Source organism: Silene latifolia, chromosome 9 (assembly GCF_048544455.1).
Source record: "Silene latifolia isolate original U9 population chromosome 9, ASM4854445v1, whole genome shotgun sequence".
NCBI lineage: Eukaryota > Viridiplantae > Streptophyta > Magnoliopsida > Caryophyllales > Caryophyllaceae > Silene > Silene latifolia.
Genome location: NC_133534.1, coordinates 9,734,937 through 9,879,115, shown reverse-complemented (window position 1 = coordinate 9,879,115; position 144,179 = coordinate 9,734,937). Strand labels below are relative to the sequence as shown.

The window sequence follows — 144,179 nt, the reverse complement described above, 5'->3', positions numbered from 1 at the left end:
GCACCCTGCTTCGACGAACAAGCCGTTAGCCTATTATTTGGAGAGGACCGATTCATTAGGGCCGCGCAGGATGAGATCATTACTATGATACTTCAGACGATCGCTTCAACCCCACCGCGTTGATCACGAAATCGACACAAAGCGGCGAGAAAGGATGGAGGAAATCTATCAAATGGACCAACAACCAAGGAAGACTCTTCAAGCTCACTACCGGAGAAGGAGAGATGTTCAAAGGAGAACCAGAAGACGACGAGTTCGAGTCGGAGTCGAGTCGGAGTCGAGTCGAGTCTAGAGAAGTCATTAGAGAGTCTACTCCCGTTGTCATCCCCACTCCCTTCGTTCCTCCTAGCCTAGCATCGAGTAGTCACGGTAGTTCGGGGAATGCCCCAACTACTGTTCCTTTGCCGCCACTGACCATGGATCAGTTGGCTTCTTTGTTTCAACTTTACTCGAATCTTAATATGAATAAATCGGGTTCGCTTACTCTTTGCGTTATCTTGAGTGCAATTGCTTTATGATGATACTGAGGATGACCAAGACCCGGACTTGACCGAAATACCTCCCTACGTAGCCAAAGAAATACTACGGGAAGGGGGACCATGAATGAGGACACCGAACCCATCAATGTAGGAACTGAACTAGAACCCAAAGAACTTAGGATAGGGACTACCTTGAGCTCTACCGAACGGGCCGACCTCATAGACCTCCTAAATGAATTCAAAGACGTCTTCGCTTGGTCCTACAAAGACATGCCGGGGATCGACAGGGATATTGCCGAACATAGAATTCCGATTAAGCCAGGTTTCAAACCTGTGAAACAGAAGCTTCGACGAATGAGAACAGAGTGGGCTCTAAAGATTAAGGAAGAAGTTGATAAGCAATTCAAAGCCGGTTCATCAAAGTTTCCGAGTATTCTGACTGGGTAGCTAACATAGTACCCGTACCCAAAAAGGATGGGAGAATCCGAGTTTGTGTTGACTTTAGGGATTTGAACAAAGCGAGTCCAAAAGATGACTTCCCTCTGCCTCACATCGACATATTAGTGGACAATACTGCAGACCACGCATTACTATCCTTCATGGATGGATATGCGGGTTATAACCAAATCAAGATGGCCATGGAAGATATGCACAAGACCGCGTTCGTCACCCAATGGGGAACCTATTGCTATACAGTAATGCCGTTCGGATTGATCAACGCCGGAGCTACATACCAACGCACCGCAACTACACTCTTACATGACATGATGCACAAAGAAGTTGAGGTATATGTAGATGACATGATCGTCAAATCCAAGGAGAGAGAGGGACATATTGCGAACCTTCGCAAGTTCTTCGCAAGGCTACGGAAGTACAACATGAGACTCAATCCTCAGAAATGCACATTTGGGGTAACGTCTGGCAAACTCCTAGGATACGTCGTTAGCCAACGAGGTATAGAAATAGATCCTTCCAAAATCAAAGCTCTGATTGAAATGCCACAACCTCAAACAGAAAAAGAAGTCAGAGGATTCCTGGAAAAAGTTCAATACATAAGTCGATTCATATCGAAACTTACGATGATTTGCGAGCCTATCTTCAAGAAACTCAAGAAAACAGACCACACCATGTGGGATGATGATTGTCAAAAGGCGTTCGACCGAATCAAGGAGATATTGGCTAAACCACCAGTGCTCATGCCACCACAACGAGATCAACCTCTTGGTTTGTATCTCACAATAACTGAAACCGCCATGGGCGCTATGCTAGCTCAAACTGTAGGAAGTGAAGAAAGAGTTATTTACTATCTAAGTAAGAAGTTCTTGGAATATGAGTGCAAATACTCGCAACTCGAAAAGACATGCCTCGCTCTTGTGTGGGCAACGAAGAAGCTACGTCACTACATGCTTAGCTACTCCGTCAAAATATATTCCAAAATGGATCCAGTCAAATACCTCTTCGAGAAACTGTGGGTCAATATCCGTATACTACCCTTCGAATTAAGGATTATAACGTAAAATTTATATGTAGTTTATAGTCATAAAACGAAGAACATAAAAACGATAAAGATATAGTAATAACCTTCGGTCCTAGTGCAAAAGGCAATGAGAGATCAAGTTAGATCCCCTCCTAATCGTTGCACCCAAGATGTCCGAGTAATGCCCTTGTGCTAGAGATAATCCCCTAATTGCCTTGCAATATCGAGGGGATTGTTTTGTGAGTTTGTGTTGGATGAGAGATCCAGGATTCAGGAGGCACAATTCCCAAAACCCTAATATTTTTTAGCAAATGAATTAGGTTTTAAGTGAAAGGAGAAAGCTCTCCTTATGGCCTCACTAATTCGGCCAAACCGAATGGATCAAGGGGAAGTGGGCTTCCACTTCCTCTTAATTTAAACTTGTGGTCCGGTTCATAATTCGCTAAGTGTATATGACACGGTCTAATTATAAATCATCATCGGTTATTATCGGATATTAAAGCATCAACCAATTACACGGATTAGTTGAATTATTTAATACGTGTCCGACAAAGACAATATCGTATAATTATATTTATCCAATATACATTAATCAAATATAAGTCGCTTATATTTAATTTTACGAATTAATCGGTTAATTCGCCTTAGCCCATGATATTTAATCCGTATTAAATATTATATCTCAACATCACATTTTAACTAATTATTAGTCAAATAACTCAGACTAACTGGTTAGTCAAATTTGGCATCTACATGACCGTATTTACATACCGTCACATCACTCAAGACGTATCCTATAGGTGTGACTTTTAGGGACCAGTTGATCACCGCCATCTGTATGACAATAACGTCAAACTCATCTAGCAAGCCAACCGTTATTGATAAACGTGGATCAACTGATAATAATACCAAAAGTATGCCCTTTGATCCTTTTAGAGGTTTATAAGTCCTTGCACTAACTGTTAAGGACACCAACCCCAACAAGCTCCCACTTGTCCGTACAAGTGTATGTGCAATGACGTTATCCGCACTAACTGGAGGACACAAGCTCCAACAAACTCCCACTTGTCCGTACAAGTGTATGTGCGATAACCGATTCTCATATTCATTTAAAATTTCTCCCACTCAATGTAAAACAATTTGCAGATCTGGATCCACAAAGGTCGTATTTTACAATCGATCCGTATCTAGAGTGGTTTCCCCGACTAGAGAGTAACTTAACCGATAAAACGAATCCGTATCCGAGCATGGCCATGCATTTCGATTCTGACTCCTCGAGTGGCCCTGAGAAATATCGAGTACCCGATAAAGGCTGAATATTTCCTTCAACTCGAACTCCTTCCGATCTAAGCAAAGCATGAAATGACCCAGAAAAAAATCTACTTGGCCCCCTGTTACGGATGACCGTGAGAAAGAAACCAAAGTCACCCAAAATCCGCCTTAGTCTCAAGAGACAATCGATAGTCAAAAGAATCGACTCTTAGGATCACCATGGAAGTCCTATCCACGACCCGGCAACGAATGTTATAAAACATTTAGGACTCCACGTCGATGTCACAATTGTGTCCTACGAAATATCCGTATAAATCGCCTCTGGTGATTGGTCATCAACTGGTTGACTTATGGCTCGTTGAACCCACCATCAACCAACGTCACAAAATAATTGCCAGAGTTATCAGCTCATGTGGGCAATTAAGGACTAAAAAATATAATGTTTGTTCAGTTCACTTTGTGGTGTTCAAAATTGTCGTACAATTCCACATGAAAAACAAAATATATATATATATATATAATATCAAAACGATGATGTCGTATAGAGTACAAAAGAGAATGAATCTAATCCATAAAAGAGTACTACAACTCAGGGACACGTTTGATTCCCATGGAATTAACGTGCCCTTCATGCTTATCTTGTCATAATGCTTTAGTGAGAGGATCTGCTATGTTATCATCAGTAGCAATCTTTTCTATCACTACTTCCTTTTGCTCCACGTAATCCCGGATTAGATGAGCTTTCCGTTGTACATGTCTAGATTTGTTGCTAGACTTAGGCTCCTTAGCTTGGAAGATGGCACCACTATTGTCGCAATAGATGGTGATTGGGTCATTCGAACTAGGCACTACAGATAGTCCATGTAAGAATTGACGCATCCATATCGCTTCCTTTGTTGCTTCAGACGCGGCATAGTACTCGGACTCAGTCGTAGAATCTGCTGTAACATTTGTTTGAACTCTTCCACTGATCAGCGCCATTAAGAGTAAAAACGAATCCAGACTGAGATTTCGAGTCATCTCGATCCGTTTGGAAGCTAGCATCTGCGTAACCGGTGGCGCATAGCTTTTGAGAGCCTCCATAAGTCAATGCCCAATCTTTAGTCCTCCGGAGGTACTTAAGAATGTTCTTGACAGCCAACCAATGTGGTTCACCTGGTTGCTGTTGGAATCGACTTGTCATACTCAATGCATATGCCACGTCCGGACGTGTGCATATCATGGCATACATGATTGATCCTATTGCCGAAGCATAAGGAATCCGTGTCATGCGCTCTTTCTCTTTCGGTGTCTCTGGTGCCTGAGACTTGCTCAAATGCACCCCTGGAGCCATAGGAAGGAACCCCTTCTTGGAGTTAGTCATGCTGAATCTCTCTAGGACTTTGTCTATGTAAGACTCTGATCGAGAGAGATAACATCCGTCGTGATCTATCTCGATAGATACGGATGCCTAGAATTCTTTGTGCCTCTCCCAGATCTTTCATCCGGAAATGGTTTTTCAACCATACTTTCACCGAAGTTAAGAGAGGTATGTCATTCCCAATCGGGAGTATGTCGTCAACATACAATATTAGGAAGACAATCTTGCTCCCACTCGACTTGATATATAGACATGGTTCCTCGATCGATCGAGTAAATCCATTTTCTTTTATCACTTGGTCGAAGCGATGATTCCAACTCCTTGATGCTTGCTTAAGTCCATAAATGGAACGCTTAAGTTTGCATACTTTCTTAGGATGTACTGGATCGATGAAACCTTCGGGCTGTACCATGTACAACTCTTCCTCCAAAAAGCCGTTTAAGAGGGCGGTTTTTACGTCCATTTGCCAAATTTCATAGTCATGAAAAGCGGCAATCGCTAAGATAATCCGAATGGAACGCAGCATGACTACGGGTGCAAAAATCTCATCGTAGTGCAAACCTGGCACTTGGGTGAAACCTTTAGCAACTAGTCGTGCTTTGTAGATATCTTGGTGACCTTCCACAGAATGCTTTATCTTGTAAAGCCATTTGCATTGAAGGGGACGAACCTTAGCAGGTAAGTCAACAAGATCCCACACGTTGTTCTCATACATGGAGTCCATCTCGGATTGCATGGCCTCAAGCCATAGCTTTGAGTCAGAACTAGTCATGGCACCTTTATAGGTTGCGGGTTCACTACTCGTTAAGAGTAGAATGTCATCTATGTCATGTTCCTCGACCATACCAATGTATCTGTCCGGAGGAATAGAGACTCTTCCCGACCTCCTAGGTTCCTCAGGAATGTTAACCGCAGCCGGGATTGAAGGAATAGGTTCCTCCAATAGTTGCTCGGTATTTGGTTCTGGAATCTCCGACAGGTCGAAGGTTCTATCACTCTTTGCATTCTCGAGAAATTCCTTCTCTAAGAATGTCGCACTAGCCGCAACAAAAACGCGTTGTTCGGTTGGCGAATAGAAGTAATGACCAAGTGTTCCTTTAGGATAACCTATAAAGTATGTCTTGACCGATCGCGGGCGAGCTTATCCTCGTGTCTCCACTTGACATAAGCCTCGCAGCCCCAAACCCGTATAAAGGACAAGTTAGGGACCGTTCCCTTCCATAGTTCATATGGAGTCTTGTCAACAGCTTTAGACGGACTTCGGTTAAGTATTAGAGCGGCTGACAAAAGAGCATAACCCCATAATGAATCAGGTAAAACCGTGTGACTCATCATGGATCGAACCATATCAAGTAGTGTTCGATTTCTCCGTTCGGACACACCATTCAACTGAGGTGTTCCAGGTGGAGTTAACTGTAGGGCAATCCCACAGTCCTTTAGGTGTTGATCAAACTCGTGAGAAAGATACTCGCCACCACGATCCGAACGCAGTGTTTTTATCTTTCTACCCAATAGGTTCTGTACTCTATTTTGGTATTCCTTGAATTTCTCAAAGGATTCACTTTTGTGCTTCATTAAATAGACATAGCCATATCTACTTAAATCGTCCGTGAAAGTGATGAAATACCTATAGCCTTCTCGTGCGGTGATTGACATAGGACCACATACATCCGTGTGTATGAGTCCTAATAGGTCAGCAGCGCGCATTCCAACACCTTTGAAGGAAATACGAGTCATCTTACCGATGAGACATGATTCACACGTGCCAAATGATTGAAAATCAAAGGCCGAGATAGCTCCATGTTTGATGAGCTGTTTTACGCGTTTCTCATTAATGTGTCCCATACGGCGATTACCATAGATACGTTTGATCTTTGTCACCAACCTTTAACTTTTTATTCATTACGTGTAATATTTCCGTGGTCTGATCTAAAACATAAATTCCGTTCATGGAGACTGCCTTGCCGTAAATCATATCGTGTAAAGAGAAAATGCAAGCATTATTTTCTATTACAAATGAAAAACCAAGTTTGTCAAGTGCAGAAACTGAAATAATGTTTTTCGAAAGACTAGGAACATAATAGCAATCATATAATGATAACTCAAATCCGCTAGGAAGCTGGATCACATATGTCCCCTTTGAGATGGCAAAAACTACTCTTGCTCCATTCCCAACACGCAGTCCACCTCACCCTTTACGAGGGGTTCGATGTTTCGGAGCCCCCGCACATGATTACACAGATGAGAACCACAACCAATATCAAGTACCCAAGTTCCGTAACTTGCGTGGTTAATCTCAATCATATGAATAAAAGTAGAAGAAGAAGACATACCAACGGGTTTAACACGACCGCTTTTAAGTCCTCATGATAAACGGACATGTGCGTCTCCAATGCCCATCATGTGGCGGTGATGGCATTCCATGTTATCTTTCTTGCTCTTTGTCGCGCCTGATGAGTTACTCGACTCACCAGGACCACTCTTACCTGAGCCCGACTTCTTGAACTTCGCCTTACCTACTGCTAGGTTTGCCTGAGCTTTGCCCTTACCCTTTCCTTTATTTGACATAACGAGAACATCCTGTTTCATGCTCCCACTTTGGACTTCATGTCCTTCTCGGTCTGTACGAGAAGGAGTGCGATTCATGGGGAGTTTTCTTCAAATCATTCATATAGTAATTCGCTCTAAATTGCGAATAACCATCGTGGAGTGAGTGAAGTATGCGGTCGATAACAATGTTCTCGCTGATGTTACGATTAAAGGTCTCCGGTTTCTCGACATTCTCAATCATGCTGAGAATGTGTGGGCTAACCGGTTGGCCTTTCGAGTCTCGCATCAAAGAAGCGAGTGGTATGCTCATAGGTCACGATTCTCGGTGCTTTCGAGAATTCCTTGGTGAGCGTGGTGAAAATCTTGTTTGCACCATGGGCTATGAAGCGTTTCTGCAAATTGGGTTCCATTGCAAAAATGAGTACGTTTTTAATCGCACCCGCTTCCATACAGAAATCGTTAAACTTGGCGATTTCAGTAGCTCTAGCCGTGGGACCTGGGTTTGCCGGGATGGGCTCCAAGAGATATTTGAGCTTCCGTCGCCAGCGGCGGCGGCGATTTCGTAATGCCGCCTCCCGGTCCGCGAAGTTGGATCCATCATTCTTGATCGAGTAGACGATTCATCTGATTCATGAAGATCCTAAGCCAGGACTCACGGTCCAATGTGGCACTTGGCATTGGGTTATCAGTAGAACCAGCCATTTGTTGTTTAGCAGTTTAAAAACGTGATCTACACTGAAAAAGAAAGAAAAACAAAACGAAATAAGCAACTCATCGAGGTGATTTAAGTCTATTTTAAAATTCATTTTAACATGTAGACTCTTGCACTTGCATAATTGATCTCCCTCAAGAATGATACAAGTGATCCCAAGACTCAATTTCCGTAAATTGATAAGCCAACTGTTTAGCCAATTCTTCCGTAAGAACTCTCGGTCGATAGATTTCTGTAAATCCTATCTTTAGTCCACCATGATCACAGGATCGTTTAGTGACCATAGTGTTGAGATAAAATAGGTCAATCGGTTCCAACTTACCCGACGTAGAAGGGGTCATATTATGCCTACCGACGAAGAAGGGACTCATTGGAGTTTGACCTATAAAGACCGTTCTCAATTTTTGTTTATACGAGGAAGATCCCATCAACTAAATTATAATTCATTTTAAGTGAACGAATAACTAGCGTCTGTCATGAATGAATTTATTTGGATGATGGCTTTAAAACGTGTGACATGAGAATGTCAATGAAAACTAACTCGTGACCTCTATATGTGTCAGTTTTCATGCAATAATTAGGTGGTTTGGTTTTTAGGCGGAAAATGATGCAAATTATCGTAACGATAAAAAAAGGAATGCAATACGTAAATAAAAATTTCCTAGTGTGGCCTATCCTAGTATAAGAACATAATACAACTTTGGAATCCACCGTTGGACCCGAGAAGCTTGTCTTGATGTTCCATCTTGATCCTAGTAGCGGGAGTGAGCATCCGGTCTCCATCTTTGGTCTTCTCAAAAATTACAATTTAAAATTACAAATATAAACCTATTTACATTCTAATTAAAACTGTAATTACAAGTGGAAAAACCAAAACGGAGATACGAGATCTCAAAATACAACCAAGACCGTGTTCCATCATTACGGTAACACGTTCTACTAAGGCCACACTAAGTTACAATTGATTGTAAAATTAAATACGTAATAAAAGGCATTCACGGCATTCAAGATGAACGATAAATAAAAATGCATCAACTAAAAACAAATTCATTCGTGACATAATTCCGTAATTATGTTAAATTTATCCAAACCACCTTTTAATGATTAAAATTCATGTGATAAAACCGCTTCTATCATTTAATTTTAATCCATTACAATCCGTTACTTTAAATACGCTTTAAAATAACTTAATGGTACGTGTGTGAACTGTTTCACAATCATAGCGAGTGTACAATATCCGTATAAAGTACATATTAAAGCCAAAAGAAAATTTAAATCAAAAGAAACAAATTTTCAAAGTCATGTCAAAAAGCGAAATCCCTCGATCCGAGAGACATAAGTGCTCGATCGAGGGACAAAAAAACTCGATCGATCAACGCAAGTCGATCGAGAGGGTTGCCAAACAGGAAGTGCTCGATCGACTAAACTGGTGGTCGATCGAGTACCTTTATCGACAAATCTGCTCGATCGAGTACGAGGACAACTCGATCGAGCAGAGGGGTTTTGAAAGGGGTCGATCGAGTACAACAGGGACTCGATCGAGCAAAAGGTTTTGGAACAGGGTCGATCGAGTACAACAGGGACTCGATCGAGCAAAAACAAGACAAAAAAACACTCGATCGATTAAAAACTTGTTCGATCGAGTATAAAAAATTCTGAAAAACTCCAAACCCTCGTGAAACAAGTTTGTCGAGACAAAATCAAATGCAATTTTGATCAAAACGCATCAAAACAAATTTGCAAAACTTGACATATTGTTATAATCTCCGTATAAAACAACAATATGCATAAATCAACGAAAACAACATGAAATAACCGTGTAAAACATGTCACGGTTTCATAAAAACGCAACAGCCAAATCAAAAATTTCTGCCGTGAGAAAAATTTGCTGATGCCGCACGGTTTTTAAGACAAAAACAATCGTTTCAAAATCGTTTTATGAAAAACACATAGAAAATTTACGTGGCCTCGCTCTGATACCACTTGTGGGTCAATATCCGTATACTACCCTTCGAATTAAGGATTATAACGTAAAATTTATATGTAGTTTATAGTCATAAAACGAAGAACATAAAAACGATAAAGATATAGTAATAACCTTCGGTCCTAGTGCAAAAGGCAATGAGAGATCAAGTTAGATCCCCTCCTAATCGTTGCACCCAAGATGTCCGAGTAATGCCCTTGTGCTAGAGATAATCCCCTAATTGCCTTGCAATATCGAGGGGATTGTTTTGTGAGTTTGTGTTGGATGAGAGATCCAGGATTCAGGAGGCACAATTCCCAAAACCCTAATATTTTTTAGCAAATGAATTAGGTTTTAAGTGAAAGGAGAAAGCTCTCCTTATGGCCTCACTAATTCGGCCAAACCGAATGGATCAAGGGGAAGTGGGCTTCCACTTCCTCTTAATTTAAACTTGTGGTCCGGTTCATAATTCGCTAAGTGTATATGACACGGTCTAATTATAAACTGTCATCGGTTATCGGATATTAAAGCATCAACCAATTACACGGATTAGTTGAATTATTTAATACGTGTCCGACAAAGACAATATCGTATAATTATATTTATCCAATATACATTAATCAAATATAAGTCGCTTATATTTAATTTTACGAATTAACTGGTTAATTCGCCTTAGCCCATGATATTTAATCCGTATTAAATATTATATCTCAACATCACATTTTAACTAATTATTAGTCAAATAACTCAGACTAACTGGTTAGTCAAATTTGGCATCTACATGACCGTATTTACATACCGTCACATCACTCAAGACGTATCCTATAGGTGTGACTTTTAGGGACCAGTTGATCACCGCCATCTGTATGACAATAACGTCAAACTCATCTAGCAAGCCAACCGTTATTGATAAACGTGGATCAACTGATAATAATACCAAAAGTATGCCCTTTGATCCTTTTAGAGGTTTATAAGTCCTTGCACTAACTGTTAAGGACACCAACCCCAACAGAAACCCGTCCTCAACGGACGCCTTGCAAGGTGGACTCTGATGCTCTCAGAATTCGACCTTAAATATGTGCCACTAAAAGTCATAAAAGGCCGCGCCGTCGCCGAATTCTTCGCAGAAAATCCTATCAACGACGCGCAAACCATAGACACTTGGTCATTTCCCGACGAGGATATACTCCAAACAGACGTAGACTCGTGGGATCTATACTTTGATGGGGCATCAAATTTAAGAGGATTCGGAATAGGAGTGTTGCTCATTTCTCCTGAAGGTGAGCATACACCAATCGCTGTCAAACTCGACTTCGAGGTGACAAACAACGCTGCAGAGTATGAAGCTTGTCTCATTGGACTACAAGCGGCAGTAAGCTTAGGCATCAAAAACCTCCGAGTGCATGGAGATTCGTCACTAATCATCAACCAAGTTACGGGATCCTGGAAAATCCGAAGTGAAAGCCTAGCACCCTATCAGGCTAGGATAGACCAAGTCGCTCAATTCTTTGATCACGTAACCTACTTACACCTACCTCGAGAAGAAAATCAATTTGCAGACGCTCTTGCGAAACTTGCATCTTTGATAAACATGCCAGATTACATGATGGAAATGCCTTTGTGTATCGAACGACGGTCGGAGCCGGCTTATGTCCATCAAATTACCGATGTAGAAGAAATCGCACAGGAACCCTGGTTCCAAGCAATCCTGAACTTCAAGCTAAATGGTACCTATCCACCAGATATGGACAAGAGGGGACAACGAGCTATACGCTTATTGTCTTCACAATACGTTCTCATGCAAGGAGAATTATACAAAAGAACACCTCTTGGTGTAGTCCTACGTTGCCTTGATCATTCACAGGCACGAAAGGTGATGGAAGAAGTCCACGACGGAGAATGCGGTCCTCATATGAGTGGACCTATGATGGCAAAGAAAATCACACGTCTAGGGTACTATTGGACCACAATGGAATCCGATTGCATCAAATATGTGAGACATTGCCACAATTGCCAAATCTTCGGGAATGTACAACATGTCCCTCCTTCGTTGCTCTATACGATGACATCTCCTTGGCCATTCTCCGCATGGGGAATTGACATAATTGGGAAAATAACCCCAGCCGGAACAGGAGGTCACTGTTTCATCCTAGTAGCAATTGACTACTTCACCAAGTGGGTAGAAGCGGCTTCCTACACCGCTCTTACGGCCAAAAATGTAGCCAAATTCATACAAAATAACATCATCTGCCGATATGGTTGCCCGCATGAGATCATTAGCGATAATGGGTCCCACTTCCAAGCCGAAACCGAACAATTGCTAGCCAAATACAAGATCAAACATCACCACTCTTCGCCCTATAGACCACAGACTAACGGCGCGGTCGAGGCGGCAAACAAGAACGTTGTCACAATTCTCAAGAAAATGACCGACAACTATAGAGATTGGCCAAGCAAAATACCCTTCGCTTTGTGGGGGTATCGAACATCCGTCAGGACGCCCACTGGGGCTACTCCTTTCTATTTAACTTACGGCATGGAAGCCGTACAACCAGTCGAGCTAGAAATACCATCCTTGCGCATCCTACTAGAGAGTCAAATCCCGGAGGCCGATTGGAAGAAAGATAGATACGAAGAACTCATCCTCCTGGATGAACGTAGGCTTCGTGCCTTACATAATGTCCAAACATATCAAGCACGTATCAAACGAGCTTTCAACAAAAGGGTTAGGCCAAGAAACATCAAAGAAGGAGATTTAGTTCTCAAATCGGTCAGAGCTCTTTTACCTGTCGACCCAAGGGGAAAATTCAAACCTAATTGGGCCGGACCTTATCTAGTCAAATCAATACTCCCAGGGGGTGCGGTTAGAATCACAGACTTAGACGGGAATGAATTCTCAAACCCCACAAATCTCGACCAACTGAAACGATACTATGCCTAGAACAGGAACAAAAACGCGCCTCGCGTAAACCTACGTGTCGCTCTTGTGGCACTAAATAAACGGCCCCTGGCCCATTTGAATGTCACTATGCTCTTGCATCTTGGCAAACTTGTCATCCTCATATCATCAAACAAACTAAATTCGCACCTCCATAGTAAGCAAAGGCTCATGCTTATTTTCTATGTTCATTACAAGCTCTTGCTTCGAACAATTATTCTTTTACATTTACTCGAACTACGCGCAAGGGTTTGATTTCGCTTTCTTAAGTGAATACGTAGGCAATCCTTCACGGGATTCAACCCACCATTATATTTAAAATGTAAATAGAAGGACATTTGCATTGCATTTGAAATTCGACAAGAATAATTAAAGAAAATCACAACGGTTTCATAACCACTTAACCTTTTTATTTCATTCAATTTCTAATAATAATAATACGGCAAATAATAAAAATAGACTAGGCTAGGATTCTAAAAATCCCTCCTTTCTTATTACAACAATAATAATAATAATCAAATAATAAATAAGACTTGGGCTATTCCTCCATCTTTCCCTTGCCCTTGTCGTTCTTGTCATATTTCTTGTCACGACCTCGAGCCGGGCGCTCTTGCACCACTTCAGACCTAATCACCAACGGTCTTTCTCGAGGCCTGACTCTTCCATTCTTGCCAACCACCATCTCTCGGACAGAGTAGTCTTCGATTTCTTCGAAGGATGAATGACTTGGAACCCGGCTTCTTCTTCTCCTTCATCGGATGCTTCTCCTTCTCTTTCTCTCCCTCGCGCACCTTGTAGTCAACGGGCTCGCGCTTCCTCGATCTTTCGCTCTTCCGAAGTTGCGGCCTTCCTCCACCTCAGATAAGAGTCCGACACCCACAAGGCATTGGAGGAGAAGTTCAAGAACCACATGTTTCTTTGGGCCCACTTCATAGCCCACTCTCTTCGGCTCTCTCTGTAGTAAGCGCCATAGCGGTCTCAGGAACGGTGTCAAGCCTAGGGATCATCTGCTTCAACCCGACTTGCCTCATCAATCTCTCAGGAAAGATGCATACCATAAACTCCAATCCAGGAATGCGCACGGACCTAGTAGGATCCAAAGAAGACACTCCAGTGACAGACTTGAGGTGCCACCACGGAACGACCCACCTGATCAGCGGGCCATCATCATTCTTCAGCTTGTTCTTCCAATAGTCGCAGATCCGGGTGAAGTCCACCATGTACAGCCGTGTCCTCATCGAAATCATACGGGCATGATAGGAAAGTGCATGAACTGGGGGCTCGAGCAATCGGAGCCGTTCCATAAGCCAAACCTACCAAAAAACAGGCATTAGACACCCGCAAACAAAAAAAAAAAAAAAGAAAAAAAAAAAAAAAAAAAAAAAAAAAAAAAAAAAAAAAAAAAAAAAAAAAAAAAAAAAAAAAAAAAAAAAAAAAAAAGGGGAAAGAAAGAAGGGTGTCTTTTACCTGTAGGATAACGGACTCCCAAAAATGGAAGATCGCGGTTGGATTTCCTATTGTCCAAACCCAAGATAATCTCCCTAAGCATAGACAAGTGGGCTCTGCGCACTCCATTTGCTCAATAAGACCCAATAGACGGGGATCACCTCTCAAATCTTCATCAACATGTCCCCGAAATACATAAACATGAAGCAAACGAAGCCAAATGCTCTCCTCCTAGCAACATAAGAGACAAAGGGGTCGGCCCGTTGATGAATCGGTCTATAAAATCTAGCATCCTCACGCCCTTCTGAGTAACGAGACGATCTACCTCAAGTCTAGTAAGTCCAAGCAAATCTCTAAACTTGCTCTTATACCCTTGAGCAGTAGAAGGAATGGCAGGTAAATATTCGGGGTCCCACCCGCCAATAGCAAAGAATTTCCTCCTAAAAGGACAAATATCACCTCCTGGGAACGCAAAAACATGATAACTTGGGTCCCAATAATCAAGGCAAGCATCCAAGAACGGTTTTACAACTTTAATGAGTTTCAAACTCAACAAAGACCCAAGGTTATAAGCACCCATGTCATGTTTCTCAATGTTCGAAAATTCATTAGTCCATTCCTTCAAGCGAATCTCTAAGGTATTCATGATGATAATTTTCTCTTGAAAATTTATTGGGAGTTTTTATGTGTGAATCGACGAAGAAGAGACGGAAGAATTATATGATTTAAAGCTTCGTCGACGCTTCTATTTATACTAATTGTTGTTTCCAAAAATCCGTCGAACCGACTGCTTGGAACAGGCGCGCGGCCTGCGCGCCTCTTCAAAGGGACGCACTCATGCTGCGCTCTTCCCCAGCCTCACTTCTGTGATTTCCGCGTTTGGATCTTTCCTAATTCTATAAACGAATAATTTCCTATTCCTACGGGATTTTATTTTGGTAAATCCGAGAAATCTACCATGCTTCAGGTTTCCTTAATCCGCAAACGCGCATTTCGAGGCGACATCGACATTTTCCGCCATTTTTCTCACACTTTTATATTTAGTTTTCATTTTAATTCTTTTTTTTTTTTTTTTTTTTTTTTTTTTTTACTTAGTCATTTCATTTTCTTAATTTCTATTTTTTCCATTTTCTAACTTATAGATTTCTCTTTTTCTTTTTTTTTCGGGGGTAACCCTCCCTACCGTCCGGTCATTTCCGACAAAATTTTTCCGACAAAATTTTTGCATTTTCACGTCCTTTCGAGTCTCATTTTGCACTAATTAAAGGCCTTATGTGTATATAAAAATGTATGTGTTACGTGATTTTCTATGTAAATTTCGGCAAAGATTACGGTGTAACCGTTGTCTACCAAACTCGTCCAAGAACTAACTGCGGTACAAATAACACAACCCAAAGAAAGAAAAGGCACTCAGTGCCGTCGTATATACAACAAAAAAAGCAAATATACAAGCAACCGGGGCTTCGCCCAAACAAGTCCAAATGTAAGCGGGGCTTGCGCCCCAAACAAATCCAAAAATGTTCAAAATCAAGTCTACAAAACCACGCAGACTACTGCTGGGCACCCTCCAGCTCGGCAACCCTCGCCATAAGAGCGGCAATCTCGGCGTCCCGAAACTCGAGCTCCCTCGACAAACGAGTCGTCTCCTCCCGAGATCCGGGTCAACTCTCGCTCCACTCACGACCGCCTGTGGACAACAAGAAATTGGCTCATGTCAATCAATTCAAACAAAACTGAAAAACCAAAGATCAAGGAAAAACAAATGAGGTTCATACCTGACGACCTCGACCGCCGATGAGTGCCTCGATGGCCGTAGCTCGTAGCCGGTTGGCCACCCTCCATAGTGCCACAAACCGAGATGGCGCGACCTGCGTTTCAAAAGAATTCTCAGTAAACTGAACAAGTTCAATCAAATGTGTTCTTACACGAAAACTATGCAAAATAAGAACTCACCCTCCGAATCAGATGCTGCCAGTCATCTAGGCCAGCATCCGTCACAGCCACGTCAAAGTCACGCAGCTCGGAGATCGTCGTCCTCCCAGTAGCGTCAGTGTACTCGAGGGTCTCGGGGTACTCTGGGGGCTCGATGCCCGCCGCCTCAACCTCCTGCAAAGCCAAATGGCTCTCGTTAATCGATGATCTTTCGTCGCGATTCTCGAAAATCAAAATCCAACAAGAAACAAAAGATACTCACCACTACCGGCCAATACGCCAACCTCCCGTAAAGGAACGCCGAGTAATCCTCGTCAGGGAGAAGAAGGTCGTCGCCACTAGCACCAGCCAAGTCCGCCTCCCTCTCAGCCTCAGAAGGCTCCCTAAACATCGTCCTAGGAGGATCGACGGGAAACGTCAACGCGCCCCGAAAACACCGACGAGCTAACCGCTCGCCCGGATACCACACAGACCCATCGACGTCCACAACAAAGAACCGACTCGAGCTCCTAGGTCGAAGGACCTCAGCGACAAAAGGAGGCGCTCCAGCGTACTCCGCCCAAGGTCTGGGCACCCACTGCGACAATATAAAGGCAAAGGTCATTCCTATGATCAATTTAAAACAAAGTATGAGAAGAATAAGTGCATACAAATAGGATACTCACGCCGCTTGCTCACCAAGAGCGTTCACATCCCGCCGGTAGACATTGTGAGAAGAACGCTTGCTCTTCGTCCGGCACATGACCCAATCCCTCACCACGGGGTAGGCCCTCTCCAGCAGCTCCGTCCTCTTGGGCGCGAGGCCCGTAAAGTAAGAGTACACCCACGCCTGCAAAGCATAATAATCAATGACGATCTGTCGGTCGTCGATAAAGAAAGAAATTGACTCGGCCTAAAGGAAGGTTCATACCTCCAACGTAGCCCGTGTCCAACGGCGCCAGGAGAAGTCCCCTTCTCCATCAACTCCGGACGAACCATGGCCCTCATAAAGCGGATGAGGACCGCAAAACCAGCAAGATGACCCGGTCCCAACGCCCTAGGGAGCTCGGGTCGAAAGAAAGGGGAGAAGCTTCGTCGACAACCTCTCACCCTTGTCTCCGAGGTAAATCGAAGACAAGAACCACCAAAGCCACGAGACGAGCCCTCCGCACGGTTTGTACAAGGAGGGGGAGCCGTCTCCCTCCCATCGATCACCACCGATGCCGGGGTCTTCCCCGCAAAGTAATCTCGAACATAGGTACTGGGTACCAAACCCGGCACCGCAACAGCCTTCGGCGACAGGTTCCAGCCGATCAACCTCCTCGCCTCGGCCGAATCCGCCCTCATGCCGCCTCTCGGCCACACCATCTCCTCGATCCCCACACGGACCGTAAATCATGCCGTAGTCCTCCAAGGTGACTCCCACCTCACCAAAAGGCGGGTGAAACGTGGAAGTCGTATCCCAAAATCGATCCAAGAAAGCGCGGACCAGACTAAGGTTGGCCCGCAACTTCCTCTTCACGATATCCCTCCAGGACACTGAACCGGAGGGACCGAACGCTCCACGCTCGATCATGGCTCTCTCCTCCGCCGACAGCCGCTCGTAATGCTCCATCGCCGTCGTGTACCCCGAGAACGACCGGATGTTCCCAGCCTCCTATTATGATTCGAAATAAAGCTATCTTTAGTTTTGAGTAAATTTGAAAGGAAATTTGAACAAAAGTAGAAAGGGGTAGGTAATGAGTTAGGGAATTCCTATTTACCAAGCTCTTCACCGTCCTGTAGGACAAATGACCCTCTGCAGCCCACACAAGGTGCCTACTCTCCCAGTCTCACCACGCGGAGCTCCTCTCGGTGACGACCCCTCGTCCGAGGTGGGCCCGTCTCGGAATCTCCTCCTCATCGCGGCCTCCTCCTCGGGAACCTCGTCTGCAGCCCATCACCGCAGGTGGTGAAGGCACGCTCCAAAGCCTCCTCAACAACAGCAGCGTCTACATCCATGGGATCCCTCCCAGAAGTAGAAGCATCGTCACCTGCAGCATTGAAAGTAAATTTAGGCCGCGTCACATGACGGCGAGCCTTTGTTAAGAAATTTTCGAGCCTTCAAGGCCCGGGAATTCCCCTTTCTGGCCATCCTTGGCCATGTTCTCACCAATTCAATCACTCATGTGACAAATTGGGTCAAGTCAAGTCCAAGTCAAAGCCTAGTTCCGGGTTTGAGTCGAAAATTCGGCAGCATTTCGCTATAATGGCGGTTATGCCCTAGAAGGTGTCCTGAAAAAGTTGTCACAAACCAAACTTCCAAGATGGTAGAAAGTTTACCCATCATCCAAGGGTCCCAAATATCAAATTTCATCACAAATGGGCAATCCTAAGGCCATTTTCGAAGCAATTTACGATCTAGCTGTGAAACCGTCTCAAAATTCGCTCAAGGGCTCAAAACTCGATGAAAATTCAAAGCAAATACATGGTTATGTTCCTAACATTACCTATTATCCATTCCTAGCATCAATTTGGCGAGACAAATCCATTTGGGGGAAAAGCCCCAAATTTTCGATCGAAAGGGTCGAAAAACCCTAGAATTTTCGGCTCAAAATTCGACAAATACGGATGATTAATGCAAGATTAAAACACATACCTCGATTAGTCATATTTAAAGCAAGCTTTTGAATCCAACCTCGACGGAAATGGTGAAGATTTGAGAGAGAAATTGCAAAAAATGAGTTTCGAAATAATGAAACATAAACCTTCTGATTTCGCGTTTTTACGCAGGAATTGCCAAATTGGGGAAAAGACGCAGCAGGCGCTGCGCCTCTTCTTAGAGACGCAGCTCTTGCTGCGCCTCTTCCTTTGTTTCCCTCCATACGAATTTTCGAAAATTCGTTATGAGTTCGTTATTCGTGGGCCCATCTTTGGTGCGCCTCTTCCTCGATGACATTTTATCATTTTGGTCCGTTTCGACGATTTTCTTTCGTTCCGGCCCACGTTTTATCCAGCGCGACAATATTTTGTAGTATCGTCCAAATTCATTTTATCCCGCGCAGCAGTATTTTGCAGTATTGCTCAAATTATTTTGCCCAGCGCAGTAGTATTTTGCAGTACTGCTCACTCAAGACTTTCTTTCTACGACGATCAAGATGTTCCTAGTCGTCGGTATGTTCCCCAATCCGAGTTCACTTGAGACCAACGCAAGCAGATTCAACCTCCAAATTTCGCCAGAGTTCGCTTGAGACCGACGCAAGCGGATCCCCAGCAGTTTCTACCGACGTCCTGCTGTTTTCAATATCTCTTGTTCCCCGCGAAGTTCGATTAAATCTCGGTATGATCTCTTCTTGTGGTGGCGAGCCTCCTTACGTAGTCTAATGGACTTTAAACGACCCTCCCCGATAGTCGAAGACTCTAAAATGTTCCCGACGATAGGTCCTTGGCTCGGACCCCTTGAGTCGCCTCGCGTCGCCATAGTCGTCAGGTTGTAATCTTCGATTGAACTGATGGCTATACTTTGACTTTCGCCTTGTCCAAGCCTCGGTCAAAGTGGGGGCTCTGAGACACCTCGTTTCTGCACCCTCGCAAACCACCCGGTGATGATTGGGCCGCATGTTTGGTTCGCGGAACGATTTGTGACAGTTCGTAAGATTATCGTCAAGTGATTGCTCAAATATTAATGTCAACCTCTTAGTTGTCATCTACGTCCCGATACGGTCGTTTTGGCGATAATTAGAGTACATTCGAGTCCGGGTCAAAAACCGTCTCCATTTTCGATAACCGTTAAATCCCGAGTCGAATGTTCTGGAATGTTCCGGATATTTCTATTCCATATTTCTCAAATTTTATCTTTTGGCAAATAATATTCCGTAATATTTACATAAGATATTAAAGATAATCGAATTAATTCCGTCCTACCATAACTTAAACACGGAAATCTTTCTTAAGCGGAGGAAACCTCCGGGAACAGACGCAAAGAAGTCTTGCGCCTCTTCCAAGAGACGCAGTGGGCTCGCGCGCCTCTTCCCGTGCCCTTCTTTGCATGATTTACGTATCTTTTTTATATCTTTCCGAGATTCACTTCCAAAGAGTCTCCGAAACCCTATTCCTTCACGTGATTAGTATAAATAGGAGCCTTCGTTCCTCGTATTTCTCACGCGAGTGTCCGCCCTTCTCTTCTCCCTTTGCATTCTAGACTTCGTTCTTACTAATTGGCGCCTACGTGCTTGGACTTCCGACCACGTAAGCTCGGATCTTTCCGGTACCCGACCTCTCCGTTGCATGACCGACCAATTTGACCACTACACTCAATCAATCTAATTAATCAACTTGTTAAATCGTTTTCCTCTTTCGAGGGCACTCTTTCCTTGCGTTCGCGTCGAGCATCACTAATCGATCTTCTTAGTTCTTCTCGTTCCGTCAACATGTAAGTCTGAGGGTGTGTTAATCTCTCTTTTATTTATTGTATTTTATTATTGTATAACAATTGTAAGGTTTATGTCGAAAGTACCTCATTAAAACCGATTTCTAAAACCGTCTTTAAAACCTTTTTGCGGATTCCCGGAGACGAGACGTCGAGAAAAGACGCAGCAACCGCTGCGCCTCTTGAAGGAGCGCAACACCTTGCGCCTCTTCGTGAGGCCGCCGCAGCCTTCTGCTTCTTTTCTTCTTCCTCCATCCTCTCGTAATTCGTATCAAATTTATTTCTTTTGTTTTGTTAAATCATTAATTCTTCATCATGATAGTTTAATAATTCATATGTATATTAACCATCATCATTAACATGTTTTAATCGTCATAAATCCGACTCAAATCCCAAATAATCAATATTTGCGGGTTTTTCGTCATTAAATTCAATTCGAGTTTTAGAGATTCAATTCGTTCATGTTGAGTTCCTGGGATTCATTGTTGATATATTTTCACCTGTTTAGTCATTAATCCGTCGTCAATTCATCATGTTTAGTTAATAATTCGTTTAGTTAGTTAGTTTAATTAATCATTCATTAACATCGACCCTTCACATAATTAATCCGTTTATTTCCGTCTCATCCATGTTTTACCGTTTTATGACCTCAATCATATGTAAATAATCTGCTAATAACTTTCATCCGAGTCTAAAATCGCAATCAATCCATTAATTTACCAATTAACATTAACGGTTTGCGATTCAAACTACCTGAAACTCACCCTTGGGAATGACGCAAAGAATCGCCGCGCCTCTTCCAAAGGGCGCAGTGCCTGTTGCGCCTGTTCCAGGATGAGTTCTGCCTCTGAACTCCTTTTCTGCCCTGACGTAGTTTAATTAGTTTACGTATTAATTAACTAATATTCGTATTATCACCTTCTGATCTGTCGTGTTTTATTCTTTTATTTCTTTTTCTCAAATTATCCGTTTTAAAGGTATTTTCGACATAAATCGCCTATCCAATGTAATCGTTGTAATTTTTATTATTGTAATTCATGATTATTGTATTCCATTTATCATTTGTATGTTTTCACATGTAATCAACATTAAATCCAACTTCGACCCAATTGTGTGCTAACTTAATTGTTCACCGACTTAGTAAATTCTCACATGTTAGGATTAATCTATGGATGTTGCATTGCATGCATATAGCCGACAATATATCAAGTGCGAATAACTTCCCTAATCATTAGTAGAGGCCGCTACCGAGGCGGGCGGGATTAGGTGTTCGATCAAAAGAGCTTCCTAATACGTACTCTCACCCCTTACTCCAGATCTCCGTGAGCACCCGTGTTCATTGGCATCCGTGAGAGTCATTCTAGACATAGAATGCTAAGGGTAACGATTGCTTAGTGTTCATGTCACTACTTTGTGTCTTGACATGACACGAGGTATTCGAACGGTTCCAATTTCCCATAAAAATTGGTGGCGACTCCATACAAAATGCAAACGCTTGTTTTCGAGCCCCTTCACCAAGCGCCCCCGTGGGCGGCCCGCTGTCCACACCATCTTTCTTCATTATGCAGTTAATTAATCATCTTTTCCCATTAAATTAACCTATCAACTACTATTTATATCCTTCTTCAATCATAATCAATAAGTATTTAATCAGTTTTTACCAATAGCGGAGGAAGTTTCGAAGGCGGATGAAACACCATATGTATCATCGTCATCATCAATGGAACATGAACATCAAATGAGCATGAAATTTTAATGGAAATTGAAACATTTGACTCATAATCAATGACTTTGGAAAAACAATTAGAAATTACATCTCCTTGTATTCTTGAAAGTTTAAACTCGTATTCTTTTCATATTAGCTTGTATTTTTGAAAGTACATTACAATTAAGTTTAAACTCGTATTCTTTTCATAATAGCTCTTATTCTTTTCATAGTAGCTCGAATTTTTGAAAATACATTACAATTAAGTTTAACCTCATATTCTTTTCATAAAAGCTCGTATTTTTTTCGAGAATAGCTCGTATTTTAGAAAGTACATTACAATTAAGTTTAAACTCGTATTCTTTTTATAATAGCTCATATTATTTTCATAATAGCTCGTATTCTTCATGTGAATTTAATTTACGAGTTCATAGACATTGAAGCTGAAAAATCGAAATTGGTTGGACTTAAACGAGTATGAAAGTTTTCCACATTAGAGAACAATGGAGTTTTGTCGTTTAAGAGAGGTTTAGAGGGGGGTTTTGCAATAATCGTTTGGTTACACTGAGATTTGGAGAGGGAGAGTGTTTTGTTTAACAAATATTAGATTGAGATTCAGTTAAATATGCTATAAACGGGCAGTTGTATAATGCTAATATACAGCTGTACAACTGGTTGTAGGATTTTATTTGTGTTTAATTTCACCTTCGATCATTGTATCTGCTTGTTTAATTTCCATTTTGACAAAGCTACATGTATTACTAACACTGACGGAGTAAGGGGAAGCCGAAGCGAGGTCGGCCGGAGAAACATCGACCGACGACTGGACTGACGAGCAAGGGGTGTTGAATGGAGGTGGTGGTGGTGGTGGTGAAGGGAGATGAGAGAAGAGAAAAAAATAATTGGTGAGAGAACTAGTATAGATTCCCTGCTACAACATGCTATTTTTTAGTTTTGTTTTATAAAGAGACATTCTCGTTAAATTAATTGCATAAATTAACTGTATCTTTAATGTTATAATGTACTAATATAATCTTAGTAAGAGCTAGAAAATGAAAGTTTATTACCATCAAAAGACACTTTAAGTTAAGTCATTTTTGTCTTAAACCATTATTACTTTACTATAAAATTTAATTCTGTAATGATATATCATTGCACGAAACTAATTTATGACATTAAATTACAATTAAGCGATGTAAAAATGTAAAATCTAATTAAAATGCATATAACCTTATAACAAAAATAGGTAAAAACAATATAGTACGCACTTAAAAAGACGATTTACGAATAATTAGACTAATATTTTTCTTACTTTTAATAAAAAAATACATAAAAATTGTTACGTTCTTTAAAATATACACCATATTTAGAGTGTAACTGATGAAGGATAATATAAGAAACAGATTTACGTAATTTTAGGGTATAAGTGATGACAATAATTATGTTAAAGACTGCATAAGAAGCAGGTTTGCGTAATTTTAGAGTGTAACTGATGAAAAATAATATTTATGAAAATGGAAATGATTGCATAATAAATTATAGATTTTAATGAAAAATTCATAAGTATGAATTTTAATTAAAAGATTAGAGTTTAATTATAAAAATATATTGATTGAAAAGATAATAATGTAATGAATTTTTTTACTTGTTACCTTATTTAGTTAGATGCCTTTTGGATGGAAAAAACTAACAGAATTTTTATTCTCTTAGGGTGTGTTTGGATTGAGTGTTTTGTAGGGAAAAGAAAGGGAGGGAGAGTTGGAAATTTAAAATCCCTTGTTTGGATAGCAAATAAGGCTGGAGGGAAATTGAGGGGGAGAGATTTGGAGAGATTCAATTTCCCTCCTCCAAGTTTAATCAAAATTTCTCCACAATATGCAAGATTTGAAGGGAAATTGTATCCAAACACTCACACTCCCTTCCCCCCCCCCCCCCTTCTCTCCCTTCCCCTCCCCTCTTTCCCCCTCCCCTCCCTTTCCCTCCACTTTTGCTATCCAAACACACCCTTAGGGTGTGTTTGGAATTTGGATTTAGACAATCAGAGGGAAAGTGAGGGGATGGAAAGGGAGGTGTTTAATTTTCTTTGTTTGGTTACAATATATAGAAGGAGGGAAATGAAAGGGGAGGGGAATAAGAGTATTTAATCTTTCCACTATTGGCAATATTTGGAACGAAAACTTTTTTTAACTCTCATTTCATCATCATCCTCCATCCACCCTACCATCTCCATCTTCCTCCCCTTCCATCACCCTCTCATCATTTTTGTTATCCAAACAACCATAATTTATTTTCCCTCCTCTCCCCTCCCTTTCCCTCCTAAAATGGTATCCAAACACACCCTTAGTAATAGGGGATGAAAAAAATGACAAGGGTAAAATTATAAACAACTACTCTCCTATAAGACCGTCCTATACTATAGGACGGGCCCAATAAGCAGGAATTAGCCCAATATCAAAAATGAAAAGGAAAAACTAGGTTGTCTAGCACATAATAATCAGTTTTAGTCAGTCTTCTTCAATCCTACCCACTACTTTGCAGTTTGTACGAAGTGAAAAAAAAAGGAATGAGGAGAGAGAATTAATTGGCAGTTATAAAATGAGAGCAAAGGGGAGGTGAGATGGTGAAGATACACCGTAGACAATTGTATGTATTAAACTACCATTATACATTATTAAAGACTTATAGTTCTCAAATTAAAACCATAAGTTTGTAATTTATATCTTCAAATCTTCAATTGTTTAGAATTAAGTTAAAACAACAAACAACTTTTTCTTAATAATTTGTTATCAACTTAAAAGCTAGATTTTTCAAAAGAAAATATTTTGTTTCCACCTTAAAATTTGGACTTAAAATTTGGACCATACAAATTCAAATAAACTTGCAAATTTATGATCAAAATCTTGTATCTTTAACTTAAAACCCAAAATAATTGAAATTATATCTTTGAGGCCTCGCTCCTCAGGACCTGAACTTCAACTTAAAAATCTTTAGTTTTTCAGTTAAGATCCAAAGTTCTTAGCATGAATCTTAAAGTTTTTAAACTAAAGACCTAAGTTTATTGGAGATCTACTTAAAATTAACATGGCAGCCAATAATTTAGGACCTAAACTATTATATTCTAAAACATTAAAAATAAGCTTAAAATATGAAATATAGCACTTAAAACCCGGAGTTGTCAAATTTAAATACTTATTGACGATATCAATGATAATCACTATTCTCATTTATTCCACCCCTTCAAATCATTCCATTTTATAACTTTAGAACGAGAAATATTTTATTAGCTAATATGAGAATCGAACCCATACCTTGCTCAGTGCACATGCTCTTCCATTTGAGCTAATTAGCTTTTGACAAAATAGAAATTTAAATTCTAAACCTTTCAATTCTTTATTTTTTTCTATAAAATAAAGTTTTTTACTTAAAAACCCAAGACTTCAAGTTAAAATCCAGGTTTAACAATTGGATACTAAAGTTTAGAAATTTCAAAGTCAATTATTCCCGAAGTTTTGAAAATAAAACAAGGAGTTTTCAAACTAAAACCTCAAAATTTATAGTCTAATTTGTCAACTTAAAATAATGAGAGTTATTTAGCTTAAAAGATTTGATGTCAATCCATCGTATAAAAATATTTTGTAAAAGAAAATTTGTATCATCCACCATTTTCCTTAAAACTTATACACTACAAGAAATTAGAAAAACACTCGTAACAACGAAACTCATCAATCGTGTCATTCATTTGTACAAAAAAGATATCAGGTAGATGATAAAAATAACTATAGAGAAATAACCTAGTGGATGATACCAAAATACATGTAAATCTCAAGCATGTTACAATTAGAAGAACAATAGGTTGAAAACATACCTGGTTTTAATGAGAAGATGAATTCATAATAATACCAGTTAGAAGGTGTCCGATCTTTGATTGTTCACTTAAAGTTAGAGTTTTAGGGGTTTTGATTTGAGAGATATTGAGGGAAAGCGAGAGGAGAGATCCGAGAGAGGTGAATGAATTTCGTTGTTTGATTGTTGATGATGATGCATAAAGCAAAAGTGGAGAAAATGGTAAAATGTTGGCTGAGAAAAATGGTAAATAAGAAGTTTTTAAACTAATAGGGATTTCATTGGGCTTTTTGTTAAAGGGCTGGTCTTATGGTATAAGACCGCCTTATTAAACAATTTGTGAATTATAAAAGACGTATGTGAAAGTAACATTATATATTCTATAAGACTAATCTTGTGATAAGACCAGCCCATTTGTGTTGAAATAAGCCCAATTACATTCGTCACTCTAGTTTATCATCTATCCACTGTCATGTACTCATGTCCTCCGTAAACCAGTGCATAGAATATTCACCTCCAGTATCGATTCCAGCCACCTGCGACATCTGCCAACCCACCTCGCCTATGAATGGTGACTCCATCCCGACACCAAACAACGACATACTTCCACCACCTTCCCCAGATTCTTTATAAAGGACCATATTCCAATGCTAGAACCTTTTAATTTAAAATATCAAATTTCAAACTAAAATTGATAGTTAATAAACTAAAATCCTTATTTTACAACAGAAATAAAATTAAAAACAAAAAAAAAAACTTTAAATTTTGAGTTTTAGTTTTCATCATATAGTATATGAAATTCTTAAGTTAAAATTGTGAGTTTTCAAAGTAAAAAAACATTTTGATATTACCCCAATTCTATGGGCCACTTAAGTAAAACCCCAATTTTTAACTTAAAGCACCAAGTTATTAAGATAAAAACATGTATATTGAAAGCTAAAACAATTAGGTGAACTCAAAAAAAATTCCATTTTGATTTTAGCATTTTGAAGCTCAAAATCCAAACTTGTTAGTTGGATATTGGTGTTCATCGGACTGCCTAAAGGTGTAGAGATTGGCCGATGAAAGAGGATGTTGGGTCAGGGATCGCAAATGTTGTGTCGACGGTGGGGATGTCGTGGCAAAGGAGGAGATAGTGGCGACAACGGCGACAAAGTAGGAGGTGGTGGCAGCGGTGGCAAGGATTCACTGACGTTTTTGTGATTGATATTTGAGAGAGGGCTTTTCAGTTTTGCACGTTGTTTTGCTTTTAGTTGTTTTAGTGGGCTAACTCCTCCTAATGGGTCCGTCTTATGGTATAAGACGGTCTTATAGGAGAGTTGCTGTTTTTTTAGGAAAAATTACAAATAACCACCTTGTATTTGCATCTTTTTACAAATAACCACCACGTATTTCCGTTTTTACAAATAACCCCTAAACTTTCATGTATACTCCCGAATCACCACCGTATATTTGACCTGAGACTCGATTTTCATATTTTCCGACTCCTTAATCAACAATTTATTTGAAATACCCATATTACCCTCATCAAATTAAACAATACTTCAACATATCCCTATCCCTATTCTTTTTTTCCCCAAATCATCCCCCAAACCCTAAATCCCCAATTTGTTTAAGCTACTCTCATTCTCAATTATGATGATCCTCACCTACTTTCAACAACGTCGTTTTCTTAAGCTTCACTTGTTTCAAAGATGGTAAAACTTCTTTAGCTTTATTAATAGCGTCTATATAACACGATTTATTTGAATTTGAGATAAATTCATTATCTTGTTCTTCTTCTAAAATTGCCTTAACCAAAAATCTAAGCTCTTTCTTCAATTCCAAAACTTTTGTTGCATCTACCTCGAAATTAGCCCTGTTTTTGCCATGAAAATGGAAACTCAGGTCAAATTTAGTGTTAATTGAAATGGGTATTCATCAAAATCGCGATTTTTTTTCATATTGGTGTGGTATTAATTACCCAGATTTACAAGGATATTGACTGATACTCCCACAACCAAAGAGAGAGGGAGATCAAGGGAATGAATATATATGGTCGACTTTTATGATTCATAGTCATGATTTAACAGGAAATTGAATTTCCAGGAAGAGAAAGAGAGGGAGATTGAGATTAGGTTGAACAATTTGGGCATGGGTTTGAGACGATCTGGAAAAAAAAGGAATAGAGGGTATGTTGCATTGTTTAAATCGATGAGGGCGATATGGGTATTTAAGATAAATCATTACTTAAAGAGTCGGGATATATGAAAAACAAGTCTCGGGTTAAATTTACGGTGGTGATTGGGGATATACATGAAAGTTTGGGGGTTATTTGTAAAAACAGAAATACGTGGTGATTATTTGTAAAAATACGCAAATACAAGGTGGTTATTTGTAATTTTTCTTTTTTTTTTTTAGGAAAAATTACAAATAACCACCCCATATTTACGATTTTTTACAAATTACCACCCCGTATTTGCGTTTTTACAAATAACCCCCAAACTTTAACGTATATTCCCCAATCACCCCCGTATTTTTACTCCGAACATCATTTTCCTTATTTCCCGACTTGTTAAGTGACGATTTAAGTAAAATACCTAAATTACCCCTATTTACTTATTACGCATACTCTACATCCCAACCCAACTGATTATTTTCATTTCATTTTACCAGATATCCCAATTTCTTCATTCTACTCTAACCCTAAATCCCAATTCTCTAATTGTATCCCCAATTCATCTTCTTTTTCCCTAATTCAATCAATCGAACTGATGAACCTTAATTAAGTCGATTAATCGACTGCACAATTAGTAGCTGAATACATTCAACAATTAAACTTGGGCAACCCAGATTGTAATTAGTTCCGTCCAGATTTTCGTCGTTGTTTGCAATTAATTCCGTCCAAATTTTCGTGAAATAGTCACTTTTTCGTTCCAGATTTTTAATTTTTGGGTATTTTTTTTTTTTAACTATGTTAGCGGAAATGACGTCGAGTAGCGGAAATGTCGTCGTGTGCAAGTACCATTTGATTCTGGTCTTGGCAAGTGTAAGTGTGGATTTCCGGTTAAAGTTGGTAGCATGAAGATGAAGTTGTAATGTTCTAAGACGATGTTAAGTTTGTAATGTTCAAAGACGAAGTTGTCAAGTATGAATTTTGAGGCTATGTGTTAATGATATGTGATTGTTATCCACTTGTTATATCATCAGGCTTATCAATGAATAATGCTCATCTCAACTAATAGGGTAACAAACAAATTGCTTAACGTTCAATCACATTTCGTAACATTCAAACACATAAATCGAAATTGTTAAAGAGTGTTATAAATTACCTCCGACTAAAATAAAGAGTTTTACAAATCACCAAGTACGTTTTATAAGTCTTACAAATGACTAATTAGCCAAAGTACTGATAAATTTGTTAATCCAAAGATGGTTGGCTCTCAATTTGTCTCAAAATGGTTTGATCATGTGTCGTCTTTGCCTTCTTCGCATCACTTTTCTTCTTTGCAGTCTTGACCCAAGTTGAATTAGTCGGAGGTCTTCCACCTTTGTTCTTTGATTGAGGTGCAGATGGGGCATTCTTGCAGCTCTTGATATTGTGGCCAAGAGCTCCACATTTGCCACACTTCACTGTCCTCTTTGCTTTTTTCCCTTTAAAAGCCTCGTCAGCTTCCTTCTTTCTCTTCTTATTTGATGGTCTCCCAGGCATCTTTCTCATTATGGGAGGCAATGCTTTGTGGATTTTACAGTACCTTGACTCACTTATTATCCTCTTGAAGCACTTTTGAATGTAAGGCATGAGCTTCTCCTCGTACTTTAATACCCCATCTCTTTTTTCTGACATTCTCTTCATTACATACCTTCTTAACCATTCCATACATGTGAGAATGGGTTTGTCCCTAGCATCCTTCAAGACAGCATTAAAGGTCTCACATAAATTGTTCAAAATCATACTAGACTTGCATGTTGTTGAAAATGCATGTCTACTCCAATGAACAACAGGAATCCCATTCACATAGTTGTAAGCGTCACTTGACATCAATTTAATTTCCTCAAGGGCACACTTGAATTCAGCCTGCAAACACAAAACAGTAAGCTAACCTAAGCTATGCATCAGTTAAAACAACAGATGGCTATTCAGATGGCTGACGAAAAGTTATACATGTGTTGTTGCCCATCATCTAACACCAGTTTTCTTCTAGGTTGCAGCTTCTCAATCCTTTTCAAAGGGGAGACAGAAATTTCAATAGGGCTATTCAATAGTCTAGGGGACCTCCTAACTGAAGTCTGAAGTTGGACTTTTTTCAGGGGTATTCTTTGTTCTTGGGATAGCATCTGTGCTTGACGGCCTACTTGTCTGAACAAAGTACACATCAAGACGGTTGTCATCATCCCTAGAGTTAAACAAGTCAGTCATCCCATCCGGACTTTCCAATTTCTTCACCGATTCTGAAAGCTTTTACCTTTAACCTTGAAAAATGATTCAAATGGCTTACCATTTAATAGAGACAAACCGGCCTGAATAACATTACGATATGAATAGCTCTCTGACCAAAACCCAAATTGAAGATTCAATACACCCCCAAAATAAGCTACTTGACCATTTGCACTCGTCTCAAATCTACCTCCATGATGAAATCTAACATCAAATTCAAACGGCTCTGACAACCTACAATTAATAGAAAACAAAAATTGTAACAACAATCAATATCATAACAAACTGACTTTAGCATAGTATTTCGTACAATCTAAATACAAATTTCTTACTTGCCATTTTCATTTACATGTACATCAGTTTACCCATGGACTAACCTTAGCATAGTATTCTTCATGGATGTTATAATCCATATTCTTTTCTTTTTCTTTTTTGGGTAAAAATCTAAGTAAATATATGAAAATCCTAAGATAATACAAACTAATAAACCAAACAAAAATACGAAAATTATGTTGATATTAAGTTGGAATCTTACTGTCATTTTCGCTTGATTTTTTACCCATATTATTCAAATTGTAGAATATATTCAGCTACTAATTGTGCAGTCGATTAATCGACTTAATTAAGGTTCATCAGTTCGATTGATTGAATTAGGGAATAAAAAGATGAATTGGGGATACGATTAGAGAATTGGGATTTAGGGTTAGAGTAGAATGAAGAAATTGGGATATCTGGGTAAAGTGAAATGAAAATAATCAGTTGGGTTGGGATGTAGAGTATGCGTAATAAGTAAATAGGGGTAGTTTAGGTATTTTACTTAAATCGTCACTTAACAAGTCGGGAAATAAGGAAAATGATGTTCGGAGTAAAAATACGGGGGTGATTGGGGAATATACGTTAAAGTTTGGGGGTTATTTGTAAAAACGCAAATACGGGGTGGTAATTTGTAAAAAATCGCAAATATGGGGTGGTTATTTGTAATTTTTCCTTTTTTTTATTATAAAATGATTACCGTCATAAATTACGAACCTCAGAGCACCGAAAAATAAATAAATTACGAACCTCACAAGTCACAACAAAGATTAAAAAATAAAATAAAATTATACAACACTTCCAAATTGCCGAACCCTAGCTCTAATCCCCAAATTGCCGCCCTCCTCTGCCGTCATCTCCGTCGCCATGCCTACTGTCAGTGTAGGAAGAGACCGTCTATTCGCCGCCATCGCCAGAATCTATTGTCTCTTCCTTCTCTTTCACTTTCACTTTCGAATTCTAATTTCCTTGCACTTGTTATCGCCATTTTTGTCCGATTTTAGGTTTTCAATTTATTCTTTTACTTGTCGAATTTAGGTGTATGAAATGTTTGATTCAATTTGCAGCGGATGAGAAGTTCGAAGATTTATGCTTCCGTTTCGGCATTGAGCTTGATGACATTGTGAGGATTTTATTCTCTATGCATTCATGTTAATTTTTTTTGTTTGATTTTGAATTTAATTTGAATTTCGGGGTTACGTAGACGACGGAGAAGGCGATTATTAGGAAAGAGAAGCATTTAGATGATGATGTATCTACTGATGATGAAGAAATTATTTACAAAATTGAAGTGTCTGCTAATCGGTATTCGACTTATTTGTTTGCTTGATAACTAGTCAGATTCATTGGTTGAGGGTTTAATGTATAATTTGAGCGGTATTTTGAGTATAATTGGTGAATTTATCCGGTAGGTATGATTTGCTTTGTCTCGAGGGGCTTGCACAAGCTCTACGAGTTTTTGAGGGGCTTCAACCGATTCCGACATATACGCTTGCTGATATTCATCGGGATTCCATGTTGAAAATGCATGTCAAACCGGAGGTATAATTCACACGTTTTTTTTTTGAAGCTGGAGAAGCTCAATTTTTTGAATGTCACGAGTTTAATTTTGTGTGTTTTTTTTTCTTGTAGACATCGTCAATTCGACCATTTGTTGTTTGCGCTGTTTTAAGAGGTATTAGTTTCAATGAAGCGAGATATAACAGCTTCATTGATCTTCAGGATAGGTTACATCAGAATATATGCCGGTAACTAAGCTTGCTTTTACTTGGTTCCTTCTTGCTTCTGCTTCTTGATCTTTCGCTTTCTTAGAGACAATTTACAAATGTCCCTCATGCTTCAGAATAGGAATAGACGGATAACTTGTTTATTTAGGTCATGAAAAATATAAAGGTTTACTTCACCACCAGATCCTTTTGGCGTTGTCAGTGTGATGTAACTTGTTTATGTAGTCATAAAAAATATAAAGATTTGCACCCTCTGTCACCCCAACTATTTCACCACTACCAACCCGACGACTAACTTGAATCATCCTTTGGGGTCGTCAATTTTTGTGTGTAAAAAAATGAGACTCTAGAGAGAATTGAAAACATGATACTAAAATGAAGCAAGGTCGGCACAAACATAATTGTAAAGGGACGAAACTTAAAAGACAAATGTGAGATAACCGTCTATATGTGGCCTGTGAAGAAAGTTAAATTGGATGAACAAGTGTGGGAAAGTTAAAGACAGAATAAACTCAAATCCCACCATCTGCATATATCTTTCCCTCTTCCACTCTCCCATCTTCTCACGCCATATTTTATTTTATAAGAAATCGTCCATACAGCAGCACATTACCTGAATTTCTTAATTTTAAATTCAATGAAATAAAGCAAAGTGACACACTATAATGTATGTGCTTCGTAAATCAGTAAGTTTTCGGTAGATGTTTTTTAACTGCAATTTTCATTTTGGGTCATCCAAAATTAGATTCGGTGTGTACATCAAACTTCCGTACACAATTATAGGCAAGAGCCTTTGCAAACATCTACACCTTGGTAATGCTGTTGCTCTATGTAGTATGTAGGATGTTGTATGTTCTGTCAAATAAGATTGTTTTCTGAGCAAAGAGAATTTATCTTCTTATTATAGGCGAAGAACCTTGGTTGCTATAGGGACTCATGATTTGGATACTATTCAGGGCCCTTTCACTTATGAGGTATAAGTCAATTTATTTTCCTTCTTTCCTTTCACAGTTTGCTCTAATACGTAATAAAGAAAACACTTCACGCACTTATTAGAATATGTGAGCTAGATACTAACCAAACACCATCATCTATGTTATATGGATACGGAATACATTCAGATCAGTTTAGCAACGATTCGCTGGAGGTTTGAGCGACTTAGGTAACCGAAGGATACATTGAGGGATTACTTAATTATCGACATTTTTCACTCATTTCTGTGTTTAAAAATCAATTAAACATAAGTGCATAACACACTGTATGAATATAAAGTTTACATCTTTTATGGTTGTCGATTAAATAACCAAAGTAATGGTGTTTTGGGCTAGATATTTTGCTTCATGATCATTGTGTGTTCTTTGTTGTTTGTGATATTCTATGATATGTATTTAACTGTCTTTTCTGTCGCAGGCTTTGTCACCAGAGGAAATAAATTTCGTGCCTTTGAAGCAGGTATTTATTTTTTCTCATTAGTTGTACGTTTCTCTTATATATATGAGGAGTCTTGCTAAACTTGAGTCTTGGCGTGTTCCTTGGTAATAAAAGTGTGTTTTATATGTCTTATATTTTAGGTTAAAAAATTCAGGGCTGATGAGCTAATGAAGTTCTACGAGGTTATTTATTCTTTCATTCTGTTTTCTCCTTAATGTTAGCTGTTTTTTCACACTTCATGTTATTTATAACCGCTTGTTACTCTATGACAGTCGGACTTGAAGTTGAAGAAGTTCTTGCATATAATTGCGGACTCGCCAGTGTTCCCTGTCATATATGACTCTAAGAGGTATAATGTATTTATAGTACACGTTTTATTGTTCGCTAAAATCATGTTTTTGCTCAGATTTATTAGTGATTTTTATTTATTTGCCTTTCTGTGTTTCTGACACTACCAATTGTTTGATCTTTATCTGCAGAACCGTTTTGTCCTTGCCCCCAATTATAAATGGTGCACATTCAGCAATTTCTTTGAAGACAAAGAATGTTTTTATTGAATGTACAGCCACTGATTTGACGAAGGCCAAGATTGTTTTGAACACCATGGTTAGAGACAGCTAATTTGAATGTTCGTTTGCAATTAATTTGTCTTTTGGCTGATATTGCGCTCTTTTTTTTTCAGGTCACAATGTTTTCAGTGTACTGCGAAAAGAAATACGAAGTTGAACCAGTTGAAGTAGTTTATTCTGATGGCAAGTCCTATGTTTGCCCTGATCTGTCGCTCTATGATGTAGATGTACCCCTGTCGTATATAAATGACACGATAGGTGTCTCGCTGGAGGCTGATGAGGTACTGAGATTGTTTCCTATCACGCTTCTTTTGTCCAGTGTAATTTTTCTTTGTGAAACTTGAGATTGTGATATTGGTGCTTAAAATATTTTCGACTTCTTTCTAGATAAATTTAGTGTGTATCTGAAATGGTCTATGGTTATTCTTTTATAGTTCTTTTATTCTTTGATGATGCTGTATGATTTGTATGAATATGTAAAGGTCTGCCAGGTTATGAAAAACTCAATACTGAAGCTAAATACCCTGCATTGTGATGATCGTGACTGTGTTGTCAGATAATTTACTGCCTTGGTCTTTTTACTGTGCAAATGAAGTTTAAAAAAAAAATCATACCTGCTTTTTAATTCGTAGATCAGTATTTGTCTAAGTGGCACTTTGCAAGCTTGGTATTATAATATTTGTTGGGATAGTTGCTTAAAAAGCTTCAGACTTGATCAGCAGTTTTGATGATGAGATATTAAGTTTTTGTAGAGTGTTTGTAGTTTAGTGGATTAGTGGTGTGGTCAAGTATCTGGAGGGGAGCTTGTCTGTTAATTTTATTTAAGAAACTGTAGCTTCACAATGTCCTAAGATTGGTGACGCATTGTCATACTAGTATGCGACTATGGGGCATGAGGTAAGGTCAAGTGTTTGTGTGGGAAAGGTTTTTGTATCATAATGTTATGAGTGAATTACTGTGAGAACTGAAGATGGAGTTTAGTGGTTTATACATATTCCCTCCTAGTTTCAAACTGCATGTCTAGTGATTGAATACAATCTCCTTCATTTTATGGCATATTCATAAAAAAACAATGATTGGTGAAAGCACGAGAAGTTTACTAGGTTCCAAACTAATTGCTGTTAAAAAATTGAGATCTAGCTGTGTAGAAACTCATTTATAGGCAAATTGCTTTCATGAATGAGTTCTATCTGCTTTCGTTACTTGAAGTTATGTAATTTCTGTTATGTTCTTTCCATCAAGGTTCAAGTTTCACTTTTTGAAACTACTATATAGCTCTGCCGTCCTGTGCTTCACCCAAATGGGTACTTGTCTTTTCTTCTTTTTGTAGATTAGATTTCCCACATTAGTTTGAAAACATAATTATCCGCGAAAGTGGTGATTAAACCCCTTTACTTTGATGAATTGTGAAATCTAACCCCTTAACTTTTAATTGGAGTAATTGACCCCCTTAACTTTTCCAAAATGTGAAATTGAACCCTTTTGTTTTTTCCGGCCAATATCTCACCGGAATTTCATTTTCTCGCCTACTGTCTTTTAAGTACTGTATAATAATACACTACCATATATTCATACAGAGCTACTCCTGATTACCACTCTTTTAACATCCTCTCCTCCAATTTGCCCATTTTGCCAGACACATACCTTATGACTTCTTATTTAGCGATTCCTCAAGTACAATCACTCATTTGATTGATGTCTAATGGCAACTTCTGGGAAATTTAATCAAAGGAAGTCTCACTTGCTAAATTTCCTTGAGTATAGCATGTAGGCATGGAGTTTGACAGAGACATGAAGTTTGCTTAGAATTGGAACTTTAAAAACGTAATTTGAGAAGACAACTAGTGTTGATGTATAATTCATTAATATTTTTTATTTTCCGTATGTCATGTGTATTGTTTTTAGTATTTAGGATGAAAAACTCATACATATTAATGAGATATTGGTTGAGATGTTGACGAGAAAATGAAATTCTGGTGAGATATTGGCCGGAAAAAACAAAAGGGTTCAATTTCACATTTTGGAAAAGGTAAGGGGGTTAATTACTTGGGTTTAATCACCACTTTCGCGCATAATTATCCATCTCTCAGTTTGTATATGCGCATCACTCCTTTGGCTTCCCTTGATTAATATTACTATGCTCTTCCCATCATTGGAATACTTTTTGATTTGATATGCATCTCTTCACCTTTATTATTCCTATTCTTATTGCTCCTCTTATCATTATTGAGTTCTTACATTTGCATTTTTTTTGGTTTTAATTTTTCTGTTAACGTCTTTTAACAAAACTATATTAGATGAATAGGGAGCGCTTACCTCATCTTTTTTTGGACAACAGGTTACACATTTGTTGAAGAAGATGCAATTGCACGCCAAGAAGTCTGATCTGGTTGATAACCAGTGCAATGTCAGTGTGTCTGTCCCACCTACCCGAAGTGATATTCTTCATCCTTGCGACGTGATGGAGGTACATACCCCTATCTCAAAACTGTTTATTAAGATGCTCATCGGTTTTGAGTCAAACAATGACAACTTTCTTCTATGGCTTCTTATAGGATGTTGCTATTGCATTCGGATATAATGAAATTCCCAAGAGAATGCCTGCAGCGATGCCTGCACCAGTAAAGCCCCTGCCGTTGAATGAACTTACGGATCTAATTAGATCTGAGGTAAACTTGCTTAAAGTTTCTGATGTATTTTCTATATTAAAATCAATCTGAAGTGCCGCAATCTGTGGCTATGTAGTATTCTCTCATGGGATTGATAATTGTCAAGTGATCTAAATTTTAGATATTGAGGGAACATAGATGGTGCACATATAAATAAGACAGTCTCTCAATGTTCTCTTAGATGTGGCTGTCAAATGTTCTAATACTTTGAAATTGAAACACACATAACTGGTTAGGGATTGAGGTCAGCAGAACACTCAAGGGAGAGAGTAACTGTTCATTATTTGTCCGATGTTTTGGAAATCCTTATCTCTCTATGGGATTCCCGTTTACATGTTTTTCCCCCCTAATATGCCATGACTGGGATAGAATATTCAATCTAGATAATACTTTCCTATGCTTTAAACCTTTCAACAGTCTTCTCCTGCATCCTTCTATTTTCTTCCCACTTTTCTTTTTTTCCATCTAGTAAGCTTTTTGTGCTCTAATTACCAAGTTATCCTAAATATTCCCATATAATTACAAAATATGCAATCACTAACCCAACTAATTTCATTAACCATAGTCACATAAATAACTCAATCATCGTCAACCTTCCCCCCTTTCCTTTATTTCCAACAAATCTGACCACCTCACACCGGCACTGATCACCAGCCCATTGCGTTCGAATCACCCCAGAAGCTGCCCCTCTCATCTGTTGCTTCCCCAATCACTTTTGTTTTTCTGCATACTCTTATTGATTTTTTGTACGCGTTCATCTCAGATTGCAATGAACGGGTTTACAGAGGTCTTGAACTGGATTTTGTGCTCTCGTAAAGATGATCCATCAGCTACAGTTATCATTGAAAATCCTCGTTCTGCTGATTGTGAGGTTTGTCTTTATTTCAAAAGAATTGGTTTACAAATGTTTGTTAGATATGTGGAAGATGTTGGGAGAGAACTTAGTAAATGATCCTCTTAGGAGGCATTTTTATTAGTTCTTTGTAAAAATCACCCATTAGGTACAACTGTACGAGCGACTCTTTAGTTTCAAAAAGCACGAGGCACACCAAGGTGATGAGTGCTAGTGGTGACATAGCCCAAAGCGTGCACGATAAGTAAAAGAGGTGCAAAATTTTTGCGAGCTAAACTGTATTCCAATATAAAATACTGTGCACCACCCGTCTTTGGATTTTGGAGAGGGATAATGAGGCAAAGGGAAGGGCAATCGAAGAATTATATAAGAAAAAGAGTATCGAATTCACATGACAGGCGCTACGAGGCATTTTCCTTAGTGCATTACTGACCTTGAGCTTAGCGCCCCCAAGGCATGCCTTTTATATAAATGTGGTTCTTTTAAAAGAGCAGTTAATATTGAGAACCATAAAAGCAAGGCAGATTTTTTTCAGATGAGAGTCAGGGAATGAACTGAGCAATTCGTCAAATCAGAACCCTTCCTTTGTTGCCCCTTTGAAAGTTTAGACTTTTTGTAGCCCATGGATGAATTTGGGAATGCTTTTTTTAACATTTCAATTTCCCACTTGTCTTCGTTTCTTTTAAGATTTGATAATTTTATAAAGTGTTTCGTTTTATTGTAATTCTCCTAAAAATAAGTTGATATACTGGATCATGATCACATCACATACTTTATTTCTAAGAAGGGTAGTCAGACTAGACTAGTCACTTTGTATGATTTTATCACATGCTGGGCCAAAAAACGATTAAGTTTGTGAACAACATGATGCGCAGCCTTATCTTATGATGCCACATTATGTCCCTTATCACCATGTTATGCGGATTTACAGATCAAACTGGAATTTAAGTTGAGGTAGTAGATATAGTGGGGGATGCAATTGTGGACTTCTCTTGTTTAGGTTACTCTATCATAGTTGCTTTATTTTCATTGAAGCCATTCATTATTTGTGGTGTTTGGACTTTGGAGTATAATAGAATAGTTGGTCCACATGATTGTCGAGGCAGTTTTCAGAAGGGGTTAATGTTGTTATTGGGACTAAGACATTGGGAATTTTTGTTAGCAAATCATTTTTATAATGTTGGCTGATCAATAATTCAAGATAGGTTAGCGAAGAGGATTAAAATGGTGTGTGGCTATTGAATGCTCCCTTTCTGGGGTTGTGGATTGGTATACACGCAGGGTGAAATTCTTTTGGATAGAATTTTGCATTGGGATAATGTTGTTGCTGGAAAGGCTTTGTTTGTGTTTGTAAGAAAAATAATTTTTTATTTGATTTGCTGGTCAATAACACAAGATAGGTTAATGAGGAGGATTAGTTATCATGTACAAAGTATCTGTGCAGGGTGTAATTTTGCTTAATCGAATTTGTTTAGTGCACTCGAATTTTAGGTGTCTGTAATTCATATGAAGGATGATTCCTGACGGGAAGGAAATATTAGGCAGCGTGGTGGTTCGGACACTTGAATGTTTTGAATTTGCATCCTGAAATTCAGTATTAAAGCTACATCACAGCAATGAAATAAGTTTCTTGTTTTATTTAATTGCTAACGTGTTCAAGACATGTGTTTTAGTTTTCACAAAATTGTGTTCCAAGTGCATTATTTTGGTTTTCCAACATCAGTTAGTGTCGGAAAAACTTCTGGTCCCTTTTGGGTTGTCGCATGGTGGTCTAGTAAGGATATGTTTTACCTTAATTTGGTGTACCTGTGTTTTGAGACCTTATTTTGCTGTGTGTTTTGATTTGACTTGCACTTGCATCTGTAGGTGGTTCGTAGCAGTCTTATGCCAGGCATCCTAAAAGCAGTTGGGCACAACAAAGATCATAAAAAACCCATCAAGGTAATTGTTGCTCAAATTCCCTTCACTTTTCAAATTCGAGCAAACTTGCAAGATCCCTTTTTTTTGATTTCTTGGGATTAGTCCTTCAGTTTGTATTCTTGTAAATCAAGATGACAAATTTTCTAAAACGAGAAAAGAGAATAATACAGCTTAAGGACAAATAATTCTCACGAACATACCTAACGAGTAACTGAGTAAGAACTAATAACTGATCAGTGTAACGAGGATGGTATTTGATAATAGAGGGAAGAAAACTGAAGGGGGAAGTAAATAGAATTAAAGGAAAGTGAATAAGCTTCCATTATCCTTCCAGATATTATCCTTTTAGATCTTTCCAAGTATGGTTGAGTTTACTGAACAGAGAGAAGATATATTTTCCTTCTTTCTTCCAGCCGGATATGTAACATGGATACCTTTTACCCTGTAAAGTATCCAGGCTTAGGTATTTTTCTGGTGACAGGGTCTCTACTAGTTAGAGCTGCTTACTGGACCTCCTGCTGAATGCTTGATTTTGACTGGTTTGTGATTGTTTCTTGTTTAGGTTTTTGAAGCTGGTGATGTAGTGATTCTAAGTGATACAAATGATGTTGGTGCTGTGAACCACCGTCAACTTGCAGCTCTTCATTGTGGTGCTAGCTCTGGCTTTGAGGTATGTGTGTTTTACTCAATACCTCTTGTCTTTGTTTCCGTTCATAACCATCCATGGGATTATGAACAGCAATGCTGATGTAATCTTTCTCTATTTATTTCTGCAGATTATACATTCCCTCGTTGATAGAGTTATGGCGGTTGTTGGTACTCCTTTTGTAGAAGAAGGCGATAACTCAGGCTACTATTTACAGCATGCCGATGTAAGCCTAGTGTATAGCTGCAGTTCAGTTTTCTGAATTTTTGGATGTTATGTCTGACCCTTTTCTATGTGGTTGCTGAAGAATCCCGAGTTTCTTTCTGGAAGACAAGCCAGTATTATCTACAAAGGTCAACACATAGGCACTTTTGGCATAGTGCACCCTGAGGTATCTTCTAACTGTAACAAGCTATGATGCTAATTGAGTTGCATTCTCATAGATCTATGCGTTAAGGGCGTTAAGCCATTTGTTTTTATTTGATGTCGATTAATACCTTTTGCTAATTGGCAATTTGACACTGAGATTTTTGTGTTTTCTGTGAGGTTTTTATTTGAGCCATTGAGGCCACCTTTTGGTAAAGTTTGATAAGACACATGCTCCCCTTGAATGAACTAAAAATCTTCAAGTACTTCTTCAAAGATGTTTCAACTTTTGGCCGTTCTGGTGATAGCAGTAGTCAAACAAATACGCAGAGCTGCTGTGTTCAAAATGTTTGTTATATGCTCATGCTCTTAGAAAAGGGAGTCGTTCTGCTAAAGTGCGATAATGTGAAATACTGTTGGGTTCCTATTGCTATATGGTTATGTTCTTGTATTGGAGTTAATGATCATATAGTTCAGGTCTAGCTCTCGACTCTCACTTGACCTTTCTTCTCTTTTTAGCAGTTCTCGATTTGTCTACAAGTTGTAGGTGTCACCCTCTTGTGTTCTCTTATTAACATCTTCTATTACTTGTCAAATAATATTTTTAATGTGTGAAATATTGCTGCTGTATGTAAGAGTATTGTGTTCTGTTATAACATGCTCCATGGCAACATTGACATGTTTCGGTTGTTGTAGAGATTTATGTCAAAATTAGTACTCTGCTCCATACAAATGTGCGTGGCTTAATGGAGTGTTTTTTTGCTGTATCGACATGTTCCATGCTGACGATGATCGTATTTTCATAATAAATCCATGTTTATGTTTTTTTCAGCTCTTGAACAAGTTCGACATTCCAGATCCTTGCTCCTACATGGAATTAAACATTGAAAGCTTCTTATAGGTGACAGCTTCTTTTGAATTAGTTCATTGATATTTTGGTCATCTCTAAATGCAGAGATTTGCATTAAAAACTTGATTGAATGAGAGCCAAGAATGTAGGTAGAGGCGGTGCCATATGAGCTTTTCACTGATGCCTACTGTTTTTGTGATATTGCTTCAGTTTATGAAAGAGGCTTTTACTGTGGTTGTCGGTCATTGCAAACTTAAAACTGTTCTAATGATTTAAATTCTAAACCAGTTGTGTGATTGTGTCTAATAATTAATATCCCCTAATTAATACAGTATCCCCTTTGTTGTTCGTCTGTTCGCTTGTTCACTGGAGTTTTGTTTATTTGTTTTCTCTTTGTTGATCTCGTTTTCCTGTTACTGTCTTTGTTTTTTTTGTCTTTCAATTCGTTTTGCCTCCTACAAACAGCTCCTCCTAATGACTGCGTGTTAATTTTAGGTCTTTTAGAATATTTTATTGCATGTAGTCAGTAGCCACCTAGGTAGCACCAAAACGGACACGGACACGGCAGCCCATCTCGGGACACGTTATTTAAATTTAATAAAGTATATATTTTATAGTTATAAACGTTCGATTTATATTTTGTAAAAGTATTTGATATTAATTTTAAATATGGGAAGGTAAAACTTGGCCTTGACTATAACTCATTTTTGTTGAACACCCAAACCCACCTTCTAATCAATCTCTTTCGACAACTCATTTCTCGTCTAAAGAACATTATTCACCCCAAATGATCTCCAAATACCATGGACACGCGTCGGACATGTGCCCAAATACCATGGACACGCGTCGGGCAAGTTAGACACGACTTTATAGGTGTCCCGACACGTTTAGGCGTGTGTCCGACGAGTGTGGTGTCCGATAGAGTGTCAGACACGGGACGACGAATTAAGAGTATCCGTGCTTCCTAGGTAGCCACTAGCCAGTATTGTTTACTCCCCCTATCCCAATTTCATATTTTTAGTTGTGTTATACATGGAAACCAGTATATATATAGTAAAAAGTCGAAAAGTAGAAAAGAGGTGGTAAAGTCAAAAGAAGAGGAAGAAAAATTAATTCCCAAAATGGAAAGTAGGTAGTTTAATCAGGCATGAAGGGAGTACTACTACTTAATAGAAGTATCAAACAATTGAAAAATATTGAGAAAGTTTGTGAATGAAATTCTAGAGGGATCGTCGAATAACTGTTAAAAATGTTCAACTACTCGCTCTGATTCCATTCTTATTTCACTCTGAAAATCTGTAGTAAATGAGAATCTGTTAGTTGCAGGATACTGTTTATTTCAGCAAATTGATTGCAGCCAATGTCAATTTGTTCAAAGAGCTAATGGAATGAGAGTTGACGGACTGATTTTTTGTTGGCAAGTCGAAGGAATTTCCTGGCCGGATGGGCTGCAATTCTGCTTTTTTATTAACAAATTTATCTTCAATTCGGGCTGTCAATGTACCGTACTGAAACTATCTTATACAGAGCATTCTTTTCGAAGCATTTATACAGTAGACCACCCTCCAGGAAAAATATAACCAGGTTTTCTATTTTTGATCGTGTAATGTTTTGATCCGCGAGCTGATTTTCTGTGTCATTGGGATTCAGATGATTAATGTGATTTGAGAGTTTTGCCGAGAAAAGTGGAAGTATTTGGAGTTAAATGCCCTTGTTCGCTATTAAGAGGATTAGAATATTTATCAAATTAGCTAATGTTTTCAGATATCAGCCGAACCGTATACTTATGTTGGATGGGATTTGATATTTAATGGAGTGAATCTATGTTAATCAACCGCTATTGTTGACCTAGGCTTGATTTATTGAAGCCTACACGGCACCTTGACACACATGCTTCCAGTAATGGTGTGTTCCAACCTTCAAATTATCAGTTATCTCGACAGGAACGAAAAAAATGTTGGACAAATAAATAATATCATGAAAGTTCTATGGAAAAGTATTATTCTGTAGTTTCAAACGCTTAACACGAGTCTGAATACTCCAATGACTGAAATAAGGTCGTTGAGATGAGCAATACTTGTCGACATGTATGCCATTTATTTCTCGCTCGCTAATATGAATTCACCTCATTTATGGCAAATACACCTCAAGATATTCCTTGAATAATATCGATTCCACAGACAACAAAACCATTCAACCACAATGTAACCGCACGATTGTAATTGGTAGGTATAATATAAATGGAAGCTGTCAGAGAAAATCAAAGAAATAAAACGGGAAATTTATCAGCATAAGAAAAAACTGGAGTCCAAATAGTATTTTGCTACACAGAGCTGCATCTTAAGTTCAAAAATGCTAGTTCTTCTGAGTTATGATCCTCATATAACCATCAATTTAGTCCCAACTACACCCTAAACAAACTAATAAGTGTAATCTGACTACGTTTCAAGGTCGGTCGAAACCTACATAATAAGATTACCTGAAAGACGTAGTAATCTCAACTGTTGTTCATAGTTCATACACCTTCAATATACGCGCTTATTTCACTTGGAAATGGAAATTGAAGCAACAAACCCATAACAAATGGTTGTATGAGTCATATGGGCGGCCAGTAAATCGGATAGAGATCAATCATCAATGTTTAAGCTCGGCTCATCTTCATCTTAGGCATTCCTTTTTTCGTCTGACGAGCACGTTCTTTGGCATCTTTCTTGCGAATGGCTTCAGCACTCATCTTTGCTTCGGCCTCCTCCAACATTTTCCTCCTGTCTTGCTTCTTCCTTTGTAAAGCCTCTTGCCTTGCATTCTGTAATTCCTTGTATACCTCTTGTGCAACCTTCACTCGGGCTCCATCAGTTTTGGAGCGAGCCTGTACGTGCAAAAACAACCTTTTATAGATGATGACGGACAAGGAAATACAAGTTCATGATATTTTTGATTCAACCAAGCAAGGAAACGTGGAAATTCGTGTAAATCAGAGGGAAAAACAAATTGTAAAGAGTCTACCTGTGAACTTAATTTGTATCGCCCAACAAAATCAATGTAGTAAGGGACCAGAGCCACAAGTCGAGTCATTTCAGACATATTTTTGATATCTGGAAGAGCAAACTTAAACATCAATTTCTTTTTATGGGGGCCTGATTGTTGGTCTGAGAAATGCATCGAGATGAAGTATTTTCCAAGCTTCTCAAAAGCCTTCTCGGAAAAGACCTGCAAGAACAGCCATCGTTAAGCTTTACTTACAGAGAGGCACATGTACACAAAAAAGAGAAAGAGGGACTTGAAAGATGATATCAAAGCAATCAAACAACTAACTTCAGTACAAAATAAGGTGTGCCCTTATGATTTCGCAAGATGAAAAGCATTGCAGCCGCAAAACTAACCCCAAAATACATCGAAAGAGAAAATCTAGCAGACCAAATGTACAAAGTAGAGTTATGTTCAGTTTATGCTCTACTCCTAAAACAATTAGGCCACTTCGACTGATGCACAATAGGTATAAGACGATGTGCTGGTTGAAAAGGGCATGATATAAAGTATCGGTACCACCTAAAAATGTGGTTGTTAACTTTAAAAAAAACCTTTATAACTTACCTAATAACTTGGTCGATTTTCGAGAAGTACAACTTCTAAAGTCCTCTATTTGAAAATCTCAGTCAATTATCCAGTTCACAAAATGTTTTGCTGCCACCATTCATGTCTAACTCTACATATTTCATCTGGGTCGTTTAACGGGTTTCTTTACATGTCCTAGAATGGCAAGTTTATTTTATACCAACTCAAGTATCAACTATACCCTTCCCGAATCACCCTTACCAATCAATACTCCTCCACACTCGTCCAACCCAAGTATTGCCACGACCATCACGAAACAACTCATCAGCCCACCACAGTACCATTAACAGGGCCACTAGACCATCTAATATCACTGCTACGTAACACCTAAACCACCGAGACTAAAATAATTGGTACATCAACTCTTGCAACATCATCTTCTCTAGTATGGCATTTTTTTAAAACTCAATTATACCCTAACCTAAACACCTCTACGGCTCTACCAAACAATTCTCCGCCACTCTCGTTCCACTAAGTATTGCCGGCCACCATGACCATCACCAAACAACTGTCCAGCCCATCATAATACCATTAGAAGCCCCCCTATACCATTTAATACCACCACTACCTCACACACCCAAACCACCAGAACTTGCAAAAACTCGTAACATAAGTTCACCGCTACATCAACTCTTGGAAAGTTAACCAATACCCAAATTTGGCATTACACCTCTGTACTTGTATATCAGGCTGCACTTGCTAAAACATAACAAAGATGAATCACAAACTACACCAGTTATATCATATACTACTCTCTCTTCCAATAAACTCTTCATCCTCTGTTTGATTCAAAAATATCCATCCATAACATAAAGAGTCCCTAACATTGTGGCAAAATTCTGAATTTGACTTTTTTTACCAAACGAATCATTACTTCTACCAGTGAAGAAAACTACAAAGATTCATGACATAACAGTAATATTGCTACATAACAGCAATGTAGCTACTCTCATAAAAAGTCGCCCTTAATAAGATTAACCACAAAGTCAAATTATGCCAATTAGGGAGTAGTTTGAAGAGATCATGATAATCCAAAACAAGCAACCACTCAACAACCAGTGGCACAGGGAGTTAATATGGAAGTGTGGCCTCAAGACCACAAAGATACGGAATAATTGCAATCTTATCCCATAAGATGAAAGTGTGTATAAAATATCGCTCATTTTGCGATATAAAGCCCAAATAATTTTACGAATGGTTATTGAATCACATTCACGACACGACCCCACACCCTAAATTTCCAAGCTACGCCACTATCCACAAGCTGATTCTCATCTCATCGTCAAAATATTATAGATCATACAAGATGCAAGTGTGGAAAATTTTACTACATTTGCTATATAGGATCCCACTAATTTGACTGATGTACATCCAAATTTCCACGCTACATCACTATCCACAACCTAATCCTCATCTCATCACCAAACTTATAGATCATACAAGATGTGTGGCAAAATTTTCCAAAAACTCTATATATGATCCCACTAATTTGACTGATGTACACCCAAATTTCCCGCACTATCCACAACCTAATCCTCATCTCATCATCAAAATTTTACTGATTTACCGATACAAGACCCCACTAATTTTACCTATTCACGATTTCACAAGTCAAATCCCTTATTTCCAAGCTAATCCACTATGAGCAACCTAATCCTAATCTCACCATCAAACAAATCTAGATCACAAACTTAATAAGAATCAATGAATACACAAACAAATCACACAAGAAATCGAAAGTAAAAACAACCGAAACAAACAGTAAAATCACCAAAGAACCAGACCTGATCAAGCACAGTCTCATTAATCAAATCACCAGCAACCTCCTTACTCTCAGAAACAACACTCAATTCCTCACTAACCCACTTCTTCCCATTCGGCGTAGGCATTATACTCCCAAACCTCGTTAAATCCGCCAATTCCTTAAACATCGCTTTCGCCATCTTCTTCCTCGCAATAGCGAAAACAATCTGATCCATTGCTTCATCATTCATATAAACCTCGAAACTAATCTCATCTTTACTCGGCACAATCGCATTATAAACCCTAGAAATCAAATCGTGTCGACTTTTAAGCTCCATTGTCGCCAACAAGCCCTGGCAATACCGCCTCCCGCTCGCGTAAAACTTGAACACATTTTGACCTTCTTTCAACAACAATGGCGAATCATCACCTTCTCCTACACCTAATAAACTGAAATTCTTCTCGAAAATCGATTCTTTCGTAGCGAATTTCGCCGCCCACGCTAAAGCTAGGTTTTCGTTCTCCTTTTTTCCGGTAAAATAATTAATCAAGAAAATCACCAAAAAACTCACGCAAATGATCTCAACGGTGAACTTCTTGACGACGACATTGAAGGTGAGAGGTTCTAGAATAACTTCAGATGCTGACGTGGCATTGACATTTACATCAGCGTTGACATCGACGGTTTTGCCCTCGGATGCGGAAGCGAGAACTTCGGTTTCCGAGGGTAAATCGGTAATTTCAGTCGGTAAGCCTTCGAATTCGTCTTCATCCCAGTACTCGAAGGCGGCGGCGGAGGAGGGAGTGGAGATGGACGGCGGAGATGGTGAAGTTGAGGGATCGGACGGTGGAGATGAAGAAAGAGGAGTGGAGGAGAGAGAATCGGACTGAGTTAAGGAAGGTGGATCGGTGAGTCGGATCGGAGGCGAGTCGTCGAGTTCGTCGACGGTGTCGAGGTCGTCGTCGCCGAAGCCTTCGAAGTGTTGGGGAGTTGAGGAGGTGAGAGGGAGAAGAAGGAGAGAGAGAAAGGTGAAGAAGATGATGAGGTGTTTGGAAGGTGAAATCGCCATTGATGAGGAGCTTGGTGTGGTGAGATGAGATTGGGGAAATGATGGGGATGGACAACTAATAAGTATAAGTGTGGGGGAGTAAAGTATTAGGAGTTGAGTCAAGTTTCCACCTTAATTAATTATCTTTTTTATTTTGTCGATAATAATAATAATCTTCGGTGTTAAATGTAGATTACCGTAATTAGGTGACGCCTGTTTTTTTTTAAATGTAAAAGAAGATACAAGTGCGAATATGATGGTTGATGGAAAATCTCTGTCAGGATTTTATTACTTAAGAGCATGTTTGGCCGATTCTCAAAAATGAATTTTTGTTTTTTGAGTTTTTCAAAAGTGCTTTTCAAAAGCAGAAACAACAAATAGTTGCTTCTATTTCTATGGGCAAAAATATGGATTTTTAGCTTTTGAGAAATTTTGTATAACTTTTAGAAAATTATGTGTTTGGCCAAAAAGTGTTTTTGAACTCAAAAACACTTTTACAAACTAGGCCAAACACACACTAAGTTAGCTTACTCGCGCATATATATATAAGAAATTTTAATTGGCTTGCTAATCAAAGATTAATGGAGTCGTTAATTACCCTCTGTCGGGATTAAGATCCATCCTTCGTGAAAATGTACTTGAGACCTGGAGTATATTCAACATTAGCTAGCTAATTGTTGTTTGGTGGGGGTTAAATGAATAGAATTACTATAAAGTATATTTTACTTTAGCACTTATTGTTCATTTTTTAGCCGTATATGTTGTTTATCTTGAATGTTCAATCTATTTCTCATATCACAAAATCTCATTTGTGACGGCACGTATCCGTCACTTTGGAGTGACGGATACCATTTTCCCTCACAAATGACCCAAATAGAGGAGAGAGGGAAGCACATGGGGTGCCCCACCTTGTCCCCCCTATCCGTTTTGTGAGTGGCATTATCCGTCACTTGCTCGATCCGTCTTCAGCAAGACTAATTGTTCTCATATATGAGGATCTCAAATAAGAATTAATAGTCAATTAGAGGTACAGTCCCAACTCTCAATTGGTGTATTACAAGATTTACAACTTGATTAAAGGGTTGTGAGATGTTTGTCTATTTCATTTATGTGATTAAGAAAAGATGTTCTACCTTCGTTTCTATATGTGCAACTCTTAACTTCAAAATGATCAATGTACTTTTGTATTTGTTAAGAGTTGAGACTTGAGAGTAAGACCATCCCCAAGCAGAGGTCGCGCTAATTAGGTCGCGACCCGGTTTTACTCTTAATCCCACTTTATTTATCTTGACCTACTTTTACCCTCCCAAGCAGAAGGTCACGACCTAGGTTATCAACCCAATCATTTTTTTACTTTCCAACCAATTACATCACTTCACATTATCACATTTTCATATATATATATTTTTTATTAATTATTAATATTGTCAACCAATCACATATCGCCACCTATAGGTCATGAGTTGGGTCAATTTACTCCACCAAAGGTCACAAATTGACCTCCTCTTTCCAAAGGTCACCATAATTTTTTGGTTAATTAGTGATTAGTGTGACCAAGCAAGGTCATGACCTAGCAATTGACCTTGCTTGAGGATGGTCTAAGACCCATATTTACTCCTAGTCATAGTATCATCATGAGTATGACTATCAAATAGATAAATTCCATAACCTTACTATTATATCAAACACGATACTCTACACGGATGGCGGGGGAGACGGGCCATGAAGTTAGGAGGGACTAGAACAAATCGAAAATTATTAACAGAGTTAACATAATAATTTCTGTAACACATTTTATCATTCGCACATTTCTAGTACACTCTAAAATATGCACTTTTTTTTGGGAAATTCAGAGGGAAGAAAATAAAAAATAGAACTCCGTAATATTTTATTGGTCAGCAAAGAGATGTAACATTACACTACATTTGTTACAGTAGCAGTATATAAATTTCTACAAAATAGTGCCGTCACAAATGAGAATTTGTGAAATTTCTATGATTGAACCAATACTTCCTATACAGTATAGGACAGTAGGACTATACATGAAGGATTAAAATGACATCCTTACATGGTCGGCTTCTATACTCGGAAGTCGGAATCACAAGTATAGCTTGTTAAATTAAGGGTTCAAAAGAAAAAGTTCTCTATTGTCGGAGTGCACGTTCCTGAGTTTTGGCCTCCTCTAGTAACAAAGATATTATCGACTGCACCACTTCATTATCCACTGCTGTCGCCTACAAAATTAAAAGTACAAAATTACGATTTACATAAATATAGTCCTTTAAAAAACAACGTGAAACTTCGCAACCAAGACATGATTTCGTATTTGCTAGCTTGGTCTTAAAAGACAAAATACAAATAATTAGTAAGCTTCAATGTCCCCAAGTATGATTTCGTATTTGCTATGTTCATATTGTTCTTTTTTCTATACTAAAGAGTAAAAAGTACTAGATTTCCTAAGAATTATTTTAATACTGAAAAACTACCTGTAAAATTTTAAACATCATAGAACGCTTACAGGTCTACTTCATCTCCATTTTATTGACGATGACATTCTTTTCAAACAAGAACAGCAATATTGCCCTGTTCTTAAAAGGCACTTGCCCATTGCTAAGCAAATAGGTTTTAATGTAAGCCATAATGAAAATAGCATCATGAATTGTACCGACCGAATGTGAACTTTTTTGCTTTACTCCATTAATTTCCAAAACCAAAGAATAATCTCCAATAACTTCATTGGAAATGGAAATTGCACGCCTAACATTAGAACGGTGAAATGGGCAGCAGATGAGCAGATGAGTACCTGTGGCTTCTTGATCAAGTCATCAAGAACTGACTGCAGGGTTAACCTAAGCTGCTTGAACAGCACACCGGTTTGTGCAGGTGCAGATATCTTCAACCAACTATCCACAGTGACAAGTCCAACCTGAAATTACCAGAAATCGTTCACCAGGAAAATGATGTCAGGAAATGCTGGGGAGCACAGAGGTAATGCTGTAATTTAGCTTGAGGTAAATACGGTAGATCCACACTATTTTCTCCAAGAAGCACAACAAACCAGGTAAACATATATATACCCAGAAGTTTTTGACACAAGTACTTCTGAATTGCCAGAGATCCAAAATTACAGCATTTATGGGGATTGATAAAAGTCTAAAAATTGTTCTTGCAGAGATTCAGATATTCACCTGGTGCTGAACATTTATTGCGCCACCAAAAAGCAGAAGTGAATATGGGGATATGATTGTAGTGTCTCGGAGGAACACCTTATGGGTTTCAACCTGAATAGCAAAAGAAAACTAGTCCTCAGTTTTTTGTAACCAGCAGTATCTGCCATATGAAATGCGAATGAAAAACATACTTCAAAAGAACAAAACAGGGCGTCAATCAATGTATGGATGACTATAGCCATACTTGATCCCCATATATGTTTTTGATGGTACGGGTATACGCTGAAAGAACTATACTAAGGTGCTGAAACTCGTCTCCGATTCTCAGAGAATAAGCATATATAATCATGACGCGCAAAACTGTGGTTTGTTTGTTGCCAATGAAGAGATCTCTCAAAGTGTGTTCTAACTGTCCTATTTGTTCTTCTGTGTGGCCAAACAGTAGAAAATGTAACAAGGTTCACTCCCAGTAAAAATGTTATGTAGCATGATTACTTGATGTCTTCATCACTCAAAATTATGTAGCCATTCATGGAAATAAAATCCAAGATAACACTTAACATTGACAAAACGTTTTCCCTTCACGTCCATACACTGATAGGTCACAAATGCACAGTAAAAATTTTCTGACTATAATCTTTTTGAATTTTTTTCTTACTGATAGGGAAACGACACATCAGTACAGTTGTTACAGTGGACTTCCTTACAGCCAAGTTTTACTTTTTACATGGATGTCAACTGAAAAGCAAGTGAATACCAAATAACAGAAGTACAAGCAACTGAGCAAGTGGAGAAACAGAGATAAAGTCAACATCATCCACATAAACTGCACCTCCTCTTCCGCCCAATTTAATGGTATAGTTTCCCCAAATCAAAAAGACACATCACTCTCTTCGTAGATCTTTCTGTACCCTTGCAATCTAATCATTTCACCAACCTTTCATCCTCCCAATTGGTCGGGTTTCTTCCACATCTTATAGTCAGTAGATACAATTTCTACTTCATCCTAAAATACGCCATTCTTCAACAATCTTTTCAAGTGTTATAAATGATCAACCATAACAGGTAAAAAATCATAAACCGCAGTGGTTGAATTTTTATTTGTTTAACACCTTTATGTTTCTTTACATCCAAAGATATAATGAAAGTGAAGCAATCGGAGAATCTATTTTTCTATTGTTGATAACAAGAAGAAAACTGTGTGTGGAATCTGGACATAAATGGAGTTGTTGAAACTTGAAAGTTCAGAACTATATACATTATAACCAGAAAGAAAGTATAAGAACTCACATGGCCCCGTTGTATTCCAGATGTCGGTTCAAAGAATCCTAACCTATAAATGCAACTAAACTAAACCTACTGGACGCACAAAAATAGAAAGAAAACTGGTACATAAACGAACAAGGCATAACATGAAATAACAGAGAGATGGATGAGGGAAACACAAACTCAAATTGAGGTCACTGAAAGACGGGCACAAAATATAAAGCAGAGCTGCCAAAATCTAGTTCACAAAGGATTAACTTCATTGCCAAATAAGCAAATCTAATCTCGCCCATAACAAGAACCATGCAGAGAGAGATAGGAAAAGCGTATTGGTTTTCACCACATCAGGCAGGACCTGTTGTCCCTATCCTCATGCACAGAATAAGATGGATGATATTCCTTTTCTTCACTATATTTTGGAGAATCTTATCAATCTAATACAGCTATAATTTAAAATTGTGAAAATGAGATTTTTTAAAAGTTCATGTTCAGCTCATGTAATTATTTCCAACAGTTGTTTTTCATACAAATACAGTACCTTTTTTAAAAAACATTTTATTGCAAATCTGAACCCCTGAATAATACCGACACATTCTCTAATATTAGGTAGAGTCCTAGAGATTTAACAACATACGTTACCTACAAAAACAAATTTGAAATGTAAGATGTATACACACTATACCTTACCTAGAATACCAATCCTAAAAGGTTGATTCAAAATTTATTTAACTTAGAACGAGATGAAGATACATAGCTCAAAAAGCAAACCTTCTCAAGGAACACAAGGAAAGGGTGCTGAAAAGCCTTTGAACCACCATTGACAGAAGACGGATGAATGTAAACTTCTCTTCTTCCATCAAACCATGCAGGGTTGCCCTTGGAAACAGGTTTCAGATGTTGCCGTAAATTTCCAACAGCTGGAGCATGAATACCTTCTTCAGTTGCTGCCACATTGGGGTACAGGCCCGCACATAATATTGCCTGGAAAAACCAGTTTAAATGTAATCCAAGAAGCTTTTGATAGCAAACATAATAATTTGAGGCAGAAAAAACATCACACAGTACAGAAAATGGCTGTCTGAAAGCTGACCATTTCCGTCAAGGACTCCAGGTTGCTACTGTTATAAGATTCAGAAGACAGGAAACAATCTCTCGTATATTCTACTGAATTTTAATATCTGTGAGGATTAACCTCAATTTTCGTACCTATTTTAGAAGCAACTTTTTAGGATAGTGATTAGTGAGTTTGAAGGAAATTTTTAACATCCTTTTCAACTGTTCCACATTCAAAGAGCTCTACACCTTTGTCACGTAAATTCAAGCATAGCATCCGACTAAAGAAGGAAAACCATATCACCATACTTGTAACTAGGGACAAACTTCGAATATCTATAAAATAGTAGTCAATGAATTTGATGCCATGTATATAACTACTAAAATATTATCCACACAAACAATGACAGCAGGAAACCATTCACTGACCTTCACGATTGCAGGATGATTTGCGTACTTATTGAAAGACTGCGATGGATCAGAAAACCAGCTGCCCCAATTTCCTTTATGCCTGTTCTGGATTTAATGTCAATTACGACGGAATCAGTTGAGAAAAGATATTATTGTTTTGTTAGCAGTCGTCATGGGATGGCTTACAGGATGTTCCAGAGTCAAAAGATATTACCAATATTAGTGCCATTTCAACTGTTTAATACACAAATGTAGAAAGACGGTTTTTTGTACATGAGGGCATGGTATAAAAACTCGTTTTGGTTCGACACTTGATCTTAAAATCGCTAGTTGTGGCATTAATGCAGCTGAGCCTAGAATGAGGCCTCAATAAGATCTTAACAACTCGGTCATTGTTCGATGTTGCGGGCTATATTATACGATGGATGTCGCCGAACTAGGTGAGCAAAACAATGTTCATAATTGCGGCAATTGAGCATTACAAAGTGCAAGTACAGTATTAAAGATGAGCTGTATCAGATGTATTTTGGTGTTCTAGGTTAGAGAGTAAATGTTTTAACATGTATGGAGTATATTTTTTGTGCATATATCAGGAAAGCATTATTTCCATTTCCAATAGAACCAAAGACACATTATTCTATGGCTTTGAAATTTAACATCCTACAGCAAATGGCTCACAAAACTGTCTTTGTTTCTTATCTTGTGAAGACTAAATGACTAATATAATTCATAGAACAATTTCATTATGACTCATGGCAAAAACCTCTTCATGTTTTCAAACCACGTAAGGTTGACTATTGGACCAAACTTACCATGCAGTCTTAGATGGGAGCTTTTAAGGCAATGCACGAATGTTGTTGGTAATCACTTTGAAAGCACGATTATGTAAAATAACTAACTAAAGTTTCCATGAATCTGCTATTATAAAATCACAAATGATCGACACAATTTTTGTTATGCATCAGCAAAAACGTCAGGGCACTGTTGCATATCCCACCCTTTTTTCCTGCTATTAACAGAAACCTTGAAGATACTTGGGATAATGCTAGTGAGTAGGGAAAGTGACAGGGTCCTCAAATGCAAGACTCGTTGAGTCTTCTGACAATGAATTGGTAACAACTGTTACCGTGAACTAAAAAAAATTGACTTCTTCTATAACAAACCTGATTACTTTTCGGGAGATGGATAAGTCCAATATCTGCTAGCAGCGTTCCAAGTTGTACTCTCATATCTCTGCAAAAAATAAGCTCCACAACATTAAAACAATGGAGTCTTTGATTGTAAGATTTATAAACCTGGTAGGATTATTTTCACTTAGGTGCCTTGAGGTTTCACTAATTCCTCTTTTGTGACCTAAAGTTTGAGGTAATTCCCATTTTAGTAACCCAAGGACTAAGGTATAACATAACCAACCCGGGGAAGTGGTGATTTAGCCCCACAACTCTTTACAATTGTGAAATTAAGCCCCATTACTCTCAATTGGAGTAATTTAGCCTCATTACTTATACATAAAGTGCAATTTAGCCCCAATTCAAATTCTCACCAAATTCTCATCAAAATCTCAATAGCTAAACCTCAATTTCTACCCCAATCTAATCTTACCTTACTCAAAAGGTAATATATTCTTGTTATTATCATTTAAATCGTCTTATTTTGTTACTAAATTAGATTAATTAGAGAAATATATATGTTCATTATTTGGTATATCAATCCGTCTCATTGTAGACGGACACTATCCATCTAAAGCTATAAACGGATAGTGGCCCTCTCACAAAATGCAAGTGAGAGGGCAAGTGGCACACTATTGTCTACAACTTTAGACGGAAAGTGTCCGTCTAAAGTGAGAAATTGTGTTGGTGTATTATATGGTTGTTCAATATATAGACATGTTAGACATGGGAGTGTTTGCTTATGGCTCCTACTGCTTTAATTTTTTTTTTTTTTTTTTTTTTTTTTTTTTTTTTTTTTTTGTTACAGAAGTTTGAAGAATGTATATCGTTTATGAAGAAACAACTATGTACGGAAAATGTGAAATTGTAATACGTATATGAAGAGTACAAGTTTTTTTTTTCTTATTTCTTTAAGGAGAAATTGACGAGATATTGATTTCAGGGGAGATATTAGATACAATTTGAATTGGGGCCAAATTTCACTTTATGTATAAGTATTGGGGCTACATGACTCCAATTAGGAGTTATGGGGCTTAATTTCACAATTGTAAAGAGTTATGGGGCTAAATCACCACTTCCCCGCATAACGAAACTCCATCTAAATTAATAACGATTTTCAACAAAATAAAGACCCAAATTTACTTTATTTTGCTTGATAATATGCGTTATTAGGACGAATCACTTTAGGTCAGTAAAGTGCAAAATAACTCAAAAACTAAAGCCAGCAAAGTAGAATTTGTGAAACATCCGGGCCCCAAAATGAAATTAGCCCAAAGCTCAGGACACCAAAGTGGAAATAATCGAATCTCACAATAGCATAGAAACACTTCCGAAGCACCAAAACTCTGGAATTATTTATCTTTTTAAAATTTAGTTTCACAGACTAAAGAAACCAGTAAGGAAAATAAATAAACTTCCAATTTCTAATATAGATTTCTTAGATTTGGAAAACTGAACATTTAAAATTTAAATTTCAGAACTCAGATGAATTATTTCTAGGACTGATGCATGAGTAACAAATACCTTATCATGTGCATGACAGAGCTGCTAAGAGAATGTGTGCTGCAGAAATTTTGAGCGGCTTTAGCTCCTCTCTGGTATGCAAAGATGCAAATAGTATCAAACAGTTAAAAAAAGTTGAGATACACATAACAACAATGCTGGCAGGCGGTAACACAAATATCGGTAACACAAATATCTGAAAGTCTGAAATAGTGAACCAATACCAACAAATGAATGTAACAACTTATTGTTGCATATCAAGGAGAAACAACACAAATAATCAGGAGTGATGTAAATAAATAAAATAATGAAGAGATGCTTCGTGAATTTAAAATGCCCCTTTACACTTGGAAGACATGAAATTGTTTACCCTCATTGCACAGAAAAGATTACAGGAGTAATTTGCAACGAACCATAGCAATACCTCTTTAAATATCTTCTCCCATTTTTGAAATGAAATTATCATTAAGATGTGGTCAGATTGCCTCTCATAATCATCTGCATTGGAAGATCCATCACTCCTATCCATCAGAATAGCCAGTTTTGATTTTTCAACTGATTCCCTCTGAAATGGAAATAGCACAGAAACTGTTCGTTAAAACTTCACCTCGCATATTAGTAAAGTTCAAAAGCAAATTATTAAATGAGGCAAATACCTCGTCTTTTGGGCGAACAAATGGTGGCTTGTAGCTCAGGAATGCAGCGACTGAAAGGATAGGTGATAGACAGCCAAATATTGCACCGTAAAGCATCATCTGAAACATAAGCAGAAGATAACTTTACACAAGTACTTGCAAGAAATATGTATACGCAAAACTAACTTTGTTTAGCTCCTCTTTAGCCGTAGCATAAGCTATTTCATCACACATAAAAGTAGATTATTATAACAAACAAAGTACCAAGGGGGTGAGTATCATTAACAAGGAAAAAAGAAACACGCCGAAAAAAAAGCACTCATGCTATCGCAAAGCAACACATCTACAATATCTGCATTCTGAGAAAGACGAGCACGAATTCCAGAAAAAGGAAGTGAAGCTTGATTAAATTGTTTGGTATTAAACCAAGTAAATCAACGAGTAGATGTCATCTACAAGAAATCCTTCAACAGCGGACAGACCAACAACTTAGTCTACCTCAGCCTTTGATCTGTCGTCCAATGATATTGTGTGAGTTTATCTATGACAGGGATTCGAAGGCCATGCCATTGGGGGTAGCCAATACCAAAGATATTCTTCTATGCCAAAAGCCACAATTGCAGTTATTCCAGATGTTTATATAGCGCGTATAAACCTGAAAAGTCTAGGTCTCCGAAGTTTCTTTGTCACGAGATCAATCAATTGCATCATGGCAATATTGGTTGGTGTTTTGGGGCAACAGTGGATGAGTGAATTTCTTGGGGGAGTTCTTTCACAATAAATTTGCACATTTGAGTGGAAGCATGGAAGGAAGAGGGAGTTGTTTAGAAAATGTGCAATCATTTTTTCTTTTGATGTGTTTGTGCTGAGAGAAACTCTCACGGTCTTCCGAGGTTGTCATTCCTTGAAATACCAGGGACATATATTGTTTGTTCTTTAACACAAGGCTTTGAAAAAAGATATATCCAGAGAATATCACTACGCCCTCCATAGTAGTTAGGTCTGATGTAAGTCGCCAAAAAAAAAAAAAAAAAAAAACATTCACGGTACGTCAAATAATAGATTTTCTTAGAATCACCATTGAAAATAGAAGAATGAAGAGAAAAGATGTCAGATGGTAGTAAAACCTTTCCAAGTAACAAATCAACAGGCAGTTTAGCCAAATGGCGCCCAAGAGGAGTCAGTTCCTCGTTTTCATCAACTGCACCAACCTGAAGGATAGTAGGCACAGCTCATAAGAATATATACATCATGAGAGAGTTTTCAGCTAGATTTTTTTTTTTACCAAGGACAATATTACTCTCTATAAGCCCAAACCCAATGAGACTAGTCAGACTACAATATCTTTTCTCCAGGAACCAACAGAATGTGCAGGAAGCAAATTTAGAATATTTATTTCACATATAATTGTTAGACAGGGACAAGGCTTAAAGGCCAATGATACACAATATCATGAGTTGGAAATAAAGCAAAACTCTAACAGCTGCTGAAACACGTATCAGCATAATTTTGTTGGGAAGATAGACAAAACTTCAGTCACAATAACCTGAGTATAAATGCATGTAAATTAGCGAAAAAAGATAGAGAGATAAACACTTTCATTGATGAAAATGCCTGAAGTTCAATAATGTTAATGAATTTCACCTTCTGACCAGTACATGGAAGTATTAAGGGATTTGCTTTCATTAACATCTAAAATGAGCCATTCAAAATGATTTTTCAACATTTGTTACACTAGCTTCTTCAGAATATGCAAAGCAAAACAACACTACCTCCTTCAGTGATGTGACTGCCGAGTTTATAGCTTCATCTTTTGGAGCTTCAAGAGCCTGGAATAATAAGTTCAAATAAATGGCCGCTTAATGACTGAGAAAGATACATACTCCCGCGTTCCAGCTGGCATTGACTCATTATTTCTCCGAAAAAAATGGATTATGGGAGTGTGTGACTTGAACTAGAAAAGTGAGCAATCTGATAGCAGAGCTACTCATCACACCTCCACTTGGGTATCTTAGATATCAAGACGTATTACCTTGGACAAGAACGATTTTAAATCACCCAGTGAAAGCAGCTTAATCTGCAAACAAAGTTCTACTAAAGGCATCCTCAACATCTCAGGGACCTTCAAATAGATAATTGGAGAGACAGTCACGCTTTCAAACTTGAAGATTGAAAAACATCAAGGATTGTAAACTGGATAAAATTATTGACCAAGTACCTGGAATCGGCGCATAAGATTCTCAAATCTATGACGTGTATATAAGCAAAAGCAAGTACCAGGTTTCACTCGGCCAGCCCTTCCCCGTCTTTGCTTTGCATTTGCTTGAGATATCCAATCTTCAACCATCATAGAAAGTTTCTACAAGATGAGATATGAGAGTTGAATATTCTACCATCATTTAACCTTACTTTATAGACAAAACTGATAACACTATATATACAAACCTTCCGGGGATCATATCGATACTCTTTGTGCTTTCCAGAATCAATCACAAATACCACATCGTCTATTGTTATGCTTGTCTCTGCAATATTTGTTGCCATTATAACCTACAAGTGTCAGACAAGTCCATAGAAAGATACTATTTAGAAATTCATCAATTTAAACCTACAGCAGGCAGAAGAGTATGTGAAGCTCACAAGTACATTTGAGACCACCAAAGTAAAAATTATGCCTTAAAAGGTTTCTAATAGAACTAATTGGATAATGTTTCTTATGTAACAACCACAGATTTGCCATGTTGGAGTCGCGTAGAGTAACCTCAGGTTTGATCCTTTGAAAGATAAGACTTCAACAAAGGAAGATAGTCCCCTTATTTTAATACTCAGAACCTATCTTAGTTCAAACTGTTGTATTTTGCGCATCTGAGTTTATCATTTTCTACAACATTCCATCCTTCAATCGGTTTGGATACAGAAATTTCTGTTGTAGGATATAGTGAATAAGACGGTCCCTTTTTGAAAAGGCAAATTGTTAGATTGATATAGGCCTACTGGCCTAGCATAGTATTAAGGGCATTATCAATTATGCCAAGGTAATGGAAGATGAATAAATGGTGAAAGCTGATTAAAGTAGGTACATTTACGAAAAGAAATGCGTGTGTACTAATTGAATTATTTTCAACTAGCATATTTCTGAAAGCATTCTTATGACCTTCTAACCTTTCAGGGAAGCACAAAACATATGCCTTCACCCATAATACAAAAAATTGTAAAAAGCATGCTGCAAAAATACCTTGCGCATGTTATTGGGTGGCTTTGCGAAGACCTTCTTTTGGTCAATAGCTGCTACAGATGAATGTAATGGCAACAGCCATTCAGAGGAACTTCCACCAAACCGGTAAGAAGCGGCTAGCTTATCATGTAGTCGGTAGATTTCCGAGGCACCCTGTATTTTAGTTGCAAATTGCAATGACGGTCTCAATCATAATCACAACTGCAAAACCTTTTTGAATCGAAAGGGCAATACAGAAGTCTTACCGGCAAAAAGACAAGGATAGCACCATCTCCACAATTTTCATCAATATGACACACCAAGTCCTCAAGAAGATCATAATCAATTACATCTTCATTCAACTTCATCTGAACACACATCAATGGTTGAAGTATACGGATAATAAAAAAAAGGGTAATAAACATGCTACTTGACATTGTCAACAAGATCTTACCAGATTATGTCGTGTTTGCTCATGGTACGATTGATATGAGCTAGAATTATAGTGTGGATTCATGCATTCTTCTGAAAGCAGAGTTTCATCACCCATCGATGATAAGACAAGATTTTTCTTCCCTCTACGATTATTGATGGAACCACTGACAGTCTACATAAGCAACACAGTCTTACATGAAAGGCGGTCTAAAATAGTTCATAAACATGTTTGAATGACAAGTAGATTCTTAAATACATAGAAACAAGAAGTTGGTTTCAGATTGAAACTTGTAAGTAATAGAAACTAATATTAGACTCGCGCAATATGAATTGTAAACTTCCTATGGACTGCCAGTTGTTTTGCTTGAATGGCATTGAAGATTTAAGTCGATTGTTCGTCAATTATTATTTTCTAGAGGACTTGTGATATCTGTTTTTCTATCTTTATAATCATAAATTAACTAGAAATTTTGTTTTAATAAATGAGTATGTCTACGAAAATCAACAAAAGCCAAATAGCTACTGGCTAGAGTTTAAGCTTTACAAGAATTGCAACAATATAGGCATATAGCTGATTTCCTAAAGCATCACCACATGCCGTCTTTGGTAGCAAAACTTAACTGAAATGTGAGATTTCTACTCAAATTTGACACCAAACTTCGCAGCATTGGACAACAACATTACCCCAGGGTCTCAAGTATTCGTGCAAGTGATAAGGTAAGGTGGTCCAACGTACCCCTGTTTTAACAACGCGAAGACACTATTTTTGGATAACCCATAATAAAAATTGCATCAAAAATTTGGCAAATATACAAACTTCTTTTTCTTTTCCTCTTGAAATTTGAGTTTCTTTGACTCAATTGTAACGCGTACCCCTCAATATATTAGACAGCAGAAAGTAAAATATTTCAATATTTATTTTCTTTATAAGAGAGATTATTGATTAAAGGGCACCAGAGTTAAATAATCATACTCTTGAACTTTTATGAGGTTCTCTGGTTCCGAAAGTTTGGTAGACAAGATTGTTATTCTTGCTCCTGACAATATTAGGGCCTTTAAGAAGTTCTCTTTTGCTAATAAAAAAGAACCCTAAACGTACCTCCCGTCCAAATGTTTCGAAGCCTAAATACGCTGGAGAATCTGTAGGTAGGCGGTATTGAATGTTTTCATATACATCTTCAAGATAATATGTTGACACGGGGTGAGTTCGGCCTTCAGCATTAATCACCGGGCAATCACCAAAATATTTCGAAAACAAATTTGAATCAACTGTTGCAGACCTAAATGATGGAAATCAGTAACCATTTCAGATAACAGACAAAGAATATTACTTGATGCATGATCAAATTGAAATCTTACATAAGGATGACTTTGAAAGTGCAAGCTCCTTGAGAGGATTGTTTTTCCAGCAAGTTCTTCAAAACAATAAGAAGGAAATCACCCTGTTTACCAAATGAAAAGGTGTCAAGTTTCTGCAACAAGGGAGACAGAAAGAAGTGCTGGGTTTGATAGATTCACGTCATTTATTAATTACAGAAAAGGGTAACAATGAGGGTACAAGACAAGCATATTACCTCGATGACAAACTTGTCCTTTTTAAGAGGTTGCAAAATATAGTAATATACAAATATGTTTTACCATGCAAACAGGAACAAACATCAACTAATAATAAGAGTGTCATGAACCAAGGATAAAGAGAAGTAATAAAACCCTCGGAATGTGTTCTACAAATAGCTGGCAAGGAACAAACAAATGTTTACTACATGAAATTAACTATCACAGCGATAAAAAACAACTTTTTGCACACACGAAAAAAAGAAAGAAAGAATAAAGACAGCAGAGGAGAGCTTGATTAGATGAATAAAAAATTTAGAACCCCCATGTACAGGTTCAAAAAAGAGCGCTCACCAGTAATGATCGTTCATGCACCTCATCAACTATAACATGAGTAACATCACGAAAACTTCTGTTTCCCTGAAATAATTTATGTAAATATTATGTTCCGCTATTTTAATTTAGATAAAAGATATATTGTTGAGCTGAATAGGCATGCACATTGTCACTGATTTTCTCCCAGTTCTGACAAATAAATTTCGACTCACGCATTAAATCAACAGAGAAACTGACAGGGTCTTTGTTACAAAATGATCTATTTTTGACTCCAAATATGATTGAAAATTGAAATAGATAGAAAGGAAGACAAGAGTTAAATGTCAGAAGAGATGGACAGGACTTAATTAATCTCTCCCACTTCCAGGTGTATTTTAACTCCTCTGTCATATTCCCCCACTCGTAACAAAATATTAAGCAAAATAGTATCTACCAGTCTACCACTGCACATTAAAAAGAGATAAAGGCATGATTAAGATTAAGATATGTATAAACAATAAACCTATGTCACTCTAATTCGGCTTAAAGTGCCAGACACGACATGGTACCACAGCACCGGACACAGATATTTATGCAAAAAGTTTCATTTAGTTTTATTCCAAAACTCAACGTCAGTGTAGTGTAGTGTCAGAGTATTGTGTGTCCCACATGCGACAAATAGCCAATAAGAAGTGTCGAAGTAAAATAGGTATAAAGTTGATGAATATCAGGAATTTATACCGCAATATGCCTTAAGAGAATACCAGTTGTACAGAAAAGGAGTCTGGTTTCCTCGGTCCTGCAACAATAGTAAAGAGAGCAAGGGAAACAGATTTACAGCTAGTGAGAAATTAAATAAGGGGAAAAGTGGAAAACCAATGCACAGTCACCATGTAGAATTCTCTTATAAAGCTGGAAATGACAAATGAAATTCAAATTGACATATGAAGTTGCTTGGTGAAGCTATTTAATAAGATCGAGTAATAGGAACCTAGATATCCACTCCAATATTCATGTTAAAGTACCTTCACTACAAATTCACCATGTCTAGAAACTTCAATACATATCTCCATCGTAAATGGAACAATATCAATATGAAAAACGAGAGAAAATCTTCCCAAATTAGGGCAACCTCTTCAAAAATAGACAATTGGTATGTCGTTCTCATAGGATGTTAAATAAAAGGTCGCCGCACTTTACTCTATTATAGGAGTAGCAATTTTTATTTCACAGGTGATTTGCCATTGACCCTTCACAGGAAACTAGACTCAATTTTACTACATGAAAAAAGAAGCCAAAATGTTTAGAAAGCCACTTTGGCAGGTCTATTAAACCCCAAAGGGTTGAAAAGAGAAAAACAGAATATTTTGCATAATGTTTTGTCCAACAATAGCACTAATTTGGTTTATACAGAATTATAGCATGTAAATAGTTAAAACTAATTATATGGGCATAGGAAAGAATTTAAAAGAAACATTTAACATTTATAATTATAGCAGTACTGAGATTTGAGGGTAAGAGCACCTTGCACTATCAAGCCGAACTTGATAACCAACCAAGGATCCATCTAAACCAGGTGCAGGTTCACATCTCTCTTCAGCAACCCTTTCAGCAACAGATACCGCCTACAACATATGAGCTCACTGTTATACATATCAAGCAGAGAGAACAGGAACTGAATAGAAAATAAGCACGAAGTGTCATATAGCTCTGCAGCATGGTGTTACACTGTATAATTGATAACAGCACACAGATCATTAGTTTGACAATCTCAAGTGGCGGCCAGAAGAGATATAAACAACAGCAGGGAAGTTGTTCTAATTTTAAATTGATAATCAATTTGGGCAGTTACCAGTTACCACAAATGGAAAGTTTCAGTTGGGAGACAAGGGAAACCCATGCAAGGGAAGCGTCGACTCTGGGTGTGAATGATGTTAGAGAAATGGTATTAGAGCTGACGATCAGGTAGGTCGGTTCAGTTGTGTCAGGTCAAGGCAGGTTCAGGTTTTATCAAGTCAAATCAACTATCGATTGTATTTGATTTCGTAAGGCTTATATTACTCTCACACGGATATGGGATTTTGATACAGGTACATGTGCAAATCTAAGAATCGTGAAGCACCCCATTTTTTTCACACACAAGCATCTTGTCCTAAAATTAGGGCTTGAGGACACAAGCATGGGAATACGTCATTTATATAGAAAAAGTTATCCTGTATGGCTTATGTTACTCTGACACGGATATGGAATTTCAATACAGGTACATAACCAAATTTCTGAATTGTCCACTACCCCATTTTTTTCACACACAAACATCTTGTCCTAAAATTAGGAGGTTGAGGATAGAAGTATGGGTATACATGTTCATAATGGAAAAAAAAAAAAGATATTTGAGACATGAGGGTTAAATTTGCTAAAAACCAGACTGAATGCTTCTTACGGACATATATTCCTCAACTTCAGTCACGTGAGTCCCCCATTCTCTCATTACTAAGAGAAGTGTCGGACAGGGAAGGGTCGGGAACAGATCCTACACCCATATCCTTGAGTGTCTGGTTGCATACATAAATATCTCCAAACGTGAAGAGTCCAAGTAACATGGTTTATTTTTGCTAGTAGACAACTAACAGCAAAGAAAATATCTTCAAATGTATAGGAAAATGAAGGAGCTGGGAAGCAAAGTTCGAGGCATACAAATTTAGTTGCACTAGCAAGTAGCACCTACCGCAATTCTTCGAGGTTGAGTACAAATAATGTTACATTGTCCACCATGACCAGCCTCAATCATGTCATCTAAAATAAATTGTGGCACCTACATACACCAAGTATTAGAAAATAATGAGGTGTTGACATAAATAGGACGAATCGACTCATGTACAAATGGAATATTAAATTATTAATACACTAGAAGATATAAGAAAACCTAAATTCTCAAACCAAAAAAGAGGATGAAATTTTACCTGGGTAGTCTTACCAGAACCTGTTTCTCCGCAAACAACAAGGACATTATTCTGCTGCAGTAACCCAAGAATTTGATCCTTTGATTTGGCAATAGGAAGTTTTGCTCGGGATTCCATCATGCTCTAAATAAGAAGGAGGAGGACCTTACCAAGTTTACTCATTTATAACCACATTTGCAAGTAGTAAAGGAAGAAACATCCTAAGAAGCACTAAACATCATTTTCTTTGGTCAACTATCTTACTATAGAAAGAGAACTAGGGAAAAGAAGTATAATGGCAGCATCCAGATATTTAATTGTTGGCAAGAAACTCTCTTCTTGAGTAGATAGTATAACGCGAAAATATCTTTCGCTTTTTACAAAGTCTTAAGGTTATCACTTAGTTAATGTAGTCTCAGTCAGTACCAAATAATGTACAACAGCAAAAATGTTCATAACACTTGCACTGCTATAGATCCACGAAAACCAAATAATAAGTCGCATACCTTATATCTCGGAGTTTTCCTCTTTTTCTCTAATTCCCCTTTTAAAAAGAAACTCTTCCTGGCTTTCAAAGAGTTATCCCCTGCAGTGTAAATGCAATGAATTTAAAAACATAATAAACTAATTCTATGTAGACTTTTGTTCAAAAGCTCAAAGCTTTTGAATCAATTCACAAACAGCATGCAGTTTCACAGTACTTTTGATTTTTGAGAGAGTAAATATTAATACATAATAATCAGTAGCGATGTATCATGTATGACATCCCAACTGAAAAGACTAAAACATAACCCGTTGTTGTACCCTATCCAATTTAAAGGGATCTCATATTCACATCTCATATTCCCAAAAACCTCGTATCATTTTCAACCACAATTTGAAAGAAGCTATTCAAGTTGTTGCCGCTGGTTGGCCATAGCAAAAAAAGAAAGGGATTAATAACCAGTGGCAATCCATATTCATGCAAGTACCACGCGAATTTTTTTCCGCTGCTAAGATGAAGTGCTTACTTTGCAAACGAGCATCAGAAATTTGTTCAGTTTCCGACTCCTCCAATTCACCCCGATTTGAATTGCCACCAACATCAACAGAAGTCATCTCTGCTGATGAATCAGTCTTTAACAATGAATCCACAAAGTCCATTCTTCGACTTTTTAAAGTGTCTTCGACAGAGTTTGATGAATCACCTGCTAGCAACAGCATATGAGAAACAAATTAATGTCTTTAACAGACAGAATACATTTCAAAGGGCAATCGAAGAAACCTGACCTTCCTCCCAATCAGTAATAAGCGAAGCGTATGGCTCTGAAATCAGAAACTGAACGGGCATATCAGGGAACAAGCGGCAAAGAGCAAAGGCGGCAACTTGATTTTGAGCTTCCTGTAAAGTTCAATGAGAGATTCCCAGATACTTAAACTTCACTTTAGCTCACGTAAACCAAGAAACACTTCAAATTCTACTCTACATCCATATTAACTCCACCAATCACCACCCTACCCACTCACCCTCTCCAAAGAATAAAGTTAAATTATGGAACAGGACATCCTAAGCGAAATGAGTCGAGTAAATTAGTACTAAGATGCCTTCCGGTCTCTCAGATGTAATAGATCACATTTTGAGCGAAAACCCATCTGAGACCGAACAGACCCACATACAGCTAGAAACCAAACCCCTACAAATTCTCACCTCCTTTTGGCCACAAGGCTTTATGTCCTGAAGCCGGCCTTTAGGTACATCAAACTTAGGTTGCTAAGCATAGCACAACCAAGCATTATACCACAGACTATAACCAAGGCTGCATAAAAGGAATAGGAAACTTAAGAAAAACATATGAAGAACAGTGATTGCTTGTTCTCTTGCATAATCAGAGGCGAAAAAACAGCTAGAAAGCCTACACCTCCTCATCTCCTTTTGGCCACAATGCTTTATGTCTTAAAGCCAACCTTTAGGTGCATCAAGACCTAGGTCATTAAGCATAGCACAACAAAGCATTCCGTGCGGACCATTGCAATACATCAATAAGGCAGGTGAGCAGGTCACAGGAGGGTGCAAAATTAAGAGAAAAATGAACACGTCATAAAAAAGTCTACTGAAATAAGACAACTCAAGAAAGAGGAAGAAAGAGAAGGGATGCAAAGTTTGTAGAGACAACCAAGTACACGAAAAAAACGAGAAAAAAGATGATAAGATGAGACAGAAAAAGAAGAAAGAATAAAAAAAAGCCAACACGAGAGAAAACAAAACTAAGAGCAAAATGAGAATGTCAGAAAAAAGTGTACTGAGACGACTCGACCACAATTGTTTGCGTAAATTCGCTCTCCAAACAGCCTTTACAAGCCTAATATTCTTCAATCAAAAGTTAAAACTACTTCATCACAAATCACCCTATCACAGTCTTAATAAAACCATCAGTTACGCCAATTAATGCCTTCATTTTCGCTATTCTTATATCCTCAGAACCAGCGCACAATCGATCCTTGTCTGACATGGCAGAACCATAGTAAGCGCGTCCCTTGCATCTTATAATCAATGGAGTTGACTCCCACCTTCTCTATAATTATCTCATTTCTAAAGCATTGGTGATGGAATATCCTTTTTTGTCAAGCCTGTGTGCTTTCCATAATCCCTAATTGTTAGTTCTTGCAACACATCATAATATGGAGAATATGGAATTGGTCACACAGCCAAGGAAACTCGACAATATACGTATATTGTGTTTTCTCTTCAAAACCTCAGTGAAGCCACATCTACGGTCCCGCACTCCCGCCCCTAGCAGTCTTTAACTAGAGTGTTCTCTTAGTTCTTTGAGGGGTGCGCCGCAGACCACAATCATCAATGAACCCCATGCACGTGAAGTTTTATTTTATAAGAGTACGTGTTATTTTTTACTTCATAAATAAAAGTGAAAGAAAGGCCAAAATAGATACATATACACACACCAGGCATTTGTTCAGAGGATAAATGTTTGAAGTGGCGCTGAGGGGCCGAGGCGCAAGGCGAAGGCGCGCGCCATTTGGACGAGAGGCACGCGATTTTTTAGTGACAATATTTTATTTTCCAAATTAAATTTTGGGCAACAGTAACTCTTTTATAGTTTTCAAGTTGGTTAACATGTAAATGAGTAAAAGTTGAGAATAATGGGGAAAATGGCATAATTTAAAGATCTAAAAAAAACGATATTGAAAGTGTGTGTTGGCGAGGCCTCGTTAGGTGAGCATCGTCTAAAAGGGGCACCTAAAATGCACCCAGGCGTTTGGCTAGTGCCTCATCCAAGACGTGCCTTAGCCCTTAGGCACACTCGAGGCACGCTTTTTTTAAAACTAAGACAATACCAATATCATACATAAGGTAAATGGCGAGCATACGAGCAAGAAACACAAGAAAAATTCTCTCTAATTATAACAGCATCCAATTGCCTCAATGGCTTCTATGATTCTGCCTAAGGCCAGGTAACGGGTGGGGGGAGCATATAGTCGCACCCTTTCACAGAGAAGTAAAGAAGTTGTTTCTGGATGACCCATAATAAAATTGCATCGCTACTTCACAATAACAGAAGACGAGCCAAAATAGCAATCTATTTTTCTTTATTCCATCATAATCCATTATAGAGGTAATCATTGGCTCCGACTTTACCAAGCAAATAATTTTTTTACAGAGTACAAGTAGCTGAACCACCCAAAAAAATCAGGTGGGCACCTACTTCACAATAAAGCACATAAGGAAACGACGAGATAATATGTGACTCTGAAAAAGACAGGTACTAGTACCTCAGCAGTTTCAAAAGTTTCATTATGTCCAGGGAGCTGCAGGGTGATCAAACCACCGGCTTTTCTGCTCTTACCTCTCCCCGTAGATTTGCGCACCACGCTAACACTATAATTGAAGTCACTCCCTTTCTTACCCACTCTGTCAAATTTCGGAGGGTCCCATCCAGATTTCTGACACAACTGATGAAGAACAGCTTTGGGAATCTTCGGTGGATCACCCTGCCAGTAGCAATTTCAACCATAGTTTATAGACCAATCAATACGATATCTGGACAAGTATAACCAACTATGAGAGAATATGGAGATGCCAAAAATATCTTGAGGCAGGGACGTTAGCCTAGTGGGATGATAACATGGTCGATGTTTGGTAAGCTGTTTCCAGGAAGACACTGTCAATATAAAATAGCAGTTTATAGCACACTGAACACAAGTAAAGAGTCCAATTATACTTCTTAGATATTGCTAAATCATGTCTAATTGGAAAAAGCTCTGTTATTGGCCACAAAAGAAAACATATGTCTGCCCTGCTCCCCTTACACGAATATAGTCAGACCCTCTACAGCGTAGTCAAGGTAACGATGATGACTAAATGGTGTGCGTGTGTGGGGTGGGGGGTAAGTAGTACGCCATTAGCGAATATTACAACACCCAGGTAGATAGCCAATTAAAATATTCCGTGCAAGGAAAGAATAGGCAAGCACCAGTCGACGAGAACTGATGACACAATAACTTAAAATTTGAGGAACTCGATAACTTAATAGAAGACCATCTCAAGATAAATACCCACAAAACAAACAAACCACCTTGAAAAAATAGCAAATATAAATTATTGGAGAGACAAATATGTATAAGTAGAGCAAATTTTCTTCGGAAAAACAGGTGGATTTTGATGAACAATTAGCCCTCCGTGCAAAACATAATTGAGATTCCCTAAAGAAAACCAGTTGCCTAATCCATAATGAAGCTATACAGACTTTATATCCCAATATGAATCCCAAAAGAGGAAAACGGTGTAAATGATGGGGAGAGTTTAATAATTTATGATGGGTTAGTAAAGCTTTAAATGATGTGAATAGCTCTAAGCCTCAAAGGTACCTCCTTCCAGATGCCCTCCAATTTCACCAAATCCATCTTAGATGGTTTGCCTCTTCTCCTTGGTTTCTTTTGCATTTTTGAGACATCAGGTGGTTGGGCTGCATTAGATGGGTCATCTTCCATGAAGAAATTACCAAGCTCTGTGTCATCCAGTTCCTCTTCTGCAACTGCCACTCCATTAGCAGGAATGTCTGACGATTTTTCTGTTCCCATGTCACTGGATTTCTCCATCACATCTTTACCAACAGTGGAATCATCTGTAGCTTCAGAATTTGAATTTTCAGCCTTGTAGGCCAAACATGATACCTCCACATTATCAATTTCAGTCATCAGTAAATCAGATATTCCTGCTCCAACAGATACAATACTTGTTGAGATCGTACATAACTGAAACCCTGACAAGATTCTCCAATCATTAGAGCATAACCTGAAGCAGTCATCTCCTGCTTGAGCATTCGAATTTTAATGCTTGCAGCCTCCTGGCTCTTTTTATCCCTTCTATCTTTGGCTGCAATGGCCTCCATGCGCGCAGCTTGGTACTCCATGACAATTGAATCATATGACTTTCGTTCAGTAACCTATAAGAAACTATGCTTAGTCATGTGTCGTCACTACTGTCCACAGAAGATACTGCAGACCATACTCAAGAAAGAAGAAGAAAACAAAAAATGTTTTTAATCCAACCACAGATAAACATTAACAATACTCTCAGTGTTTTTCTCCTAGTATAATACAAGTAAAAAAAACAACACACTCACTGTATATCATGATAAAGGAGTATTTTCAATCAATTTTTCATCATAGAGTTCGTTCCAAATTTACAATCGGGTCAGTAGTCAAATGACAAACATATGGATTTCGAATATGATATACGACTATAAAGGTTAAACATACCTTTTTCCCTGAACCTTCATCTGAGAATGTGTCTTCCCAAGTTTCATCTTCCATCTGTGAAGGCAATGAACTTTCAAACAAGTGCAAGGAAAAAGTACTTAAATAGTTAAATGTTGTAACTTTATAATATCAGCAAACGGCTGAATCCTGGGATTAGCAGATCACAAAATCAGTGCAAAACATTACAAACATGTAAAAAAACGCAAGGAATAACCTTATACAAGTACAGTCAAACAAAATTAGCCTGTGATGCTCGGCTTCCGGTACGAGAATTGGACACGAGTACAATCCGAGTCCTGGAAATATCAAAATTAAGGACTAGGACATGATTGTGATTTGTGAAGCATCCGAAATCTGGATTTGGACTCACAAGACATTTTTTGTAAGTGGGATAATTTTAAAAAGTGACGTAGTTGTAAAAGAGCCTTGAGAAATGCTATGAAGAAGAAGAGCTAAAAGTATATATCTCAATTTCCCATAACACCCCGCCCACCCACCCCACTTCTTGGGAATAGTCTAATGAAATTTCCAACCACCATATAACCCTCCAGCCACGTCTATTCATAGACGAAGGAAAAAAAATTCTTAACCCTGATAAAACCTGCCCGAATGCCAGCCACACCTACTACCTTTGCATAGAGCAAAGAATCAGCACATAACCAACAATTTCGGCAAGAACATTAAGAAGGATAGCGTAGTTGTCCGAAATACAGAAACAGAAAAACGTGAGACTTTCCTATTGTCAGTCAGCACAAGTCCGAAAGTTCGATGACATTTGATGTATAAGTTGGCCCTTTTTTAATGTACCATATTATAATAAATCTTAAATGATAGCCCTTATATGTGAAAATCTCATAAATTATCTAATGAATGACATGGTCCAATCACACATAGTTGTAGGATGCACTTGCCTAGTTTAGCTGATATGAGAATCATCTAATACCATCATATAGGGAGAGCACTAAAGTACATACAAGACAAGGAAATCTACAGGTTCAAGCTCCTACCTCTTCTTCTTTCTCCATGTATTGACGAATCCAGTCCGCTTGCGACGGTTCATTTAAAGCCAAAGAATCATCATTGTCAGGATACCCTTTAGCAATAATAGTGAATTCACCTGCTTCCTCGGATCTTGCTGTTGTATCAACAGGGGCAGTCCAATTTTCTTGAGCAGCAGATATGACACCAACGGACCCTCCTGCCATAAAGAACCCAAAATCTGGCCGGTTAGAGAATATAAACCAACACAATTCACTTTGTTAACATGAATTATATTTGCGATTTCAACCTGTATGCAGAGATGACCCATCTCGGAACTTAATGGGTAGCTCAGACCTAGACAAATTTAAGCATAGCCAGTCAAGTGCAACCTCAAAAGTTGCAGAATCCTACACAAAGGTCAAATATACATTAGACATTGATTAACAAATTTAGAAACAATCTCATTAAACATCGCACATGTAGAAGTCAAATACAATCATAGTCAAGTCCAATGCAAGTAAGACGAGTTCAACAGTTTCCAAAGCATATTCTTCTTCCTTAATAAATACCGCAAAGAATAGGGATTAAAAAACACCCTTCTAAAGAATCAATAACCCAACATTGTAAGTGTGAGGACAGTGAGATTTAATAAAAAAAAAAAGGAAAAGAAAAGCAATCCAAACTCTACGGTCTACTCGGTTTCTTTCCTACCACACAGTGCTCTACTGCTCTCCAACACCATAGTTTCTCCAATGCCCACAGAACGTGTATCATTTTGAATCACTTTTACTTATGGTTACATGGGCCATACCCCACCTCCCACATTCTTACCTTTTCCCCATTTCTCAAGTCTCCTAACTAGGACCGGAGGCCTGACTCGTCTCGGCCAGACATGTCAAAACCACCTTAACCAATTCTCCATCATCTTATCTTCAGTTGGCGCAACTCCTAGTTTCTTCTTAATCACCTCATTTCTTAGTTGATCCTTCTTTGCATAACCACACATCCACCGCGGCGTATGTTTATAGCCACAATCATCCAATGTTGCACTAACCCTCATAGTAAACATCAATAATGCATTTAGCTTACCCTAACTACTCGAGATTAGTGGAAAGCTATTACTTTTAATCTTTACTGCCCAGCCTCATTTGTATTCAACATGGGAAAACAAGTATTCGACCTTCTAATTGAAGTCGAAGGTCTGACTCGACTAGTGCACAAGAGAGTATAAGGCTGGCAAGAATCAACAGACTAGGGAATAGGAAGAGAGTGATGAACCAGGCATTGTATCATTTCTCCATCAAAAGACATTTATCAATAAACCACACTGTTGTACTATCATAATTCAGCACTATCTACCTCACATGGATATACAACGAGTTTAGACATAATTAAACTGGCAAAGGAGAAAAGTCATGAGAAAATCAATGTAAAGCCTTCAAAATCAATAAGGAGCCAATCAATCAGCATAAACCACAATACTTCAAGTCTTCATTGTACAACCACCGCCTAACCAAGTCCTACCACACATTCAACTCTTATACATACCCTAACGTAACTCACCACCATCGTAAAGCAGAGTCATATAGTACATCCGAATTTGTAAATAGGCCCAGTTACTTCTTACTATACAGATCATTTAGCCGTGAAAGTGAAATTCGAGTATCACCCCAGGGTGTAGCCGACATTAATTGGTTAATCAATAAACTATTACAAACAGCTACTGAGCAAAACCTCATTTGAACACAAAAGCAGCATTTCAAGACCAAATCGCTACAATGCTTCATAACACACACTAAATAAATCACCTTGAGACGAGAGCGCGCGCACTTAAAACTCGTTTCAACACAGGCACAAGCATTTCAACACAAAATCGATACAACGCTCTCCAACACAAACAAAAACAATAACGACACGAAATTGAAACAAACAAAATACATTTCAACTGAATTTCAGCATACATAACTAATAGAACAACAACGATTACACAAAAATGAAGAACACGGAAATGACCTTGACATGAGACAGCGCACGCTCAACACTCACTTAGGCACAGAAGCAGCATTTCAACACGAAATCGATACGATACTTCGCAACACACACACAAACAAAAACGACACGAAATTGAAACAAATTTTAATCAAATTTCAGCATACACAACTGAAAACTAATAGAACAGCAGAGAATACACAAAATAAAGGACCTTGAGATGAGAAAGCGCGCGTTCAATGTGATCATCGGAGAAACCCTCGCAAGAAAGCTTCTCGTAGACAGTCTTAAGCTTCTTCGCAATCTGAGCTTTCGATTGAGATTGCGAATCATCCGCCACCGTCGGACGCGCGGCGGAGGCGGTGGTGGTGGCGGCGGGGTTGTTGAGAAGGAGGCGGCGTAATCGTTGTTCGTTCTCAGCTGATATGTGGAGTTTTGGGCCACTTGAAGAAGACGAGGATGATGCAGGTTTATTATTCGTCTTTTTTTGCTGCTGCTGTTGTTTCTTCTTTGGTGCCATTTTTTTGGGGGTTTTGGTGTCCTGCTGAAATGTTGTTAAAACTCGGGTCGTTACATAGGACTATAGGAGTGTACTAATAGTAAAGTTATGTAGCACCAAAATGGATATGGACACGTGTTTTAAATTTCATGGAATGTCGTGTCACATGTCTATGTCCATTTTGGTGCTGAGTTTATAACTTATTTTCATTTCCTATCAAAACTCATCTTCTAATCAAGCTATTTCAACAGCTAATTTTCCGTCTAAAGAACATCACTCACCCCAAATGATGTCCAAATGTTATGGACACGCGTCGGATACGGCCCAAATACCATTGACACGCGTCGGACACGTGCCCAAATAAATGTTGAAAGTTAGACACGGCTTTATAGGCGTCCGACACGTTCGGCGGGTGTCCAAGGAGTGTCGGTGTCTGACACGGTGTCGGGCACGGGATGGCTATTTAAGAGAAGTGTCTGTGCTACCTAGTAAAGTGGACATTTTTTATGCGCAATTAACTACTGCCTTTTATGACTTTACGAGTTAAATTAGTTGATATCTCTTACATCCCCGCAACCCAAATTTCAAACCCGTGGTTAAGTTAAAATAATGATTTATCAGTTGAGTTGATTTTAGGTGGTCATGAGTTAAAACATCGCACATTTTTATTGGAGAAAATCCCCTTCCTCCTTAAAATGTTGAAGAAAAAAATAACCCCAATTAAAATAGTCAACTCATTCCGTCACCCGTGCAGATGTCCAGCTCAGCTTCGACGCCCTCGTGAATATGTGTGACTACCTCTTCTTGTTTACCCATTCTCATTAATCATTACTCATTAGCAACAAAGCTAAAAATTATTTTTAGGTTGTTTTTTGGCTTTTAATATAACATCCCTGATTTTCGGCTAAATTATAAATTTTAATATCTATTTTTCAAATAATAACCACGGATTATGAATATAAAATAAAATACAAAAATGTTTAGGATATTACGTTTAATTTTTCATTTGTTTTTGGTTAACTGTGACTTATATGGGTTAAATGTGATTTATTTCGAATTGCTCTCCAGACTCTGCCTCTAATGTGATCCATGGCAAATCTTATTGTAGGTGGAAATCAAGTGATGGTTGAACAAAGTTCGTCTTCTACTGATTGATAGCAAGTTTAGAAATCAGGCTCGTTGAGAGACGAATCTTATATATACACGTATAAAAAGCAAATCTTATGTGCATAAATTCGATGAGCGGCCACACACCCTTTTGCTCTTTCCCCCTATTAACAACGTGTGACATTTATTAAATTTCTGATACATATTGAAGTACTGAGAAGAATTACATAAATTCAACAAAATCACTTTTTGTCACCCAATAGCAACCGAATTCAGTCTGTGCTAAAGTCTAACTGAGCAACTATCAGCTGAAGTTAAACATCATGTAACTGGCACAGACTGGTAGACATTAAAGGCCGAGTCTGCCGAGCAATTGGCGCCATCTAGGAGATTCTTCATCGAAAATATAGGTCAGTGGTGATATAAGGACTCCACTACCACCAATCTGCAGGAGATAAAAAATTATCATCTGAAATTCTCATGATAAGATAACAATATAAACTAAAGTTTTATGCAGAAAAAAATATAAACTCGAGCTGAAATATAGCCGAATTCTCCTAACAGGCTAACATGATTCGTTGTAAGAAACTAGTTTAAGGAAGGACTGAAGCAAATAAACAGCAACAGTAGTCTTTGTCCCAAACTAATTTAGGTTTTGTATACGTGATCATCGCCTGTAATGCAGTAAACTGATCAAATAGTAGGGTGAATATGATAGGAAGGAGAAATAAGAGTTGCAAAGGACTATCGGTAAATGAGAGTCGAACTCATGTTACTCATCAGATGGATTCTCACTGTAGAGATTCACCTAAGTCGTATGTAGAAACCTATTCCTAGTTATTTAGCAACCATCGCTTGTGTTAATTTATCAGTTTGCAGCACACTACTGAATTTAAATAGGTGTATGCAAGATGGAGTTGATTGAAAATTTTATCTATTCCCTCCAACCAAATTTATTATCCCCGTTTGATCTTGATGGACAACCAATATCCACTCTAACAATTAATTTATCCACGCATTTTCACAGTACTATCAAAGCAACTACTCGTATTTCATACCATCAAAACGCCCAGAGTCTATTGTGAGAAAATATCACTCAAAGTGGATATTGTTTGCACACCAAAGTTAAACGCGGACAATAAATTTAGAACGGAGACTAGCTTCACTGATAAAGTTCAGGAGTTATTTTTGCAGGCTAAGGGGTCTTAATAGACTACCCGGACCATGGTTACCGAATTCGCTATGAATACGAACTTACCAATTCGCGATTCGCTCTTATAGAATGTGTGTTATATGTATTTTCAGTAAGCAAAATGATAGAATTCGCTTTTTAACAATTTGCGATTCGTAAGGCACCGAGCGAATTCGGTAACCATGACCCGGACTATATATAAAAACTGCACCTCAAATGCAACAATGCTACCATTGATTCATTTTCCATGCTCACTGAGACACTGATTCCCATGCTTTTTATTCATTGGGAAAAAAATCAAGCGGAAATTTTATACGGAGTACAAGTCTAACAATAAACAGAAAGGCAAATAGCATCGCGAACAATAAGGAGATGGGTCTTACCCCTCTTAGTTGCTGAACAGACTTGTATAGATCCTTTTTTGGTACACATATAACAATAGCATAGTAATCTGCTGATACCTTCCCATCTCTTTTGCAGAAGACAGGACTAATCGTGGGACCCTACACAAACCGCAAAGAAAAAAATGAAATCATTTTAAGCTAATTCCAATTACCACCTTGGGGTCTTACCCTCGCATAACGGCATAAGCCAGAGCCTCATTCGAGACATTAGTTTAAAACTATCATTTGAAATGTGCATTACGAAACTAGGAAACAAGAAGATGTCACGGAAAGAAGCGTAAGGCTTCACCTGCAGTCCAGATAAAGATGACTGGCTAAGCATTCGCTCTGCGATTTCCTCTCTGCTGCTGCCTCTCATGTTTGCAGTTACCTGATATGTAAATTGAAATTTGAGAACTAAGGAAATGCTAGATACATTAATGGATTCGAGGTAAAGGAGTAAGTAGTGCACCGTAAACTGATCATCTGCCCTTAGGTGTGCCTCCAATCTTTCCAATATCTCATGTGTAGTGTCCAAAACACCTTTACGAGCGGTCAAAGATTTCTTACTTGCAACAAGCACGGCCTACAAGATTGTAGTTGTGGTTCAATGTTCAAATACGGAAATTTTTTTCATCTCATATATTTGGTAAAGAAAAAAGAACGGGGCACAAGATGCTACCTGACTCTGCAGCACAACACCACCTTCGACTTCTTTCAAGTTATTCTCCCTCAAAGTTGTCCCACTACCTACAAGGTCCAATATAGCATCCGCTATCCCCATCTGATAGCCAAGGAAACATTTAACATTCAGAAGAAAAAAAATGAAAGGGCGCCACCGGGTGACACCCAATTTGGGCGCCACCCTCTCACATGGGGTGAGTGGGGACCCCTTCAATAAAGAATGGTTGTGAGAGGGTGGCACCCAATTTGGGCGTCACCCGGTGGCGCCCTATCAAAAAAAAATGCATATAAACTGCCTACCACCGAACAAGAATTTTGATTACAAATATCACCTCTAACGTCCAACTCAACATATCTGCTCCAAGAGCATATTGTTATCAATTGGACATGAAGCCTCGCTTTCCAATAGTTGTTAAAGGATTAAGCAACAATACTTATAATGAAGCAATAAAACAATACCACGCAATGGCCACCATGACTTGGCACATTATGCAAAACGCAGGTCTAAGCCCTAGAAACAATTTCTCAGCATGCAGAACTACTTGGAAAAAAATGGTTTACATAAAAACAATCTTACAGCAGGTGCTGCTTCTAGAGCTCCATCAGCGGTTGAAAATGTAACGTGCTTCAGCCCATTGTCTTTCATGAATTTTGGACCCAGCTGTTAAGGAACAAAAAAATAATTGATAGCTAATGGATTCATTCTTTAGCCAAATATAGTGATTTCCAAAAGCCAATAAATACATCTTTAAATTAACTGTGAAACTAAACAATGTTCCCATGAAATCGTAATGACAGATAGGTATAGCATGGTTTAGAAAAGTACGCACATAAGTGAAACCGGTGGATACTCTAAGAGGTCTGTCAGCTGTCCATTGAGGCATTTCAGCAAGCTCCTTTAAAGAGTTTATATTCTCATATATGCCATACTTAGGAATCTGAAAAAGAAAAAAAAGGTGGAAGGTGATAAGCGACTTTTAGGGAGAAAAAAAAACACACTTAATGTAACCCAAACATGCGTGTTTATTTAAGGAGAAAAACACTTACAGCAAGTGATAAGCGACATTCCCCATAACCCAAAGCATCGTGAACAATGATGAGATCTTCGCTGCCCTACAGCAAACAACATAGAAGATTAAGAACTTTTGTATTCCATCTTCTGTTGTAAGAAATATGGAATCATAATGCAACAAGTATGGAGTAAAACATATAGAACTTCATTAGTTTGATCCACCGCTAAACCATAATCCATAGTCCATAGAGGTCAAATGTAAGAAACACACATAACTCCAGCTGCTACTTTAGTACCACAGGGAATATCTTGATCCACTGCTAGCCCATAACCCAAATTGAAGTACAGCGGAAAATTGCGAAGTCTGAAACGTGGAAATGGTGCTAAACAAACTACAACGTATTAACCTACATGTCTTCTTAATCAGTGAAGTAGTGAACAATTGATCATGTACATTATCAGAAATTCATGTTATATATTTATAATGTACTAAAGAAACATAACCCTACCCATGAAGTTTTCCTGACAAATTGCATGTGAATGGAAGAAAGGTTCATTAGTCAAGCAACAAAAAATACAGATAGCATTGACACATTTGACGGATAAAGTAGTATTACCATACCATACTCGCTGACATCGTCAAATCCTGTTATACCTAGGTCTAAATCTCCAGATAATAACTTCCTCACAATATCTTTGGGCCGTTGAAACCACACTTCGAAGTTTGACAGCTGCAGGGGGGATACATTGAAATCAATACTTAGTACATTAAGACCATTTACATCCGTCACGAGAAAACCTTACAAGAAATATATAAAAAACCATAAACAAAAAGAAACAGAATAGGGAGCAGCACGATGAAGACATTGGTTAGCTCACAGAAGGCAGTATACAAAAAAAATAAGATTTGTCAAAACAAGAATAACAACAAAATGGTGTCTTAAACAACCAATCCCCTTTCCTCTTAACCTTAGAAGGGGATGAGCAGTAAGGCTCCTGCAAGCCCATGTTGGTAAGGGGATCGGATTATTGGAATTACATAACCTTGATCGCTGTGTTGGAAGTGAAAGAGGGTGTTTTCCAAATGACCCATGACAAGAAAAAAAAAATCACACCAGAAAAATTGCATTGACCGACTGCTTCTTCACAGTACTAGAAGCCGATACATTTCAGAGAGGAAATTTACTTTTAAAGCAATGAAACAAAAAACAAGGAAAATAAGATGAAAGGCAATTCCAGTTTCAAGCATTTGCAAAACTCCAAAGTCCAAACTGCCAATGATATTAGATGTCCAGGTTATAAGTTATAACTCTCAAATAGAGTATTAGAACGGAAAGATCCATTCGATAATGAACTATTAGTTCAGTCATCTCTGGCGAATAATCAACAATTCACAGTGATTTTTCTTGCGTATTCTTGATAAACCAGCGTTTATATATAGATGTCGGGGTATACTTTTGGAACAACTTTCGAATATTAGGCTCAAATATAAACTGGAGAACTTCCTGTATACTATACCAAATAGTTGCAACAATCTAATACTCCTTATGTACCGGTCATTTGTTATCCTTTCTATTTTAAGAATGAATTTGATGAGTAATTTGGTCATTCACACTCAATTTGTTCCACTTGTCATTTACTATATGACTCCCTCCTCTTTTCTTGGTCTTTGTGCCAAAATCAACGGACAACAATTAACTGGGACGGAGGGAGTACGAAATGCAGTTCAATTACTGCAAGAAAAGAGCTCACCTGAGGGATTTGAGCTACGTATTGTCGCGGATTACTTTGCTTCACAGACAGCTGACATTCCTGAACATCAACACCCAAAAAAAAAAAAAAAAAAAAAAAAAAAAAAAAAAATCAAACACCACCAATCATTATACAAGGGTCAAGGGGTAACACCATATTCATTTGTTAATTTTTCTTTAAACGAGTAATTTGGAAAAAAATCGAACATTTTAACAACTCCCTCTGTCTCAATCACTTGTTAATTTTTCTTTATTCTATGTGTGTGGTACGTTAATTAAACGTAAACAAATGAATGAGATCGAGTGAGTAAAAGATTCTGTCTTTTCATTGTAGAGGAATAGCCGGCACTAGTACATGACCAATTGACATCATAAAACATTTATGTAAAACCGTCTTCCACAAATAAATTTTACAATTAAAGTAAAATAATAAATGAATGAATAGAACCTTGAGAAGGTCGAGAGTATCAGTACCCAAGCGGCCTTTACTAGGCAATCCTAAACGAGTTTCGGACCGATCCGACGACGATTTGGAACATACGAACACTTTGAATTTCAAATTACGACAGTTAATGGAGTTTAAAGGAGTAATAGAAGGAGTAAAAGTGGATGTCGGACATTGTTGGAAGAATGTTTGAGGTATCGCCATTGTTGACGAGTTGATACTACTACTAGTCTGTTAAGAGTGATCAATTTACTTAAGTAAGTTAGGCGACGGCGCGAGAGTGGAGACTTTTCGTCTAGTCAATATATATATATAGCATTCTCAATTCTTTACGTTTGCTTTTGGAAAATATTCTCAAATCTTTAGGTTTAACTATTCTCAAATCTTTACGTTTATTTTTGGGAACTGGTCATCAGATCTTGTTTAAATTATTTACCGAATACTTTTACTAAATTTTATTAATATGTAATTAAAGATGTGAACAAAAGAAAATGAGCATTAATTTACGTATATAAAACAAGGGTTATGATAAATACAACCCAATGGAAATAAACACTTATCCTATATACTAAATGAATAAGAAAAACTCAATATTTTCCCGCTTAAAATATTTTCCCTATTTTGATATAATCTCTTATTTTCTTTCCTATTTTAATATAGTTTCATATTTAAAATTTGCTTCTAAGTTTTTTTATGATAAAAAATTTTTGTTCTCGATAAGATAAGTTGTAGCTAAAAATATGCCATTAAAAAAAGTTATAAAACAATATCATTAAATCCGTGTAAAAACTTTTTTTCATTAAAATACACATTTCATGTTATGAGTATTACTTAAATTGTTTTTTTTTCACTCAAATCAAAATACAATCATGAAAAACGTTAAAATATAACGAATTGTCAATTTACACTCTATAAATATAGTATACTAAAAGGTAAAATTCCATAAACACCGTGCATGCATTCGGGGGTTATACTAGTATGCATTAATTCCAGCTTAAATACAACCCATTGGGTTGTATATAGCATTTCCCATAAAACAAATGTAAAGAATTCAATGGGACGCGGAAAGTATTATTTTCTTTAATTCATTGTAGTTGAGCTTTGTTATAAAGTTTTCGAGTTCTACTAACAAACTTATCGAGTTATGATACAAACCCCTCGCCGCGGGTGCTCTCACGAAAAGGTTAACGGCTGGCCAAAGAGTTTGCTCCATTCCCATAGGCAGGGATCGAACCCCTGACCTCATGGTTAAGGGACGAGGTGAGCAACCACCACACCAAACCCATTTGGTTAATTTACTCTAATAATGTTAATATTTATTTTTTTATCATTTTCAACCTCGTTAGTCGTTATTCAATTGATTGTAAAATCGTTTTAGGTAAAAATTTTGGATAGCTAAAGCCTGAGAGGAAATGAAAGGTAACACAGAGAAAAATAAATTGAAAGTGGTCACAATTATTATTATTATTATTTAGTTTAATTTGAGTTATTAGTTTAAATAGACCTTTTTTTGTACGAGTTTAAATAGACCTATAATCTAGGTTGCACGAAAACGGACACGGACACGCGACACAGCAGTTGAAAATTTTTAGGATACGGACACGGCAAAAAAAATCAATATACATATTAAAATAAAGGGAATTTGAAGAACATTATAACCAACATCTAAACTTTGGTCATTTAAAGGCCACAAAATCGTAAAATGACAATCAATATTAATGTCTTATACGCTAAAATCAACATGCCTTAATTAAAAACTACAAATTTCTAAATTACAAACCCAAATTTAAATAAGCATTCAAGTCTTACAAAATAAAATAAAAAGTATCAAAGGTTCCAAATTAAAAACCCAAATTCGAGTCTTACAATACTATTCGCCATACTTATCAAGCCGAATATTTTCCGCAAAATATATTAACATTAAAAGGCACCATAAATAAGTTGGACAAACAATGCTCACCAAAAGCTGAAAAAAAAAACGGGAGTTCACGGATCATCCTTTGCACCATTGTAATTATTCATTAAACTTCTTTCGGTAAGTCGGAATAACAACTCAGTTATTCACTTCCGAAAATTACCCCTAAATGAAACAAACCCTAACTTCCGAAAAATCTACAATAATCTCCAAATTTAAAACCCCCAAATTTAATAACAACAACAATAATAATCATTATAACGATTGATTTGGATTAATTTGATTATTTAGAAACTTATTATTATGTATAATATATATAGAGATTAATATAGAAATAAAACATAGATTGAGAAATTAAGGAAAAATGAAAAAGCAAGATACATGGCAAGAGAGGTTGTCGGCGACGAAGGGGAGGCTGACGGTGGCCGGACTCAGGCGAGGGGCTCGCCTGGAAGGTGTCGCAATGCAAGAGAAACAAGGGGATAAATGAGATGTAAGGGGGAAATGGAAAAGTGAGATGTCGTGATAAGTGATAAAGTGAGATTTTGATTTCAAAACTGCTTATTTAGTGTGTCCATCGGACACGGGCCGTGTCCAACCATGTTGGACCGTGTCCGACACGTTTTCTTTTAACATAAAAACCGGGGACACGAGGCGTGTCCAGAACATTTTCAGGCGTGTCCTACGAGTGTCGGTGTCCGACACGGGAACGCTCAAAACTAGGCGTGTCCGTGCAACCTAGCCTATAATGATAAGATAATCAAAAGAAAATTTGAATGTGTGTCTTTCTAATTAAGTTATTAGTATTTAGTAATTTGACTAATTATTCTAGAGGTTGTTGACTGAAATTGTTGTAGCTAAAAAATGGAGGTGTTAAATCTAAATTAATAAAGAGTATTCATTTTAATTAGGATTCATTAAAATTGCCTTGTATTTTTAATATGCTTCATACACATTTTAAAGGGGTACAACCGTATAAGTGTACAACTCTAAAACATCAAAGTAAGTAAGACCATGTTCTCTTCGGCTTAATTTCAACTCTTATTCATTTTAGCTTATTTCAACTCTATTTATCTCAACAAATTTCAAATTTGTTCAACTTAAATAGCTTAATCATTGGAGAGGAGTATACAAAATATAAGGTATTTTATATAATTATATTAAATGTCTTTAGTGATTAATTGATCTTATATAAAAGGTAACACATCTTTTTTGGTATTATTGAGTGTACTAAATCGCGGATAAGAATCAAACCCAATCATGTGGTGGTAACAGTTAGTCTTGCTGAAGACGGGTCGGAGCAAGTGACGGGTAATGCCACTCACAAAACGGATATGGGGGACAAGGTGGGGGCACCCCCATGTGCTTCCCTCTCTCCTCTATTTGGGTCATTTGTGAGAGGAAATGGTATCCGTCACTCCAAAGTGACGGATACGTGCCGTTTTCAATGAGATTTTGTGGTGGTAATAATCTTTGAAGGAACACAAATTCTGTTGAAGGAATATGTTTTTAGTAGTCTTTGCTAGGTGTGGGTTCTATCATTTCTCTTATGCAAACTTCTCATTTTCCCATCTGTAAAACTCTTTCCCATCTCGAAAGGTCTTTTTTTTTTTTTTTGATTAGGTAAAAAAACTAGGTTGATCCTTTAGGGTAGGACCAACCTATCTCATTCTTTCGAATGAGGGAGGTAAGTTGAAGCCACCGGCTATCAAACCACCTCAAAAGAGTTGGACATGAATGTCCAATAGTAGTCACGAAGTCAGCAACCTTGTTGGCTTCACGAAAGCAACGTTTAATTATCACTTCAACGAAAAAATGAAGGTCTAATTTTACATCCTTGATAATACTAGAAATTTCTCAAGGAATTTCCCAAGTACCTCGAATTGAGTTAATAACACATAAATTATCACCCTCCACAATTAACTTTGAGATTCCTAAGTATTTAGCTGCTAAAATACCTTCTTTTAAATCCAGAGCTTCCGCAACAAGGATACTATTGGATCCGCACTTTTCTGCTCCCAACAAAACGACTTTACCATTGTGATCTCTTATAGAATATCTTAAAGCAGCTTTATTACCTTCTATTCTTTTTATTGTTTCTAGTATAATTACCTTTGAGGATAGCTATCTATTTTAAATTTAATTTCTGAATCAAGTCTTCTAATCGATACTACTTTAACCATTCAATTTTCTCATAATTTATGTCTAATTCAGGACCTTATCTCGAAGACGGTGATTGGGGCGAGTGAGCAATACGAGGGGCTTTACTACCTCAAAAGTGTACGCAACGAGAAAGCACGTGTATGTTTGACCGGTTCTCCTAATCCAACTGAGCTATGGCACCGTAGGTTAGGGCACCCCTTTTCCAATACTTCCCGTTTTTTGCCCTTTTTTTAATAAACTTTCTCGAACTTCGGATGCTTTTCATAGCAAAACATGTGATATTTGTTTACGCGCGAAACAAACTCGCGAACACTTTACTTCAAGTACTAGTCATGCCACTTCTTTATTTAATCTTATACATTGTGATTTATGGGAGTCATACTCCAAAAATGCTTCATGCGGGTCTCAACATTTTTTAACCATTGTAGACGATTTTTCACGCTATACATGGGTCTATCTTTTACGCCACGAAAGTGATACAAAACAAACGTTGTTAAAATTTTTCGCTATGATAGAACGTCAATTTGAAAAGAAAATAAAAAATTTACGGACCGACAATGATACAGAATTTCAACCACTTATACCTTTTTTTCACGAAAATGGGATTTTGTTTCAAACATCCAACGTCGACACCCCCAAACAAAATGGTCGGGTGGAACGTAAACATGACACATTTTAAATGTCGCACGAGCTCTCCTTTTTCAAGCTAACTTACCTTTATATTTTTGGGGAGAATGTGTCTTAAGTGCGGTTTACTTAATCGTACTCCGACACAACTTCTAAATGGCAAAACACCCTACGAAATGATTTTTAATAAACCACCCCCTTTCGAAAATATTCGAATCTTTGGTTGCCTTGCATATGCTCGTACATTAAATCGCTCACGCGATAAATTCGCTACTCGAAGCCGCAAGTGCGTCCTTATTGGTTACCCATTTGGGAAGAAGAGGTGGCTTCTTTTCGATTTGGACACCGGATCCTATTTTGAGTCTCGTGATGTCATCTTTATTGAAACCGAATTTCCGTATAAAAATCTCAATATACATGAACTTGATAACGACCCATCTTCTTTCATTCATGACACCTCGCAACCTAGTGACGATCACATCTTAGTCTTATCTCCACCACCCGTTGCCTCTACAACACCCCAAGACACCACAACCACTACAACTACCCCGACTGACCTGTCTACTACCCCGACTGACCCATCTTCCTCCACCACGAACACGACTCCACCGTCCACCACTTCGACTACCAACCCTACCACCTCCACAAGTTTGAATGAACAGCCACAATTGGGACGGGGACACCGATTCAAAACTCCTAATTCTAACCTCAAAGACTTTGCTCTCTCAAAACCCCGTCCCTCGTTGAACTCACTCGTTGCCACACCATCGTCTTCAGGTACCATCTATCCTATTTCTCATTATATTAATTACAACAAGTTTTCTCCTAATCATCAAGTTTTTTGTCGGCCGTGACCAAACACCACGAGCCAAGTTTTTATAAAGATGCAGTGCAGGTCCCGGAATGGCACGAAGCTATGAAACAGGAAATCGATGCTATTGAAAAGAATAACACGTCGACTCTCGAACACCTACCTCCTAACAAGAAAGCCATTGGCTCAAAATGGGTATACAAGATTAAATATAACGCCGATGGCTCCATCGAACAGTACAAGGCTCGATTGATCATAATGGGTAATCGACAAGTTGAAGGTGTCGATTATAATGAAACCTTTGCTCCTAAAATTAAGTTGGTAACCGTTCGCACATTTCTCGCTATCACCGCTGCCAAACGATGGGTCATCCATCAAATGGACGTTCATAACGCCTTTCTACACGGCGACCTCCATGAAGAAGTGTACATGAAACCACCACCGGGTTTTCTCCCCTCCAATAATAGGAAAGTTTGTCGCTTAAGAAAGTCTCTCTACGGGCTCCGTCAAGCTCCTCGATGTTGGTACGTTAAGCTTGCTTCCGCTCTCCTATAATATGGGTTCCAACAATGCCCGTATGATCATTCATTGTTCTCAATCTCTCGTCCCAATACCGAGGTACACCTCCTCGTCTATGTTGATGATTTGGTCATTTGTGGTAATGATTCCCACTTTATCGCAAAATTCAAGGATTACTTAAGCAAATGATTCCCGCTTTATCTCGAAATCGTAATATTCCTTTTGAGATGGTTTTGATACCTAAGATGAGAAGTGATGTTTCATATAATCAACGAGCTGCTTTCTATCACTTTTGCTCTGTCTTCTCTTGCCTTGGTATACCCTTTTCTGATTCTGAGACGCGAGCGTATTTACACTCGTTTATAAGCAGTGGCTTTCTAGCTATCCGGCGATGATTCGGCCATTTTGGTCCACCCCAACGGAATCATTCTGCAGGAATACAATGTTTGTGAGCATTTTTTCTATTATAGTTCCGACTGGTTTTCCTTTCTCGACACCACTTTGGATAAGATGTTTACACAAGATGAGATATTGAGATCTAAGTTGGATCCTTTTTTACCCCACCCCGACATTGCTGTCCAGGTTGGATCCTACATACTGTTGGAGCTTGTGTCCTCCACAAATTAGTGTGATAACATTTGTAAATCTCTTACATGTTCACAAGGGTATAATTCGTATATTTAATCAGATGATTAACGTTTACCTAATAACGGTTGGCTTGCTAGAAAGTTTGACATTATTATCATACAGATGGCGGTGATCAACTGGTCCCTAAAGGTCACACCTATAGGACGTTTTTGAGAAATGTGGTTATAGAAATATAATCATATTGATGCCCAAAATGACTAAAAAGTTAGTCAATGTGTTGATGAGATAATTATTTAATGAAAATTAAATAATATTAAGTTGAGACGAATTAACTGTCAATTCGTAAATTAAATATAATAAGTTATATTTAATTAAATATATATAAGGTTAGTTTGGACGAATTAATCTGTTAATTCGTAGTTAAATATAATCAGTTGTATTTAATATCAACAAGTTGAATTTGTCATAGTGGTAATAGTGAGGGTACACAAGCCAAGAGGTCATGAGTTCGATCCTTACTAGATAACAATTTAACACACTTTCCTTATTTTTGGAAAGACCAAAAATAAGGAAATTTTTATTCCTTATTTCGGTCCATATTGGCCGAAAATTAGGAGAGTAATATCTTTCCTAATTAATTAGGGGAGAATTATTTCAACCCTAATGTTTTTTCTTGACCTTGCCTCCTCTTTCTCATCACAAGAACACAAAGACAATAAAATTTTACAGAAAATTTAGATTGATTTCTAGCATAATCAAAGGGCATATCTCAGATCGTCTTGGGTGCAACTAATAGGCGAATATCAATTTTGATATTGTTCTTAGGCCATATTTGCTAGGACCAAAGGTTATTTCTGAATCCTTTACTTTGTTTATGTATTTTATTTTATAACCTTAGATCATCTTTATTAAATCGTTATAATCCTTCTAGTTTAAGGGAAGTATACAGATTTATTTCCCACACATACCCGTTTACCGAAGACATTGTTAAGGGGGACGATCATTGGCCTCTATCCCTTAGCGCAGATATTCTGCAGTGCGCTCCTAGTCTAACACCGCAGATTTAATGCTGAAACTAATGTAGATGCAGTCTCTACTATCGTAAATCTGTCACGTAAGTATGTAGGATTGTACTTGTGCATTAATGGGAGTATCATGGAAGAAATTAAGGCGGTCCACGACTATTGCTTAGTAAACAACCAACAGCTTGATATTGTGCTCTGTTAGACTTTCATTTATATTAAGTAAATAATATTAATTTTAATTTTAATTCAGTTAATGAAAGCCTAATTATGTGGCCCATTTATTCTAGCAGTCAAACTATGGACTAAAACTGTCCATAATTCTCTCCCCATTAAAAGCAACCACTCCCTACATTATCTCACGTTTAACAACTCTTTGATGGCAAGAGTTGTATATAAGACAAACTTCATTGATAAGGTCACTGAATTCACTCTCCATTAAGAAATACACCATCTATATTGTGAGTGTGAGAGTTCGGAACCGAAATCAAAAGAAAAGCAGACGGATTTTACAGCAGCAGGGTTTATATCGGAAACGGGTTTATTTCTTTATTTGGGTAAAGCTGTTCAGGAATACCGATAGGCAATGGCTGGAGGTTTAATTCTCGATCTTTATTTATCGCTTCCGCTATTTAGTTTATTGTATGTTTATTTCAGTAATTAAACATGCATATAGAAGATTAAATATCTTACATTTGGTATCAGAGCTTCAAAGAAGTAAATTTCATTATTAAGGTGCTCGCCAAAGCCTTATCAGAAGTTTTGAACTGCTCATCTATTGCTTTAAGAAGGTCTCGGACTTTAGTATGCTGCTCGACGGAACCTCAGATACTAGCACACAATTTTGTCTTTATGAACATCGTGTAAATATAGTTTGATTTCTCCCACTTTTCACGATGGTCTACTTCATCTGGTGTGCTAGTTTCTGATAAGTGCATATTTTATACATTTTAACCCCTTATATTAGTTTGATTTTACATATCATTTAGCACTTATCAAAGTGTTTTTAAGCTAATATTATGTTTCTAGTGCAATTGTGTGTTCAAGTGTGTTTTGTAGGAAAATGAGCTAAACTACTACAAAATGGGCTAACACTAGAAGCAAGGCTAAGTATGAGAGCAAGATTGGACTAAGTGTTGGAAGTGCATGGATTTTGCATGAAGAAAGTGTTGGATCAAAATGAAAATGCAAGCAAAGTCAATGTGAAAGTCAAAGCCCAAGAATTCAAGTCCAAAATGTGGTGGAAAATTTGGATGCTAAAGAAGAGCTTAGGATGCCAAAATGCTTAAGATGCCCTCCTTAATGCTCTTAATCACACTCATAAACAAGGCATTAAGCACCAACTTTGGATTCCTTGAGCATTAAACCAAGAATTGAAGGGAAAATTAAGAGTGTGCTTAGGATGCCATTTTGGATTCCTCTACAAAGTTTACTCCCTCATTTCCTATATAAAGGATGTAGACTTCACCTTTTTAAACAGGATTCACATACACAATTTCTCATATTTCTCTCTAAAGTTTAGTAGTTAGATTAGTTTAGTTATTATCTTAGTTTAGTTTAGATTTACTTTATGTTATAAACATTTCAATACAATTTCCATTCAAGTTATATTCCAATTTACATTTACAAGTTATTTATATTACAAGTATTGTTCTTCCATTTCCAATTGCAAGGTAATTTCTTATTCATATTTTCATTATGTTGTCATTTGTCACTAGTTTAATTTACATTTCCATCATGTTAGAGTAGTTTCTTTTGTCTAGGGAATAAAGGAAGCCATGCATGATTAAGTAATATGTAAATGTCAAAAAGAGGTTAAGCTAAATTGATAAATTGTTTCTATCACATGTTTGCACCTTAATGTTTAATCTATGTTTAAAGGCCTTATTCATTTATTAAGTTTGTTCATTCATTCTAAAAGTCGAGAGGCACGGAATTGAATTAGACTAAACATGTGTAGTAGGACGACCTAGTCATGGACGAGAGTTTCTCTAGGACCCGGTCTATGGTTGACACTAATATCGTAAGGTGGGTGTCTTTAAGCCTAAATATTTATCGTGAAATCAACTTCCTAACTTGACATAAACATTTACGTAATTAGCATGTGTGACCCGACCTCCCTAGACAATTTCTTTTTATTGTTGTTTTCATTTTATTTGCATAATCCAACCAATCAATCAACAAACGTTAATCTACCAAGATAAAATTCACTCCATAACAATTAATTAACAACTCCCGTCTCTTTGTGGTTCGACCCCTACGTACTACATTAATTTGTGTCTAGGGTATAAATATTATTTTTGCATAGGTGTGCGATAGCCTATCAAATTTTGGCGCCGTTGCCGGGGAGACGGTTTTATTTGCTAATTAGTTGTTGAATTTTATCTTATTTTATTTTGTCTCGAGGAACACTTGTTCCTTGGGATCATCTCACGGTTTCTTTGTAGTTTTAGTACCTATTTTTGTAGGTGATAAAGCTATTGGCCTTTCATAATGAATTACGAATTCGTCCCACAACTCAAAGATGAGCCTTTTCATGACTATCTTGCCCGATTCAACCATTTTTGCGATAGTCTCCTCTGTCTTGGACATGTCCTTGATGGGGATTACATGGTTCAATTCGCTCTTAATGGCATGAATTTTGAGAACCGAGAAATAGCTCTAAACTTGAGTAATGGGAGTGTCTACTACATGATGGGGTTAGAACTTTGGAATTTCTTTGATTTCATGGCTAGCCAAAGTCAATTGCGGGAGGTATCACGCCAATTTCATTATTGGCGTATCGAAGAGGAGCTTAAAGTGTTACAGGCTTGTTTGGAAAAAAATTCTCAAGAGAAACCGAGACCACGTGAGCCTATCTTTTCTCATTTTGCCTTTTTACCTCCCCAATGTGAGTCTTTTAAACCTAATGATTTTGAATTATTAGATGACGATGATGATAGTCCGACTTTTTCTTCTAAAAGTCCCCCTAATGTCATTCCAATTGATAATTTAGAGACTCATGTTGATGACATTGTCCTTGTAGTAGATGACCCACCCACCGTGGACGATGTTGGGCCCGTTTTCAATGAAAAGGAAGAGGTTTTACCCGAGACCTTAGAACCCTTTACAAATCCTTCCATGGAGGATATAGTGGACCCATTAGAAGTAGATGGTGGACTATGTGACATAGAAGTTAATAGAGATGAAACTTCCAATTCCCCAAAGTCCTACCACTTAGAGTTTTCATACTACCAATTTGAGACCGATTATAATTATAATTTGTGCACTAACGATTATTTTTATGGTCTTAAGCATGATACTCCTTTTCTTGCTGACGAATGGAGTACGGTGGTTCTATTTGAAATCTCTCATGGGCAATTTGATAAGATTAATCCTTTCTTGCCTTTGATCTTTGATACTTATATCTTATCAATTGCTTACATATGCTCGTGTATTGCTCATGCACAGGTATATGATAGACTTCTAAGGGCATTGACGTGCTTTTTAGAGGACGATGGAGGATTCGTTAGAAAAAAATAGTTTGTTTTTGTTTTATTTCAATTTTGACGCAATTTCATTAGGAATAAATATTAGACTAATTGGCTATTTTGAGTTGTGATTTGTAGGTGTTTGAAGAGGAGAAGAGGCGTTTTGATGGATAGCATACTACCCCATGTTGTAACCCCGTTCGGGGTCGTAACATTTACAAAAAAAAAAGAAAAAAAAAAAAAATTAAAAAAAAAAGAAAAAAAAAAAAAAATTTAAAAAAAAAAAGTCAACGGTCAACCCCGATCGGGGTTGACCAACCCGATCGGGGTCGTGACTTTCTTCCTTATTGCGCGTTTTAATAAAAAAACGGGATATGCTAATCTTTTCCTTGTGCTTCAAAAGCAAAGGACGATACTTCTTATCTCTATTTTTCTTCATTTTTAAATCAAATCACCTCCGAAAACCTCTATTAGCATCAAGGACAAAGTACCCACCGGAATTTTGACCCATTTTTTTTATGAGATGCTAAGTGGAGGAATCCCCCAATGTTTATGCTAGCTTGGGGGAGGCTCGTTAGTCTAGTAAGTTTTATTTGTTTTGCATTTTAGTTTATTTCTCGCAACCCATTAAATATGACCTCTTGTCCTTCTTGTTTATGTGCTTTGCGCCATTTTTATGGTTTAGTTGGGTAATTTGATTGTTGGCACATTGAGGACAATGTTATGTTTAGCTTGGGGGGAGATTGCATTCGCATTTTAGTTAGTTTGCATTTAGTTAGTATAGATTTAGTGAGAATTTTTGAAAAATTTGTGTGAATTTTTGCTCCTAATTCTTTGCTTGTCCTACTCATACCCTCTTGTTTGTCTCATTTTTTGGCTTGATACCTCTTGATTCGCTACTTTTGACGGGATATAGCATGCATGGGGATGTCTTGACATAGTAGGTGGAAGATGGATTTTGGACCAAGTAAGCTTGATCTTGACTTTTGGCAAGCCACAAAATGGTAAGGTAGAGCCTTCTTTAGACCAATGCATCCATATCCGGTCTCTCTTAGGTGAGTGTAGGTCTCCTTATGTTGTGTGTTACATCAAAACGCACAAGTATGGTCTTTATTTCATCTCTTGTTAAGCATGCATTCATTTGTTAAAGCATTTTGGAGCCATTCACATGATAAATTTAGCCTTTTTGACCCCTTCACAAAATTTATCCCTAGCTACATCATTGAAATTGCCTACCCTTGTTGAGCTAGTAGCTTTGTTTGTCCTTGTTTGGGTGCTCAATTGGGATTTGTTTCAAAGTTTGGACAATCATGTGAGCTTGGTCTTAATGCTCAAGAAAGAAAAGAAGAAAAAGTGATGATGAATTGAAATGGAAAAAATCAAGAAGGAAAAAAAAAAGTTGAGAAAATGAAAAAAAAAAAAAGCATGAAAGAAAATGAAAAAAAAGAAGTATGAATTAAAAAAGAAAAAACAGAAGAAGAAGTTGATGTGAAAAATTCTCATACATTATTCATATATTTTGGAGAGTTTACTTATGATTAAATTGCAAATTGGGTTGTAATTGGGATTGAGCACCTTTACATTTTGGTAGTTGCTAGCTTGACTTAGCTCCACATTACCATAACTCATTTGTTCCCCTTTCTTGCCCATGTTTATTTACCTTCTTCTTACCCTTGGCTTCTTTACATGCTTGCATTTGATTGTTTTGTCTTAGAGTTTTGAATTGATTACCATATTAGATTGCGGGCACACTCTCATGAGTCGAGGATTGTTGAGTGATTAATCACAAAATGTCCTTTTACACAAAATTGAGTTATGAGTGGATCGTGAGAGTCCGAAAGTCAAAAGATCATGCAAGAGCCGAAAAGTTTACTTGAAGTCATCCATGCTACGCCGCCATGTAAATCTCATCCATGATTTTGCTTATCCTTATGCCCATGTTGTTTCGGGATTTGAATCAATTGCTTATTAGCTACTTGGGATTTGTAATGTTGGGATGATCTTGCTTGAGGACAAGCAAGGGCTTAGCTTGGGGGAGTTTGATAAGTGCATATTTTATACATTTTAACCCCTTATATTAGTTTGATTTTACATATCATTTAGCACTTATCAAAGTGTTTTTAAGCTAATATTATGTTTCTAGTGCAATTGTGTGTTCAAGTGTGTTTTGTAGGAAAATGAGCTAAACTACTACAAAATGGGCTAACACTAGAAGCAAGGCTAAGTATGAGAGCAAGATTGGACTAAGTGTTGGAAGTGCATGGATTTTGCATGAAGAAAGTGTTGGATCAAAATGAAAATGCAAGCAAAGTCAATGTGAAAGTCAAAGCCCAAGAATTCAAGTCCAAAATGTGGTGGAAAATTTGGATGCTAAAGAAGAGCTTAGGATGCCAAAATGCTTAAGATGCCCTCCTTAATGCTCTTAATCACACTCATAAACAAGGCATTAAGCACCAACTTTGGATTCCTTGAGCATTAAACCAAGAATTGAAGGGAAAATTAAGAGTGTGCTTAGGATGCCATTTTGGATTCCTCTACAAAGTTTACTCCCTCATTTCCTATATAAAGGATGTAGACTTCACCTTTTTAAACAGGATTCACATACACAATTTCTCATATTTCTCTCTAAAGTTTAGTAGTTAGATTAGTTTAGTTATTATCTTAGTTTAGTTTAGATTTACTTTATGTTATAAACATTTCAATACAATTTCCATTCAAGTTATATTCCAATTTACATTTACAAGTTATTTATATTACAAGTATTGTTCTTCCATTTCCAATTGCAAGGTAATTTCTTATTCATATTTTCATTATGTTGTCATTTGTCACTAGTTTAATTTACATTTCCATCATGTTAGAGTAGTTTCTTTTGTCTAGGGAATAAAGGAAGCCATGCATGATTAAGTAATATGTAAATGTCAAAAAGAGGTTAAGCTAAATTGATAAATTGTTTCTATCACATGTTTGCACCTTAATGTTTAATCTATGTTTAAAGGCCTTATTCATTTATTAAGTTTGTTCATTCATTCTAAAAGTCGAGAGGCACGGAATTGAATTAGACTAAACATGTGTAGTAGGACGACCTAGTCATGGACGAGAGTTTCTCTAGGACCCGGTCTATGGTTGACACTAATATCGTAAGGTGGGTGTCTTTAAGCCTAAATATTTATCGTGAAATCAACTTCCTAACTTGACATAAACATTTACGTAATTAGCATGTGTGACCCGACCTCCCTAGACAATTTCTTTTTATTGTTGTTTTCATTTTATTTGCATAATCCAACCAATCAATCAACAAACGTTAATCTACCAAGATAAAATTCACTCCATAACAATTAATTAACAACTCCCGTCTCTTTGTGGTTCGACCCCTACGTACTACATTAATTTGTGTCTAGGGTATAAATATTATTTTTGCATAGGTGTGCGATAGCCTATCAGTTTCCTTTACCTTAGCCGGTTCATCGTGTTGTATAGCATAATCGAAACGCGTGAATCCTAAATGTAATAGAACTCTTTCCTTCCACACTTTAAAATTATCACCAGTTAATTCAGGAACGTCTATTTTGATATCAAAGGAACTTCCAGGTAAACTTGCTGCAAATTTTAAATATACATGCTTAGTAACAAAAATTTGAGACTTGACTTTATCACAACTTACCAATGTAAATTATGCTCATATGAATCTAGTAACATAAACTTGCCTGTGGGCTAAAGTCTACTCAAATTAGATGCATAAAAAATTAAACTTTATGATGAAACTATCAAATTATATTCATTTCTCAACTCCTGTGGGTATATTAAGAAACATAATTCAATATAATACCCTAATTAATCACACAAATATAATAAGATTCCTATAGGTAAGTCTCATCACATTACGTATAATTAATTATAATAAAATGTCTAGTTTCCACATGTGATTTCGAATAAAATTGATCTCATGAGAGACCGTCTTCCACTAATTTAGTAGGAGACATAATAGGGAAAAAAGAAATTCAATGGGTCCCTCACCCCATCATGTGAGAGGTCTCTCAATAACGCTATTGAGAGACCGTCTCTCCGGAGTTTTTGTGTAAAATTTAATAAATTAGAGATGTTGTGCCTACTCTCTAACTAATAAATTTAAAATCACTTGACATTTAGAAATAAACTTCAATATATATACTTGACTCTATGTATATACGAAAACCATATGACCAGGAAAAACAACTGATCTGCCATTTTAAGTTGTGCAAATACTGTACGTGTATATTAAACAATCAAATTACACTAAAACTACCGGTATAATAAGTTAACTTGTGACGATTCCCGAAAAGTTCAGATACAAACAAGTAATTTCTTGTTCAAGAGTAAAGTACGTATAGTCACATGCTAGGCAGTAATCAAGCAAAGAAAAATGCAACTTGACTAACAGCACAACCTAATTCCTTCATTATTATACAAAAAACTCTAGAGTTTGGCAATAGGCTATATGATAGTTTAATGGAAATCAAAGTCACAGCTAAAAGGTGATAACAATTTATCTGTTATTAAATATCATTGTCAGAGGACCAAGGAGAACCATAGCTGTGGTCCAATAACATGTGATGACAAAATATGTACAACAATTATTAAATATCCATATAAAACTACACACAGTCAAACAAATTAAACCAAAGCAAATTCACGAGTCAATACTTATTCCCAAACAATAAAAGGACATTCATCCTCAACCTCTCGATAAACAGTCAAAAACCCAGAAAATTCCAACACAATTTACACAAATATTTTCCAGATTTCAAAGGCAATAACGGAACCATATTATAAACAAGCCAATAAAACGACTTTCAAAAGAAATACTCAGATTCCGACGAAAAACCGAAATTAGTAGATTCATATATCAAAGACGGAAACTGAAGATGGAAATTCAACAAGCAAGACACTTTCAAAAGAAATACTCAAATTCCGACGAAAAAACTGCTTTTAGGTTGAATTAATTACGTAGTTCATCTGTTTTTAATGAAAGAACAATAAAAGGTAAATAATAAAACAAATGACCACGACCGATAAAGTATAATAATTAAAAAAAAAATCGAAAACAACAACAACAATAATAACAATAATCGTGACAAAATACTAATAAACGTAGCAATATCCGTGGCAAAATATTAATAATCCGTGGCAAAGTTGTGTTATATAGATAAAATAAATATATGTTGCCGATATCCATTTGGGAATATACGTATGGATTAATAGAAATATTTTTTTACGAGACTCTTTTGTCATCAGGGCTCAGTGCGATGGCAAATCCATCCGGACATATATAGCACCACCAACTTGACAATATAGCTAGTTCCGTGAATTACACGGGCAATAAAACAAGTTATTTCATCAAAAGGGTAATTAAGAGCCCCTATCTCCGTCGAAGATCATGACATTCCTGGTAGGTTGAACTGCATCACCATTGCTCGTCACAAACAACAGAAGTTCACGCATAAACCAGCCGTCCTCGTCATTGAAGAACCGAAACCTTAACCTTCCGTTCCTTTCCCATAGAGGAGGGTAGTTGTGGGCTAGTCTGACAAGTGTTGATGCGCGTATTCCGTACCAGCCAACGAGGGACCTCCACTACTACATTCTCCGACAGAGGAGTCTCCACCAGTACCTTCTCCAAGAGATCCTTTGACAACCCACTTTTGTTTCTCTTGCTTCTCTTTTCCTTTATTTTGTCTGATGAAAACACACAGCAAAAATGATATCTTACAACTAAATTCTACATGCGTACAACTAGTATATTTCTTTAAATACCTTGAAGCAGGTGACGTAAAAACTACTTAAATCAAATTGGAAATGATGTTAATTATGAAATGTTGATATGAAGAACATGTAGAAAGAGATATGAGAGAAATTGAATTGTATTATTCTGAACTGTGTCTATTACAATGACATATGATTTGCTTATATAGTACTTTGTTACACCGACATATACTCAACTATGGTTAGGTAGAATTCTCTAACTAACTCAACTAACTGGTTGTTACAACTATAACAACCTTAACCAACTATATATGTCTATAGCCCTTTCAAGCTGGACTTGTTGTTAACAACAGACCAAGCTTGAGAGAAAGTTCCTTGTGTTGCTTCTTGGTAATAGCCTGTCTAACCATACCAATTCTGAAGTAGTGTAAGACATGGATCTATACTCTGACTCAACAGAGCTTTTGCTCACTGTTTGTTGCTTCTTGGTCTTCCAAGATACTAAAGATTGTCCAAGGAATACGCAATATCCACTGAGTGACCTACAACTAAAGGCACATTGCCCCCAGTCTGCATCACTGTATGCAGTCAGGGCTAAATCAGAGGAAGCACTGTAAAAAAGACTTGTGTTAATGGTAGACTTCAAATACTTCACTACATGGACAACTGTATCAAGGTGTGGAACACGTGGTTGACTTAAAAATTGACTTAGGTGATGAACTGCATAGGAGATGTCTGGTCTGGATATATTAAGATAGAGTAATCTTCCCACCAATCTCTTATACTGTTCAGGTTTCTCAAGTAAATCACCATTGTCAGTGGATAACTTCAGACCTCTTGGCAATGGAAAATGAACTATGGAACAATTTTCCATTAGCATATCTTTGAGTATATCCAAAATATACTTCCTCTGGTTGATGATCAAACCAATGTGATTCCTAGAAATTTCTAATCCCAAAAAATATCTCATCAACCCAAGATCCTTGATTGTAAAGGTACTATTCAGGCTTGCCTTTACACTTTTGATCTCTTCCTCTGAATTACCAGTTAAAAGAACATCATCCACATATACTAAAGCAATGGTGAATGTGTTGGTGATATCATCAGACTTGGTAAAAAGGGAATAATCTTGCTTGGATTGAACAAATCCTAGACTTTGCAAGTATTTGGTTAATTCCTTATTCCATTGTCTTGAGGCTTGCTTAAGTCCATATAAGGATCTCTTGAGCTTGCAATATTCATCTATTACTGAATAGCCTTCAGGTGCTTTCATATAAATGTCTTCATCTAAAAAACCATGGAGAAAAGCATTGTTGATGTCTAACTGATGGAGATGCCATCCTTTTGCAGTAGCCAAAGCAAGAAGTGTTCTGACTGTAGTTAACTTGGCAACAGGAGAAAATGTATCTGTGTAATCTTTGTCTTTAACCTGAGTAAAACCTTTTGCTACCAAACGAGCTTTAAACCTTTCAACAGTCCCATCTGCCTTATACTTGATTTTATACACCCATTTTGACCCAATAGGCTTCTTACCAGGAGGCAAATCTATTAATTCCCAAGTCTGGTTTTCTTCTAATGCTTGAATTTCTTTATTCATAGCTTCAACCCACCTAGGATCATTCTTAGCCTCTTTATAATTGTATGGTTCATATTCTTGTAAAACTGTAGCAATGGATGCTACATAAGAATCCCCAAAATCATGCAGATCCCTCAGTATAGAAGCATGAAACACATCTGAATCAGAAGCAATGGAATGATGAACTGACAATTTCTGAGAGCAATGAAAATCATTAAGCCAGGTGGACACTTGTCTTGGCCTTGTAGATTTGCGAGGCTGCTGAGCTACTGGAATAGAAGGTGATCTTGTTGGTTGTCCTAGACCTGCAGTTACTGCTGGTGAATCTGCTGATGGATTCATAGTTGAACCAGTTGATATCACTACTACAAATACAGGCAACCACAACGGCCCTTTAACAACGCTTATTCACGAAAATCATCAAAACACGTTGTAGAATTGATTCCGCGAATTTTACCAAACTTAATTACAACGGTTCTGTGTTGTTAACCGTTGTTATTGGTTTTAACAACGGGTCATACTTAAACAACCGTTGTTATTGAGAAAACTAATAACAACGGTTAAAATTTAACCGTTGTTAATGGTTTGGCGCCAAATTAGTGAAAAGTAATAACAACGGTTATATTAGAACCCGTTTTTAATACGTTTTAACAACGGTTGTAGACTCAATAACCGTTGTTATTAATATTATGAAAATCTTAAGAACAACATATTGCTTTATTCTGCTATACGCTACAAACACAAACACAAGCTAATACTGCTACTATATCATCCAAAACACCCTGATCGTCTCTCTGTCTTCATCTCCGTCACTGTTGTCACGTCTTCTCTCCCTCATCGCGCGTGTTTATCAATCAGGTATATATATGTTTCTTAGCAACGCTTATTATAACTAGATATAGGATTTTTTGGGTTATATTATCTAATTTGTTGATAATTTAGCTTAATTGCTTTCCTGAATTTCGTTTATTTGTTTGCCTATTATTGTATTTTCTGAATTAGTTGCCTATTATTACGAATGTAGAATAATGACTCGAACTTGGATGATTGATGCAAATATGAGTGACCGCACCTACAAGGATGGTTTAGCTGAATTTTATGAATTCGTTTCGAACAATTTGAAAGGTTCTTCTAGTATTGCATGTCCTTGTGAAAGATGTGGTAATATTAGCTATATGGCTTTTCCGGACGTTAAAATACACCTAGAAAAGTGGAGATTTAGTCGATCCTATACACTTTGGATTTTTCATGGGGAATCATTAGAGGAAGAGAATAACTCTGAAGAAGATGATGTTGAGGTACACGAAAGGCTAACTGATGATCCTGAGTTTGCCGAGTTTTTTGAGTTGGAAGAGTTGGAAGTAGAGAAGTTGAATGTTGGGTCTATAGATAATGAAGAGAATGATGATGAGTCCATTGCTTTTGAAGATGTAGGTGATGACACTAGTAATTGGGATGACCTTAACAACATGTATGAGAAGTTGTGTGAGTCTGAAGCACCTCTTTATCCTGGTTGTAAGTTCACAAAAATGTCGGCTGTGGTGAAGTTGTATAATATCAAGGGGGCAAATGGGGTGAGTGACACGTGTTTCACTAGTTTTTTAGCCTTGATAAAGGAGTTGCTTCCTGATGGTAATGTTCTACCTGTTAAGACATGATACGTGCATTTTATATAGTCCTTTTAGCCTATTTTATGCACGTATTTCTATGCTTTTATCGTAGTTTTATGCTACGAAATGCCCCGAATATGCTACTTTGGGTTATTATGTCTTATTTGCAGGTATGGACCTGAAGGGAGCGAAATCGAGTCATTTACCGTCTATTTTGCATGCATTTGGAGAAAGAGTAGATTTGGAGCGGGAAATATTGCTGTCTTGGGATGCGTGAAGGTGTTTCGGGAGCTAAAAGGACAAGTCAAAGTCAAATTAACGAGAATTGTAGCTGCTGAAGTCAATTATCACTCGATCAAGTGCTATTCTAGTCGATCGAGTGGCTTTAGGTTGAATAATCAGTCGATCGAGCTCTAGCCTAAGTCGATCGATCAGTTTCTTTATGCCCTTACTCGATCGAACAGTTCCCTTAGTCGATCGAGCTGTTTCCTGGCTGAGTTTGCTCGATCGAGTGCTTTCTCTACTCGATCGAGTGTACTTTGCTACGGGTTGGGTTTTTTAGTCTAATTTTCCGTCATTAGGTTTAATCCTACCCCTAATTTCTTATAAATAGGAGTTAGGGATGTCATTTGATATATCTCCTTCTTATCGGGAGACACTCTAATTCTCTTTTTCTTTCCCTAGTTACGTTACATTGTTACTTTGTTCTTCAATTTCCGGATTTTAATCTAGTAATTTCTTCTTCCTTTTTCCCTTTCTTTTAATGTTTAATTGTTATTATTTATTTTATTCTTGTTTCCCCCATTCCCATGAGTAGCTAATTTCCCCTAGTATGTTAGGATTAGGGAAGCCGTGGTAGCAATGCTTTAACTGTATTAAATAGATTAGTCTTGCAGTAGGAATTGTATTAGGCAATTTAATTGTTATCCGGTCGAATGAGTGACATACAGGAGACCAATAATTCTAGTTAACCCCGACCTAGATCGAAAGATTGGAAGGGAAGGCTTGCTTAGTTACAATAGGGTATTGCGGTGAGGGCGAAAGTTAAGTCATTTTACACTCTAGGGCGGTTTAAGGACCGAAAGGTGACGACCATAGCTCTTCTTATCAATAGTCTAATCGCCTTAATATTCCCGATATAATAGATCGATAGCTGCCACGGTGGACCGACTCTTAGCATACTTCTTTCTTTTCTTTGTTAATTCTTTTCCTTTGCTTTAGTTTCTAGTTTAGTTGAATCAATTCAAATCCCCCGGTTTACGTGACACTTTGACAGACCGAATTAAACGGATAGATAGCAACTTAGCCTCCCCAGTGGAGATCGACCCTACTTGCCGCCGACTTCGTTAGCGATAATCTAGGTATTTTATTTTTGGTGTAGAAACGACCGCATCAAATTTTGGCGCCGTTCTTGGGGAGGCGACGCTTTTTATCTGTTTTATTTTTGTTTGTCTTTTCGCCTCAAGGGAAGACTAAGTACCTTGAGGTTATTCTTATCTTTTTCTTTAGCATTGTTTTGATAGGCCTACGGGTTTATTAGACAGAGCTCGAGGGAGATTATCGAAGGGAAGGCTTGAGTACCTTCGATCCCTCTTGCCAAGATGACATCTGTCTCCCGACCGATTGCTCGGTTTGAAGCCCAGTGAGAAAACCTGCTAGTTGGGAAAGGAAGAAATCTTGGGGATGTGGTCCTCTTGAGCACAATGCAGCCGTAGTTGTGCCGCCACATCCACCTCATCAATGGCCGCCGCAACAGATCCTCGTGATGTAGAGAAAAAGAAACCGCGGAGTCAAAATCCTTAATTCTGGAATTTGGTAGACATGTGGGTGCTCAAGTCACCGAAATTGCTTTGAGTTACTGATCCAAATTGCTCGGTTAACAGCTGGGTTGGATGAACGGAAATCAAAAGAGGTGTGCTTGACCAAGAGCGGTTTTTCCCATGAAGAACCCGTTGTCCGATCTTGAAAATGACTTCTATATTTCGGATGAAGATTTTCTATCGTATTTCCGAGAATGCATGCAAGGATACCAAATGCAGGAAAGAATCACTCGATCGAGTGACCTTTAATGGTCGATCGAGTGAATTTCCAGAAGACAGTCCTCGATCGAGTAGTCTTCTTACTCGATCGAGTGAATTGCAGGAGGATGATGTTCGATCGAGTGATTTTGTTACTCGATCGAGTGAGGTGCGGAAGGAACTTGGTCGATCGAGTGAGCAATTTGCTCGATTGACTGAATTGGCCATTGATGGGAGCTTTTATTCGTCACTTGGGTTCATATTGGATGACGAGTTTGACGATGATGAGGATTACGGTGAACCTCCCTATTCACAAATAGCCTGAGTCGGATACACTTGAAGTCGCTGCGATTTACGGGGCGATTCCACCGAGGAGGTAGATGAAGAAGCAGTTGAGACGGTAGTTGCTCCTAGCACGGATGAGGTATCACATTCTTTTATCAGTGATTCCATGGTTAAGAGCAACCAACCTGAGGTAGTAAACGGTAATTTTATTATTGTTTGTATGTTACCTCGTCGGATTCATGCATGTCCTTTTAATGCTTTACCCCCTCCCATGTGGACATATAATTTAACTGATTTTCACCGTACATGTCATCTCAAAATCGCTAATTTGAATTCAACCCATAATGTATTGACGATTGCTCCCGCGCTCCTTTATTTTGTGGATAAATTTAGGAGCGCCCATAGGAAATTTGTCCGGCTTAAAGAGTTAAACATTCTTATTTCCTATTTTGTTATTCCACTCTGGTGCTACTTACTGTTCTGTGTAGCACATGCGCAGGTTTATGATTTGATGCTGCGCGCCTTGAGCTGTTTTGATCATGATTAATTATAGAGGCTCAAAGAAAAGAAGGTCGAGCTGGGACCTGACTGAAGCTAGCGCTACCCGGGAGGCAACCCGGCGATTTTATTTTTGTTTTTATTTCTTTTCAGTTGTAATAAATGGTTTTTTGAACCATAGACTTTATCAGTTGCTTGTCTAGTTAGTTTACGGGCTGTTTTTCATTGTGTTTTGCAGGTACACGCTGAGATCCACTCGATCGAGTAGTTTCTCTACTCGATCGAGTACCTTTGCTGATGAATCCAGTCGATCGAGTGAAGATGTTACTCGATCGACCGCCTGCAGAACTGAAACCACTCGATCGACCTAGTTTCCATTCGATCGAGCAGTTTTTGAGCGCCCATTCATTCGATCGACCACTGTTGGACGGATATCGAGTGTTTTTGACTTGGATTAGCTTCCTGAGACGGTTTTCCGGACCTTAGCAACCTCCCATTTCATGGTCGGTTTGGGGAGGTCCCCTTATTCGCGCTATCTTGTAAGTTTTCCGCTCTTACTCTCTCTTCTTCCTTTAGTTTGCATTTCCTTTCCTTGTTTTGGTACAATGGGGGCATTGTACGGTTTGGTTTGGGGAGGTTATGCATCCATATCTGTGTCTGCATTTTGTTTTTATTGCATTTCTGTTATCACGTTTAATTTTCTGTTTGCATTGTTTTTATTTCATAAAAATCAAAAATTCCATAAAAATTTGAAAAATTGTTAAAAATTCAAAAAAAAAATTGCATTAAACTATTAATCTTATTAGCTTTGTCTTTTGCATAATCTACGAGTTAATGTTAAAATTTAGCTGAACATATAGACTTGACCTGAAATTTTGGCAACCTACTTATAATTTCTAAGATTTAGAGCCATATAAACTGGTGTCATTTGTGACCAGTTTCATGTAGGATTGTGAGTAGTATACTCCTTGCATAACATGTATCATCAATTTGCACGTATATGAAATTCAATTGCTTTTTGCCGTTATACATTCGGGTTAGTGGTTGGTGTCACATGCAGGGAGGTGCTTACATTTCCCTTTTCTTTCATTCTTACCCATTAAACTCCACATTAGCCAAATTTGCCTGTTGACCCTTAACTACATTCCAAATTTAGCCTGCCTTGTCAAGCTAGTTTAGATTGTTCTGCGGTATATTGTCTATTGTATCAAATGTTGGCGCGTATTCTGTTGATTCGGAGTTGGTAATTTATTGAAGAAAAGGGAGTTGATGAAAAAAAAAGACGTGGAAAAAGAAAAAAAAAGAGAATCGAAAAAAAAGAAATGAAAAATCAAAAAAAATGATGTGAAAAGAAGAAATCGAAAGAAAGGAAAAATTTGAAGAAAAAGATGTTTAATTATGGGTCGGTTTCTGCTCCTATGTTCTATCTTATATCATTTGAGGAGTATGTTTGGTTCGGTTTGGTGAGTTTTATGCCGAATGAAGGGCATGTGCTTTATTCAAAATTGAGTTGGAAATGGATATGTTCATATGGTTCTGTTTAGGTACTAGCTTGATCACCTATACCTCCACATTCCCATAAATGTTTTGCCTTTTCTTACCCATTGCCTCACTTTACCATATTTTTGTAAGCCCTCGGCTGTGACGGACCTCGTTTGGTTGGAATGTCTGTACGGTAGTTAGAACTGTCTATCATATTAGTTGCATGCATGTTTATGTGGGTCGTAGTTTAGGTGAGCGACTATCATTCTTTCTCTCTCTTACATATTTATGCTTGCCCTTTGCTTCATGAGAGAAAGAGTGACCCGTGAGAGTCCATCATTAAAGGTCTTGCAAGGTCGACGGTTCAGCTTTATTTATAAACATCTTAGAACTCGTTTGCATTTGACTGTTTAGCTATAAGTTTTAGTTTGCTTGCATTAAATTGGCTTAAGTGGGCATTTGTAGCTAGCTCTGAGTTATTTTTTCCGTTCCATTAGTGTATAGTTTTGAGTTTACTCGGGGACGAGTAAAGGTTTGGTTTGGGGAGATTTGATACGTGCATTTTATATAGTCCTTTTAGCCTATTTTATGCACGTATTTCTATGCTTTTATCGTAGTTTTATGCTACGAAATGCCCCGAATATGCTACTTTGGGTTATTATGTCTTATTTGCAGGTATGGACCTGAAGGGAGCGAAATCGAGTCATTTACCGTCTATTTTGCATGCATTTGGAGAAAGAGTAGATTTGGAGCGGGAAATATTGCTGTCTTGGGATGCGTGAAGGTGTTTCGGGAGCTAAAAGGACAAGTCAAAGTCAAATTAACGAGAATTGTAGTCATGAAGTCAATTATCACTCGATCAAGTGCTATTCTAGTCGATCGAGTGGCTTTAGGTTGAATAATCAGTCGATCGAGCTCTAGCCTAAGTCGATCGATCGGTTTCTTTTATGCCCTTACTCGATCGAACAGTTCCCTTAGTCGATCGAAATGTTTCTGGTTTGAGTTTGCTCGATCGAGTGCTTTCTCTACTCGATCGAGTGTACTTTGCTACGGGTTGGGTTTTTTAGTCTAATTTTCCGTCATTAGGTTTAATCCTACCCCTAATTTCTTATAAATAGGAGTTAGGGATGTCATTTGATATATCTCCTTCTTATCGGGAGACACTCTAATTCTCTTTTTCTTTCCCTAGTTACGTTACATTGTTACTTTGTTCTTCAATTTCCGGATTTTAATCTAGTAATTTCTTCTTCCTTTTTCCCTTTCTTTTAATGTTTAATTGTTATTATTTATTTTATTCTTGTTTCCCCCATTCCCATGAGTAGCTAATTTCCCCTAGTATGTTAGGATTAGGGAAGCCGTGGTAGCAATGCTTTAACTGTATTAAATAGATTAGTCTTGCAGTAGGAATTGTATTAGGCAATTTAATTGTTATCCGGTCGAATGAGTGACATACAGGAGACCAATAATTCTAGTTAACCCCGACCTAGATCGAAAGATTGGAAGGGAAGGCTTGCTTAGTTACAATAGGGTATTGCAGTGAGGGCGAAAGTTAAGCTGTTTACACTCTAGGGCGGTTTAAGGACCGAAAGGTGACGACCATAGCTCTTCTTATCAATAGTCTAATCGCCTTAATATTCCTGATATAATAGATCTGATAGCTGCCACGGTGGACCGACTCTTAGCATACTTCTTTCTTTTACTGTTAATTCTTTTCCTTTGCTTTAGTTTCTAGTTTAGTTGAATCAATTCAAATCCCCCAGTTTCTGTGACACTTTGACAGACCGAATTAAACAGATAGATAGCAACTTAGCCTCCCTGTGGAGATCGACCCTACTTGCCGCTGACTTCGTTAGCAGTAATCTAGGTATTTTATTTTTGGTGTAGAAACGACCGCATCAAGACATATGAGGCGAAAAAACTAATAAGAGGAGTGGGTATGAAATATGAGAAAATACATGCATGTCCAAATGATTGCATATTGTATCGGAAATTATATCAAAACTTAACCAATTGCCCTAAATGTTTGGAGTGGCGTTATAAGGATAAGGAAGGGATCCCGGCTAAGGTGTTGTGGTATTTTCCATTGATACCAAGAGTCATAAGGATTTATGCGAATCCCGATGATGCAAAAATGTTAACTTGGCATGAAACAGGAAGAATAAATGATGGAAAGCTAAGACACCCGGCAGATGGTAAGCAATGGAAATCGTTCGACGCTAAGTATCCCGAGTTCGGCAATGAACCTAGAAACTTACGTCTAGCGCTGTCCACTGATGGAATGAACCCACACGGAAACATGAGTAGCCAACATAGTACTTGGCCAGTAGTGTTGGCTATTTATAACTTACCTCCATATGTGTGCATGAAAAGAAAGTATTTGATGTTGTCGTTGTTAATTTCCGGCCCTAAACAACCTGGAAATGATATAGATGTATATTTGGAACCTCTTCTAGATGATTTGCGATTGTTGTGGGATAGTGGGATAGAAGTATTTGATGCATATAAGAACGAAACTTTCAATTTGAGAGCGATGTTATTGTGTACAATAACGACTATCCGGCTTATGGCGACCTTTACTCGGGCACACAGTTCATGGGAAAGAGGCTTGTCCATTGTGTGGGGAGGATATCGAGTCCGAATACTTGAAGTCTTCTCGTAAGTATGTGTATATGGGAAATAGGAGGTTCTTGTCTCATGACCATTGTTATCGCAAGATGGAGAAAGCATTCAATGGAAGACAAGAACTTCGTCAACCTCCTAGAATTTTGAGTGGGCATGAAGTTTATGAGAAAGTAAAGCATATTGAGATAGATTATGGGAAGAAGAGCGGCTCTAAATTGTCTACTCGTGGGTATAAGAAAAGATCCATATTTTTTGATAAACTTCCATATTGGCCGACTGGAGGTCGAGCATTGCCTCGATTTCATGCACATTGAGAAAAATGTCTGTGATAATATTATCAATACCCTTCCGAATGTTCCCGGTAAAACAAAGGATAACGCCGCAGCTAGGGAAGATATGAAAATGATGGGTATTAGGCTAGAGTTGGCACCACAGAAGAGAGGTAATCGTACATTTTTACCGCCAGCAACTTTTACCCTTTCACGGAATGAGAGAAAAGAGTTCTGTGCATGCTTGAATGGAATTAAAGTGCCACATGGTTATTCGTCGAACATCAAAAGCCTAGTGTCGATGCAAGACCTAAAACTCACCGGGTTAAAGTCACATGATTGTCACACTTTGATGCAACAATTACTACCTGTGGCTATTCGTTCCATTTTACCCGAAAAGGTAAGATATGCTATAACTAGATTCTGTCTCTTCTTCCACCATATGCGAAAAGTCATCGATCCCGATGACGCGGATTCATTGCAGGACCTCGTTGTAACCTCTCTTTGTCGGTTGGAAATGTATTTTCCACCCTCTTTCTTCACTATCATGATTCATCCGACCATTCACTTGGTTAGGGAGATTTTGTACCTTGGGCCCGTGTACTTGAGATACCAGGATCCTTTCGAAAGATTGATGAAAGTCTACAAGGACTATACATCTAATCGGTATCGTCCGGAAGGTTGTATTGCTGAACGCGCTATTTTAGACGAAGCTCTTTCATATTGTTACGCTCATCTCTCCCCTGAGGAGTTGATTGGCGTTCCTAAGAATCGTCATAGTGACTGGATGACCGGAAAAGGTATTAGGGGCGGGTTGAAAAAATTGTGACACGTGAAATGTTGCATTTAGCACACATGTATGTGCTAAACAACGAAGATGAGGTGCAACCTTATATTCAACAACACAAAGATGAGCTCAAATACGATTACCAAAACAAGACCGAGAAGTGGATTGCGAACGAGCATACGAAGACGTTTCCCGAGTGGTTTAGGAATATTGTCTTACGATTATCTTGATCAAACTGGTTATGACATCTCTCCTAGGTTACTACGTCTTGGTTTAGGTCCAAATGCCAGGGTCACCTTTTACAACAGTTTTGCCATTAATGGATATACTTTTTACACCCGCGAGCAAGATGAGGTGAGCACAATGCAAAATAGTGGTGTGAGTTCTGAATTTGAGGCAATGCACTTTGCTACTTCAAAAGATAAAAAGCCTATTTGGGGAAAATGCCTTTATTATGGTGTTATTCAAGAAATATTGGTACTAGATTACATTGATTTCACAATGCCTTTGTTTCGATGTAACTGGGTTGATAACAACATCCATTGTGTCCGAAAGGATAAGATGGGATTTACGTTGGTCAATCTGGGTAAGGTTGGCAATAATAAGGATGATCCTTTCATAATGGCATCCCAAGCTAAACAAGTGTTCTATGTCACCGATCCTATGGATAAGAAGTGGTCTGTTTGTACTGCCTATAAGGAAAAGAAGGAGTAGTCCATCCGATAATGATGATGATGATCGGATGTCGTTTTTGAGGGAATGGATCAGTCTACCACTGTATCTTATTTCGACGATGTTGACACTGATCATGAGGACACTGAAAGCATCTATATGCGTGATGACCATGGTGAAGGTATTTGGGTTAACGAAGAAACTATGACATCCAAGAAACGTCCCCGATCCTGAGATAGTTCATCAGGACACAGTATGCATGCATGCTGGTGTTGTCTTATTTTCTTGATCTTATTATTAGATGTGGATGCTGGTGTTGAAATTGCTGAATAATGTTGCAGTATATGGTGCTTCTGCTGTTACAGTATGTATTGTTACAGGTTTGGACTGTAATGGAATTAATGTAATTTTTAAAAAAAAAAAAAGAGGTTCGACAATAACAACGGTTATATTTAAATTACCCGTTGTTAATACTTTCAACAACGGGTGTAGTACCTCTACCCGTTGTCAATTATTGTTTTTGACATATTTCATTTTGGCGCTAATTTGGTGAAAATATATTACAACGGGTATATTTTAACCGTTGTAATAAAGTTTTGACAACGGTTGACGTTTATTGACCCGTTGTTAATAGTTTGTCTTAATAAAAAACTAATATAGAAACCCATCCAGCATGCCATACACAAACACACACAACATTATTACTCCAACCGTTGGTATCCTGTGTTAATCCTTCTCTCTTCCTCGCTTTTTACATTCTCGTCGCCGGCCGTCGCCCAGTTTCCGGAGCCCAGATTCCGTTGCCTTCCCTTATCATCCTGCTCGTTCTCTTTATCATCATCATCAACAGGTATGTTCACTTTAATTTTGTGTTTCGTCATTAGGGTTTTAAGACGATCATCTTGTTTCTTTTTTCATGCATCTGTTTGTTTTTCGTCTTCTTTGTTATCTTTATCATCCCGCATCATCTACTTTACTCCTCTTATCAGGGTTTAGAATTTTAGAAGCTCAATCTGTTGTTTTAAGTTTTCATTCCTATTAGGGTTTAGGGTTTTAGATAATACTCTGCATGTACGTTGTTAAGTTGTTCATATCCAGCTATATCATTCATATTTGGTTTTTAGGATTATCATGGGTGAAAAACGTAAAAGAAGTCAAAAGAATAATGAGCCTGGTGATAATAAGCCTGGTGAGAGGGTGCTACGAAGTGCAAGAAAGTCCTTGCGGCTATAGCCGCTAAACATGTAGTTCGAAATAACATGGAGTGAGAAGGGTTTCCCTCTTTGTCCAAATGCGGGTTTTTTCTCCAGTTGGATTGGTGCTTGCACAAGACAGTTTGTGCCTATCCATTTAGAGGATGTTAAAAGTTTGAATCCAAAATTGGCGGAGTTATACTTGGCTCGTATAAAGGAAGGCTTTATTATACCCGATGAAAGTCATGATGAGTATTTAATGCATAAGGGTGATGTCCACAAAAAGAGCGGTGGAAGTGTGGCGTTGCTAGGGATTGGTTGTATGTGGACAAGGCAACGGGGAGATGCGTAAGAGCCCACCGGAAAACAAGTGTCCCACCATCAAGCGGAAGAATGGGATCTTTTCAAAAGATGAGAACTACGAGAAGTTTCAGGTTAAATATCCTCGCCTTTTAACGATTTACCTATCATTTTTTTAATTAATGAGTCCTTTATATAATCTTTTTATTATCTCATCTACTTGCGCTTTTATATAATTATTTGAAGGCCGTTAGCAAAAGAAATCGTGCTAACATTTCATGCAAGAAGGGGAAATTCTATGGTTCTCGAGGCGGTTATAGAAAGATAGAAGAGGACCTCGTAAGTAGCATGCATTATTGCCCTGTGAGACTTTATTTTTTTAATCACACTTGGACTTGCATTGATACACATTTACGTGTATAAATGTTACCATGTTAATGTGTAGGTGGCAAAGGGAGTGAAAGAGGTGGATCGGCATGTAACTTATAAACATGGGCACACGCCTAAAGGATCCCGGTCGTCGCATGACAAATACGACGAGGAAGTTTTGGCCAACATAGTAAGCATTATTTTATTAAGACGAGTTCATTACTAACTTTATTATTTTAGTCACAAATATAATTTGAAGTTTATTTAATATATTATAGGATAACGTATTGAAAGAGGTAGAAGAAGGGAAATTCACTCCCGGTGGTCGTAATGACGTTCTTGCTAGAGCGATCGGCCGACCCGAACATCCATGTCGTTTGAGGGGCGTCCCGTTACAGGTTGGAGTAACGAAATATTATGGGAAAACTGCCCGATAAAGAAGAAAAGGAAGACTAAGTCCGAGAACGCCGACATGGTAACATTTATTCTATTATTTTCATTTAAGTTCAATTCACATGTTATTGTTGGGATAAAAATTGCCGACACATTACATTCTTGGCAAGCGACTTGATTAATGGCATCCGTACTACTAAAGCTGAATCTTTGGAGGTAAGCTTTCCAAGAAGAAGTGAAGATGATGGAGGATGTCATTTCTAAAGGGGGTAATAATAAGGTACAACAGATTGGTGAAGAGGCCGCTACTACCTTGGCAATACATGAGAAGGAAGTATCGGTCAACGAGATTCGAGAAAGATCGGTACCTAATAATGCTTCTGAAGTTGTAACAACTAAAGCCGATCAGGTACCTAATATACTTCCTTATTTTTCTTTTGTTTTTTTTTGGGTAAGATCGGGGGTGTGTTTATCGCCAACTTCGACATGGTGCCATTGAATTGGTTAATTTTATTAGGTAAATAATGGGTCCGAAAAGGAGATGCAACTTGATGAGAAGACGGTGATGGAAAACAAGATACATCCCCTTCAAGTCGGTTCCCTGTTTTCAGTAAGGTATGCATGAAGTGTTTAATTAGTTAAATTTATATGAATGCTTTGAGTTTGTGCAAAAATCGGCCTGAGACAGAAAGCGTTTTTGCAAAATCTTTTGAATGTTGAAGCGTTTTTGCAAAGATATAATAATGTATGTATGTGTATATTCTTCAAAGCCGTAAACAATAGGCCGATTATTCTTGCTTGACCCTAATAGAATCGAAAAGCCACGTGTGCGTGTTGGCGGGTCTCGTAGAAAACAAATCTGCGGTGAAATCGTAGTTATTCATGGCGAAAAACTTTTGCCGAATCATACAATAGTAGAGATAACTACGCTCTTTCCAGGCCATGAAAACGTTCCACCGCTGTCCCGATTCGTGACGACATTACCATTCTGGGAGATGCGCTTGGAAGTTTCATCCAATGGCCTAATACTCACATCTACTTGGCGAAGATATCTCCGCCGCCTCCGCCCGAGCAAAATGGAAAGCGATTGGGGTTAGAAGAAATACCTTTATATATATATATGTGTTACATTTTTAATTGTTGAATGTTTTTATATGTTAAATTTATATGTTATTTTTTTTTTTGTAGGAAACAAAAAAGGCGGCTTTGGCGGATAAGCCTAAGTCCACAGACATGCCAACAACCTCGACTTCACAACAACTTGATGAGGTATGTATTTAATTAACTTCTCCATTTTTTTAAAAATTAACCTCGCCCCTTTATTTATATTTTGTCTGTATTTATAAAAAGCATGGTAATTTTGTGTAGGGGACAAAAAAGACTGATAAGCCTAAGTCCCCGTCTTACTCTACTACTACCTCATCATTGAAAGAGCAAGTTGACGAGGTATTTAATTAAGTACGCTTTTATTTTTATTACTCCAACTAGGATATGTTACCTTTGGATTTTTTATTATTTTAATTATCTATACTACATGTGTAGGCTGGTGGTGGTAGTAGCACCACATCAAAGACTCATTCTTTCCCGGCCGTGAAAGTTAGGAGTATAAACTCCACAAAATATAAAGGGAAGGATTACATGGAAAAAGTAAGAACGGGGACGATGATGAGACAGTATCGGAGGTCAAGGCCATCGCATAGCCTCCGAGCAACTGATAATTATTCCGCTCGAGGAGGATATTCTAGGGGTTGAGCGCCAAGCATGCATATCATGGGATCTGCTAGCCGTATGGGCTGGACTAGACCGAGTTGATGTCCAACACATATTTGTTTGGATGAAGTAAGTTTCTTAATAAATAATTTCATAGTCTAATATTCTCACTAGTACTAGGTAGATAGTGTTTTAAATACCGGATTATTAATACCGTAATAATGTAGGATATTGCAAAACCGAGTGATCCCCGAGAAGAATATTCCATCCGATCAATACGGATTCTGTGCCCCTATGTTTTATCTTTATTTATTCCGGATTTCTCGTTCAAAGAACGGGTAGATTATATTGCTCAAAGAATTGACGACAACCAAGAAGATGATTTTTGGCGCTTATAATGAAAAAGGGTAATAAACAAATTAATATTACGTTTCCCCCTACAATTGCATTTTCATAACTAATATATGTACTTGTTAATAATGATGATGTCTCTTGATGTAGGACTCATTGGGTGCTAGCAGCCATCATGCCGACAAAGAAAAAAGTTTACTGGTTGGACTCTATACATCACGAACCAAGCGAGACTTTTAAGCGCTTGATTAATATGTAAGTTTATAATACTGATTTATTTATAATAACATTAAGTTTCAATTTTTATTTATAGAAAAAAGCTCATTTTTGCCCCTAAAAAAATGAGTTTCTGCCTCCTTTTTTATTTTTAAAAAATAGGGCCTTTGAGAAGAAAAGAGCAAACGAGCAGGATCAACCCACGAAAGATTCTGATGTTGGCCCTGAATTTATTACGATAACAGGGGTACGTGCTCAAATACAATAACATTAAGTGCAAAATCTGTGTTTAATACTAATAGAATACCTAAAGTTCAAGATTCTGATGTAAGCCTTCTCTCGTCTGTTTGTTTTTATGTAATAATAGGCCCTCTTGCCACCGGATAGCATACAATGTGGATACTACGCTTGTCGGTTCATGTTGGAGATTATTAGGCGAAGATATATCATTATTCCTCCAAAGGTTAGTAATTTAATAATGTGTTTATTACTTTTTTTAAATTAGAGCTAATGTTGTCTTGCTTGTCGCTATATATATATGCCATGATGTTGCTATGTTGTCTTGCTTGTTGCTATATATACCATAATGTCTTCTCTTTGTTTTTTCCGCAGTATGCAATCAACAACCGTCGAATGCATTGAGCAAAGACTCAAATATAGATATAGACGAGGTAAGAGACATGTGGGGCAACTACGTCTTAGAATATATTAGAAATGCATGATACTCAGAGTTTAGATCAACTTATTAGTAAATTTTTTGTTGAAGTTAGGGAATGATTAGTTCATGTAAATTCAACTCCTTGTAAGTATATATATATATGATGCAAATCTTCTTGTTGTGGTTGAATTGAATCTATTGAGTTCGATGAACCCACTTGTGATTTATCTTTGTCTTTGGTATATGTCTTTGCTTGACATATGCAGTTTTTGAATAGCATGAAACCAATTTATTTTTTCAAAACATTAGGCGTTTGTAATAAAAACGGTTACTAAAAAAAAACCGTTGTGAATACCTTTAACAACGGTTAATAAAAATAACACCGTTGTGAATGACATTCACAAATACCCGCGCATAATATTCAACAACAGGTTTTAATCGAAGAACCGTTGTTAAAAGTATTCACAATTTTGGAGGTAAAATTACAACAACGGGTATTAAACAAAGAACCGTTGTTAATAACAGTTTCAACAACGGGTATGTAACATCCACCCGTTGTCAAAAGACTTCATAATTTTGGAGGGAAAGTTACAACAACGGTTATACATACGACAACCGTTGTTATATTATTCCCTCCAAAATTTTGAGACACTTTCCACAACGGAGAACACCCAACAACAACGGCTTTTAACCGTGGTGAATACTTTAGACAACGGTTTCAATAAATAAGCAAACCGTTGTAAATACCTTCTACAACGGCCGCTTTAACAACGTCCGCTTTTTTATTTTACAACGGTTTTTACCCGTTGTTATAGGCTGTATCTGTAGTAGTGTATATTCTGCTCAGTATTCTGACTGTCAACATCAGTTGCAGTTGCAGTAGTATTGTTATGTTGTTCAGTTTGTAATGAAGTAGGAAAAACAGCTGTACTGTCTGCAGGATTGACCATAGGAAACTCATAACCAGAACTAGGTGCTGGATGCTTGAATGGGAAATCAAATTCCTTGAATAATACATCTCTGCTGATGAAAACTTTATGAGTATTCAGGTCATAAAGCCTATAACCCTTGACATTATAAGGGTAACCAAGGAATACACATTTCCTTGCCCTTGAACCAAACTTATCTTTGAATGTGGGTGGCATGTTAGAATAGGCAGTACAACCAAATACCCTCAACATACTAAGATCAGGTGACTTGCCAAAGAGAAGCTCAAAAGGAGTTTTCATATTGATGACAGGAGATGGCATCAAATTAATAAGGTATGTGGCCGTGAGAATACAATCTCCCCAAAATTTAATGGGTAAACCAGCATAAAACTTTAATGCCGTTGCAGTGTCGAGAAGATGCCTATGCTTCCTCTCTACACGACCATTTTGATGTGGCCTTCCAACTATACTTTTTTGATGGAGGATACCTTTCTCTTTGAACAATAAATCACAAGTATCTTGGACAAATTCGGTCCCATTATCACTTCGAATAATCTTAACTACTTTGCCAAACTGAGTGAATACATAAGCTAAAAAATCTTTGATCAAGCTATACACACTTGATCTTTTGTTTGAAAAAGGATGGTCCAAGTATTCCTTGAATAGTCATCAAGCAAGGTCAAGGAATACTTGGCCCCAGACATAGCAGGAACCTTGTAAGGCCCCCAAATATCCAAATGCAACAAATCAAACAAAGTAGATGCCCTAGAAGAACTTCTAGGAAATGAAAACTGATGATGTTTAGCAAGGACACAGGTTTCACAAAAATTATTGCCTTTTATTGATTCACAAGAACCTGGTACAAACTTTAATCTATCAAAAGCTATATGGCCACATCTAGCATGTAGTAACTGAGCATTATTATAATTTGAAACAGTAGAAGAAACACTAGAGGTAGATGTTGTATTAATTAAGATTCGTCTAATTTCAGAAATAGCTTTATTAACTAAAGAATGCACATCAAAACTCTGAAATCTATAAAGATCTCCAATCCTTTTCCCTCTGCCTATAACATTCTTACTGGAAAGGTCCTGAAAATGCAACATTGAGGATAAAATACAGCAATTATATTAGCAGAATCAATCAACTTTGGTACTGACAATAAATTTTGTTTGAAACCAGGCACAAGAAACACATTGGTGAGTGTAATTTTATCAGTTAAATGCACCTTACCTACTTTAAAAACCTTTTTAGATGATCCATCTGGTAAACCAACCAGAATGGGTTTAGAAAGCACTACTATATCATGAAGCAAATGCAAATTGAAGGCCATGTGATCTGATGCACCAGTATCAATTATCCAATCATGAATATGCAACATAGAATTGACAGAAAAAACATGAGAAAGTTCAGGAATTGTACCTGCAAAATTGGAAGAAGAAATATGAGATTTATCATCAGAAATCCTCTTAATAACCTGATCAATCACTGATGAAACAATCCCATCAATCACAGAAGAATGAAGCCCTGAAGAGAAGTTTACTGTCTGAGAATCCTCAGACCCATGGGATCCAGTGTCAATATGCTGTTCAGAATCTTCAAAGGGAGAATCCAAACCATTTGCATCAACATTATTTGCAGCCTTTTTGCCAAATCTTTGAGAGTTATTCTTATTGCCATAGCCTCCTCTTCCTTTGTTTTTATTTGTTCTCTCATTGGGAAAGCCTCTGACATTATAACAATTCTCTGGTTTGTGACCAGTTTTTCCACAATGAGGACATTTTATTAACCAGAAACAGGTAGTGAGATCATGACCCCTAATATTGCAGTGTGTACAGAACTTAGGAGCAACAGTAGACTGAGCTGCCACCTGTGTTTTCTTGAAACTCTGCTGGTTGCAGTCTTCCTGAGCATTTGTAGCATATGCTGTGATTTCAGAAAGAGCCTCAACACCTTCAGTTATTTGCTTCTGCCGTTCAATTTTCTGTAACAGTCCCAAAACCTTATTGATCGTAGGCAAGGAATCCATGGAAAGAATTTGGGTTCGAACATTATCATAACTTTTGTTTAACCCCATAAGAAACTGGATTAATTTGCCATTATTCTCACGAGCAATGATCTTCTTGATAAGGGAACATGAACAAAGATCTATTTTACCACATGAACAAGCTGGAATAGGATCCACACTGTCAAGTGTCTCCCATAATAACTTGATTTTGCTGTAGTATTCCACAAGAGACATATTGTCCTAGATTAGAGCTCCAAGATCCTTCTTCAGCTGATATATTTCAATAGCGTTGGCAGAACCATAACGCTCAAGAAGCTCTTCCCATAGTTCCTCTGCTGACTTCACATATTTTAAATTCTCTCGTATTGATTTATTAAGAGAATTCAAAATCCATTTTGTGACCATAATATCTGAACGAAACCATTGCTTAAACTTTTTGTCAGTAACATGAGGTTTAGAACATGAACCATCCAAGAACCCATCTTTGTTCTTAGATGCAAGTGACATAAACACCTCTTGTTTCCAGCCCAAGAAGTCATGACCATCGAACTGAAAAGATGCTAAAGTTGCATTGGGCTGATCTGCAGACGAAAGATAGAGAGGATCTTCAAAGTAATCAAAACCAGAAGACGTTGAAGATACTGTGTCAGGCATGATGAATTGATTTTTGGAGAAAAATGAAGAATAAATGGTGAAAAAGAAGAAAAAGATGAAGAATTATTGATTGATGACTTTATGCGGAAACGAAAAACTTTGAATCCTTGATCTTTGTCAAGAATTTTCACCAAAAAATGACCAAGATTTTAGAACGTGGTAACTGATACCATATGAAATGTTGATATGAAGAACATGTAGAAAGAGATATGAGAGAAATTGAATTGTATTATTCTGAATTGTGTCTATTACAATGACATATGATTTGCTTATATAGTGTAATACTCTGTATTTTAATAATAATTTATAAGGATAATTTATGTAATTTAATGAGTAATTAAATGACATTTCTAATAATAAATACAAGCGAGACGTTAATTAAATAATAAATTAATAATTCAAGTCGGGAATTGGGTTTGGCTAGTATTTGTGCTTTGGGCTTAGTTGGTGATCGAGTGTTGGACCGTGTGTTGTTATTATATGGGCCGAATTAGTTGAATTGGTGTTAGTATAACCAGGATTTATATCGGGAATTAATAATAATATAACAAGGAAATAATATAATATAAAGGTAATTATAATTATATTGATACTAATAAAAAGTTATGGCGATAATAAATTAGTAAAGATAAAATAAGAGAATCCTACTTATGGTAATAGTAATATATGTAATAATAATAATAATAATAATAATAATAATAATAATAATAATAATAATAATAATAATAATAATATAATTGTAATAGCAATTTCTATACTAGTTAGAATAAGGTAAGTCATAATAGTTTCCTAATTGACCTCGTATTCTCTAAATCTTACACTATAAATACCATGATAAATCTGAAAATATAATTCACAATTGACAAAGAAGAATAAAGAGCTTTTGGAGACGGAATTAGCAAGCGGTAATTAATAGGTAATAACTTTTAATCTCGTTTTATTTTCTTATACAGCTGAATGTCAGACGATCTTAAGACACTTAAAAACTGACCCAAACCTTGACGGAATGAGACGAAACTTTGGGAGGTAGTTCGTGGGGTTGCAAGGGTTGGAATGGGTGTAGTGGTGGTGTCTGGGAAGGCCTAGGGTGGCGGTGGCAGGCGCCTAAAGGTGGCTGGTCAGGGGGGTTACGGGTTTTGGTCGTGGGGTTTTGGATGGGTAATTGGACCCATAAACGGGACTGACTTGACCTGGATTATGGTGGGTTGGCCTCAGGGGATTGGGTCGACCACGGTGGGGATGTTGGTAGGGTAGTTGGTGGTGGTTGGTCTTGGTGGTGCTCGGGATTTCGCGAAACGGGGAGAGCGGGGGTAGTTGTCGCGGGGTTTAGGGCGTGGGTTTGTGGGTTTCTAGTGGCGGTTTAGTTGGTGGTTAGGGGTGAGTTGGATGCTCTGGTTGCAAGCGGTGGTGGCTAGGTCGGGTAGTGACGGTGGTGCCGTGTGGTGTAGATGGTAGCCGGGTAGAATAGTGACGGGTTTTCGGTATTGTTGGTGAGGTGTGTGGTTGTTCTTTGCTATGGTCGCTTTGGCACCGTGTAGGGTAGTTGTTGCTGGTGGTAGGGCCGTGTCTTGGTGGTGGGAAGAGGAGGCTTACGGTAGGGCAGGTGGCAGAGGTGGTGGTGTCGGGTTTGGGTGAAATAAAATGGGTTGTTGGAGGTGTATGTGTGAGTAATGGTGAGGGGTTATACACGGGTAATTGGGGGAGATTATAGGATAGTTTACAAAAATTATAGGTTGACTTGTATTATTATATTAGGAGTATGAGACACGGGTTTGTTTGGGGATGCGTGCTTAATTATTTAGCGGGTTTTAATATCGTAATAATTAAATAAATGAGTCGGTTTGAATAATTAATATAATAAGAAGAATAAATAAATAAATAAATAAAGTTAGTAATTATAATTGTTGTAATTCTTATTATTATATAGGTGACGGAAATTGTGAAGAGTTTATAATCGGATTTGTTCGCTTTAATTATTGGATTGCGTAATTGGAGTGCTTGCTTGCCAGGTAGGGATAATCCTACTCAACTTGACTTTTAATTATCTATGTTTGGTATGGTGGATTACTTACGTTAAAGTGAATTGATCGTATGTGAATTGTGTTGGTTGATATAATCGTAATTGTTGGAAGGGAGATTCATATTGTGTATGTTGGTTGATAATATCGTAAAGGTTGGAAGGGTGTCTTATGTTGGTTTGTGTCAGTTATATTGATGAGGTGAATTGGATTGTATCGTTGATTGGAATGTGGTTATTGTGAAAAGCTGTGCGACAGTCAGTTGTACGTTGTTGAGGGAGTTTGTACACTGGGGTGTTGGTAATATGTACGTTGTGAGGGAGGGGTACTATTACATTTTGCGGTACGTTGTTAAGGGAGGGGTACCAAAGTAATGTGAGCACGTTGTAAGGGAGTTGTGCTAAGTAAAGGAAAGGAGCACGTTGTCAGGGGGTTGTGCAATGAAAGTAAATTGAAATGGATTGATAATTGTATGTTCTTGTTGTTTAGTTTTATTCCTACTCAACCTCGCGGTTGACTGTGTATTCGTGAACACCTGCGGTGAACCGTTTTATGGGGAGCAGATTTGACAGGTACTAAAGATTAGCTGACTTGGGAGCTTATGGGAATGCGTGAGGACTTGGACAACCTACCTAGAAGTCTAGACCACATAGAATGTTTTATCACTTTATTTATTTCCGCTGCGAGTTGTATTGTATTTCATATTAAGTTTTAGTTGGATAATTTGTAATAAACATGTAATCATTAAAGTTTTAATTTAAAGTACTTTGGTATTGTTGTACTTTGTTATTCACTACCTCGGGAAACCGAGATGGTAACAGTCTTATTTATTTGGGAATGTCTAGCTAAAGGCTCCTAAATAAATGGGGGTGTTACAAAGTGGTATCAGAGCAAAACGATCCTCAGGCCTAACCATTGAATAATAATGAACTTAGGATGTGTCTAAATAAAATGAACCCCGGGTAGAAACTGTTAGGAGCCCCTCTTAGTACCGTTAGGAAAGCGCGCCTAATTCGTACCTTGGCCCTTCCAATTTTGAACCGGGTACCTTGAGAGACATTTCAGTGTGGGGTAATTTAAAATGAATATAGTATATTCCCTTAGGAATTTGTTTGTCTTGTTTGAATGACTGTGGAAGACATTTCAGTGTGGGGTAATTTAATGATTGTGGATGATTTCTTTTAAGTATTGTTATGAGCATGTTGATATGGGGAAGGTATATTGGCATGTATGTGGGAGATGTGAGTATGATTAATATGTGAAGTGTTAAAGAAATTGCGTGAAATTGTGAAGAATGCAATTTTGGTTGATTTCTCGAAATTTTACCCTTGATTGTTTTGGCTGTCATTTACTACCTGTTTAAAATTATCGTACGCAAATTTTATGATTAATAGCTTTATGAGTTAGCTTTCATATGCCACTGGTCTCATGTCCAAATAATATACAGTTTAGGAGAAATAAATATTTTAGTTAGCAGTGGTCAGAATATTCCTGTACAGTGATGTTTTCGCGCCATGTTTTTGTAAAATTGCCGTTTAAAAAGTACCTGTCGATTTAGTGTAATTACAACTCCATTGTTTAAAAGATTCTTATATGTTTCTAAATTGATAAGCCACGTTACAAGGTAAATTTTTGAAAATTAATAGTGATTTTTACAAGTTGACCTAAGTTTCTGACAAGTTGCTGTAAAATTTCTGTTTCGCCAAAGTTGTTTGTAAAATGCATTATAAATGGATCTTTTGTGTTTTTTGACTTGGTTATTTTTTCTCATATTTTATTAACTCTCTATATTTTCTAAAAGTATAAGTTCTTTAGACTTAATTATGTTATTATTTATTTATGATTTTTAGAATTAACAACATGTTTTCTTAGCCTTTGGGAAATATGTAAGTCTTGTTTCTTGTCTTTTGCACTTTGATACTATGATGTTGTCAATTATGTGAAGTAGGATGACATGTCTAGTAATATGCGGAATGTGTTTCCCTAAGACCAAATATTTATATTAGTTGCATGCATGTTTATGTTAGATATCATTATTAAGAAAAGACTAAACCATTGTGCGTATTTTGTTAGAGATTATTATTTAGTCTGGCAATGTATTCGTCGATAGCTAAAGTAAGAAGTTTAAGTTGAAGTAAATTTTAGTTCGAATATCCTGTATGATGTGATTTTGCTAGTAATCAAAGATTTTGTTATTCATTACTTGGAGTTGTGTTGGAAAATAATAGTTGCTTTATGTTACATTGTGTGTTCCTTATTTTTTGGCGTTACAACAATGAATTGTTAGTTCCTATTGTTTGATATTCCGAACTTCGAGGACGAAGTTAATTTTTTAGGGGGAAGGAATGTGATACTACGAATATTATGAATTTGTTGTTGTGATACCTTGTGATGCGATTGGTATGGATGATAATAGTATATGGATGATGGTGTTGAATGATGTTTAGTTATAAGGATGTTTATAAGTGATGTGGTGGTAGTTGTGGGCGAACTTCGGGACGAAGTTCATTTTAAGGGGGGAAGACTGTAATACTCTGTATTTTAATAATAATTTATAAGGATAATTTATGTAATTTAATGAGTAATTAAATGACATTTCTAATAATAAATACAAGCGAGACGTTAATTAAATAATAAATTAATAATTCAAGTCGGGAATTGGGTTTGGCTAGTATTTGTGCTTTGGGCTTAGTTGGTGATCGAGTGTTGGACCGTGTGTTGTTATTATATGGGCCGAATTAGTTGAATTGGTGTTAGTATAACCAGGATTTATATCGGGAATTAATAATAATATAACAAGGAAATAATATAATATAAAGGTAATTATAATTATATTGATACTAATAAAAAGTTATGGCGATAATAAATTAGTAAAGATAAAATAAGAGAATCCTACTTATGGTAATAGTAATATATGTAATAATAATAATAATAATAATAATAATAATAATAATAATAATAATAATAATATAATTGTAATAGCAATTTCTATACTAGTTAGAATAAGGTAAGTCATAATAGTTTCCTAATTGACCTCGTATTCTCTAAATCTTACACTATAAATACCATGATAAATCTGAAAATATAATTCACAATTGACAAAGAAGAATAAAGAGCTTTTGGAGACGGAATTAGCAAGCGGTAATTAATAGGTAATAACTTTTAATCTCGTTTTATTTTCTTATACAGCTGAATGTCAGACGATCTTAAGACACTTAAAAACTGACCCAAACCTTGACGGAATGAGACGAAACTTTGGGAGGTAGTTCGTGGGGTTGCAAGGGTTGGAATGGGTGTAGTGGTGGTGTCTGGGAAGGCCTAGGGTGGCGGTGGCAGGCGCCTAAAGGTGGCTGGTCAGGGGGGTTACGGGTTTTGGTCGTGGGGTTTTGGATGGGTAATTGGACCCATAAACGGGACTGACTTGACCTGGATTATGGTGGGTTGGCCTCAGGGGATTGGGTCGACCACGGTGGGGATGTTGGTAGGGTAGTTGGTGGTGGTTGGTGCTGGTGGTGCTCGGGATTTCGCGAAACAGGGGAGAGCAGGGGGTAGTTGTCGCGGGGTTTAGGGCGTGGGTTTGTGGGTTTCTAGTGGCGGTTTAGTTGGTGGTTAGGGGTGAGTTGGATGCTCTGGGTTGCAAGCTGGTGGTGGCTAGGTCGGGTAGTGACGGTGGTGCCGTGTGGTGTAGATGGTAGCCGGGTAGAATAGTGACGGGTTTTCGGTATTGTTGGTGAGGTGTGTGGTTGTTGCTGCTATGGCTGCTTTGGCAGCCGTGTAGGGTAGTTGTTGCTGGTGGTAGGGCCGTGTCTTGGTGGTGGGAAGAGGAGGCTTACGGTAGGGCGGTGGCAGAGGTGGTGGTGTCGGGTTTGGGTGAAATAAAATGGGTTGTTGGAGGTGTATGTGTGAGTAATGGTGAGGGGTTATACACGGGTAATTGGGGGAGATTATAGGATAGTTTACAAAAATTATAGGTTGACTTGTATTATTATATTAGGAGTATGAGACACGGGTTTGTTTGGGGATGCGTGCTTAATTATTTAGCGGGTTTTAATATCGTAATAATTAAATAAATGAGTCGGTTTGAATAATTAATATAATAAGAAGAATAAATAAATAAATAAATAAAGTTAGTAATTATAATTGTTGTAATTCTTATTATTATATAGGTGACGGAAATTGTGAAGAGTTTATAATCGGATTTGTTCGCTTTAATTATTGGATTGCGTAATTGGAGTGCTTGCTTGCCAGGTAGGGATAATCCTACTCAACTTGACTTTTAATTATCTATGTTTGGTATGGTGGATTACTTACGTTAAAGTGAATTGATCGTATGTGAATTGTGTTGGTTGATATAATCGTAATTGTTGGAAGGGAGATTCATATTGTGTATGTTGGTTGATAATATCGTAAAGGTTGGAAGGGTGTCTTATGTTGGTTTGTGTCAGTTATATTGATGAGGTGAATTGGATTGTATCGTTGATTGGAATGTGGTTATTGTGAAAAGCTGTGCGACAGTCAGTTGTACGTTGTTGAGGGAGTTTGTACACTGGGGTGTTGGTAATATGTACGTTGTGAGGGAGGGGTACTATTACATTTTGCGGTACGTTGTTAAGGGAGGGGTACCAAAGTAATGTGAGCACGTTGTAAGGGAGTTGTCCTAAGTAAAGGAAAGGAGCACGTTGTCAGGGGGTTGTGCAATGAAAGTAAATTGAAATGGATTGATAATTGTATGTTCTTGTTGTTTAGTTTTATTCCTACTCAACCTCGCGGTTGACTGTGTATTCGTGAACACCTGCGGTGAACCGTTTTATGGGGAGCAGATTTGACAGGTACTAAAGATTAGCTGACTTGGGAGCTTATGGGAATGCGTGAGGACTTGGACAACCTACCTAGAAGTCTAGACCACATAGAATGTTTTATCACTTTATTTATTTCCGCTGCGAGTTGTATTGTATTTCATATTAAGTTTTAGTTGGATAATTTGTAATAAACATGTAATCATTAAAGTTTTAATTTAAAGTACTTTGGTATTGTTGTACTTTGTTATTCACTACCTCGGGAAACCGAGATGGTAACAGTCTTATTTATTTGGGAATGTCTAGCTAAAGGCTCCTAAATAAATGGGGGTGTTACATATAGTACTTTGTTACACCGACATATGCTCAACTATGGTTAGGTAGAATTCTCTAACTAACTCAACTAACTGGTTGTTACAACTATAACAACCTTAACCAACTATATATGTCCATATTAATACCCAAAACTTGTGCAGAAAAAACACCAACCAGACACGATAACAAATACCCAAAAAAAATAAAAAAAAAAGCGTTACAATTTCAAATGTTAGATCAATGAAGCAACACAGGTTCAGAACAATATGCAATACAAAAAGGTACCTGAGTTTCTTGCAATTGAAACTCTATTGATCCATTTTGCCGCAAGATCAAGGATTTCGGAGCGTACGAAGCAGACTCTGAATACACTTAGCACATGTGATTGGGAGATCCATCCGTGTTGTTTTAAATCCAATGGAAGCAAGTCCTTAGGCTCGAACCATGTAGGGTATACAGCTTTGCCGATTAGATCTGGTGGTCGGTGTACTAAATCTTATTGATCTTTTGTCGGGCTGAATGACAAAGTGGATCAATAGAGTTTCAATCAGATGTAGTACATCAGTCAGATCAATTAAATTTAATACACCATATGGAGTGCGAGGCAGACTCTGAATACACGGCACACAAGTGTGTGTGTGTTGTACACCCCTATTGTAAACATCATTATAAATAAGACCATTGAAAATGGTGGTGGATAAAACAAGGGGTGCCCAAGTCTACGGATCTTGGCAAAATACCCGAAACCAAAACGGCCTAAGACACCGTAACAAATAGCGAGGATGCCCATTGAACGTATATTCGATCAGATACCAGATAAATCGAGATATTTGATCATGGCAGCGAATAGCCGGTCAAAATAGATAATCAAAGATCACCAGCAGTTAGTATAAGAGAAATTTAGGGGAATTTGGTGACTGATATTGTAAAATTTATGGAAATCAAATTGGAAACGATGCTGAAATAAATTACAAGGAGAAAATATTTTAGAAATCGGAGAGTGAATAAGAAATTGGAAGGAGGAAAATTACCGGAATCCCCTAATTTGTGGTAATTAGGGTTTGTTCTTCTATCTAATTTGATTGATTTGTGTCGAAGTGAGTCATTCCGTCGAATATTTTACTTGAATTTATAGCAAAGGATATTAGGTCATTTTAGGTCAGGATTTAAATTCTGTTAAGTTTTACTCAAAGCGGGCTTTTAGCAGCGAAATTCTGGGGGCCAATGGCCAAATAAGATCTGAACTCATAATTACGGAAAATACACGCGATAGCCCGAAATTTGTTACTTTGCACGAAATATTCATTGTTTCGGACCAAAAAGTTATTGTAAATGATCCTAACTTGTATTTTTGAATTCAAAACACAACGATTCTGGTTTTTTTTTCAAATTACTCACCTTTTCGAGAACTACGACTTGAAAAAAAAAATTATTGTATTCGGAACCTGTGAGTAAAAGATATGGTTACTCAAAGTTTAATCAATAAAAAATACTATATTTCGACATACAAAAATCCAAGCTACGGTTCCAAATGCAACAAAAATTTATTCAAATTGTAGCTCTTGAAAAGACGAGCAATTTTAAAAAAAAAAATTGCCGTTTTCAACATAAATACGAGTTATGGTCATTTAAAGTTGGGTCTTTTGCCAAAATAGCCATTTAATCTAAAATATTTACCAAAATGACCATATGTTCATTCTATTTACCAAAATGACCATGTTAACTTGGTAATATATGTATGAATATCTAATTAAACTTAACCAAAGCATCCAACCTTAATTGATCAAAATTAGTTTTTATTTTATCAAAAAAAATTAATAAAAGAATCAATTATTTTCAAAATGGGTGAAAGTTTAGATAAGTTGAGTAAAAGAGAAACTTTAGAAATAAACTTATATATTAATGTTAGAAGGAAAGCTGCATGTTCTTTAATTTTTTTTTAATATATAAAATGTATGATATCTTTATGAAAATGACATATGTTTTTTTTTTTATGTAAAACGTTAAAAAAAAATCATATTCCTTCACTCAAAAGTAAATTCATAGGCCTATAGATAATTATCTTAATTTTTTGAAAATAATTTTAAAATATTACCATTTTTTAATTTAGTAGAATATTTTCATTATTTAACTATTTGCTGAATATATTAAATCAGGAAATTCATATTATATTTAGGCCCTGTTCTTTTGGACTTAATTTCAGTTCTAATAAATTGATTCGATTCGATTCACTCTATTAAGTTGATTCGATTCGATTCGGCTCCACTCCATTCATTCGGTTCATTGATTGAGTCAGATTGTTCATTGATTCGATTCGATTCAGTTAGTTTATTTCAACATTAATATTATTATTCTTATTTTATATTCTTATTGTTATCATTATTATTATATTAATTTATTTACTATTGTTATTATTATATTAAAATTTATTTTTAATATTTATTATATTACTATTATAGTTATTATTATTTTATTTATATTTATTTTATTTATTTATTATTATATTATTATGATTCATGGAAATATTAGCGTATTAATATTTATTATTATTATTATTATATTGTTATATTATTTTTATTATTTTATTAATATATTCATTTATATTAATATTATTAATAACATATTTATTATTATTATATTAATAAATTATTATATTACATCTATTATTAATCATTTATTATTATTATTATTATTATTTATAATATTTATATTATACTTATCATATTTGTTTTTTAGTTATTATTATTAATATATTATATTATTTAATATATTATAATATTATTAATAATATTATCATTTATATTACTAATATATTATTATTATTAATATTATTATTACTACTATATTTATTATTATATTACTATTTTATTTTTTATATTACTTATTAGATTATTATTAGATTATATTAATATATTATCAATAATAATATTGAATAATATTATTATAATGTTTATTATTATTATTGTTATTATATTATTATTATTATTATTATTATTATTATTATTATTATTATTATTATTATTATTATTATTATTATTATTATTATTATTATTATTATTATTATTATTATTATTTATTTTTATTTCAGTTCAGTTCAGCTCTATTAAGTTCAGTTCAGTTCCATTAAATTCAGTTCAGACAAATTCAGTCCAAAAGAACAGGGCCTTATTTAGTTTGCTTTTTTTGGCAACTTTATGACTTAAATGGTCATTTTGGTAATTAAATTTATAAGATGGTCATTTTGGAAAATAATTTGAGTGAAACGGTTATTTTGGAAATTAGTATAACTCGTAACTAGTTTTATACATCGAGTGAGCAAATATAGAATCTAATCTACTGAACTACTGAGTACTTGCAAGCCCTTCATCTTCGTAGGAGGTCACTGATTTTAATGAAGGCTGATATCTGAGTTCTCGTCGCGTTATTGATATCAGTCACAAGTTCACGGTACCTACAAAATTTTACCACTTCATATCATCAGATTTTATACATGTTACCTTTATAAAATGGAAACGACTGTTACAAAGAGTACGAGAAATTAAGCCCTTTCATCGAACTTTTTTCCAAAATGGGACTCAGTAACAAACAAATTAATGAAATGGGGCGAGTTTGAAAGTAATTGCCAAAAATGGGTCCACGTGAGCTTCGGTTTAGGTTAGGTGGTTTGGTTCCGGATTACGATCGCTTAATTTCAAGACGACTCCAGGAGTCCAGGTGAAATCGCTTGCCTGCTAAGCGACTTGCCGTATCTTTTGAAAAAAAAAAATTGCAATTGTTTAGTTAAGAGGATCGAACGCGCGTCAAACCCCTACACCAGTCCACCTCCTAACCACTGCGCCCAGAGTAATTGTTTAACATTTAAATGCGCTTGAACTTGATATACCTAAACACAATACGGTTATGAATTTAATTAGATGAGTTTCAGCGCTCAATAATGCATAAACGTACTCCTGGCCCAGTTGGAACTAGATTAGTATTATTGTCATTGTTTCCAGGTTCGATTCTTGCAATGGTCATTTTTCTATTTTTTTTTTTTTGTAGAATACTTCAGCCGCTGGGCTGCTAACTGCTAAGCGACTTGGGCCTCAGTCGCTTGGCCGCTAAGCGACTTTGACTAAAATAACAGGCCCTTAAAAGCAACCGTAATTTCATCTCACCCAAAATTTAGTCGTTTAGCGGGTGAGCGACTTGAATCCGAAGCTAGCTTCGGTGCTGACGTGGACCCATTTTGGGTAATTACTTTGAAACTAAGCACATTTTGTTTATTTCTTTTGTTTTCGCCCCCATTTTAGAAAAAAATTCCCTTTCACCAAATATGCATGAATAATGGAGCTCAGAAGATGATGATGATCTGTCATGACCAATTCTTCGACATTAACATCAGTAGTTTTGCTCAGAACCTTATCCGCGCATAAAGTTTTCGTTGTAGAATTATAGAATTTGGGGTTTAACTCACATTTCAGAAATATGAAAGACGCTTCCATGTTGAGGTGATGCTACAAGACTCTAAAACAAGGATAAGCAGGTACCCTTACCGCCTATGACATACTTATGTCTCGTTAGTAATGCAAAGAAATGCTGTGTAGGCGTGTAGCAGCCAGCAGAGATAGCGTTTCATTATGAATATCCTTCAACGATTAACTAAAGCTGTAGAATTATTCAAATTCATATTTGGCGCGGCCTTCAGAAAGCATTTTACTTCAAAAGATAAGAGCACAAATCAGAATTCACACGACAGGACGAAATGGGAAAATGTACTTCATCTTGCAAAGCAGTACATACAACTGATATAATCATAAAAAATTTCTGCCGCCTCCCTACATATATTATTGATTGATGCCTGTAATCAGGTAGCTGTAATTGCATTACAGGATAAATGAAAAAGATAAATATTTTGGGTTTAGAAACTAAAGAAAAAATTAAGCCCCTTTATTAAATCATCAAATATGACCCGCATCACGGTGACACTTGGTCTAATAAAAGTCCCAAGTAATTTACAATTATTTCAAGTCGCAACACACAGGTTTAAGAATCCGTCGCGGCGCTGGATTAAGCCTCTCCTTGGAGATTTATTAACAACCTCCAAACCCTCAAACTCCTTCCAATCCCGAAATCCCCCAACCGAACTTGCAGTTGTTCCAAATTATTAACAACGGTTGTGCATGTGTGACCCGTTGTTAAAACTAATAACAACGGTTTTTATAACCATACCCGTTGTAATTGATTTTAGTAAAATTCGCGCCATACATTTTACAACGTCTATTGTGATTTTCGTGAATAATCGTTGTTAAAGGGACGTTGTAGTTGCCTGGATTTGTAGTAGTGTAAATCGTATATCATGGCGAGATAATCATTTTAGAAAAAAGATTTTGTCGATTCTGAATTATGGTCTAGGAGTTATGCTCAATATAATTTTTTTTATTAAAAAGGGCAGGTAACATGAAAATCAAACATGGAGATTATTTTGTACACAGACTTAAAATATTGGGTACCATTTGTAGAGTGGTAAAGTTTAAGAGTACCACGTGAATTTTCCGAAAGTTTTAAATGATCCTAACACAATAAGCTCAAGAAATAACACAAACAATTTACAGAATTAGGGTTCAAAAACTCATGATGGAGTTCAAATATAGCTAATCATTAGATTTGTCTAACACATAATGAAGTATCTACCATCTTCCTTAATAAAAACGCATTTACAATACGAAGAGGAACAATTGTTTGCGCAAATTATTAGGATTTCAACTTGGTGGGGGCGAAGGGGTAATGGCATAAGAGAATCTCGAAAAATGTTGGAAATTTTTAATTAAAATCTTTGAAATTCCCGTCTGTCAGGCGGGGGCGGCTTGCCACCGCTATCCCCTCTCTAGCTCCACCACTGCGACTAAACATATAAATGTTAAATATGTACCTAAAGGTATTGTAGATGACGTACGGCCTTGGCAAGAGCTCCAATAAAAGAAGCGTGCTTCTTCAACAATACATATTTTGTCCTCGCACCTTTCCAAGCTAAAAATCGGCCTTCTGTTGGCAATGGAAGGGGGACAACAACAGGAGAACTTCTCTCTTCCAACCAACTCTGGGAATGTGCCTTCATTAAACACAAAGGTAAACAAATGATGACGACATAGTGAGTACGTATGTGAATAGGTATACAATGCCACTAATATTACGTAATTTCTAAAAAAAGATTTCTTACTTTTGTAGAAAACTTCCTGGTACAATTACCAAAACTCCTACCCCTCAATAATTCCCATGTGGGTTTGACATCGTCTAGTAAAGTTTTGGAAGTGTTGCAATACCTAAAGGGTTAAAAGTGTTGCAAGATTAATTATAAGCAGAGCATTACAGAGTACTCCATCTGTCCCGGTCATTTGTTGTCCTTTTCTATTTTGGGGTGTCTTAGTCATTTGTTGTCCTTTCTATTTTAAGAATGAACTTGATGAGTAATTTGATCAATCTCATTCAATTTGTTCCACTTGTCATTTAGTTATTGGCCTTTTCCTCTTTCCTTGGTCTTTGTGCCAAAACGAAAGGACAACAATTGACCGGGACGGAGGGAGTATATGATTAGCAAGAACTATGCTAGACCTGAGTACTGCGTCATGGTCGTACTCAACTTCCACTTTCTCATCATATGCAGCTTTCTCTATGAGTGATGCAACTCGATTTCCTACCTCCTGAAACTCAAATTTAATGACAGCTTTAGAAATATGTGTGACCCAAAAAAGAAAATGTAAAGAATTTGACATGACAAAAAAATAATATATAAAGAATCTTAGATGAATGGAACAACGGAGTATAAAATCATACACTAGTAGAGTCATCCCACATCAGCATAAGTGGGAGAAGCTTGTCTCCAATCCTATCAAAGATTTCGAGAAGTCGTAGAGTCTTCTTTGTAGTTCGTAAATTCACTAGCCGCAAGAATTACGAAAGGGAAAAGAATGCAGTAGCGAAATAAATGCCAGAGATTAGATATACCGACAGATGTAAGGTAGTGACACGGTACGAAACCGTTGCCTTAAAAACTATTTCTCCGGTGCGACCGTGGTGGCGATCAGCGACGACCGGTAGTCCCCAAGGATTACACTACTGCTGCCTCACAAACACGCCCACTCGAGTTTGTAAGACCTGGAACGGACTTAAGCAGAACCCAGAAATCATATAGTAGAGAGGAAGATGTGGAGAACAGAAGAGAGAAAGAGTTTTTGTTGTGTGTTGAACTGATGTGAAGACCTCGGTATTTATAGCTGAAGAGAGCCATAAACCGTCCCCTAAAACGCAGCAGTCAATGACTGAAAGTGGGGAGTAAACTTCTCACCCACTAACAGTGTTGACTGACTCATTCAACAGCACAAACAAACTCAGCCCAAAAACTCTCAAAACGCAAAAAGCCCAAGAAGGTAGAATCGGGCCTTCAGCCCGCCCCGCAGGGGCTCTACTCAAACCCGGGCCCGATCCGGGCCGGCGCGCGCGCGCGTGTGTGTTGGACCCAAACCCACTGGCCCAACAAACACACACAAAAGCCTCCTTGGTCCACACAATTAACCAACCAATGGAAGGGACAAATATAAACCCCTCAAAGAGGAGTTTCCCCACCGATGTGGGATAGATGCAAAACCAAGAAATTGGTTTTTCCCTTGTTTTCAAGTCATCACTTCCAACAATCCCCCACAGATGGCGAAGAAAAGAACTAAAAGATTTCTAGGTAAAGGAAGGATTGGATACTTAGGTATCAATATCTTTCGATTTGAATTGATACTTTAGTGAAATGAGGAAACAACTTACTTACAGCTAGAGAATATCTTGCGATTTGAATTCCTAGCTGAGCTTCGGTCGATACCCCCCACAACACATATCATACCTTCTAATTAAGACCGTCCCGCGATTTCAGAGTGCAACGCGCTCTTTTAGAGCTTCATGCGTTACCTTGGTACTAATAGGGTGACCTCAAGACTTCTCATAGTCTTAGAATCATCACACCTACGTAGGTGGCTCAAGTGCTTCTCAGTAGCACTTGTCACACGAGCCATTAAGGACATGAGTCCAACCTGGTGTATAATTCATCAAGTGCGTCTCAAAAGCACCACCATAAAGGCTATGAATCATACTACGCCATAGGAATGAAACTTTGGACCTAGTCAATCTCAACCTTGACTTAAGGGCCTAAGCCCCATTCCCCTCGACGTATTAACGACTAATCTCTTAGTCAACCCCTTAGTAAAGGGATCAGCAAGATTACTCTCGGACTTCACATAGTCCACAGTAATCACTCCATTCTCAAGGAGTTGTTTAACTGCAGCGTGCCTTATTCGCATGTGTCTCTTTTTCGAATTGTAGACACTATTCTTTGCAACGCCAATAGCAGCTTTCGAGTCACACAAAGATGGAGACCGGTGTCGGCCGTCCTCCCCATACTTGGTACATCGGCCAATAGGTTTTTCAGCCAATCGGCTTCTTGTCCCCGCCAACTCAAGAGCTATGAACTCCGACTCCATGGTAGAGCGTGCAATACAAGTCTGTTTAGAAGACTTCCACGATATCGCACCTCCACCCATGATGAAGACATAACCACTAGTAGAACAAATCTCATCGTTACCTGCAACCCAATTTGCATCACAATATCCTTCTAACACAGGAGGAAATTTACCATAATGCAAACACAGATCAACTGTTCCTCTTAGGTATTTTAGCAAACGACGAAGAGCATTCCAATGTTCGTTACCAGGGTTATGTGTATAACGACTCAGTCTACTAACCGCATATGCAATATCTGGTCGAGTACAGTTCATAAGAAACATCACACTCCCTAGGATTTTAGCATACTCTTCCTGGGAAACACTGTCACCCAAGTTTTTACTCAAATGTATACTAGAATCATAGGGTGTTCTAGAGCACAACATCAAAGCAGTTAAACTTTTTCAACACTTTTTCAACATAATGAGATTGACTCAAAGAAATTCCATTGGAGTTTCGGATAACCTTAACTCCTAGGATAACATCGAATCTCCTAAGTCCTTCATCTCAAAGTGTGATGACAGAAATTCTTTGGTTTTAATTATCACATCTAAATTGTTACCAAAAATAAGCATGTCATCCACATATAGGCATATAATAACACAATCAGATTCAATTACTTTGGAATAAACACATGAATCAGAATTGTTAATTATAAAGCCATTACTCATCAAAGTAGTGTTGAATTTCTCATACCACTTTGTTTAGGTGCTTGTTTCGAGACCATAAAGTGACTTGTTCAGTTTACACACTTTATTCTCTTGACCCTTAATCACAAACCCTTCAGGTTGCGACATATAGATCTCTTCCTTTAGCTCACCATTCAAGAAAGCAGTTTTAACATCCATCTGATGTATAATAAGGTTATGAATAGCAGCTAAAGCGACAAGAGTTCTTATAGTCGAAATTTTGGTCACGGGAGAATAGGTATCAAAGTAATCAATGCCCTTCTTTTGTGTAAAGCCTCTAACTACAAGTCTAGCTTTGAACCTTTCTATTGTACCGTTGGGTCTCATTTTCTTTTTAAAGATCCATTTACTCGTAATGGGTTTACTACCTTTAGGTAAATCACAACTCCCAAGTCTGATTAGAAACAATAGAATCAAGTTCACTTTTAATAGCATCTTTCCAAAAATTAGCATAAATGGATTTCATTGCCTCACTATAGGTTTTTGGGTCATCCTCTATTAAAAAGTCAAACAAACTCATCACTTGCACAAACAGAGTATCCATATTCAGATAAATGTGTTGTAACATAATCACTGTAATCCTTTGGACATCTAGGTCTTTTACTCCTCCTAGGTTCAATAGCATGATCAATAGGAGTGCTACTACAACTAGCATGTGAAGACATATCAATAGATGCAACGGGTAGTGAAGTAGATGAAACAACATTTTTCCGAAAAGGAAAACATGCTCAAAAAATTCGGCATCTCTAGCCTCGGATATAGAACGGTCACTCAAAGACATAAATCTATAGGCGAGCTATTTTTGAGCATAACCTATAAAAACACAATCATAGGTCTTTGGTCCAACGGTAGGTCTCCTAAAGTCGGGTAAACCCACTTTAGCCAAACACCCCCACACTCTAAGGTAACTCGGGTTAGGAGGATAGCCCTTCCAAATCTCGTAGGGTGTCTTGTCAATTTTCTTATGAGGTACACGGTTAAGAATGTGACAAGCGAAAGTATTGCTTCCCCCACATATCGTCGGATAGGCCAGAACTTAAAAGCATAGCATTCATCATTTCTTTTAAAGTTCTATTTTTACGTTCAACTACACCATTGGATTGGGGTAAGTAAGGTGGACTAGTCTCATGTATTAAACCGTTTGCAAAGACAAAAGTCTCGCTAAATAATCGGATTTATACTCACCACCTCTATCGACCTTACCCTTTTAATCTTCCCCGTCGAGTTGATTTTCGACCTCATTTTTAAAGTTTATAAACGATTGTTCTGCTTCATCTTTGGTCTTAAGCAAATAAACTCGGGTGTACCTCGAACAGTCGTCTATAAAAGTCACATAATAATTCTTGCCACCTCTACTTGCAACATTTTTGAAGTCAGCTAGGTCGGTGTGAATTAACTCAAGAAGACTCGTATTCCTAGTTGTCACAGGTTTACTAGGTTTCTTTGTGAATTTAGCCTCAACACAGCTACCACATTTAGAGAATTCTTGACTCGACAAACTTGGAATTAAACTCATGGTTTTAAGTTTTTTAATGTAGTCGATATTCACATGACCTAATCTACCATGCCAAACATCAATAGACTCTCGGCGATATAAGCGTAGTAGATGCAATATTATTAAAAACGGAATCGGTGTTCGATACAAAAAAAAAACCCCAGACAGATAACCCTTGCCCACAAATTCCCCATTGCGCGACATTACAACCTTGTCGGCCTCAAAAACAAGTTTCATGCCGACTTTGTTTAACAAGGCACCCGACACGAGGTTTCGACGCAATGTAGGTACAAATAAAACATTATTAAGGGCAAGTGTTTTCCCCGAGGTGAGTTTGAGAAAGATCTTGCCTTTGCTGTGATCTTTGCAGTGAAGAATTACCCATGTAGACGCATTCCCCATCGCTATCTCCTCGAACTCAAGAAATAACCCCTTATCAAAGACAGAGGTGTCTGGAAGCGCCCGATATCAAGACCCATTCAAGAAAGATTACCCACCGATTAGCTTCAACAACCACAAAGAAGAATGACATCATCATCCACAAAGATTGGCTTCACTTCAGCAGATCTTCTTATCGATGCACCGGTAGGCTTTGTGACCTGGTTTCCCACAAACATAGCAAACCAAAGGACCCTTAGGCTTCGAATCTTTGCAACCGGCTTGGTGTACTTCCCCGGATCGATCTTCTTTCCTTTACCCTTACCCCGACCAACCTTGGCCTTACCCTTACCCTTGAACTTTTCAAAGAAAGATTTGACGGACCACCGGACTCAACCAAATTAGCTTTGACGGAAAGAACAGATGCATTCATCACGACCGGTAAACAAATAGGGTTGTCCTTGAGGCGATTTGCCTCTTCGGTCCTCATATGACTGATAAGTTCCATAAGGGACATGTCTTTCTTTTTGTGTTTTAGCCGATTTCTATACTCGGACCGGGAGGGAGGGAATTTTTCCAACAAAGACATTAGCAACAAAAAGGTCGTCTAATTTCATGCCCTCACTAACAATATCAAGACACAAATTTTCATAGACATGAACCTGTTCCATAATAGACTTCCCATCCACTATCTTAAATTGCAGCCACTTACCCACAACATATTTCTTTTTCCCAGCGTCATCACCCCATATTTTTCAAAGAAGGACTCCCAAATGACTTTCGCCGATTTATTATCAGCAAATAAATCGAACAACGGGTTAACCATGTTATTAAGTATGTGACACCTAGCGCTTTTGTTGTCCTTAACAAATTTAGCAATGTCATCTTCATTTGACTTAACTCGCCTTAGCCGCGGGAGGGGTAGTCTCGGCAGAGACGGAACAACGAGGTTTTGGCGGGTCATTAAATAAAACATAATCAATTTCTAATCGCTCAAAAACATCAACGCTTTACGGGACCAACGCTTATAATTCGACCATCTAGTTGCTCAATTTTCAAATATCGTACAATTTTCGAAATCACGGACATGGCTACTTTGCACTAAATAAATAGTTTTTAAATTGTAGTTCGTAAATTCACTAGCGGCAAAAGAATTACGAAAGGGAAAAGAATGCAAAGAGCGAAATAAATGCCGAGATTAGATATACCGACGGATGTAAGGTAGTGACACGGTTCGAAACCGTTGCCTTAAAAACTATTTCTCCGGTGCGACCGTGGTGGCGATCAGCGACGACCGGTAGTCCCCAAGGATTACACTACTGCTGCCTCACAAACACGCCCACTCGAGTTTGTAAGACCTGGAACGGACTTAAGCAGAACCCAGAAATCATATAGTAGAGAGGAAGATGTGGAGAACGAGAAGAGAGAAAAAGAGTTTTTTGTTGTGTGTTGAATCGATGTGAAGACCTCGGTATTTATAGTGAGAGAGCCATAAACCGTCCCTAAAACGCAGCAGTCAATGACTGAAAGTGGGGAGTAAACTTCTCACCCACTAACAGTGTTGACTGACTCATTCAACAGCACAAACAAACTCAGCCCAAAAACTCTCAAAACGCAAAAAGCCCAAGAAGGTAGAATCGGGCCTTCAGCCCGCCCCGCAGGGGCTCTACTCAAACCCGGGCCCGATCCGGGCCGGCGCGCGCGCGCGTGTGTGTTGGACCCAAACCCACTGGCCCAACAAACACACACAAAAGCCTCCTTGGTCCACACAATTAACCAACCAATGGAAGGGACAAATATAAACCCCTCAAAGAGGAGTTTCCCCACCGATGTGGGATAGATGCAAAACCAAGAAATTGGTTTTTCCCTTGTTTTCAAGTCATCACTTCCAACATTCTTTATCTCCTTCAGTTGTGTATTACTACTAGCACCCAAGGACCGAGATATTCTCGCTAATAGAAATTGTCGCATCTCCATTATATTCTTAAAACCAATACTAGCATTTTCGACATCAATTGTAGATGATGAAGACATTATGAGATCACTCGCAATGGCGAGCAGAGCACCAACTTCAAACACCTTGCCTTGTTCTAGATATTTCAAGAATTCATGTTTGATTTCTGTCGTGTTCCGAGCCATTACTCTAATAGTCTTTGGGTGGAAGGTCTTAACACACACAAAAATACAAAATGTAAGAAATCTGAAGTTAAACAACAACAAACAAATAGGAGGGTTGAGCAACTTTAGGTCACCGGACCGGACCATTTGGTCTGGACCGAAACCGGACTAAATTCTTTTAGGTCCGGTCCTCGGTCCACATTTTTTTAGCTTTCGATCTTCGGTACGAGACCGGTTATTTTAGGTCCGGACCAAAAAGACCGAATTCAATGTTTTTTTTAAGGTTAATCTTTATAATTTTTCGAAATAGTTTACTAATTTAGTTTCAAAAGACATTACAAAAGCAATATTAACGATTATTTAAATCCATTGCCAATTTTATTTTTTATTATGTTTGATTTGGCAAAACTAAGTTTAATTAGTGGATAGTTACTAGTGACAAACCCGAATATTTCGGGTTTGGTACGGTACAAGATCGAAACCTTTAGGTCCAGTCTTTGGTCCACAAAATTCCCGAGTTCGGTCTCCTCTAAGTTAAACAACAACAAACAAATATGAGGGTTGAACTTCAATTCTAATAAGTAGAGTTGTATTTGCGGTTTTTTAAAGATTACCAACATGTATTTGCGTTTTTACAAATATAAAAACCAAGCTTCGATGTATATTCCCAATTACCACCATATTTTTATATCGTATCTGGGATTTAGGGTTAGGTTGGTGTAATCGAATGAATTGATTAGTTATTTGGTTAATGTGTAAGTCAATGAGGGTAATCTTGAAATTTTACGTAAATCGTCCCTTAACAAGTCGGAAATAAGAAAAACGATGCTCGCGATAAAAATTCAGTGGTGGCCACGAAATATACATTGAAGTTTGGGGATTATTTGTAAAAACGCAAATACATACCGCAAATACATGTTGGTTATAATTGTATTATTGTTATTGCACTTTGTCACTTAAAACAATTTTGGTCCAAAAGAAGAGGGCCTAAATCTACTTCACAAATGCATTTAAGGAGAGAACCAAAAAAAAAGGGGAATATGCATAGAATGTGAATCACATTTGGGGTAATAGAAGAAAAATCAAAGACTTTACCACTCAAGCACATGATGTTATGGTATATTTAATGCGCTAATATTTAAATATCTCCTATTTAGGGGTATTTGCGGTAGCAAAGGTTCGCCCTCTTAACCAATTTTGGGGTAGGGGTCACCACCCCTTGCTACCTTACCTAGTGGGTCGAAAACACAGAGTAAAAAAATAAAAAATAAAAAAAATGTACCGGTGGTTGTTGACAAGGTATAATAATTTGGTGTATTGGAGATTTCCAACCGTAAATCAACCAAACACAATAGCTGCAAAGTGCAAAAGTATTAATGAAGAAGATTTGCAAAAGTATTAATGAAGAAGATTAAGCTCGTACTCGGCTCATTATCAGCCCGTAATGACAACAAAGATAATACATACCGGCAGTATTCGAGTGCAATATTGAGTGGAAGCGCATTCTTCATACAAATATGCGGGGATTTGAAATTGGTTCGCAAATCCGCTGAAAACCCTTTTTCTAACAATAATGAAGCTATCCTAGGTTTAGCTAGACAAGCTGCATGATGCAAAGGCCTGTTTTTAGCTATACTCGAAATATAGTATTTGATAAACCTTTCATCAAGGGCGGCTTCTCCATCAAAAACTGCGCGAAGACAATTTGCAGCATCACACATAGAAATCTTTAGAAGTATTCCTTTTTTATCATTTGAGTCGAGGCGGTTAATCAAGCCAACAAATTCATGCTTATTATCTTGTTCCACAAAATCCCGAGTGCGATAGAAAATAGCGCCCTCGGTTTCTTCATCATCAGAATTCTGTCCAAAACCAGCGAATATCATTGATATACAAACAGAGAAATACAGAGCGAGCCAATTATGTGAACATAAACGAGACTATATATATATATACCTGGCACATCTTGTGTTCAACTTAATTAGTCTTGTGTTCCTGCCAATTTCATCAAACAAAACAAGATTATTATTAATTTGACATTAGCATATTTACTTCTTTCTCCTGTGTAATAGCGGCCCTTCAGTTCTCGACACAAGTTTCATATTGGGTCATTAAGAAACAGCCTCTTTGTGCTGCTAATACATCTGACCCTTTACCTCGCAATTTGTAATTGCGGGAGCCATTGAGACACTGGGGTAATGCTGTTGTTGTATTAGCATATTTACTTCTTCTACAAGTCGGAAAAAACAAAGAGAAATTAACAGATCTTACCGATATGATGCTTCAATGGGATATGGTAGAGGAGAGATGATTGTCGATCAATTAGGCTGCAGCAAGGGAACAAGTAAGAGATTAGGGTTTTAATTGGTGTTTGTTTTACTTCGTTTTTATAATCTTTGATCAGAGGTACTATTAACATGTATTATTGCTCGCTGTCAATAGGCCATTTTCGTTTTATGCTTGCATTTCTAGATAGCCGTCTTGTTTCCGGTAGGTGTTTATATAGCGGCTTTCCTATTCCCAGTTAATTTTTGAAGCTATATTTAGTAGGAATTGGGTTATATTCTGAACAGGAATAAATTTGCGAGTATTTGATAAAACTCGGATCATTGGATAATCGTAGTACCACCACTAAGCTGGTAACCTAGATTTGTAGATTTGTGCATCAAGCTGCTAACAAGTTGCTTTTCTAAACCGATTGCCAAAGCAATAACCTTTCGATGTAGTCAAACGTCCTATGCTCTGTATATTAACATCCATAACATAACTGCAAAAACAATCAATTAGCACACGTTAGCACAAATCCTTATTTCAATTCTCAGTAAATTTTGGGTTGTACTTTTTCACATACGATTTTTACGAATTTACCCCCATCATTCTTCTCTATCTCTCTCACTCAAACTAATTACCCACCATTTTACTCTCTCTTTTCTACTAATCTGCAATCAGAATGATATGTTTATGAACTCTACTCCATGGCATTGCACCATGTTAAATTGGCGAGAGCTAAAAAAACTCCCATTTATTGGTAGAGTGTTTGGGAATACTAAACAAGCTTTGCTTATCCTTCTTCGTTTTGACTATCGTCATCGTGCACATGAAACACAAACAAGTAATCCTGTATGGGCTTGTTTTGACCAAAATTACTGACGGTTATAATAAGCCTTGTTCTGCTTCTAACGCAGTAACCATCCATCCATAAACCACCGTATCAGCCACCACGAACGACCCCTAACCCTAACTTGATTAATTAAATAAAACTCAACAAACCCTAATTTTATCCTTTAACAAAAAACAAAATTTTATTAAATAAATGACACACAATAATTGATAAATTAGTAGATTACTTCATAATTGGAGAGATATGGATCCATTATTGTTCAAGTCTGATTACTTGATTAGGTTTTAGGAAAAAGATATGGATCCATTATTATTCAAGTCTGATTACTTGATTAGGTTTTAGGAAAAAGCTCATATAAGAGGAAATTTTCTTAGGTTTTTAGTAAGAACTAGGAAGGGTATTAGATGGAAAATAAATGAAAAAGTGTGCGAAAAAGTAATTCCAATTTTTTTTTGAAAAGACCAACCACTTATAAGACTTCATCAAGCTACACAACGACGACAAAATATTCGATAAGCAGCAACAACTCGGCCTCAATATAAAACATTGGAATTCCTTTTCACATTCTAATCAACCAGAGTTTAACCCACTATTTATCACATATGACAGAACTTCATGGATGGCAACTTGGCAAGAGAGGAAGCTTATGTCTTATTCATAAGCACAGAACAATTCGGGAAAGAAGGCAAATGATTGCATACATTTCTTAAATCATTCATCTTTCACTATTCTGCTGCAATTTTCTGAAGAACTTTATAAGTTGATAGCCTTTTGTCTTCTTTTATTATTCTGGTTTGAATTTAGTCATCGATATGAGTCTCCGCGATGTTAAGTTATCATGTCACTTGCATCCTATAATCATATTAACTCAAATGATAATCAAGATTATCTACTAACTTTTTTGATGATTTTCTCTAATTGCCATTCAAAACCTTTCAAATAATTCTAATTAATCCGTAAATTTAAACCTAATTGTCACCCTAGCTAAACTAAAAAGCAATAGCAAAGTTGCAAACCCAGCAATGCCAGTGAATATGAAGGCCAGTTAAACCCGCCTAAATCTCAGCATAATTTAAGTACCCACTCGACTCATCGAAAAAATTAAACAAGTTCATAATCCTCACCTCGCTCTCCTCCTTAGTCTCCTGCAATGCCAACCAAACATGTTCCATTGACACTGGCCCTGCCTTCAAGTACACCGCCAATGCACCATACCAGCATACCCTATAAAGAAATAAAAGGTGTTACTGTAAAACAATCTTCAAGGCACTTAAAATAGTTTGATAACTACTTTCAAAAGCGTAGCTGTGTGAAATAACCAGCGCTTTTCCAATAATATGTAGTGATTCCAATAAATGAGAAAGTAACAAGTATCATAAACCCTAAAACTATGGAAATAATGTGTGCTGTTTCGCAAGTGACAACTAAATCCTGCAAGTTGCCAGAATGGAAGATGAATCTTTGCACAGCTAAGTTTTAATATTACTAACTTGAGGTTTTATTGTAAACTAGGTTGAATGCCCTGTGTTGCAACGGGGTAATTAACTTGGTTATAATGAAAAAAATATTTTAAAATTTTA

General features: G+C 37.4%; 6 protein-coding genes across 9 annotated transcripts; 1 reads left to right on the top strand and 5 right to left on the bottom strand.

Annotated features, from left to right (window-relative positions):
• The first annotated feature begins 31,513 nt into the window (after positions 1–31,513).
• Positions 31,514–43,658, top strand: LOC141599056 (phenylalanine--tRNA ligase beta subunit, cytoplasmic). Of its 2 annotated transcripts, none has more exons than XM_074418941.1 (20): positions 31,514–31,718; positions 31,861–31,916; positions 31,998–32,098; positions 32,206–32,335; positions 32,426–32,541; positions 33,428–33,494; positions 33,931–33,972; positions 34,092–34,133; positions 34,224–34,300; positions 34,431–34,557; positions 34,634–34,801; positions 36,859–36,987; positions 37,076–37,189; positions 37,953–38,060; positions 39,909–39,983; positions 40,525–40,632; positions 40,739–40,834; positions 40,916–40,999; positions 41,807–41,875; positions 43,151–43,658. In XM_074418941.1, the coding sequence occupies exons 1-19, from the start codon at positions 31,661–31,663 to the stop codon at positions 41,873–41,875; spliced, it is 1,767 nt and encodes a 588-aa protein (XP_074275042.1). In that variant the 5' UTR covers positions 31,514–31,660; the 3' UTR covers positions 43,151–43,658. The 2 variants fall into 2 exon arrangements, with proteins under 2 accessions (XP_074275042.1, XP_074275043.1); XM_074418942.1 differs by having other exon boundaries at positions 43,145–43,658.
• Positions 43,659–44,089: 431 nt separating this feature from the next.
• Positions 44,090–48,336, bottom strand: LOC141599055 (uncharacterized protein At5g49945). Its single transcript, XM_074418940.1, has 3 exons — positions 47,224–48,336; positions 44,831–45,034; positions 44,090–44,693 (listed from the first exon to the last, which is right to left on the bottom strand). The coding sequence occupies exons 1-3, from the start codon at positions 48,250–48,252 to the stop codon at positions 44,466–44,468; spliced, it is 1,461 nt and encodes a 486-aa protein (XP_074275041.1). The 5' UTR covers positions 48,253–48,336; the 3' UTR covers positions 44,090–44,465.
• A 1,761-nt stretch (positions 48,337–50,097) lies between these two features.
• LOC141599054 (DExH-box ATP-dependent RNA helicase DExH7, chloroplastic) lies at positions 50,098–75,207 on the bottom strand. Of its 2 annotated transcripts, none has more exons than XM_074418937.1 (34): positions 74,837–75,207; positions 72,941–73,040; positions 72,660–72,850; positions 71,653–71,706; positions 71,186–71,336; positions 70,759–71,105; positions 69,664–69,882; positions 67,165–67,276; positions 66,906–67,082; positions 66,402–66,481; positions 65,917–66,039; positions 65,682–65,768; positions 64,481–64,581; positions 63,698–63,755; positions 62,996–63,061; positions 62,447–62,529; positions 62,187–62,367; positions 61,107–61,259; positions 60,919–61,020; positions 60,674–60,826; positions 59,884–59,988; positions 59,657–59,797; positions 59,471–59,560; positions 59,211–59,267; positions 58,566–58,649; positions 57,460–57,558; positions 57,228–57,368; positions 56,825–56,895; positions 55,295–55,364; positions 54,150–54,236; positions 53,436–53,648; positions 51,420–51,512; positions 51,035–51,157; positions 50,098–50,465 (listed from the first exon to the last, which is right to left on the bottom strand). In XM_074418937.1, exons 1-34 carry the CDS (start codon positions 75,140–75,142, stop codon positions 50,376–50,378), a joined length of 4,308 nt encoding a protein of 1,435 aa, XP_074275038.1. In that variant the 5' UTR covers positions 75,143–75,207; the 3' UTR covers positions 50,098–50,375. The 2 variants fall into 2 exon arrangements, with proteins under 2 accessions (XP_074275038.1, XP_074275039.1); XM_074418938.1 differs by having other exon boundaries at positions 71,653–71,722; positions 74,837–75,176.
• Positions 75,208–76,377: 1,170 nt separating this feature from the next.
• On the bottom strand, positions 76,378–82,038 carry LOC141599053 (ATP phosphoribosyltransferase 2, chloroplastic). The gene is made up of 11 exons (XM_074418936.1): positions 81,699–82,038; positions 81,252–81,311; positions 80,117–80,230; positions 79,535–79,600; positions 79,318–79,425; positions 79,065–79,148; positions 78,486–78,587; positions 78,276–78,389; positions 78,114–78,194; positions 77,804–77,923; positions 76,378–76,673 (listed from the first exon to the last, which is right to left on the bottom strand). The coding sequence occupies exons 1-11, from the start codon at positions 81,897–81,899 to the stop codon at positions 76,578–76,580; spliced, it is 1,146 nt and encodes a 381-aa protein (XP_074275037.1). The 5' UTR covers positions 81,900–82,038; the 3' UTR covers positions 76,378–76,577.
• Positions 82,039–118,735: 36,697 nt separating this feature from the next.
• On the bottom strand, positions 118,736–119,149 carry LOC141600568 (uncharacterized). The gene has a single exon (XM_074420809.1). It carries the CDS (start codon positions 119,147–119,149, stop codon positions 118,736–118,738), a length of 414 nt encoding a protein of 137 aa, XP_074276910.1.
• A 12,911-nt stretch (positions 119,150–132,060) lies between these two features.
• On the bottom strand, positions 132,061–143,844 carry LOC141599043 (uncharacterized). Of its 2 annotated transcripts, XM_074418921.1 has the most exons (11): positions 143,724–143,844; positions 142,193–142,245; positions 141,750–141,805; positions 141,435–141,473; positions 140,946–141,340; positions 140,761–140,833; positions 139,254–139,526; positions 133,092–133,172; positions 132,870–132,958; positions 132,478–132,580; positions 132,061–132,369 (listed from the first exon to the last, which is right to left on the bottom strand). In XM_074418921.1, the coding sequence occupies exons 4-11, from the start codon at positions 141,441–141,443 to the stop codon at positions 132,190–132,192; spliced, it is 1,203 nt and encodes a 400-aa protein (XP_074275022.1). In that variant the 5' UTR covers positions 141,444–141,473; positions 141,750–141,805; positions 142,193–142,245; positions 143,724–143,844; the 3' UTR covers positions 132,061–132,189. The 2 variants fall into 2 exon arrangements, with proteins under 2 accessions (XP_074275022.1, XP_074275023.1); XM_074418922.1 differs by lacking the exon at positions 143,724–143,844 and having other exon boundaries at positions 142,105–142,204.
• Positions 143,845–144,179: the final 335 nt, after the last annotated feature.

Excerpts from the sequence above, each read along its gene's own strand:
- LOC141599056 (XM_074418941.1), top strand. The coding sequence starts at position 31,661 with ATGCCTACTGTCAGTGTAGGAAGAGACCGTCTATTCGCCGCCATCGCC. Across the intron at positions 34,558-34,633 it reads AGATTGTTTTGAACACCATG|GTCACAATGTTTTCAGTGTA; the intron begins GTTAGAGACAGC and ends TTTTTTTTTCAG. Across the intron at positions 40,633-40,738 it reads GTGCTAGCTCTGGCTTTGAG|ATTATACATTCCCTCGTTGA; the intron begins GTATGTGTGTTT and ends TTATTTCTGCAG.
- LOC141599055 (XM_074418940.1), bottom strand. The coding sequence starts at position 48,252 with ATGGCGATTTCACCTTCCAAACACCTCATCATCTTCTTCACCTTTCTC. Across the intron at positions 45,035-47,223 it reads ATGAGACTGTGCTTGATCAG|GTCTTTTCCGAGAAGGCTTT; the intron begins GTCTGGTTCTTT and ends CTGTTCTTGCAG. Across the intron at positions 44,694-44,830 it reads GATACAAATTAAGTTCACAG|GCTCGCTCCAAAACTGATGG; the intron begins GTAGACTCTTTA and ends TTGCACGTACAG.
- LOC141599054 (XM_074418937.1), bottom strand. The coding sequence starts at position 75,142 with ATGGCACCAAAGAAGAAACAACAGCAGCAGCAAAAAAAGACGAATAAT. Across the intron at positions 73,041-74,836 it reads GCGCGCTTTCTCATCTCAAG|GATTCTGCAACTTTTGAGGT; the intron begins GTCCTTTATTTT and ends ACCTTTGTGTAG. Across the intron at positions 66,482-66,905 it reads TTCTGATGCTCGTTTGCAAA|GGGATAACTCTTTGAAAGCC; the intron begins GTAAGCACTTCA and ends TTTACACTGCAG.
- LOC141599053 (XM_074418936.1), bottom strand. The coding sequence starts at position 81,899 with ATGGCGATACCTCAAACATTCTTCCAACAATGTCCGACATCCACTTTT. Across the intron at positions 79,149-79,317 it reads TATCCACCGGTTTCACTTAT|CTGGGTCCAAAATTCATGAA; the intron begins GTGCGTACTTTT and ends GTTCCTTAACAG. Across the intron at positions 78,390-78,485 it reads GTGTTGTGCTGCAGAGTCAG|GCCGTGCTTGTTGCAAGTAA; the intron begins GTAGCATCTTGT and ends ACAATCTTGTAG.
- LOC141600568 (XM_074420809.1), bottom strand. The coding sequence starts at position 119,149 with ATGCCTGACACAGTATCTTCAACGTCTTCTGGTTTTGATTACTTTGAA.
- LOC141599043 (XM_074418921.1), bottom strand. Across the intron at positions 133,173-139,253 it reads AACTGAAGGAGATAAAGAAT|ACTCTACGACTTCTCGAAAT; the intron begins GTTGGAAGTGAT and ends ACTACAAAGAAG. Across the intron at positions 132,959-133,091 it reads TGTGGGATGACTCTACTAGT|GAGGTAGGAAATCGAGTTGC; the intron begins GTATGATTTTAT and ends TTTGAGTTTCAG.